This window comes from Doryrhamphus excisus, linkage group LG21 (assembly GCF_037039965.1).
Source record: "Doryrhamphus excisus strain RoL-2023G ecotype Guam linkage group LG21, RoL_Dexc_Guam_v1.1, whole genome shotgun sequence".
NCBI classification, from domain to species: Eukaryota; Metazoa; Chordata; class Actinopteri; order Syngnathiformes; family Syngnathidae; genus Doryrhamphus; species Doryrhamphus excisus.
The window spans coordinates 3867086-4011264 of NC_136377.1; the positions used below are offsets into that span (position 1 = coordinate 3867086).

Consider the following 144179-nt stretch of genomic DNA (forward strand, 5'->3'; position numbering starts at 1 on the left):
AAACCGCGGCGAGCGGATAAGCGGTAAGGGAGTCACGGCACTTGCAATTTTCCGCCAGGAGGGGGCGACAGCGGCGGCGAGGCGGGTGCGCGGTCACGTCCCGTCCGACGCCGCGAACCGCCATAAAAAAATTCACGACGATCGGACCGCGCGGTAGGTCCTTGCGGCGGATATACGTTTCCGCCTGTGGGTGGCGCTATAGAGTGGTTGGCCCACACGGTAACGGACCGGAGGGTACCCCGAACCAACAGAAAAAATTAGGGGCCGATCCGACCGTGCGTAAGGAAGTTACGGCAGATATACATTTCCACCAGTTGGTGGCGCTATAGCGTATGTACACACACAGTCATAGACCAGAGGGTACCCCAGACCACCAGAAAAAATTTGGGCCTGATCCGACCATGTGGAAGGAAGTTACGGCTATATACATTTCCACCAGTTGGTGGCGCTATACAGTCGATGTACACACACAGTCATAGACCAGAGGGTACCCCAGACCACCAGAAAAAATTTGGGCCTGATCCGACCATGTGGAAGGAAGTTACGGCTATATACATTTCCACCAGTTGGTGGCGCTATACAGTCTATGTACACACACAGTCATAGACCAGAGGGTACCCCAAACCACCAGAAAAAATTTGGGCTTGATCCGACCATGTGGAAGGAAGTTACGGCTATATACATTTCCACCAGTTGGTGGCGCTATAGAGTCTATGTACACACAGTATAACAGACCAGAGATTGACCCAACACACCAAAAAAAATTTCAAGACAATCTGACCATGAATCAGGAAGTTACGGCAGATATACATTTCCACCAGTTGGTGGCGCTGTGTTTAGAACATGGCTTCTGGAGCGTTAGGTGCGTCCTGTCATGATAGACGTCTCCACCGAAAATCATAGTGATACGTGTAACGGGTGGCGAGGGATAATGAATTGAAACTTCTAGGTGGCGCTAGTGTGTCAATTTAGATTGGTGTCACATGGGAGCACCACCAGGGCGCTCAGGCCTGGATTAAGGCCTCACGTTTAAGATTTCAGCAGCCTGTGACCTTCTGCAGGCAAATGATGACCTTTTGATGGTCAATGGCGAAGGCTGACCATTCGCCGTGGCCACGCCCCCCACATGTGCTTTACACACATCATAGTCCATCAACTGACTTCATCAGTCTGTCAGTCAAACTGTGTATTGACTTTGATGTACATTGCTTCAAGGCAAGGCCAGACACCAGGCAGGGCCAGATATGAAATGGTCAAAGTTTGGTGGCGTGCCACGCCCACATCCTATGGAGCGGCCCAAAATCCTTCGCAATTTAACGTGGGCCATCCGTCTAGTGTCCGTTGATGCAACAACGGACTCATTCGGTCAAACCCCCTAGGAGGAGGTCGTCGAGATACGACCCATACATCCGCCCCCAAATGGCCGCCGCCACCTAAAATGGCCGACTTCCTGTTGGTTTTAGAACATGGGTTCTTGAGACTTTTTTGTGCGCCCATTCACGAGTGATGTCTCCTCCGAAAATCATGCCGATACGTGCAACGGGAGGCGAGGGATAATTATTTTAAAACTTGTAGGTGGCGCTAGTGAGTCAATTTGGCTTAGTTTCATATGGGGGCCACACCAGGCCGCTCAGGCCTGGATTCTGACCCCCCCTATTAGCTTTCAAGCCCATGCGACCTTTTGCGGGCGAATGATGACCTTTTCTATGTAAATGGCGAGGTCTGAGCATTCGCCGCCAGGCCACGCCCACCACGTTCGCTTTTCCTGCATCATGGTCCATCAACAGGCTTCACCAGGCTGTCAGGCAGTGACCTTGTGACCCTGATGTTCATCTGATGAATCTCCTGGCAGAAAAGGCCTCATGTAGATGACACGCCTTTAGCCTGTCGCCAATAGGTGGCGCTGCGACGAAATCAGGAAGTGACCTACGGGGACCTTCGGGGCGGGGCCATGATCACATGTACCAAGTATGATGAAGATCTGACCACGTGGAGCCAAGTTATTCACGTCTACAGTTACGCTCAGCGTGCAAGGCCCGGACATATGAAAATGGGCAAAATTTGGGGGCGTGCCACGCCCACATCGTATGGAATATCCCAAAATCCTTCGCAATTTAACGTCGGCCATCCGTCTAGTGTCCGTTGATGCTACAACGGACTCATTCGGTCAAACCCCCTAGGAGGAGTTCGTCGAGATACGACCCATACTTCCGCCCCCAAATGGCCGCCGCCACCTAAAATGGCCGACTTCCTGTTGGTTTTAGAACATGGGTTCTTGAGACTTTTTTGTGCGTCCTGTCACGAGTGATGTCTCCTCCGAAAATCATGCCGATACGTGCAACGGGAGGCGAGGGATAATTATTTTAAAACTTGTAGGTGGCGCTAGTGAGTCAATTTGGCTTAGTTTCATATGGGGGCCACACCAGGCCGCTCAGGCCTGGATTCTGACCCCCCCTATGAGCTTTCAAGCCCATGCGACCTTTTGCGGGCGAATGATGACCTTTTCTATGTAAATGGCGAGGTCTGAGCATTCGCCGCCAGGCCACGCCCACCACGTTCGCTTTTCCTGCATCATGGTCCATCAACAGGCTTCACCAGGCTGTCAGGCAGTGACCTTGTGACCCTGATGTTCATCTGATGAATCTCCTGGCAGAAAAGGCCTCATGTAGATGACACGCCTTTAGCCTGTCGCCAATAGGTGGCGCTGCGACGAAATCAGGAAGTGACCTACGGGGACCTTCGGGGCGGGGCCATGATCACATGTACCAAGTATGATGAAGATCTGACCACGTGGAGCCAAGTTATTCACGTCTACAGTTACGCTCAGCGTGCAAGGGCCGGACATTTGAAAATGGGCAAAATTTGGGGGCGTGCCACGCCCACATCGTATGGAATATCCCAAAATCCTTCGCAATTTAACGTCGGCCATCCGTCTAGTGTCCGTTGATGCTACAACGGACTCATTCGGTCAAACCCCCTAGGAGGAGTTCGTCGAGATACGACCCCAACTTCTGGCCCAAAAACGGCCGCCGCCATCCAAAATGGCCGACTTCCTGTTCGTTTTCCAATATGGGTTCTTGAGACTTTTTGGTCCGGCCTGTCACGATAGACGTCTCCACCGAGTTTCGTGACGATAGGTGAAACTGGTGTCGGGGGCTAATTTTTTTTAAAATTCAAGGTGGCGCTAGAGAGCCAATTTTGGAACATGATATTTGAAACCCATAAAATATAAAATTTTTCGCCAGACCTGATGCGCTCGCCAAATTTGGTGAGTTTTCGGGCATGTTGAGGCCCTCAAAAAGGCCGACGGTTGGCAGAATAATAATAATAATAATAATAATTAAAACTGCAAGCAGTGATGAGCGGGCTCGAGCACCCCGACGCGCTCGGGGGTACGCGCGGGTCGGGGGTACGCGCGGGTCGGGGTCGCGCGCGCGACCGGACGGGCGCGCGGACGCGCCGTACGAAAAACCGCGGCGAGCGGATAAGCGGTAAGGGAGTCACGGCACTTGCAATTTTCCGCCAGGAGGGGGCGACAGCGGCGGCGAGGCGGGTGCGCGGTCACGTCTCGTCCGACGCCGCGAACCGCCATAAAAAATTTCGCAACGATCGGACCGCGCGGTAGGTCCTTGCGGCGGATATACGTTTCCGCCTGTGGGTGGCGCTATAGAGTGGTTGGCCCACACGGTAACGGACCGGAGGGTACCCCGAACCAACAGAAAAAATTAGGGGCCGATCCGACCGTGCGTAAGGAAGTTACGGCAGATATACATTTCCACCAGTTGGTGGCGCTATAGCGTATGTACACACACAGTCATAGACCAGAGGGTACCCCAGACCACCAGAAAAAATTTGGGCCTGATCCGACCATGTGGAAGGAAGTTACGGCTATATACATTTCCACCAGTTGGTGGCGCTATACAGTCTACGTACACACACAGTCATAGACCAGAGGGTACCCCAAACCACCAGAAAAAATTTGGGCTTGATCCGACCATGTGGATGGAAGTTACGGCTATATACATTTCCACCAGTTGGTGGCGCTATACAGTGTATGTACACACACAGTCATAGACCAGAGGGTACCCCAGACCACCAGAAAAAATTTGGGCCTGATCCGACCATGTGGAAGGAAGTTACGGCTATATACATTTCCACCAGTTGGTGGCGCTATAGAGTCTATGTACACACACAGTCATAGACCAGAGGGTACCCCAAACCACCAGAAAAAATTTGGGCTTGATCCGACCATGTGGAAGGAAGTTACGGCTATATACATTTCCACCAGTTGGTGGCGCTATACTGTCTATGTACACACACAGACATAGACCAGAGGGTACCCCAGACCACCAGAAAATTTTGTGGGCTGATCCGACCATGTGGAAGGAAGTTACGGCTATATACACTTCCACCAGTTGGTGGCGCTATAGAGTCTATGTACACACACAGTCATAGACCAGAGGGTACCCCAGACCACCAGAAAAAATTTGGGCTTGATCCGACCATGTGGAAGGAAGTTACGGCTATATACATTTCCACCAGTTGGTGGCGCTATACAGTCTATGTACACACACAGTCATAGACCAGAGGGTACCCCAAACCACCAGAAAAAATTTGGGCTTGATCCGACCATGTGGAAGGAAGTTACGGCTATATACATTTCCGCCAGTTGGTGGCGCTATAGAGTCTATGTACACACACAGTCATAGACCAGAGGGTACCCCAAACCACCAGAAAAAATTTGGGCTTGATCCGACCATGTGGAAGGAAGTTATGGCTATATACATTTCCACCAGTTGGTGGCGCTATAGAGTCTATGTACACCCAGTATAACAAACCAGAGATTGACCCAACACACCAAAAAAAATTTCAAGACAATCTGACCATGAATCAGGAAGTTACGGCAGATATACATTTCCACCAGTTGGTGGCGCTGTGTTTTGAACATGGCTTCTGGAGCGTTAAGTGCGTCCTGTCATGATAGACGTCTCCACCGAAAATCATAGTGATACGTGTAACGGGTGGCGAGGGATAATGAATTGAAACTTCTAGGTGGCGCTAGTGTGTCAATTTAGATTGGTGTCACATGGGAGCACCACCAGGGCGCTCAGGCCTGGATTAAGGCCTCACGTTTAAGATTTCAGCAGCCTGTGACCTTCTGCAGGCAAATGATGACCTTTTGATGGTCAATGGCGAAGGCTGACCATTCGCCGTGGCCACGCCCCCCACATGTGCTTTACACACATCATAGTCCATCAACTGACATCATCAGTCTGTCAGTCAAACTGTGTATTGACTTTGATGTACATTGCTTCAAGGCAAGGCCAGACACCAGGCAGGGCCAGATATGTAATGGTCAAAGTTTGGTGGCGTGCCACGCCCACATCCTATGGAGCGGCCCAAAATCCTTCGCAATTTAACGTGGGCCATCCGTCTAGTGTCCGTTGATGCAACAACGGACTCATTCAGTCAAACCCCCTAGGAGGAGTTCGTCGAGATACGACCCCTACATCCTCCCCCAAATGGCCGCCGCCACCTAAAATGGCCGACTTCCTGTTGGTTTTTGAACATGGGTTCTTGAGACTTTTTTGTGCGTCCTGTCACGAGTGATGTCTCCTCCGAAAATCATGCCGATACGTGCAACGGGAGGCGAGGGATAATTATTTTAAAACTTCTAGGTGGCGCTAGTGAGTCAATTTGGCTTGGTTTCATATGGGGGCCACACCAGGCCGCTCAGGCCTGGATTCTGACCCCCCCTATGAGTTTTCAAGCCCATGCGACCTTTTGCGGGAGAATGATGACCTTTTCTATGTAAATGGCGAGGCCTGAGCATTCGCCGCCAGGCCACGCCCACCACGTGCGCTTTTCCTGCATCATGGTCCATCAACAGGCTTCACCAGGCTGTCAGGCAGTGACCTTGTGACCCTGATGTTCATCTGATGAATCTCCTGGCAGAAAAGGCCTCATGTAGATGACACGCCTTTAGCCTGTCGCCAATAGGTGGCGCTGCGACGAAATCAGGAAGTGACCTACGGGGACCTTCGGGGCGGGGCCATGATCACATGTACCAAGTATGATGAAGATCTGACCACGTGGAGCCAAGTTATTCACGTCTACAGTTACGCTCAGCGTGCAAGGGCCGGACATATGAAAATGGGCAAAATTTGGGGGCGTGCCACGCCCACATCGTATGGAATATCCCAAAATCCTTCGCAATTTAACGTCGGCCATCCGTCTAGTGTCCGTTGATGCAACAACGGACTCATTTGGTCAAACCCCCTAGGAGGAGTTCGTCGAGATACGACCCCAACTTCTGGCACGAAAAAGGCCGCCGCCATCCAAAATGGCCGACTTCCTGTTCGTTTTCCAATATGGGTTCTTGAGACTTTTTGGTCCGTCCTGTCACGATAGACGTCTCCACCAAGTTTCGTGACGATAGGTGAAACTGGTGGCGGGGGCCAATTTTTTTTAAAATTCAAGGTGGCGCTAGAGAGCCAATTTTCGAACATGATATTTGAAACCCATAAAATATCAAATTTTTCGCCAGACCTGATGCGCTCGCCAAATTTGGTGAGTTTTCGGGCATGTTAAGGCCCTCAAAATGGCGCTCATTTTGGGAGAAGAAGAATAATAATAATAAACGGAACGATTACAATAGGGCTTTCGCACTGGTCAGTGCTCGAGCCCTAATAATAATAATAATAATAATTAAAACTGCAAGCAGTGATGAGCGGGCTCGAGCACCCCGACGCGCTCGGGGGTACGCGCGGGTCGGGGGTACGCGCGGGTCGGGGTCGCGCGCGCGACCGGACGGGCGCGCGGACGCGCCGTACGAAAAACCGCGGCGAGCGGATAAGCGGTAAGGGAGTCACGGCACTTGCAATTTTCCGCCAGGAGGGGGCGACAGCGGCGGCGAGGCGGGTGCGCGGTCACGTCTCGTCCGACGCCGCGAACCGCCATAAAAAATTTCGCAACGATCGGACCGCGCGGTAGGTCCTTGCGGCGGATATACGTTTCCGCCTGTGGGTGGCGCTATAGAGTGGTTGGCCCACACGGTAACGGACCGGAGGGTACCCCGAACCAACAGAAAAAATTAGGGGCCGATCCGACCGTGCGTAAGGAAGTTACGGCAGATATACATTTCCACCAGTTGGTGGCGCTATAGCGTATGTACACACACAGTCATAGACCAGAGGGTACCCCAGACCACCAGAAAAAATTTGGGCCTGATCCGACCATGTGGAAGGAAGTTACGGCTATATACATTTCCACCAGTTGGTGGCGCTATACAGTCTACGTACACACACAGTCATAGACCAGAGGGTACCCCAAACCACCAGAAAAAATTTGGGCTTGATCCGACCATGTGGATGGAAGTTACGGCTATATACATTTCCACCAGTTGGTGGCGCTATACAGTGTATGTACACACACAGTCATAGACCAGAGGGTACCCCAGACCACCAGAAAAAATTTGGGCCTGATCCGACCATGTGGAAGGAAGTTACGGCTATATACATTTCCACCAGTTGGTGGCGCTATAGAGTCTATGTACACACACAGTCATAGACCAGAGGGTACCCCAAACCACCAGAAAAAATTTGGGCTTGATCCGACCATGTGGAAGGAAGTTACGGCTATATACATTTCCACCAGTTGGTGGCGCTATACTGTCTATGTACACACACAGACATAGACCAGAGGGTACCCCAGACCACCAGAAAATTTTGTGGGCTGATCCGACCATGTGGAAGGAAGTTACGGCTATATACACTTCCACCAGTTGGTGGCGCTATAGAGTCTATGTACACACACAGTCATAGACCAGAGGGTACCCCAGACCACCAGAAAAAATTTGGGCTTGATCCGACCATGTGGAAGGAAGTTACGGCTATATACATTTCCACCAGTTGGTGGCGCTATACAGTCTATGTACACACACAGTCATAGACCAGAGGGTACCCCAAACCACCAGAAAAAATTTGGGCTTGATCCGACCATGTGGAAGGAAGTTACGGCTATATACATTTCCGCCAGTTGGTGGCGCTATAGAGTCTATGTACACACACAGTCATAGACCAGAGGGTACCCCAAACCACCAGAAAAAATTTGGGCTTGATCCGACCATGTGGAAGGAAGTTATGGCTATATACATTTCCACCAGTTGGTGGCGCTATAGAGTCTATGTACACCCAGTATAACAAACCAGAGATTGACCCAACACACCAAAAAAAATTTCAAGACAATCTGACCATGAATCAGGAAGTTACGGCAGATATACATTTCCACCAGTTGGTGGCGCTGTGTTTTGAACATGGCTTCTGGAGCGTTAAGTGCGTCCTGTCATGATAGACGTCTCCACCGAAAATCATAGTGATACGTGTAACGGGTGGCGAGGGATAATGAATTGAAACTTCTAGGTGGCGCTAGTGTGTCAATTTAGATTGGTGTCACATGGGAGCACCACCAGGGCGCTCAGGCCTGGATTAAGGCCTCACGTTTAAGATTTCAGCAGCCTGTGACCTTCTGCAGGCAAATGATGACCTTTTGATGGTCAATGGCGAAGGCTGACCATTCGCCGTGGCCACGCCCCCCACATGTGCTTTACACACATCATAGTCCATCAACTGACATCATCAGTCTGTCAGTCAAACTGTGTATTGACTTTGATGTACATTGCTTCAAGGCAAGGCCAGACACCAGGCAGGGCCAGATATGTAATGGTCAAAGTTTGGTGGCGTGCCACGCCCACATCCTATGGAGCGGCCCAAAATCCTTCGCAATTTAACGTGGGCCATCCGTCTAGTGTCCGTTGATGCAACAACGGACTCATTCAGTCAAACCCCCTAGGAGGAGTTCGTCGAGATACGACCCCTACATCCTCCCCCAAATGGCCGCCGCCACCTAAAATGGCCGACTTCCTGTTGGTTTTTGAACATGGGTTCTTGAGACTTTTTTGTGCGTCCTGTCACGAGTGATGTCTCCTCCGAAAATCATGCCGATACGTGCAACGGGAGGCGAGGGATAATTATTTTAAAACTTCTAGGTGGCGCTAGTGAGTCAATTTGGCTTGGTTTCATATGGGGGCCACACCAGGCCGCTCAGGCCTGGATTCTGACCCCCCCTATGAGTTTTCAAGCCCATGCGACCTTTTGCGGGAGAATGATGACCTTTTCTATGTAAATGGCGAGGCCTGAGCATTCGCCGCCAGGCCACGCCCACCACGTGCGCTTTTCCTGCATCATGGTCCATCAACAGGCTTCACCAGGCTGTCAGGCAGTGACCTTGTGACCCTGATGTTCATCTGATGAATCTCCTGGCAGAAAAGGCCTCATGTAGATGACACGCCTTTAGCCTGTCGCCAATAGGTGGCGCTGCGACGAAATCAGGAAGTGACCTACGGGGACCTTCGGGGCGGGGCCATGATCACATGTACCAAGTATGATGAAGATCTGACCACGTGGAGCCAAGTTATTCACGTCTACAGTTACGCTCAGCGTGCAAGGGCCGGACATATGAAAATGGGCAAAATTTGGGGGCGTGCCACGCCCACATCGTATGGAATATCCCAAAATCCTTCGCAATTTAACGTCGGCCATCCGTCTAGTGTCCGTTGATGCAACAACGGACTCATTTGGTCAAACCCCCTAGGAGGAGTTCGTCGAGATACGACCCCAACTTCTGGCACGAAAAAGGCCGCCGCCATCCAAAATGGCCGACTTCCTGTTCGTTTTCCAATATGGGTTCTTGAGACTTTTTGGTCCGTCCTGTCACGATAGACGTCTCCACCAAGTTTCGTGACGATAGGTGAAACTGGTGGCGGGGGCCAATTTTTTTTAAAATTCAAGGTGGCGCTAGAGAGCCAATTTTCGAACATGATATTTGAAACCCATAAAATATCAAATTTTTCGCCAGACCTGATGCGCTCGCCAAATTTGGTGAGTTTTCGGGCATGTTAAGGCCCTCAAAATGGCGCTCATTTTGGGAGAAGAAGAATAATAATAATAAACGGAACGATTACAATAGGGCTTTCGCACTGGTCAGTGCTCGAGCCCTAATAATAAACGGAACGATAACAATAGGGCTTTCGCACTGGTCAGTGCTCGAGCCCTAATAAAAAACGGAACGATTACAATAGGGCTTTCGCACTGGTCAGTGCTCGAGCCCTAATAAAAAACGGAACGATTACAATAGGGCTTTCGCACTGGTCAGTGCTCGAGCCCTAATAAAAAACGGAACGATTACAATAGGGCTTTCGCACTGGTCAGTGCTCGAGCCCTAATAAACGGAACGATTACAATAGGGCTTTCGCACTGGTCAGTGCTCGAGCCCTAATAAACATTACGATTACAATAGGGCTTTCGCACTGGTCAGTGCTCGAGCCCTAATAAACGGAACGATTACAATAGGGCTTTCGCACTGGTCAGTGCTCGAGCCCTAATAATCATGGTCGACTGTTGCAGCCATAACACACAGAAAACTAAAACTCAACACTGAAACCTCCGATGTCACTTCCTGTCCTCCACATGGAACACATTTACTGCAACACACACAAGCACGGGTTTTATTTAAGTTGATTAAATCTACTGTATTGGGTAATACTAGAGACTATAGACCTCTATGAATATTATAAACCGTATTTAGAAGATCATAAATTAGTTTTTTTTCATGCTCAAACTATGAAAATATTCCAATTACAGAGAAGGAATCCCACATCACAGTCGGGTCTGGCACTAATTAACTCTTATAAACGAGGAATTACCGTCTTCGGTCATAAAATGGTACAATTAGGCATGGTAGTATCGAAGTACAAAGGTATTGTCAAGTACCCCACAAAAGGGTAATGTTTTTGTTACTAATTAAAATTATTATTGTCAGGAGAATAGACGAGTAATGACATCGCGGTCTTCCCTTGAATTGGAATTTCCGTCTTAAGATAAAACTACGCCTAACAAATTGTTATTGTCTGTATTTGCATATTCAGCAGCTTGGCACAGCTTCCGATTTCCCTTGTCTCTTTATTTCTGTTACCCTTTCAGCCCCCTTTTTTTGGTGATTACACTTCATCAAACCCTTCAATGACTTTTTAATTATGACCAAAGACGACTGCCTGTGTATTTGTCAGCACATACAGTGAAGTGCCATCATTACCAAAACGGTCATTTCCCAAAGTTATTACCATGCTATATTCCTAAAAGGGGACATCGGAATGGAGATTGATGTCTGGTTAATGGCTCGAGCAGGCATCGCCGCACCGAGGGGAGACCCAAAGTCATCAACGGGGTCGCACTGGTGGACGGTTTAAATTGGTCCTGCTGGCGCGAGGATCATTGAGAGGATTGATGCGTCTTCTTGTGGTGTGGCTTTAAATGCTTTTTATATACGGAGGATCCGTTGTAGCAAAACCAATGAAATAGATCATTTAGTTCAATTATATCATCTCAACTGATTTTTTAATGATTTATTTGATCAATGTACATATTTTGGATGTTTTCAATCATTTATTTGATAGCGTGTTTTCTAAGCGGTGGGAGGTTGGGAACTTGTGTGGTTTATATTGCAATTCCACTAATCAGATAATTGATCCCGCCCACAACCTCTTTGATGGCTGACTTTGACAGAGCGATTCAATTGTTCCCATACGGCTTGCAGCGTCATGAAATAAAGTACAAGAGTGCATTTAACAGAAATAAAGCAGTTGTAAAAGACTGTAGTTTCAAAATAAACGTGAAAAATTGAACTACTTAAATGGCCAATAAAATAGTAATACCAGGGGTCTCAAACACGCGGCCCGCGTGGACACTAGTTTGAGGCCCCCGCCTTGTTATGAAAGTTTAATGTTAGTGCGGCCCGCGCAAGTTTGATATGGATGCTGTATGGTATCATGTACCCAGAAAAAATTATTACGTTTGATTAATGTTCATGTTAAAGGTTAAATAACTGTTAATAGTTATCCTCTCTATCCGTGCGGAAGTGGTAAGTTTTTGGCTATTTAAGTTTAAAGGAAATATCTTGAAGGCTACCGTTTAGGTCGCTAGCTCTCTAGTTTGCGAGTTAGCATGTGTCTCAAGACCCTGCAGTTGCGCAATATGTTGTAAATAAAAAAAGTATAAATGTGACTATAGTCGTGTTTTGTCATGTCTACAGGGCTCTAATAATGCTTTGTTCATTTTAATCTGAAAAAAATAATTTGTCTACCCACCAACTATATGTGGTTTCTTAAGTTTTTATTATTTGCTGTTTTATTATTATTATTATTATATATATTTATTTATTATGATTGATTTTCTTTATTCTTGATTTGTTTATTTATTTTTCATCTTATTTTGTGCAGAAAAATAAAAATTAAGATATTTGAGAACAGTGGAATGTTTTATCAGAGCTTTTATTGTAGAAAATCGGAACCAAAGCACTGAAAAAATTTGTATATTTTTCTGGTTTTAATAAATGCATTTTGTTTTTTTTGGAAAACCTGATGCGGCCCAGCCTTGCCCAGACCCTAGCTCCAGTGGCCCCCAGGTAAATTGAGTTTGAGACCCCTGGTAATACTGTATGATTTAATAACAAATACATTTTCTGCGCGTCTTTGATGGAATGAATCAGCCTTTATGTGTGGACACTCGGGTCGGGGAGTGTGTACCCTTGAGTATTTTATATGTGTGGAGTCCGTGTCGACCCGGCAGCCTCCCGAGACTCAGAAACAAACTGTTGCACAATTCCGCCGCACTTCTCCTTGGGAACTATTGATCGCTGTTGGATTGACTCCCGAAGGAGAGCCCAGCAGTGCCTTGACTTTATTTCTAAACAACATACACATCTTTATCGACAAAGGAGGCAACGGATTGATTCTTCTTTGTCTTGTTAGAGGACATGTGCTGTTACAAGGTCCATAAGGGCTTGATTGAAAGGTTACTTCTGGGGTTAAGTTTAAGTTTTTCTTCCCCAAATGATAAATCTATGGTAAATGACATTAGAAAAATGGAAGAAGAGTTGCGCCACAATTTAAAAAAAAACATGTTATACAGCCAGAAGTATTTAAATATTGACATTATCCACAGTGTTAAAAGCTACAATCAAGTTTCTTCGAGGTGTGAAATTGGCTCTTAAAAGTGCTGCTGCTTGATGCGTGTCAGGTGTTAACAACAGGGCTTTAATGTCTGTGTTACACGTTGAAAATCATGACGCCGTCCATTAGCTGGACAGCATCACCCCATGCTGTACCATTAGCATCGGTCTTAAAATGCTGGTTTTATTTGCTGTTAACTGCACTACCATTAAAAGCTGTAAGATGTAGCAGATTTTTTTTTGGGGGGGGGGGGGGGGTTACAAGCTAATTGGAAGACTTATCTGTGTTGCTTTTCTGAAGCTTTTAATGCAATCGATGGCAGAAGGTCGATGTTTACTGGGTCACTTGAGAAATTTTATGTGTCGCGTTTTGAAGTAGATAACGTTCCAACAAGCCTCGTGGAGACACACATTTTTTGAGGTGATTAACAAGAACGGTGCAGCCAACTGGGGTGTGTTAAGGCACGGTGTTGAAATTTTGATCAGTTAATGAGCAGCCTATTTCTCTTTAATGGTTGTTTGCAATAAAGTGCTTACTAACGTTTTTTTTTTTTGTTTTTTTTGTCTTGCTCCCATTTCTGTTTTTTGCACTCTTGAGCTCTACTTAAAACCTCCTCGAGATCCAGATGAAAAAAATAGGCTCTTATTTTTTTAGTATGCATTTTATGAAATTGCATTGCCCCTTACAAATAAATTCATCTTATCTGAAGGATACTAGAATGCTGGAATAGACAAGCATTGCATCCATAGTGATGCTCTCACACACACACACACACACACACACACACACGTGATACGTGAGTTTCTGTGCTCAGTCAACTGTTTCCATTTGGTCTGTGGGCTCATCAAAGGCCTCAAACTTGAGATGGTTTTAACGAGAACGTCTGGCAGCCAATTATTGGGAATGACCTAATTGCATGAGATAGCTCTGACACACACACACACACACAGTATCATCACCATCATCTCTATTTTTCTCCCTTTAACTGGTTTGTTGCTTCTCCTGTCGACATGCATCTGTCTGTCTATCTGGCCGAATGGTGAATTCTAAATATCATTAGATTAGAAATACAAATGACCCCAAAGTGGTACAATTTGGAGTGTAGGTCAAAGTTTTCTGGAAAATGATGCTAAAATCTAAACAAGACTTGACAACAACAACAACGGAAGGTGCACACAGTGGAGAAAAACAAAATTGCCGGTGATAAAAGGTCACTGGGAAGCTAACAAAATACGAAAAAAAAAGTAGCAAAGATACAAAAAAAAAAAAATGAGCAGCTACTTACTGGAAACAGTTGGCAGCAGGGAATAAGGGTTAACGAGAATGTCTAGCAAACGTGGCATGAGAACACGAGGCACGCACGAAGCTGGCGAGGTAAGACAACAATCTGGCAAAAGGAAACCGGCAAGGCAGCATGGCTTAAGAAGGGCTTGATTGGTGATGTGCCTCAGCTGTGCTAATCAGACCAGCTGGTGAGAAGATTCCTCGGCGTCGCTGTAACGAGACAGCAGACCAAGCCGAGTGCAAATTATGACAGGATTATTTCTTTAATGTCACTGGTGAGTCAGACTGATGTTGAGTAATGGCTTCCTGTTGGTTGAGGAGTTAGTCACTTGGTTGAAACATGATTCTGGACCGCAAATCTGATGCTGCCCAACCCCACAACAGCAGATTTGAGTTGTATTTGTACTGCAAAACAAAAGGTTTGAAATCAGGGATGTGCCGATCAATCGGACAATGATTGACATCTGCCATTTTCCGGGAAAAAAAACATGTGATCAGCATTCCAGAGGCATGCATAGGTTAACATGCATTAGACTCAATAGGTATGAATGAGAGTATGAATGGTTGTTTGTCTATATGTGGGGCGGCACGGCAGTCAAGTAGTTAGCGCGCACACCTTGCAACTCGGAGGACCAGGGTTCGATTCCACACTCGGCCATCCCCGGGTACTCTGGTTTCCTCCCACTTTCCAAAAAAACATGCTAGTTAATTGGCAACTCCAAATTGTGAGTGTGAATGGTTGTTTGTCTATATGTGCCCTGTGATTGGCTGGCGACACCCAGGGGTGTACCCCGCCTCTCGCCCAAAGACAGCTGGGATAGGCTCCAGCACCCCCGCGACCCTTGTGAGGAAAAAGCGGTAGAAAATGAATGAATGAATGTCTATAGTATGTGCCTTGCGATTGGCTGGTGACCAGTCCAGGGTGGACCCTGCCTTTTGCCCAGCTGGGATAGGCTCCACCCATCCTAATGAGGATAAGTGGTAAAGAAAATGGATGGAGGATTTTGAAATAATATTATTTTGTGTATTGTTGTACAGCTGCTTGGAAAAACTTTGATTGCTATCCAAATTATTCCCCATGAGGAATTTACCCATGTCAATCCCTGTTCCCAAACATAATTACTCCCCTTGTTGCCCCCTTTTTCCCCCCCCATCGCTGGAGTGACGGATGCTCCCCTCTATAAGAACCCTGCTCGGTCATTCATTCAGCGTCAAGATTCTTAAATCACACCGTATTCATAAGAAACATCCCTAAAAGCGTCACTCGGAATGGCAGCGAAAAGACAGTGAATGCATCGAGCACAGAACGAGAGAGGGGGTTATTATGCATGCATGTGTTTGGCAGAGGCTCGATCCCGCCCGCGCTCTAATTTCCTGTATAAATACGCATGACAGATATGTAAATGATCTCCAAATGTATGCAAAACTGAGTCTTAACAATTCATTTTAAGTGCCGGTGCTGTCACAAGTGGAGCACGGAGACAAGAGAGACCCCCCCTTTTCACCGTGAATGTACTGTACAGCTGCAACGTCAGCGTATGCATTCATTAGGTATGTACTAAATAAACACTTCAAAGCCGCTAAGATGAACAATCTCATGAGATCCAACAAGAGCATTTGGAGAGTACAGACCTCCCCCAAGGCACATCGCATACATACAATTTGATCTGATAGGATATGACAGCCATACAATGTCATATATTCCTCAATAACGACCGGATGTGTGTGCGTGCAGTCTTTCAGCATGCAAACGGCGGTGAGGTCAAGTCATCAGAGCCCGCGACTTCAGCAGAAAGCAGTAAGCAACAAGAGTCAAGCAGGGATGAAGCAGTAAATCAGAGTCGGTCCGTAACGTTGTTTTGTTTATCAGCAGATTTCAATATTTCCACCATCTGCTGCTTCAGCATCTGTTCTGGCTTGGTCAGATGTTGGCTGGCATTGCCGACAGCGAAACACTGTCCACATAGACAAAATAACGTACATATACTGTACATAATACAGTTGCAGAGGCAATTGAGAAACTCTTTACCCCCCCTGGTGAACAAGTCCAGTGAAAAGTATGCATCGCAACATTTTGTCAGTTTGTATACAAAAACATGTTAGCTTGAAGCAGGGTCACTGGAGCTCGGGTCTGGGTGAGACTGGGCCCGCATCAGGTTTTCAAAAAAAAAACGCATTTATTAAAAACAAAAACATTTAAAAAACTTCGCCTTGATTCCAATTTTCTACAAGAAAAGCTCTGATAAAACATTCCACTGTTCTCAAATATCTTACTTTTTATTTTTCTACACAAAATAAGATGAAAAATAAATAAACAAATCAAGAATAAAAAAAATCAAGTAATAAATAATATTAGTAATCAGTAATAAATAAATATAATAATAATAATAAAACACCAAATAATAAAAACTTAAGAAACCACATATAGTTGGTGGGTAGACAAATTATTTTTTTCAGATTAAAATGAACAAAGCATTATTAGAGCCCTGTAGACATGACAAAACACGACTATAGTCACATTTATACTTTTTTTTTATTTACAACATATTGCGCAACTAACTAGCAAACTAGAGAGCTAGCGACCCAAACGGTAGCCTTCAAGTTATTTCCTTTAAACTTAAATAGCCAAAAACTTACCACTTCCACACGGATAGGGAGCATAACTATTAAGTTATTTAACCTTTAACATGAACATTAATCAAACGTAATAATTTTTTCCGGGTACATGATACCATACAGCATCCATATCAAACTTGCGCGGGCCGCACTAACATTAAACTTTCATTTGGCCCGCGGGCCGCATGTTTGAGACCCCTGGCTTAAAGTGTTCATCCAATTTTCTATGTTAACTCATTCGCTACCAAAGACGTATTTAGAGGTTAGGGTGGGGTCAGAGGTGACATCATGTCCTTCAAGACATCATGAAAACTGTGAAATTCAAAAAGGGAATATTTGAGCGAGTGAGGAAGGAACAGACAGATTTATGTCACATTTACATGAGGAGATTTTCCTCTTTCCGAACGACGTACCAGAAAACAGTGTATACATGGAAAGGAATATTCCGAAGGTCCATTTAGCTTTTCCTGCTGTTCTGAATTTGGATTGAAATACTCAAATAACCACAATATGCAGCTTTTTTCTTTCGACTAAAAACCTAGAATTGACAGAATGGATGGATTTGTGGGTAATTTGTGAATCCTTTGTGTTTTGCTGCATATTTTTTTTTATAGTGTACGGATTTTCAGTCCATGTGGTTTGAGGTTTGTGTGTGCAGCGCAGAGATTAATTACAGTTCCAAACTCTTTGTTAATTATATGATCCATTACTGGACTCAAATGAGCGGCTGGCATGACAATCCCATTCATTACCCGTCTTTTCAATTGAACTAATTACATCATAGCTTTTCCACCTTCAGACCATAATTCATGTAATTAAATGTGTGTACGTTGTAATTGTATAGTGTCGGGATTACTTTAATCGATTAAATGTACACTCCACATCAGGTACTTGAGGTTCGAATGCTACTGTATATCATCACTGTGATATGATGCTAGAGTGGCCCGAGGATTAGAGACTTACCGACTGAATCCATCCAATAAATGGGCAGTCTGGTCGTCAAATGAAGGGATTTGGATGTCTTCAGACATATTTCTGAGGATGCTAGCAGCTACCATCTGAAAGGACAGTAAAGCTGGAGCGGCAAATTAAAGACCGGCTGTGGACCAAAATGGTGAGACCTCCTCGGACTGAAATACAGTATACTCTAATCCCTTGGTTATTGCAGTTAATTGGTTCCAGATACAACCGTGATAAATACATTCATTTGTTCATTTTCGACCGATTATCCTCACGAGAATCGCAGGGGTCTTCAGGCAAGAGGCGGGGTACACCCTGGACTGGTTGCCAGCCAATCACAAGGCACATATAGACAAACAACCATTCACACTCACATTCATACCTATGGACAATTTGGAGTCGCCAATTAACCTAGCATGTTTTTGGAATGTGTGAGTTCCGGAGTCCCCGAAAAAAAAACACACATGCAGAGGAAATTGAACTCAGGTCTCCTAGCTGTGAGGCCTGTGCGCCAACCACTCCCCCATCGTGCCCGTGATGAATACATAAGATTCCCTATTTAAAATTATTATTGTAATATTTTGTAGTTGTGCTGATATAAATGTGTTCCCTAGTTGGGGTTTTAATAGGACAGCATCGGGAAGACCAGGGTTCGATTCTCCGCTTGGTATCTGTGTGGCGTTTGCACATTTTCCCCCCGTGCGTGTGTGGGTTATCTCCCGGTACTTCCTTCCATATTCCAAAAACATATGTTAGGTTAATTAGCGACTCCATAGAATGTATGTATGAGTGGGAATGATTGTGAATAATGATTGACAGCTCCAGCATACCCTGCGTAATACGTTACTATAATACCTTACTATTAATACAAGCTTCATTTAGTTATTCTACCTTGACTTCTATATGAAATGAACATTCATTCATTCATTCATTTTCTACCACTTATCCTCACGAGGGTCGCTGTCTTTGGGCGAGAGGCGGGGTACACCCTGGACTGGTCGCCAGCCAATCACAGGGCACATATAGACAAACAACCATTCACACTCACATTCATAACTATGGACAATTTGGAGTCGCTAATTAAATTAGCATGTTTTTGGAATGTGGGAGGAAACCCTGCAATGCACGGGGAGAACATGCAAACTCCACACAGAGATGGCCGAGGGTGGAATTGAACCCTGGTCTCCTAGCTGTGAGGTCTGCGCACTAACCACACGACCGCCGTGCCGCCCATGAAATGTACAATGACTCCATAATTAATCTTACTACAGTACTACTATTTTGTATAGTACTTCTAAAAGCCTGGATAATTACCATAACAACCATTTCCCAGAATGGAGGGAATGTGTTTCTTGGCATCATTTTGGCTCTTTTATTTATTTCTTTTTTTTTTTGCAGCACAGAATAGATGAGAAGCAAAAAAGAGGTGGGATGATGATGATGATGATGATGATGATGATGGAACCGAGAACTGGAGGAGAGACAGCCAGTACGAAACGAAGCTTGGCCTGTTGTTGTTGGCCCACACAATGTCTGCCTGGTCGAGCACAGTGTTCATCTACTGACACACACACACACACACACACACACACACACACACACACACACATATACACATATACACAGAAATACGCTGCACCTTTGACATTCCCGTATTACTTCCTGTTTTCCTCGTGATGGAAAGCAATGTAGTTCACAGCCAAGGGAATTAACACCGCTCTCCTTCATCTTCTGCTCTCTCATCAAAGGTAAGACCACACACTCTCACTCATATTTGGCTCCCGTTTAACGTCCTGTTCCAAGATTCTGTATTTACAGTACATGATTCTCAGTTTTGATCCACAACAAAAATATCATTTTACATGCAGTCAAGACCATTTTGTCGAAGAACATGACTAGCTTCTTCAGGTAGGTAGGACATGACAACATTATACCTCATCTCCGTTTAGGTGAGTGCCAGGTGCAGGCCGTGTAGCCTGAATGCAATTTCCACAATGAGATCATTTGTGTTTGATGGTACGAGCGCATTCATCACCTCAGGACAAAATTATTCAGCCTCTTCCCAACAGAGACGCAGCCAGATGGAGCAGCAACGATTGCGTCTCCATTTCGTAGCGTGACTACAATCCCAAACAAAGTTACCATGGTAATAAGTAATAATGTCGTATATGTATGTGTGTGTGTGTGTGTGTGCTGGTTGACTCCAAGTTTATTCTAATTTCAATCATGTCAAATGAATTAGAAGGACTGTGTGCCAACCTTTGGTGGATGCCTCCAGCACATATCCATGCCCCACATGACACACGCACTTTAGTTATGTTTGTTGTCAGCTAATGATAGCGATTTGGCAAAGTTTAGCTGCGCACGAACAGTAAGTTCGGTTTAGCGTTCGCTCCCCCGTAAATGTTTTTTTATGCTGTGTTAAATAGAAAGTGTTTGATAAAAAAAAGAGTGCTCCAGTGATGACACCAACAAAGGGCATCATCTCACAAGTCAATTCACTCAATATTTCCAAGCAGGAAGATGCATTAACAAGAAGTGATGTTTGATCACAGAATTTCCACAAAGTACAATTTATTAATTTAAAAATGTATTATTTTCGTAGTTAGAACATATAAAACCTGTTTCTGACTTTATGAATACGATTTTCTACCAATATTAGAGCTCCGTACACATGAAATAACAACCCTATAATGAAATTTCCACTCTTATTATTTTTTGTTTCCAACACATTGAGCATAAGTGGCATAAAAAATAGACGGATGGATGAATGGATGGACACATTGTTCAACTGTAATACGCAGGCTACGGGATCACTACAGGGACATAAGAGACGGCCATCGATAGCATAGCAGGGTACAGAGCACTAAATTTAAGAAAGTGATTCAAACATAGTGGTAATAATGACAAAGAAGCCAATCCTACCACTTCCACACGGAAAGGGAGAACTATATCATGTTGGATATGCAGAGTGAAGGTAATCTATGATGCCTAGTGGCCAGAATACATTGCAAAAATTGGAATTCAGACTCTTTAGGAACCGGAATCGTTCAAATTCAAACAATGCCCAGCCTTTGATATGGGAAACATTTAAAAATCAGGAAATAAAATTCATGGTTTTAGACAACAACAATCTGTCCCACCTGGCATCCCCCAGTTGTTTATGATACGGTTGAATGTTCAACAATAGCATAGCAGGGTACAGAGTACTTGTTCTAAACTTAAGAAAGTGATTCAAACATAGTGGTAATAATGACAAAAGAAGCCAACCCTACCACTTCCACACGGAAAGGGAGAATTATATCATGTCGGATATGCAGAGTGAAGGTAATCTATGATGCCTAGTGGCCAGAATACATTGCAAAAATTGGAATCCAGACTCTTTAGGAACCGGAATCGTTCAAATTCAAACAATGCCCAGCCTTTGATATGGGAAACATTTAAAAATCAGGAAATAAAATTCATGGTTTTAGACAACAACAATCTGTCCCACCTGGCATCCTCGAGTTGTTTATGATACGGTTAAATGTTCAACAAAAGAACCAGATTCCAACAATAAGGTAATGATAATAAACGGGATGCTATTAAAACCATAAAACTACAAATGAAGCACATGGCCATTTAAAGAACAATTCATCCCCCCCCCCCCCCTCCACTCCGTTTTATTAAGTTGTCTACTTTGGCAGTTGCAGCAGCCATCTGCACACTTACACATATTCATTACAGAGACGAGAAGTGGCTTATGGTGATCAATATTGTAAATCTAGACCTGGTGTGTATGTGCGTTTCACAAAATGGCTCTATTCCACGTTGGGGGTGGGGGTGGGGGGTCCCATTTGGATTAGAAAAGGGCACGAGAGGGTTATACTTGATGCCTTGCTACTGTTTCATCACTTGTGACCTCAGCTTCACCCGCTCCCTTTCCTGAAACTACTATGTATACATGTTTGTTTTGGATTTATTAATTATGCTGGAATTGTTTGTGTATAAATGTATCAATTTCAATGATATAATAATTGGGCAATGATGTCATTGATGTCAGGATAAAGCATCACATACCAATCGCTCATGGATAAATTATGTTTGGATTAATTATATATATGGAATGGGATGGAATGGCCTTAATTGTCATTATACAAGATGTACAACGAGATTGGAGAACTTCTCCTATCAGTGTAGTAGTCAAGTTTAAAAAAAAAAGTATATAAAAGGAGAGTAAAAAAGACAATTTAACAAGATATATACAAGATATCCAAAATATACACATAGTATTGCACAGGAGCATATGCAGGAGCAGACATATTGCAGGTATATTAATTTTAGTGCAATGATAAATGGGTCATAGTGCAAATAATGACTGGTGTATACAGATGAGTAAAGTCAGTGTATATATATATATATACATTTTATTTTATTTTATGAGTGTATTGGCCAGGGATGCCATATAAAGGGAACAGTCAGGACAATTCAAAGGCAGTCAATAATTAATTAATGGGGGAACAACATGATATTTTTCATGGCACCCAGAATTGCTAGCTGCGCCCATGCTACCTACTAGCTAAACTGTATATGAAAACAATTAGCACCTTAATGTAGACAAAAACATATTTTACTTACTTCTTGAAGGCAACATATATCACTCTGAAACTCCCAGAAGACGAGACGCCCTCTTCAAGGAGAAACTTTGTCTTCCACGGCTGCTCATTTAGATTAATTCAGTTCTTACGGTAGCGTGCCGGTCTGACTGCCACACACAAGGGGAGTGTTAGCCACATGGCTAACTGGTTAGCTGTCGTGACCGTGAGCCTTCAAAACTCACCGTATTCCGTCAAGTCGTGCTTCCCCCGCCGGGTATCTTGTGGTATTGTGGTGTTAGCGGTTCGCTTCCACACCGCAGACATGATAGTTTTTGTTTTGAAGGAAGTGAGAGGACAACACTGTCAAAGTAGTGTTGCTAACTTTTTAGTAAAAAGTAGTAGCCATTGGCCGTCGTGGAAGTCGCTAAATGACGTCATCGTTTCATTTGCATATCATTTGCATGTTATCTTTTGGGAAAATGACTGGGCTTCAACGAGTTTAATAATAAAAAAATGATGATGATGATAATAATGATAATAATAATAATAATAGTTATTATTATTATATAATATAATAATATAATATATACATTAATACAATATACAATAATACAATATATACTACATTGGCCGTCGAGGAAGTCACTCAATGACGTCATCGTGCCATTTGCATATAGTTTGCATGTTATCTTTTGGGAAAATGGCTGGGCTTCAACGAGTTTAATCATAATAAAAAATGATGATGATGATAATAATGATAATGATAATAATAATAATAATAGTTATTATTATTATTATATAATATAATATATACATTAATACACTATACAATAATACAATATATACATTGGCCGTCGTGGAAGTCACTCAATGACGTCATCGGTTCATTTGCATATAATTTGCATGTTATCTTTTGGGAAAATGGCTGGGCTTCAATGAGTTTAATAATAAAAAAATAATGATGATGATAATAATTATTAATAATAATGATGGTGATAACAATAATATAATATAATAATAATTATTGTTATTATTATAAAAATTATAAAAATTGTAAAAATTATAAAAAAATATGAAAAATTATTTAAAAAAATTAAAACAATGTAAAAAAATGTAAAAAAAAATGTAAAAAATTGTAAAAAATTATAAATATAATTTTTATGATACTTTAGTTAGCGAATGTCTCTCCAACAAGGCCCTTGCAAAGCGACCCACCCCGACTAGGATCTCATTGGGGGTTTGGAGTTTCGCACATGACAGCTGCTGCTGCTGCTGGATGGGACGCCGACACAGGCGGGTTGTGTCTCTGGATGCAAGCTACTCTGCACACAACACTGCTAATTAAATGACAGGAGTGAAGTGAATGAAGTGGTAAAATGAACACCAGGTTGGATGATGATTGTTGCTTGAGGACAATCATTTGGGGAAGGTCTAATTGGTTCATCCATTACCCTGCTCTGCAGCTCAATAGGTGTCTTCATCAGCAACAACAAGGGGAAAAAAAGAACACCCACCCCGTTCACTTCAACATTCAACATTAGATCTCTTGCTATGCAGAGATATTTATGTACGGTATTAGCTTTGCAGATGCAGAATATGCATACATATTTAATCTGTATGCATCCATGCCCTTTTTTTTTGCCCAGATGGAATGAGGAAGAAGGAGACACAAGAGAGACTATGCAAACTTTATCCAGCAGTTCAACAACCCTGTTTTTTGCACTGCAGTAGTCCCTCGCCACTTTGCAGTTTCAATTTGAATAACAGCTTTTCAAAAATATATTCATTCAAAAATACAGCCTAGTAAAAAATATACATGCATATTGAAGCAATTTGTATATATTTTTTGACTAAATTAAGCATTTCCTAGGATTAAAATGGCTACCAAAAAAAATCACTTCCTGTGGCGGCACGGTAGTCTAGTGGTTAGCGCACAGACCTCACAGCTAGGGAGACCGGGGTTCGATTTCACCCTCGGCCATCTCTGTGTGGAGTTTGCATGTTTTTCTCCGGGTACTCCGGTTTCCTCCCACATTCCAAAAAAAAACATGCTAGGTTAATTAGCGACTCCAAATTGTCCATAGGTATGAATGTGAGTGTGAATGGTTGTTTGTCTATATGTGCCCTGTGATTGGCTAGCCACCAATCCAGGATGTACTTTGCCTCTCGCCTGAAGACAGCTGGGATAGGCTCCAGCACCCCCTCCTTGACCCTCGTGAGGAAAAAGCAGTAGAAAATGAATGAATGAATGAACCTAGCATGTTTTTTGGAATGTGGGAGGAAACCGGAGTACCACGGGAAGAACATGCAAACTCCACACAGAGATGGCCGAGGGTGGAATCGAACTCGGGTTTCCTAGCTGTGAGGCCTGCGTGCTAACCACTTGTGTGTTTGTTATGCGTAACTTTGAAAGTACCTCCAAATTCCGCATACTTTTTAGCATCTAATATTGATGAAACTGTCTCATCCCATCACCGACGGCGCACGTCGCCCCCTGAGGTCACCCTCCAGTATTACAGCCAGCTGTGGCACAATTAATTTCCCATTAGCGTAGACAACAATGACTCTGTATCTGTTTCACTTTTTCCATGTGCTCCAGTACACAGTGGCCCCCTGCCCCCCCCCTTGATATCATCACCGCCGCCGCCGCCGCCGCCATCAGCAACACCCCGCTTGGCGGAAAGCGTTGGCGTTCTATCCGAAATAGAGAAAACAAACAAACAATTAGTTTCCTGTTGACACAGTAAATGGTAGACTCGTCTGCAAATTAGTCCTCGCTGAACGGGCACTTTCACTTGAGGTGTTGCTTTAATTAACAATCTATGCTACTTCGTTTGTTGACATACAATAATAGCACATAAAAAAAATACATATTTAAAAGGCAATAAACAGGTTTTTGATGCTCTAACTACAAAAATATTTGATTTATAAATAAGGAATCTACTTCCAAATGGAACTCGGATTTATCAACAAAGCTGCGACCTCGAATACTGGAATAAATGTTAATCAAAAATACGTGTCGAATGTATATTTTATGGATGGAATTGACATATGAAAGTGGTAAAATACTGATAAATTATGTTACATACATAAAAAAACGCAACATAAGCTATTGTGTCGATCATGACGCAGACTTACATGTGATGACTTCAGAGGGTCTACTGCAGGGGTCTCAAACACGCGGCCCGCGGGCCAAACGTGGCCCACAGGACACTAGTTTGAGGCCCCCGCCTTGATATGAAAGTTTAATGTTAGTGCGGCCCACGCAAGTTTGATATGGATGCTGTATGGTATCATGTACCCAGAAAAAATTATTACGTTTGATTAATGTTCATGTTAAAGGTTAAATAACTGTTAATAGTTATCCTCCCTATCCGTGTGGAAGTGGTAAGTTTTTGGTTATTTAAGTTTAAAGGAAATAACTTGAAGGCTACCGTTTAGGTCGCTAGCTCTCTAGTTTGCGAGTTAGCATGTGTCTCAAGACCCTGCAGTTGCGCAATATGTTGTAAATAAAAAGAGTATAAATGTGACTATAGTCGTGTTTTGTCATGTCTACAGGGCTCTAATAATGTTTTGTTCATTTTAATCTGAAAAAAATAATTTGTCTACCCACCAACTATATGTGGTTTCTTAAGTTTTTATTATTTGCCGTTTTATTATTATTATGATTATTATATTTATTTATTACTGATTGATTGATTTTCTTTATTCTTGATTTGTTTATTTATTTTTCATCTTATTTTGTGCAGAAAAATAATAATTAAATTTGAGTACAGTGGAATGTTTTATCAGAATTTTTATTGTAGAAAATCGGAACCAAAGCACTGAAAAAGTTTGTATATTTTTCTGTTTTTAATAAATGCGTTTTTTTTGTTTGTTTTTTTTTTTTAACCTGATGCGGCCCAGTCTCACCCAGACCCTAGCTCCAGTGGCCCCCAGGTAAATTGAGACGTAGTTTGAGACCCCTGCTCTACTGTGTTTTCAATGCAGGCAAGTCAGCTGGGGGGGTTAGGGGATGTACGAATCAGCCCCCCCCCCCCCCCCCCCCCACACACACTTATGCCATAAATAGCATGGATTGAATTGCTGATTGGTTTTCTGCCCTCATTGTCTTCCTTTTATGTGAGAGTCTACCAAAAATAGCCAGTGATGGCGTGCTGGGTGGAGGAGCGTCATGATCGAGGAGGAGGAGGAGGAGGAGGAATGGAGGTGTGGCTGATCTCAGGCATGACTTTCGGCTACGGCAACATTTGGGGGATACGGTCAAGAGCAAACGCTGACTTTGATGGATCGTCTCTGTTTGTGGGTGTTAAAAACGCCATTTCAGCACAAGCAGCAGCCTCCGCACAAACGATCCCACGGCTCGGAGCTGCTGCTATCTGCTTAGAGAGCAGATGGCCGTATAATAGAAGATTGCGTGGCTAAATTGTTTTTTTTTTTGGTTTTTTTTTTTGAGGAAAGGAAATACTCGAAAGTGTTCCGACCCGAGACACCTAGGGAACAGCGCTATCCGATTCCAGGGGAAGATGCTGACGAAGAATCGCAGACAATAACAATGCATCTTCCGAGGCAATAATGTGTAACCTTGTTTTTCCATTTGTTATTTCACCCTGAGAAGAGATAGCAAAAGATGCAGGATAAAATAATATTAATTATCTTGCATTGGTATTTCAAACCCTTCAAAAAGTTCATAAAAATCCACTCTAATGCCAAAAAACGGCTGTAAAAACGTATTTTATACTTTTCCCTGGCAGAGCAAATCAGTGGGAAAAAAGGCGTACAGGAGCCCGAGCTGATCCCAAGTCAGTTTGTATGGTTTACTACTGTAAGATATTGTATTGATCATCACGCAGGGTACACTATTTCTGGGAAAATGGCTTATTGATTTATGTTCAACATCTGTTTTCCTGTGTCGAATGTATATAAAATATGGATGGAACTGACATATGAAAGTGGTAAAATATTAATAAATTATGTTACATACATAAAAAAAAAAATCAAAACTATTCAGACTCTGTATAGCTATATAAATATAGCTATGAAATAAACAAAAAGGCACTTTTTACTGTATTAGAATGTCAACGTTATGGGAATAAACAGTCCATATTTTGGTACGTTTTGGTCTTAGAAGCTAAACTAGCATTAGCGTTAAACACAACTACTTTTACTAGAAAGAAAAATACAGCTTAAAAAGACTACAAAAAAATCCGCTTATCCGTGAGATCCTTCCACCAGGGGAAGGATCTCACGGACCAGGGGTCTCAAACACGCGGCCCGCGTGGACACTAGTTTGAGGCCCCCGCCTTGTTATGAAAGTTTAATGTTAGTGCGGCCCGCGCAAGTTTGATATGGATGCTGTATGGTATCATGTACCCAGAAAAAATTATTACGTTTGATTAATGTTCATGTTAAAGGTTAAATAACTGTTAATAGTTATCCTCCCTATCCGTGTGGAAGTGGTACATTTTTGGGCGATTTAAAGGAAATAACTTGAAGGCTACCGTTTAGGTCGCTAGCTCTCTAGTTTGCGAGTTAGCATGTGTCTCAAGACCCTGCAGTTGCGCAATATGTTGTAAATAAAAAGAGTATAAATGTGACTATAGTCGTGTTTTGTCATGTCTACAGGGCTCTAATAATGCTTTGTTCATTTTAATCTGAAAAAAATCATTTGTCTACCCACCAACTATATGTGGTTTCTTAAGTTTTTATTATTTGCCGTTTTATTGTTATTATTATATTTATTTATTTATTACTGATTGATTGATTTTCTTTATTCTTGATTTGTTTATTTATTTTTCATCTTATTTTGTGTAGAAAAATAAAAATTAAAATATTTGAGAACAGTGGAATGTTTTATCAGAGCTTTTATTGTAGAAAATTGGAACCAAAGCAAAGTTTTTTTAATTTTTTAGTTTTTAATAAATGCTTTTTTTTGTTGTTTTTTTTTTAAACCTGATCCTGGCCCAGTCTCACCCAGACCCGAGCTCCAGTGGCCCCCCAAGTAAATTGAGTTTGAGACCCCTGATCCTGATGGCTTTTTGTCATCTGCTTTTGCTTACCTGATCTATAAGAAATATATCAGTAGTGGTATGTTTACAAATATGTCTTTTTGACAAAATATTATTTGAGATTCAGAAACAAGGTGGCTGCCAATCAGATGAACATGAGAGGATAATAATAATTTTTTTTAATATTTATATTATTATTTTATTATTTTATTATTTTAACATGAAACTTTGTCTACAGCCCTTTTCTTCATACATGCGATACATAAGCGTACTGTAGGTAAAAATAAAAAATAATGTTCTGCTGCAGACAGATAAGAATGGAAAGATTAAACCAATGAATGGGATGTTTTCCTGTTAGGTAAAAATACAATTCTTAATGTTTGCATCGTTTTAATTAAAGACAACAAAATAAAAAAAAGGGATTACATTCCCAGTACGCATTCAATGTATTCTGATTGTGTACTTACAGTAATTCCTCTATTCAGCCATGGCTTATTATGCGTGTGCTTCTCTAAACCACCAGCGGCTTTCACTGAGTGGCTGGCCAGACACGGCTGGTCGTGGTGGAGGTGGTGGTGTTGTCCAAACATGGCGAATTTGCGGCGCATGACTGGCACCTCTCCAGGCCGTGAGGGTAGCAGGCCTGGCAACGCAGCTCGCTGATGGACTCGTTGAATCGATTGGCCAGCATGGACAGCTTGCTGCCGTGACACAGCGAGCACGGGGTGAAGCCCGAGCCGCCGCAATGACGGCAGCTACCTGTCTTCTGGAGGACAAACACAGGAGGAGGGGGGTTCGTGTAAACTTGAGCTATTCATTCATTTTCTATATGTTATGCTGGAGCCTATCCCGCATGACTTCGGCGACGGGCAATGGACACCATTGGCTGGTCACCAGCCAATCACAGGGCATGTATACACAAACAACCATTCACACTCATACCGTCATTCATTCATTTTCTACCGCTTTTCCTCACGAGGGTCGCGAAGGGTGCTGGAGCCTATCCCAGCTGTCTTCAGGCGACAGGCAGTGTACACACTGGACTGGTCGCCAGCCAATCACAGGGCACATATAGACAAACAACCATTCACACTCACATTCATACCTATGGACAATTTGGAGTCGCTAATTGACCTAGCATGTTTTCGGAATGTGGGAGGAAACCGGAGTACCCGGAGAAAACCCACGCATGCACGGGGAGAACATGCTATCTCCACACAGAGATCACAGAGGGTGGGATTGAATTGGGTTTCCTAGCTGTGAAGTCTGCACGCTAACCACTCGACCGCCGTGCAGCCCAGTAATAAAATTATTTTTCATATTTAAAAAAAATTAATAAAAATATGTAAACTAATAGAAATCAAAATACATCTAAATTATTATTTTAAGTAATTTTTAAAATTATTATATATGTAATGTCAGTGTTTTTTGTACTTTGTTTTGCAATATTCATGAATTCACTTATTCATTTTCTAGAAAACCCACGCGTGCCCGAGGGTGGAATTGAACTGTGGTCTCCTAGCTGTGAGGTCTGCACACTAACCACTAGATCACTGTGCCGCTATTCTCTATTCATTTCAGTGGAAGCATAAAGTTCATTTATGTTTCCAAGACTGATCGCAAATTGTGATCTTTTTCGACATTTCTAGTCGTCTAGTATAAAAAATTAAGTACGTGACAGGACTTGATTCCTTTTTTTTTTTTTTTTTTTGTCACATGCCTGCCATCATTTCTGCCTAATCAGTCCTGTTCCCAGCAGTTTTTGTCAGTCAGGCGGTACAGCGCACTTTAACTTTTCTACATACCCTGAGGCTTGATGATACCTCTGCATAATAATATGTCACGGTAAGGATCCCGTGTAGGCCACATTGTCTTCGTAACAAATGCGAAATGTCTGCAAACACGGTACTCTGTGCTGGGAACACAAAAGAAGATTAACTACCGGACTTTTTGTGCAGGTGAGACAAACAAAAGAGAGAGTTAAGGGTTTGCCAATTTCTAGCAAAAAAAAAAAAAAACAGCTGAATTTCACTTTTTCTGCTTCTGAGTGGGAGGAGAGTGCTGCAAAGGAACATTTGAAAGAATGTAAGGGGTGAGAATAAGCACCCATGTGTGAGCACTTTGACATTACGGTATATAATATAGCCGCACACAGTTTGTAATTTCTTTAGAGGGAACAGTGAACCTCTAGACACAAAATAACACCCCTATAGTCACCTTTACACTTGTATCACCTGATATAGCAAATATAATAACAGAATAAATATACATTCATTGTATTGTTTTTAACATTATTAGAGCCCTCTAGACACAAAATAACACCCCTATAGTCACCTTTACGCTTGTATCACCCGATATAGTAGATATAATAACAGAATGAATATACATTCATTCATTCATTGTATTGTTTTTAACATTATTAGAGCCCTCTAGACACAAAATAACACCCCTATAGTCACATTTACGCTTGTATCACCCAATATAGTAGATATAATAACAGAATGAATATACATTCATTCATTCATTGTACTGTTTTAACATTATTAGAGCCCTCTAGACACAAAATAACACCCCTATAGTCACCTTTACACTTGTATCACCCGATATAGCAGATATAATAACTGAATGAATATACATTCATTGTATTGTTTTTAACATTATTAGAGCTCTCTAGACACAAAATAACACCCCTATAGTCACCTTTACACTTGTATCACCCGATATAGCAGATATAATAACAGAATGAATATACATTCATTGTATTGTTTTTAACATTATTAGAGCCCTCTAGACACAAAATAACACCCCTATAGTCACCTTTACGCTTGTATCACCCGATATAGTAGATATAATAACAGAATGAATATACATTCATTCATTAATTGTATTGTTTTTAACATTATTAGAGCCCTCTAGACACAAAATAACACCCCTATAGTCACCTTTACGCTTGTATCACCCGATGTAGCAGATATAATAACAGAATGAATATACATTCATTCATTCATTGTATTGTTTTTAACATTATTAGAGCCCTCTAGACACAAAATAACACCCCTATAGTCACCTTTACGCTTGTATCACCCGATATAGCAGATATAATAACAGAATGAATATACATTCATTGTATTGTTTTTAACATTATTAGAGCCCTCTAGACACAAAATAACACCCCTATAGTCACCTTTACGCTTGTATCACCCGATATAGTAAATATAATAACAGAATGAATATACATTCATTCATTCATTGTACTGTTTTTAACATTATTAGAGCCCTCTAGACACAAAATAACACCCCTATCGTCACCTTTACGCTTGTATCACCCGATATAGTAGATATAATAACAGAATGAATATACATTCATTCATTCATTGTATTGTTTTTAACATTATTAGAGCCCTCTAGACACAAAATAACACCCCTATAGTCACCTTTACGCCTGTATCACCCGATATAGTACATATAATAACAGAATGAATATACATACATTCATTCATTGTATTGTTTTTAACATTATTAGAGCCCTCTAGACACAAAATAACACCCCTATAGTCACCTTTACGCCTGTATCACCCGATATAGTAGATATAATAACAGAATGAATATACATTAATTCATTCATTGTACTGTTTTTAACATTATTAGAGCCCTCTAGACACAAAATAACACCCCTATAGTCACCTTTACGCTTGTATCACCCGATATAGTAGATATAATAACAGAATGAATATACATTCATTCATTCATTGTATTGTTTTTAACATTATTAGAGCCCTCTAGACACAAAATAACACCCCTATAGTCACCTTTACGCTTGTATCACCCGATATAGTAGATATAATAACAGAATGAATATACATTCATTCATTCATTGTATTGTTTTTAACATTATTAGAGCCCTCTAGACACAAAATAACACCCCTATAGTCACCTTTACGCCTGTATCACCCGATATAGTAAATATAATAACAGAATGAATATACATACATTCATTCATTGTATTGTTTTTAACATTATTAGAGCCCTCTAGACACAAAATAACACCCCTATAGTCACCTTTACGCCTGTATCACCCGATATAGTAGATATAATAACAGAATGAATATACATTAATTCATTCATTGTACTGTTTTTAACATTATTAGAGCCCTCTAGACACAAAATAACACCCCTATAGTCACCTTTACGCTTGTATCACCCGATATAGTAGATATAATAACAGAATGAATATACATTCATTCATTCATTGTATTGTTTTTAACATTATTAGAGCCCTCTAGACACAAAATAACACCCCTATAGTCACCTTTACGCTTGTATCACCCGATATAGTAGATATAATAACAGAATGAATATACATTCATTCATTCATTGTATTGTTTTTAACATTATTAGAGCCCTCTAGACACAAAATAACACCCCTATAGTCACCTTTACGCTTGTATCACCCGATGTAGCAGATATAATAACAGAATGAATATACATTCATTCATTCATTGAATTGTTTTTAACGTTATTAGAGCCCTCTAGACACAAAATAACACCCCTATAGTCACCTTTACGCCAAAGAAAAGAGAGAGGGAAGGGTTTGCCAATTTCGAGCAAAAACAAAAAAACAGCTGAATGTCACTTTTTCTGCTTGTGAGTGGGAGGAGAGTGCTGCAAAGGAACATTTGAAAGAATGTCGGGGTGAGAATAAGCACCCCTGTGTGAGCACTTTGACATTACGGTATATAATATAGCCGCACACAGTTTGTAATTTCTTTAGAGGGAACAGTGGAGGATGCGGTGGGGTGCCACAGAGGAGAGCGATCACCAAAAAAAAACAGGGTGATAAATATTTCTAGCGCCCTACTGGGAATACTTTAGGACAAGGATTATTACCTCGGTGTGTGTCATCTGTTTCTGATCTCCCTCCTGCGTACAAAGAGCTTTAGGTCGCCTCCTGCTGCCGCGTTCACGAGCCTGCAGATAGCCCTCCGAGGCCACAGGGGGCGCTGTGTAGTGGCGCAACATTTCAGCCTTCTTCATGGGTGCTCGTATCACACGCAGGTTGCTGGTGTAGATGATGATCTTCCCGAAGTCCAACACCGACGACTAAGGGGGAATCAGAATATAGACAATAATATGTCATGTGTTTGTATTTAATACAGAGCAGTAATTTCAGACTCATTCATTCATTCATTGTATTGTTTTTAACTTTATTGGAGCCCTCTAGACACAAAATAACACCCCTATAGTCACCTTTACGCTTGTATCAACCGATATAGTAGATATAATAACAGAATGAATATACATTCATTCATTCATTGTATTGTTTTTAACATTATTAGAGCCCTCCAGACACAAAATAACACCCCTATAGTCACATTTATGCTTGTATCAACCGATATAGTAGATATGATAACAGAATTAATATACATTCATTGTATTGTTTTTAACATTATTAGAGCCCTCTAGACACAAAATAACACCCCTATAGTCACCTTTACGCTTGTATCACCCGATATTGCCGATATAATAACAGAATGAATATACATTCATTCATTCATTGTATTGTTTTTAACATTATTAGAGCCCTCCAGACACAAAATAACACCCCTATAGTCACATTTACGCTTGTATCAACCGATATAGTAGATATGATAACAGAATTAATATACATTCATTGTATTGTTTTTAACATTATTAGAGCCCTCTAGACACAAAATAACACCCCTATAGTCACCTTTACGCTTGTATCACCCGATATTGCCGATATAATAACAGAATGAATATACATTCATTCATTCTTTGTATTGTTTTTAACATTATTAGAGCCTTCCAGACACAAAATAACACCCCTATAGTCACCTTTACGCTTGTATCACCCGATATTGCCGATATAATAACAGAATGAATATACATTCATTCATTCATTGTATTGTTTTTAACATTATTAGAGCCCTCTAAACACAAAATAACACCCCTATAGTCACATTTACGCTTGTATCAACCGATATAGCAGATATAATAACAGAATGAATATACATTCATTCATTCATTGTATTGTTTTTAACATTATTAGAGCCCTCCAGACACAAAATAACACCCCTATAGTCACCTTTACGCTTGTATCACCCGATATTGCCGATATAATAACAGAATGAATATACATTCATTCATTCATTGTATTGTTTTTAACATTATTAGAGCCCTCCAGACACAAAATAACACCCCTATAGTCACCTTTACGCTTGTATCACCCGATATTGCCGATATAATAACAGAATGAATATACATTCATTCATTCATTGTATTGTTTTTAACATTATTAGAGCCCTCTAAACACAAAATAACACCCCTATAGTCACATTTACGCTTGTATCAACCGATATAGCAGATATAATAACAGAATGAATATACATTCATTCATTCATTGTATTGTTTTTAACATTATTAGAGCCCTCCAGACACAAAATAACACCCCTATAGTCACCTTTACGCTTGTATCACCCGATATTGCCGATATAATAACAGAATGAATATACATTCATTCATTCATTCATTGTATTGTTTTTAACATTATTAGAGCCCTCCAGACACAAAATAACACCCCTATAGTCACCTTTACGCTTGTATCACCCGATATAGTAGATATAATAACAGAATGAATATACATTCATTCATTCATTGTATTGTTTTTAACATTATTAGAGCCTTCCAGACACAAAATAACACCCCTATAGTCACTTGTACCCCTGTATCACCCGATATAGTAAATATAATAACAGAATAAATATACATTCATTCATTCATTGTATTGTTTTTAACATTATTAGAGCCCTCCAGACACAAAATAACACCCCTATAGTCACCTTTACGCTTGTATCACCCGATGACGCTCAAGCAAAGCTCAAGCTAATTTGTGAAAAAAAGTGACGCTGAGAGCGAAAACAAACGAGAGAGACCGACAAAGGGTGTGATGAAGGAATTGTAACTGGAGTGGATTTAATTGGCGACTCCAAATTGTCCATAGGTATGAATGTGAGTGTGAATGGTTGTTTGTCTATATGTGCCCAGTGATTGGCTGTGATTGGACAAGAAGGAGCAAGGAGCCAAGCCTGTGAATCCTAAATGCCCTCCATAAGACATCCAACTCCGTCCGTAAATCCACATTGCTGTCTTTTCCTGATAAACGTGCTAACTTTCCGTGTGGCTTTGTGAGGGGAAATGAAGCTGACACTAAGCCAGCGGGCGAAGTGGTTGACCTCTCTCTAATGAAGCCGCTGTCACCAAAGTGCCGACATCCTGTCACATGGACAATTTGCTTCTTGTTGTTGTGTTTCCCTGCTAATTGTCTACACGGAAGTTGCTTTTATAAACTGTAACATTTACAACTGAAGTCTTATTTATCACCCCGTTATGGAAACGTGTGGAATTTATTACAAATATTTTCAATCTTAAAATAAATATGTGCATAGAAAGAATGTCTCTAAAGCTCTCTCTTTCTGTCTGACACACTTAATACGAAATAATGCCAAAAATATATATACCAGTAAGGAATAATTAAATAATCAATAATCTATTTAATTGATAATTTGTTGAAATATTAATACAAATATCATTAAAAATATGATATGTAATATATTAATAATAATTATTAGCCATACAATATACCTTAATTATAATTATATTTGCATATATAACTTGACAACAGGCGCAAGGCGGATGAGTGGTTAGCGTGCAGGCCTCACAGCTAGGAGACCCGAGTTCAATTCCACCCTCGGCCATCTCTGTGTGGAGTTTGCATGTTCTCCCCCGTGCATGCGTGGATTTTCTCTAATGCTTGAAATGTGTTTGTATTGTAATGTAATGTATTTTTCTCATTTTTTTAGTCAGGAACAGATATTTTCCTGAAACTTAGCTATGTTATTTAGCTGATTACTAAACCGTTTTTTTTCTGATGAAAGACGGGGAACTGCGCGGCGATCTAGTGGTTAGCGTGTAGACCTCACAGCGAGGACCCAGGGTTCAATTCCACCCTTGAGTTTGCATGTTCTCCCCGTGCATGCGTGGGTTTTCTCCGGGTACTCTGTTTCCTCCCACATTCCAAAAACATGCTAGGTTAATTAGCGACTCCAAATTGTCCATAGGTATGAATGTGAGTGTGAATGGTTGTTGGTAAAGTGACTATGGGGGTGTTATTTCAAATTTAGAGGGCTCTAATGCTTGAAATGTATTTGTATTGTAATGTAATGTATTTTTCTCAATTTTTTAGTCAGGAACAAATATTTTCCTGAAACTTAAGTATGAATGTGAGTGTGAATGGTTGTTTGTCTATATGTGCCCTGTGATTGGCTGGCGACCAGTCCAGGGTGTACCCCGCCTCTCTCCCAAAGAGAGCTGGGATAGGCTCCAGCACCCCCGCAACCTTTGTGAGTATAAGATCTTGAGTTGAAAACCAATGGCCTCTTAATAGCCTCCCTCACAGTTCATGCTTGCTGAGCTAAGATCTCATGGGATTTGCCGAAGTCTCGTGTGATTTCATGCATGATGAAAGTTTTATGGGCTTTTTATGCACAGATTTACTGAAACTTTGGGTTAAATGACCAAATTGTGCAGCTCCGAGTCATTACTTTTAATGTTATGGGTTACCGAGTAAAGACTGTAGTAAAAATATGTGCACATTTGAATGAATTCATGTCACTACTCCACTACACCACTACACCATTTAGCTGCAAAGCTTACGTCGGCGTCTCCATCTGCTTGGCGGTTTTGGCCCACAGCAGCCGTGTAGCCTCCCGGTCCTCTGTACACGTTTATTCTCTGGGCGATGAGCCCTGTTGGAGCATTGACACCTGGACACACAACAAAACATCTTGTCACGCTAGAGTGAGAACCTGGACCGCAGATTGCTTGGTCCTTTCGCCCCCCCCAAAACAGCACATACGCTGCATAAGTAGTCAAGGCCAACCAATAGCCAACCTCAGTTACTTTTTAAATAACAAGACACTTTTACTTTGCCTTTTGGTGACTTTTTTTCAATATCTATATCACCCGATATAGTAGATATAATAACAGAATGAATATACATTCATTCATTTATTGTATTGTTTTTAACATTATTAGAGCCCTCTAGACACAAAATAACACCCCTATAGTCACCTTTACGCTTGTATCACCCGATATAGTAGATATAATAACAGAATGAATATACATTCATTCATTCATTGTATTGTTTTTAACATTATTAGAGCCCTCTAGACACAAAATAACACCCCTATAGTCACCTTTACGCTTGTATCACCCGATATAGTAGATATAATAAAAGAATGAATATACATTCATTCATTCATTGTGTTGTTTTTAACATTATTAGAGCCCTCAAGACACTAAATAACACCCCTATAGTCACCTTTACACCTGTATCACTCGATATAGTAGATATAATAACAGAATGAATATACATTCATTGATTCATTGTATTGTTTTTAACATTATTAGAGCCCTCTAGACACAAAATAACACCCCTATAGTCACCTTTACGCTTGTATCACCTGATATAGTAGATATAATAACAGAATGAATATACATTCATTCATTCATTGTATTGTTTTTAACATTATTAGAGCCCTCTAGACACAAAATAACACCCCTATAGTCACCTTTACGCTTGTATCACCTGATATAGTAGATACCCCGCCTCTTGCCCGAAGACAGCTGGGATAGGCTCCAGCATCCCCGCGACCCTCGTGAGGAAAAGCGGTAGAAAATGAATGAATTCATATTCATTCTGCTATTATAGGGGTGTTATTTCATGTCTAGAGGGCTCTAATAATGTTAAAACTGTTTTTCTATGCTCAAATAATGATAGATGTATAAATAAGGAATTATATTATCATGGTTGGGTCTGGCGGCACGGCGGGCGAGTGGTTAGAACGCAGACCTCACAGCTAGGAGACCAGCGTTCAATTCCACCCTCTGTGTGGAGTTTGCATGTTCTCCCCGTGCATGCGTGGGTTTTCTCCGGGTACTCCGGTTTCCTCCCACATTCCAAAAAACATGCTAGGTTAATTAGCGACTCCAAATTGTCCATAGGTATGAATGTGAGTGTGAATGGTTGTTTGTGTATATGTGCCCTGTGATTGGCTGGCCACCAGTCCAGGGTGTACCCCGCCTAGGCTCCAGCACCCATGAAAATGAATGAATGTATATTCATTCTGTTATTATAGGGGTGTTATTTCATGTCTAGAGGGCTCTAATGATGTTAAAAACAGTAAACAGGTTTTCTATGTATAAATAAGGAATTATCTTATCATGGTTGGGTCTGGAACCAATGAATGGTTATAAAACTGCACTGTGCTATAATGGGAAGTGTTCCTAAAGAGACTAATATTAGGCACACTGTGCAGTATTGCTGAAATAGTGTACCTAATGTAGCATATACGTACTGTACTGCATCATACGTGGTTTCCTGAATATGCATGATGTCATTACTATCACAGCAGAAAAAGAAAGCTATGCAACGACCTCTGCTGCTCGCAGCCAAGTCAGAGGCCCTCCTAAGTACATGCGTCCATATTACAAGGGTGAGCGGTAACAACATACCCTGCTGGGCCGACAAAGGCCGGTCATAGCCGCAAAGCTGCTCCACCCCCAGGTGGCCAGGCGGTGCCATATTTCCGCCGAGGAAGCTGTGAGGGTATTTCTCCTCTGGGCTGTCCAGCTCCTGCCCGTCCTCGTACACATGCTTCAGCACGCGGCCGCTGTAAGACGACGCCAGCTTGAACCTCACCTGGTGGTTTAGGAACAGGAGTCGGTTGGATTCAAAGTGATTGGGGGTTGCTTGGCAGTTGAAAGGGAATGGTTTGATCTGCAGTACATGCATAATAATCAAAGCAGCTTTCATGTGCCATGTACGGCCCGTTTCCTCCATCCTGTCATGCAGTTTTAAACACGGAATAAAACTGTACAGGAGTATCATTTTTTCACCAAATAAAGTTTTTTGGGGTGTAAAATGATTGACACATGTTAACGATGACTAGTATTAAACAAACTTTGTATCGAGAGGATGCGGTTTCGGTGACTAAGCGGTAGAAAACGAATGAATGTATATTCACTGTTATTATAGGGGTGCTATTTCATGTCTAGAGGGCTCTAATAATGTTAAAAACTGTAATCAGGTTTTCTGTGTTCAAATAATAATAGAGTGGTTATCACGCGGGCCTCACAGCTAGGAGACCAGCGTTCAATTCCACCCTCCTTGTGGAGTTTGCATGTTCTCCCCGTGCATGTGTGGGTTTCCTCCCACATATTTCCATAAGTCCTCTGTAAAGTAGAAATTATCAAAAGCATACACATTGTATGTATAAATATATATTTATTCTGTTATTATATCTACTACATTGGGTGATACGAGCGTAAACGTTACTATAGGGGTGCTATTTCAAGTCTAGAGGGCTCTAATGGTGTTAAAAACTGTAATAAGGTTTTCTATGTTCAAATAATAATAGAGGCTGCACAGTGCACGAGTGGTTATCACAAGGGCCTCACAGCTAGGAGACCAGAGTTCAATTCCACAATCGGCCATCTCTGTGTGGAGTTTGCATGCCCCCCCCTACCCCTGCATGCGTGGGTTTTCTCAGGGTTAGGTGACTCAGTGACTCAGTTTAGGTGACTCGGGCATCCAGTTAATGGTTAGCGCGTAGATCTCACAGCGAGGAGACCAGGGTTCAATTCCACCCTCGGCCATCTCTGTGTGGAGTTTGCATGTTCTCCCCGTGCATGCGTGGGTTTTCTCCGGGTACTCCGGTTTCCTCCCACATTCCAAAAACATGCTAGGTTAATTAGCGACTCCAAATTGTCCATAGGTATGAATGTGAGTGTGAATGGTTGTTTGTCTATATGTGGCTTGTGATTGGCTGGCGACTCAGTGGCTCAGTTTAGGTGACTCGGGCATCCAGTTAATCCAGCAGGCCTCACAGCTAGGAGACCAGCGTTCAATTCCTCCCTCTGTGTGGAGTTTGCATGTTCTCCCCGTGGTAAAGTGACTATGGGGGTGTTATTTCAAATTTAGAGGGCTCTAATGCTTGAAATGTATTTGTATTGTAATGTAATGTATTTTTCTCACTTTTTTAGTCAGGAACAGATATTTTCCTGAACCTTAGCTACGTTATTTTGCTGATTATTAAACCTTTTTTTTTCTGATGAAAGACGGGGGGCTGCGCGGCGGGAGAGTGGTTCGCGTGCAGACCTCACAGCTAGGAGACCAGGGTTCAATTCCATCCTTGAGTTTGCATGTTCTCCCCGTGCATGCGTGGGTTTTCTCCGGGTACTCCGGTTTCCTCCCACATTCCAAAAACATGACTATGGGGGTGTTATTTCAAATTTAGAGGGCTCTAATGCTTGAAATGTACTTGCATTGTAATGTAATGTATTTTTCTAAATTTTTTTAGTCAGGAACAGATATTTTCCTGAAACTTAGGTTAATTATCGACTCCAAATTGTCCATAGGTATGAATGTGAGTGTGAATGGTTGTTTGTCTATATGTGCCCTGTGATTGGCTGGCCACCAGTCCAGGGTGTAAACCGCCTCTTGCCTGAAGACAGCTGGGATAGGCTCCAGCACCCCCGTGACTCTCGTGAGGATAAGCGGTAGAAAATGAATGAATGTATATTCATTCTGTTATTATAGGGGTGTTATTTCATGTCTAGAGGGCTCTAATGGTGTTACAAACTATAATCAGGTTTTCTATGTTCAAATAATAATAAAGGCTGCACAGTGTAGGAGTGGTTATCACGCGGGCCTCCCAGCTAGGAGACCAGAGTTCAATTCCATCTCTGTGTGGATCACTTCCTCATACACTAGCATATTGGAGCATTTGTTCAATTGTTGGGTCGTATTTTCTTTCATAAATATGGTATCAGTGTTGAACACATCACAGCATATCATAGCATTTACCAGATGATCATCACTCATTGGGGGGGGTCCAATTGAGTGGGTTTCATGCCAATTTTGTGATGCAAAACATGAGTTGCTACTTTGTTTTTGAGCTCAACCTTTACATGAATGAATGCTAACCATCAATCAACAAGCATTCTCGGCTTTTCTGAAGCATTTGTAGACGCTCCCTTGGGTCACGTACCTTTCTCGGCTTGACGCCCTCGTGCCGTTGACTCTTTTTCCTCTGTGGTTCCTCCATGACGGCGGCTGATAAGAAGCAAAAAGAGCAAGTCAGTCAGTCCATCCGCCGAGAGCTGCAGTGATGAACTGCAACAGGAAGAGAACACAGCAGGGAATGAGAGTCCTGTTGAAGAGCAGTGAGTAAGAAGGTGGGTGTACGGAGCCCTTCTTATTATTTTTGTCAATATAAATATATATATATATATATATATATGTGTGTGTGTTTATGTCCTGCCTCCTGAGCTTAACAATAGCAGCCATTGGCCCATTTTTATTGGTAAGCACGTTGAATTATTCACACCTGGATCGTGTTACAAAAGGGCAGTGTGGAAACCAGAAGCCCTGTCATTATTAAACAATAATGACGACGGCTAGAATAGAAGCTATAGTGTCAAAGCTACTGCTTGTGTGTGTGTGTGTGTATTACATGGTGTGTACACATGTGTGTGATGCAAAAGTAACGGCCTGTCAACTGTCAACTGTACAGGTGTGAGTGGGTCAGCGTTGAATTGTAAATATCAACTCATTGTATACGACAACTGAATTTTGAACTTTAATAATGATTCGGAAGGCATGAGAAAGTGGATCGGAAAATGTAGCTATATTTGAGCACAAGGTCATGGTAATGGTATTTCATTTGAACATGCATCAGATTATCAGTAACTGTTACATTTGTTCACTTCCTGCTTTCCTAATATAATTGTTGTAATTTATTTTTTTTAAATAATGTTTATTTTTTTAATATGTGCCCTGTGATTGGCTGGCGACCAGTCCAGGGTGTACCCCGCCTCATGCCCGAAGACAGCTGGGATAGGCTCCAGCACCCCTCATGAGGAAAAGCGGTAGAAAATTAATGAATGAATGAATGTATACAACAACTGAATTTTGAACTTTAATAATGATTCGGAAGGCATGAGAAAGTGGATAGGAAAATGTAGCTATATTTGATCACAAGGTAATGGTTTTATTTCATTTGAACATGCATCAGATTACAATTGAATGCATCACATAATCAGTTCACAGTTCCACATGTCCAAAAGGAGTAGGAAGAAGCAAAGCTTATTAAATCCTACCCCTTCCATCTGGTACTTTTACAATCAGTAACTGTTACATTTGTTCACTTCCTGCTTTCCTAATATATTTTTTGTAATTTATTTTTAATTTTTTTTTAATTTATATGTGCCCTGTGATTGGCTGGCGACCAGTCCAGGGTGTACTCCGCCTCTCGCCCGAAGACAGCTGGGATAGGCTCCAGCACGCCCACGACCCTCGTGAGGATAAGCGTTAAGAATTTGAATGAATGAATGTATATTCCTTCTGTTATTATATCTACTATATCGGGCGATACAAGCGTAAAGGTGACTATAGGGGTGTTATTTTGTGTCTAGAGGGCTCTAATAATGTTAAAAACAATACAACAATTAAGCGGTAGAAAATGAATGAATGGTTATTTTTAGCCTTATGCATTATTTTAGCTGTTTGAAGATTCATGAATAAAAAAAATAATAAATTATGATTTTAGAAATATGGACACTTAACAAGTACATTACATAGCACAGCACCTGTTTTGTGTTATCTCAGAAAATGATGTGAAGCTACAGCCTCCACTTTGCGAAAATCGGTAGAACTTTTCCTTTGCCTTCTGTACTTCCCACCCACTTGTATCATTTACTTGACTCATAAAAAAACATGGAAAAAAAATTCCCGATAGTTACTGTTTGGATTTGTGGTATAAATCTATTAATACACGGAGACATTATCAACATTCTAAATCATTTTAAGCTTCAGCTTTTCTCATTTTGTCTCCTCGGCCATTCTGTGTTTGTGTACTTTCACTACGCATGAGTAAATCCTACAAAGCCAAACAAGAAAAAGGTGAACCTCTCACTCAGTTCAATGACACCTAGTGTGCTATTTTGGATGCATTCTCAAGGGGAAACGCAGAAGACTGCAGTTCTGTTCTACATCACTGCAATAACAAAACTATTGTTATATTAATAGTTCTCTGGAAGTGTCAATCCAAACAGGCTATTATTAGCTTCTGTCATTTTTAGCAACGACACACACACAAAAAAAAACAAAAAAAAAATCATACTCTCTGTGCACCAAACTTTACTTCTACTTTCCCCACTCGGGCTCTGCCTGGAGGCGGCTTTGTGACAGGAAGGAGGAATATGAGCGGGTAGACAGGGAAAGGGAGGAGAGGGGGGGTAAAAGATGAAAAGACAGATGGAAGTAAGGGGAAGAAAAATGAGATGGATGAGACGACGAGGGCAACCAAGGAGAGATACAGAGACGAGTGATGGACTGTTGATGGATGTGAGAGGACGACCATATGTATCTGAACTCATGTCAGGAGACAAGACATCCCGACTGAAGGTTGCAGGAGGGGGGAAAAGATTCAATTAATAGTTTCATTCAAATGTAGAACTGGATGTAGTCGTGTTAGCTTCAATTCTTACTCACGCCGACTTTTCGGCACCATAGCACACAGCAAGAGAAATTACATAGATATGATAAAGTAGTGGCTGCCATGTACAAATTGAAGGACGAAGCCCTGACTTTTCATACCGTTAGTAGAGTCATCTATATCCCTGTTCTAATATCACCCCCTCAAAACATAATACCGTATTTTCCGGACTATAAGTCGTACTTTTTTTCATAGGTTGGCTGTTCCTGCGACTTAAAAGAAATTCATTCATTCATTTTCTACCGCTTATCCTCAAAAGAGTCGCAGGGTTTATGCTGGAGCCTATCCCAGCTGTCTTTTGGGTGAGAGGCAAGGGTACACCCTGGACTGGTCGCCAGCCAATCACAAGCCACATATAGACAAACAACCATTCACACTCACATTCATACCTATGGACAATTTGGAGTCGCTAATTAACCTAAGTTTCAGGAAAATATCTGTTCCTGACTAAAAAATTGAGAAAAATACATTACATTACAATACAAGTACATTTCAAGCATTAGAGCCCTCTAAATTTGAAATAACACCCCCATAGTCATGTTTTTGGAATGTGGGAGGAAACCGGAGTACCCGGAGAAAACCCACGCATTCACGGGGGAGAACATGCAAACTCAAGGGTGGAATTGAACCCTGGTCTCCTAGCTGTGAGGTCTGCACGCGAACCACTCGACCGCCGCGCAGCCCCCCGTCTTTCATCAGGAAAAAAAAAGGTTTAATAATCAGCAAAATAACGTAGCTAAGGTTCAGGAAAATATCTGCTCCTGAATAAAAAAATGAGAAAAATACATTACATTACAATACAAATACATTTCAAGCATTAGAGCCCTCTAAATTTGAAATAACACCCCCATAGTCACTTTACCACGGGGAGAACATGCAAACTCCACACAGAGGGAGGAATTGAACGCTGGTCTCCTAGCTGTGAGGCCTGCTGGATTAACTGGATGCCCGAGTCACCTAAACTGAGCCACTGAGTCGCCAGCCAATCACAAGCCACATATAGACAAACAACCATTCACACTCACATTCATACCTATGGACAATTTGGAGTCGCTAATTAACCTAGCATGTTTTTGGAATGTGGGAGGAAACCGGAGTACCCGGAGAAAACCTGGATCCTGGAGTCTGGATCGCGTCTCCATTGAACCATCGTGTTGAAAAACTGCTAAAGACTGTGAAAGTACGTATTCCAGGTTCTACTTGTGCCTCTGTGTGAGATTTTTCTTAAGTCCTGAAGATGAAGTGGAGAGGTCTGGCTGCTTGTTTCTGCATGAGCTAAAAAAAAAACAAAAAACTGAGCACTAGCCGTCAGCTAATTACTGTATAATAAGCCTGAAATGTGCCTTAGCAAGCTTATCGGTCTATCATTTTGATTGACATAGTAATTAAGATAAAGAAGTTGAAATGTTCCCTTTAAAAAAGTTGCTGAGGGGGAACAGATTTCCCTTTGAATGACAATCCATTTATGTTTTAATCAAATTAAATAACTTATGGGGTGTCCTAACTTTTTTTTGACACATGATTGTCAATGACATTTGTGTTGCCTCAAATGCTTAGCTTTACTCTCAGTACTCTACTGGTGTATACCAAATTCTGTGCTGATAAAGGCCTAAAGTTATAGTGGATGTTTTTGTAAAGTACATTGAGTTGTGTGAGAAATTTCAACACAGAGTATAAAATCACATACAGGCTCCCAAGCGGATCCACCTGACTCTTTTTCGCAGGTCTCATTGGAGTGGAAATGATAACCTCAGCCTTAACGACGTATGCCATGACAAATTTTCATCCTTTTGCGTGCAGCACTTAGAGAGGAATTAGCTTAGAGCAGGGGTCTCAAACTCAATTTACCTGGGGGCCACTGGAGCTAGGGTCTGGGCAAGGCTGGGCCGCATCAGGTTTTACAAAAAAAAAAAAAAAAAACCGCATTTATTAAAAAATATACAAAAATATACAAACTTTTTCAGTGCTTTGGTTCCGATTTTCTACAATAAAAGCTCTGATAAAACATTCCACTGTTCCCAAATATCTTAATTTTTATTTTTCTACACAAAATAAAATGAAAAATAAATAAACAAATCCAAAATAAAGAAAATCAATCAATCAGTAATAAATAAATAAATATAATAATACTAATAAAACAGCAAATAATAAAAACTTAAGAAACCACATATAGTTGGTGGGTAGACAAATTATTTTTTTCACATTAAAATGAACAAAGCATTATTAGAGCCCTGTAGACATGACAAAACACGACTATAGTCACATTTATACTTTTTTTATTTACAACATATTGCGCAACTGCAGCATCTTGAGACACATGCTAACTCGCAAACTAGAGAGCTAGCGACCTAAACGGTAGCCTTCAAGTTATTTCCTTTAAACTTAAATAGCCAAAAAATTACCACTTCCACATGGATAGGGAGGATAACTATTAAGAGTTATTTAACCTTTAACATGAACATTAATCAAACTTAATAATTTTTTCTGGGTACATGATACCATACAGCATCCATATCAAACTTGCGCGGGCCGCACTAACATTAAACTTTCATATCAAGGCGGGGGCCTCAAACTAGTATCCTGCGGGCCACATATGGCCCGCGTGCCGCGTGTTTGAGACCCCTGGCTTAGAGAGTCGATCACATCAATATAAAATTGAGGACATCACCTTAAAAGGAATGCTTTATCACATATTTAAATAGTTGCCACATGAAATGTGAACAATATTTTCTACACGCAAATAATGACGTATATTTATTTGAATCAAAGATTTGTTTCACAAAGCAGTGATTCACACGCCAAAAATATTCATTTTTCACAGAGTGTCTGTGTCACAGAAACATTTTACATTCAAAGCCTGCCAGTATGTTTATTTCATCCAAGCCAACTCCCCAGATAAGGCCCCCCCTGCATGAGAGAGAGAGAGCAAAATTGATGGATTATACCATTACCCAGAAAGAGGTTTCTGCATGAGTCCAAATTTGTAATATTTATGACCTTGGATGCTCAAAACATATTGCCAAAAGTTAGTATTATACTGTTATGCTTTGTTTTCCCAACTGTTGTACAGTCAATCACTAAATGCCAAATGGGGTAAAAGTGACCTTTTCTTTTATGTAACATCAGCAACAAGAAGTTAACAGAAAGAGTGGAAGTACGAATACACAAACTCGGGGTATAAAGGGAGTGACTCAAGTCCATCTGTCTTCGATTTCCGTCCATACATGCATGTAATGATCTGTCCGTCATGCATCTATCCGCCTGTCTTGTCAATCTGTCCTTTTATTTATTTACATGTGTTTCCATCTGTTTGTTTGTATCTGTATGTCCATCCATCTAATGATCACGCAGTCTGTCCATCCCAATGTCCGTCCATTCATTTATGTCAGCTAATCTGTCCATCCGTCCATCAGTCTGTCAACATATCATGATCTGTAGTCTCAGTCGATCCTATTGCCTAATGATCTGTCCGTCCGTCAGTCAATGCATTTTACCGTAACTCAATCAGTCTGTCCATCCATCCATCCATCAGTTTTTAGTTCATATAATCTGTCATACAACATTTCATGATCTGTAGTCTCAGTCGATCCTATTGTCTAATGATCTGTCCATCCGTCCGTCCATCCGTTATAAATGTATCATCAGTTTGTCTGTCCATGCATCTGTCTGAAAGTCCATCTGTCCATAAAACTGGAAGTCAATAAAATCAGTTCATCCATCCGTCCATTGATATGTTTTTTTAGTCCAATCAAACAACTAATCCGTCATACAGAAAAATTATAGAACTTGTCTTTCCGTTCATCAATCCGACCGCCCAATCTTCATGTTCACCAAAGATTAATCAATCTGTGTCTTTGTCCTTTTGTCAATCAGTCGTTATCATGATTAGTCTTATTTTTGGTCTTGTTTTTGTTGTTTATGAATGAAAGATTCATCCTATCAACCAGAAAGTAAACAAACAAGGAAGTAAACACATTGATTTGTAATACTGTTAACCAGTTTAGCCTTTCCCAGGTTGATTGCTCCTGTGTGTGAGAGGCCTGATCCGAACAAATGATCTGATCCATACAGTGAACCAGTCTTAAGACTCTAAAAATAAACAAAGAACCAGGCGGCCTTGTCTCCCTTTCAAAGACAAGCCAGGCTGCGATCATGCAAGCGTGTCCAATCTAGAGCGCCAACATCTTCAGAGGATGACACGTCACTCAAAGACAGACTAAAACAATGAAACGCAACGGGGTGTGGTGCCGAGTCGACTGGTGGCAGTGAAGCGATATGCACCAAGCCAAGGAGTTTGAACATACGATGAAACATGCGGTCAACACGGGGGGAAAAAGGTCACTCAAATCAAGCATGCAATTAAGGATGAGGATGGAGGGAAATACAATATTCTAGATTAGCGACACACTGACAGTTTGTTGTGTTCACAGTAAGCCATGGACTCAAGAGAGAAAATGGATCCAATTACAGAGTATTGTCTATGTTGGCAGTGAATACTTGGTCAGAGGCACGAGCATAACGGCAACATTACCGGTTTTCACAAGAACCAATACATGAGCCATGATAAGGATTTAGAAAATATTAAGTTTCTAATTTTTTCACAAGCGTAAAACACATTTGCTTTGGAAGACATGCTAGCATGGATATCATAAAAGTCCGTCATTAGACAAATGGTCAATGTTAAGCCCTGCCATTGATGTCTATTGTATTGTTGTATTGTTTTTAACATTATTAGAGCCCTCTAGACATGAAATAACACCCCTATAGTCACCTTTACGCTTGTATCACCCGATATAGTAGATATAATAACAGAATGAATATACATACATTCATTCATTGTATTGTTTTTAACATTAGAGCCCTCTAGACACGAAATAACACCCCTATAGTCACATTTACGCTTGCATCACCCGATATAGTAGATATAACAACAGAATGAATATACATTCATTCATTCATTGTATTGTTTTTAACATTATTAGAGCCCTCTAGACACAAAATAACACCCCTATAGTCACATTTACGCTTGCATCACCCGATATAGTAGATATAACAACAGAATGAATATACATTCATTCATTCATTGTATTGTTTTTAACATTATTAGAGCCCTCTAGACACAAAATAACACCCCTATAGTCACATTTACGCTTGCATCACCCGATATAGTAGATATAATAACAGAATGAATATACATTCATTCATTCATTGTATTGTTTTTAACATTATTAGAGCCCTCTAGACACGAAATAACACCCCTATAGTCACCTTTACGCTTGTATCACCCAATATAGTAGATATAATAACAGAATGAATATACATTAATTCATTCAGTGTATTGTTTTTAACATTATTAGAGCCCTCTAGACACAAAATAACACCCCTATAGTCACCTTTACGCTTGTATCACCCGATATAGTAGATATAACAACAGAATGAATATACATTAATTCATTCAGTGTATTGTTTTTAACATTATTAGAGCCCTCTAGACACAAAATAACACCCCTATAGTCACATTTACGCTTGTATCACCCGATATAGTAGATATAATAACAGAATGAATATACATTCATTCATTCAAATTCTAACGCTTATCCTCACGAAGGTCGTGGGCGTGCTGGAGCCTATCCTAGCTGTCTTCGGGCATGAGGCGGGGTACACCCTAGACTTCTCGCCAGCCAATCACAGGGCACATATAGACAAACAACCATTCACACTCACATTCATACCTATTGAGTTGGTATTGACCTATTGAGGAAACCGGAGTATAAATTAGTAAAAATAAATATTTTTTTAATTTAATAAATTAATAAAATTTCAATTTCAAATGCTACAATTTCAGTTTGAAATGTTGGTCAGTGTTTCTGATATGAACCATAATTTTTTGGCATACAGCCGTGACAAAAACATGGCATTTACACACAAAATGCCTCTGCAAGAAACATCATCATACTCTACTGCCTGAAAAAGAGAGAAGTAAGATCTCCGGAAAAAAATCGAAGGGAAAAGATCCCAAGACGGAATCATTCAGTGACAAAGACGAATATCCATGAAAAGGACAAACGACAGACGACAAACAAGGATAAAGTAAATAAACGGTCAGACTTCTTCTCCCCCACCCCGAAACATGGTGCGAACCAGGGTGTTAAAAGCGAGAAGCCATCGTAGAGGAAAATGGAGGGAGCGTTGTAGAGTGTGGAAAAAGACTCCCCCGGAATCAAATGTAGGCAAAACAAATGAGATCCAAGGCACCACTCAGTTCCCACTTGACAGACCGGTGGGCGAGTGCAACAAAGTTATTTAAAGCTCTGACATGTTCTCTTTGTTGCCAACAACAACGCGCTGCTACACTCTCTTGGAACGATAGATATTAGATTTATACCTCTTCTTTTTGTACGTTTCTACTAGATTATTAGTATTAAAAATATATATTAGGAAATAAGGGGAATGTATATTATTACTATTATTGATAAATTATTCATTCATTCATTTTCTACCGCTTTTTCCTCACGAGGGTCGCGGGGGGTGCTGGAGCCTATCCCAGCTGTCTTTAGGTGAGAGGCGGGGTACACCCTGGACTGGTGGCCAGCCAATCACAGGGCACATATAGACAAACAACCATTCACACTCACATTCATACCTATGGACAATTTGGAGTCGCTAATTAACCTAGCATGTTTTTTGGAATGTGGGAGGAAACCGGAGTACCCGGAGAAAACCCACGCATGCACGGGGAGAACATGCAAACTCCACACAGAGATGGCCGAGGGTGGAATTGAACCCTGGTCTCCTAGCTGTGAGGTATGCGCGCTAACCACTCGACTGCCGTGCCGCTATTGACAGATTATTTGATTATTATTTCATTCATTCATTCATTTTCTACATGCTGGAGCCTATCCCAGCTGTCTTCAGGCGAGAGGCGGGGTACACCCTGGACTGGTCTGCCAGCCAATCACAGGGCACATATAGACAAACAACCATTCACACTCACATTCATACCTATGGACAATTTGGAGTCGCTAATTAACCTAGCATGTTTTTGGAATGTGGGAGTACCCGGAGAAAACCCACACATGCACGGGGAGAACATGCAAACTCCACACAGAGGGTGGAATTGAACTCTGGTCTCCTAGCTGTGAGGCCTGCGTGATAACCACTCGCACACCGTGCAGCCTCTATTATTATTTGTACATAGAAAACCTGATTACAGTTTTTAACATCATTAGAGCCCTCTAGACGTGAAATAACACCCCTATAGTCACTTTTACGATCATATCACCCAATATAGTAGATATAATAACAGAATAAATATATATTTATCTTTTAATATGCATCAGAACTATTCATACAATGTGTATGCTTTTGAGGATTTCTAGTTTATTCCTGCCCAATGCCGTGGGAATGGCAGCAGAGGACTTTTGGAAATATTAACTTGGGGAAATTGAACAATTTTCTTGGAATTTAATGATAATTAACTGTAAATGTTTGCTAAATTATACAATTTTCCACATGAAATGTTTATATTTGGCATACATTGTACAAGTTTGTTAGCTGGGGTGCTTATACGGGACCCCTTGAAGACCTACAGCTTGACAAACACGAAAAAGAGATGGCCGAGGACGGAATTGAACCCTGGCTAATTTAATGAATTGAGATGACATTTCCATTTTTTTAAATGAATATCTGGGGAATTTGTATTCATTCAAATAAGAAAAAAAAATCATTGAAGTAAAATAAAAAAAAATTGGGAGCAGATTGTCACAAACTGAATGGCACAAAATGTTTTATATGTCTTCTGTGCATTATAAAAATATCAAAAGAGCTAAAAAAAAAAAAAAGAGGCAGCTACAGATATTACGGATATATATGTACATATTGGGACTCAACTATACTGACTATAAAGCCTTCAGAAAAAAGAATCAAAAACGCCATTTACAGTATAAATATTATTGTTATTACAAGAACTACTAAACCAACGTACTGACACCTCACCACACTATAGCGTGCTAACTACTAGCTGGGTAGTTTAACTACACACTATAAATCGTTATTGGGTGTTTTAATAGCGGAATTTGTAAGCGGAATAGGTGTATCCCATTAAATGCATGAATTAGCTGCCCCCTTTTTAGCTCTTTTTATATCTTTATAACACACAAAAAGAGAAAAGATGCATGTTGCTGAATGTTCCAACTGCATGTGCATTTTAACCCACTACACTACACCACCGTCACGAGTTGCAACACAAGGAGATATGGACAGCAGAACGGCTGAAGAGAGGGATGGAAAAATTCAAATCCCAAGGACTTTTCATCATTCCTTCTTGCACTCATTGTCATCACTCCCTGCACCACCTACACATTTTCCACACTTAGCAAAGTGCTGCCGCCTTTGCCATGCTGTGTAGTAATAATGTGCACACATGGCTACTACAACTTTGATGAAAGAACACCTACATCAATGGCAGGCGTGTGTGTGTGTGTGTGTTGCAGAGATGAAAGCATTATGCAACACTCGCTATTCGCTTGTATATGAGGCAACATATATACAGCACAGGTCACATGGTACTACAGCGACAAGGACATTTTAATGTGGTAAGACGTATTGGAAATGGCCTGTAGGAGTTGGATTTGAAATGAAACTATCATGCAAGCTATATAATACACACACACACACACACACACACTGTGTATAGCCAATGTATGTACAGTATATACAGTGATTTGAAAAAAATAACACCCCTACAGTCATCTTTACGCTTGTTTCACCCAATATAGCAGATATAATAACAGAATGAATATACATTCTTTCATTCATTGTATTGTTTTTAACATTATTAGAGCCCTCTAGACACAAAATAACACCCCTATAGTCACCTTTACGCTTGTATCACCCGATATAGCAGATATAATAACAGAAGGAATATACATTCATTCATTCATTGTATTGTTTTTAACATTATTAGAGCACTCTAGACACAAAATAACACCCCTATAGTCACCTTTACGCTTGTATCACCCGATATAGCAGATATAATAACAGAAGGAATATACATTCATTCATTCATTGTATTGTTTTTAACATTATTAGAGCCCTCTAGACACAAAATAACACCCCTATATATTCGGGTTAGTACTTTAATTATATTTGTTTGCCATTTAAGTTGTTTAATTGCCACTTTAGTTGGTTAGTTTTTCATTTAGAAGTCATTGGTTTTGTTCCTGGGCGGCACGGTGGTCGAGTGGTTAGCACGCAGACCTCACAGCTAGGAGACCAGGGTTCAATTCCACCCTCGGGCATCTCTGTGTGGAGTTTGCATGTTCTCCCCGTGCATGCGTGGGTTTTCTCCGGGTACTCCGGTTTCCTCCCACATTCCAAAAACATGCTAGGTTAATTAGCGACTCCAAATTGTCCATAGGTATGAATGTGAGTGTGAATGGTTGTTTGTCTATATGTGGCCTGTGATTGGCTGGCGACCAGTCCAGGGTGTACCCTGCCTCTCGCCTGAAGACAGCTGGGATAGGCTCCAGCACCCCCGCGACCGAAAATGAATGAATGAATGAAGAAATTAGCCAAACCAATCGAGAAAAATTGTAATACCGCTGATGTGTACGCCATATTCATATTCATACCAAAAGCTACTGGGTGCTGACCACCCATAATACTATGATTTAAGATGCCAGCAGTTATTAGCATTCGTAGATAACGCACCTGATGACTACACATACCTGGTGAGTATACACACCTTGTCGGTTCATTGAGCGGAAGCCTTAATTGGAGCAGCTGTCTCGTCACATCCACAACGCTCTGAAAGCAACAAAAGGCTCTGAAATATGCTCCGAGGTGTTGTTTGCTCCCTTTAGCAGCAGCAAAAAAAAAAAAAAAAAGTCGATAAATTATTAACGCTGAAATTCAAGCTAATGGTCCATAACTTGGTTATAAATTCGAGCCAATTTATAAAAAAAAAAAAAAAAGTGTGGCAGAATTGGAGCAATCAGAAGTAGAAAGTGTTCATTTTGAAGCGTCTATTCTGCCAAGTGATATGAGCAAAATATATATAAATGAAATACAGACTGGAAAGAGGTTGTTTGCTTTTGCCTAGAGGCCTCCAGTCACTGACATAACCCAATTCTTTGCCTTTTGGGCTTGTGGGACCATTTTTTTTCCCGGCTTTCTGCCCCTGAAGCTCTATGCTGGATGGAACTTTGCTTGCAAAAAACCTTTTTATCCATTGGAATTCACACCTGCTGGAGGTCAGGGGGGGCATGTTCTATCTTTGAGCTACTTCTAGAAGCTTACTTGGATCGTCCAGTATGGTTTTTTTTTATTTTATTTTAGAGACATTTTTTCATGGTGTGGTAAAAAACACACATGGTAGGATGAGATCTCGTCACGACTACAACGTAGCATGAAATAATAAGAAATGAATGGCGGGCGTGGCACGGTGGTCTAGTGGTGAGCGTGCAGACCTCACCAGGGTTCAATTCTACCCTCGGCCATCTCTGTGTGGAGTTTGCATGTTCTCCCCGTGCATGCGCGGGTTTTCTCCGGGTACTCCGGTTTCCTCCCACATTCCAAAAACATGCTAGGTTAATTAGCGACTCCAAATTGTCCATAGGTATGAATGTGAGTGTGAATGGTTGTTTGTCTATATGCGCCCTGTGGTTGGCTGGCCACCAGTCCAAGTTGTACAAAAAGTTGGGATAGGCTCCAGCATAGCCGTAAACCCAAGTGAGGATTAGCTGCACAAGAAATGAATGAAAATTTACATACAGTATATCTTTTTAAGTTGCTGTGTGATGAATTTAGTGCTGAATTTAGTAATGTGTTACTAGATGACGCAGTGTGTCAGACCGTTGACCTCTTGACATTTTCGATGGGTTGACAATTTTTGACTCCAAATAGTCCATAGGTATGAATGTGAGTGTGAATGGTTGTTTGTCTATACTATGTGCCCTGTGATTGGCTGGCGACCAGTCCAGGGTGTACCCCGCCTCTCGCTCGAAGACAGCTGGGATAGGCTCCAGCATCCCCCCGCGAGCCTCGTGAGGAAAAAGCAGTTGAAAATGAATGAATGAATGGCGGGCCACAAATGGCCCCTCTGGCCGCATGTTGGACACCTCTGCACTAGTCTGAGTGTATGTGTTTGTGTGCTGGTTCTTCTTTCTCTGGTATAACTCTTGACGTCCTAGCTTTGTTGTGGAGACATTTTGGATAGTCTCCACAAGAAAAATGATAGGATGAGCTCCCTTCGTGACAGACTGTCAGTGTGTGTCTGTGTGTGTGTGTGTGTGTGTAAAAAGCCCAGGTGCTCAATGTTGTATCACCAGGGGAGCAACTGTTCCAGATTTGCAAATTTCACCTCCCTTTCCCCGCGCCACCTTCCTGGACTAGTTTCCCAGCATGTTACTCCCAATTACTAGTAAATCAGTGTGAACAGAACCGAAACTGGAGTCGACTTCAGGTGTAGTATCAGAGCCGTGCAGAGGTGTGCAAGGACATTAGTTATTGGGAATTGCTAGTTTAACACCTGTCACTCACTACTATATGTCACCTCAGTGTGTATGTGTGTGTGCTGTTTAAGGAGCTATCATCTTTACATAACGGTGTTGCTTCAGGATCTATGATGCATTTGCCCTTGAGCTGTGTTTTTTCTACTTAATCTGTTTGCAAGCAGCAAAAGAGTACAATCATAGGGACGAGAGATACTGCCTAAATTACTCTCACACGCAAATACATTTCCCCCAAAGGGCTGTTTTTTTCCAGGAGAGTGTGTACTTGACACCGCATGCATCTGCACGTCTTGATGCTAAAAACGGCAGGAAGCAATATCAGCAAGCAAGTATTTTATGGCCCTCCACTGCTGACTTTGGACTGTTTCAGATGTTGACCTACTCCCGCTGTGGGAATCCCAAATCTGACCTCCGATCAGCACAGTGGATTGACTCCTAGTCCCTGTTGGTAGCTCCTCTGCTTCTATTATTATTATTATTATTATTAGAAACCAGCAGCTGTGACTCACATCTGTAGCAACACTGCCCCCTGGTGGCTGAGGTAGATATAGCAAAGTGTTTGGCCTTCATTCATTCATTCATTTTCTATCGCTTTTTCCTCACGAGGGTCGCGGGGGTGCTGGAGCCTATCCCAGCTGTCTTCAGGCGAGAGGCGGGGTACACCCTGGACTGGTCGCCAGCCAATCACAGGGCACATATAGACAAACAACCATTCACACTCACATTCATACCTATGGACAATTTGGAGTCGCTAATTAACCTAGCATGTTTTTGGAATGTGGGAGTACCCGGAGAAAACCCACGGGGAGAACATGCAAACTCCACACATAGGGTGGAATTGAACGCTGGTCTCCTAGCTGTGAGGCCTGCGTGATAACCACTCGCACACCGTGCAGCCTCTATTATCATTTGTACATAGAAAACCCGATTACAGTTTTTAACATCATTAGAGCCTTCTAGACATGAAATAACACCCCTATAGTCACTTTTACAATCATATCACCCAATATAGTAGATATAATAACAGAATAAATATATATTTATCTTTTAATATGCATCAGAACTATTCATACAATGTGTATGCTTTTGCGAATTTCTAGTTTATGCCTGCCCAATGCCGTGGGAATGGAAGCAGAGGACTTTTAAAATGAATATCAGGGGAATTTGAATATAGACAAACAACCATTCACACTCACATTCATACCTATGGACAATTTGGAGTCGCTAATTAACCTAGCATGTTTTTGGAATGTGGGAGGAAACCGGAGTACCCGGAGAAAACCCACGCATGCACAGGGAGAACATGCAAACTCCACACAGAGATGGCCGAGGGTGGAATTGAACCCTGGTCTCCTAGCTGTGAGGTCTGCACGCTAACTACTAGACCGCCGTGCCTTGTGGACCAATTATAAGATTCAGGTCCGAAGTCCTTGCTTTGATCAAACGAGGGACACAAATCCAACTTTTTTCCATGGGGTTCATTTTTAAATCATTTTTAAGTTGGCAAAATGATTTCCGCATGGCACTGCAACCGTCCGTGCCTTTTACAGCCAGGAGAGCTAGGAAGCGTTCCAAAATGCACAGCAGGACAGCACCCAAAAGTGGGAGGAAATGGTGTTTTCCAGACTGCCTGGCTGAGGAAAGGAGCCTGGCTGTACCCAAAAGCAGGGGACCTGGCCGCACAAACAAATATTTGCAAGAGACTTGGTTTTTTTTCCAGGTTCACATCTGTCACTAACTTTTTTGAGGGGTACTGTAAGCGACTACAAAACCACAGCAGGAGCCTGGTTGGTTCCTTTACCAACCAACCTTCAAAACACACCCCAAGTACCCCAGCCAGAACCCGAGAATGTAAAAAAAAAATCCTGTTTTTGGTTGACAGAAGACTGCACAGTGGTCTAGTGGTTAGCACGCAGACCTCACAGCTAGGAAACACTAGTTCAATCCCACCCTCGGCCATCTTCTGTGTGGAGTTTGCATGTTCTCCCCGTGCATGCGTGGGTTTTCTACGGGTACTCCGGTTTCCTCCCACATTCCAAAAACATGCTAGGTTAATTAGCGACTCCAAATTGTCCATAGGTATGTGAGTGTGAATGGTTGTTTGTCTATATGTGCCCTGTGATTGGCTGGCCACCAGTCCAGGGTGTACCCTGCCTCTCGCCCGAAGACAGCTGGGATAGGCTCCAGCATAAACCCCGCGACCCTTGTGAGGATAAAGTAGCATTTTTTTTATGCCGGGGGCTGCCAGGAAAGGGGCCCACACAGAAACTGAATGTTGCAACAACTGTGGACATGAAAAACTGGCAGGGAACAATGACACCTCTATAGAAAGTATGGCATTTTGGGGGTCTGGTGACTCCAAATTGTCCATAGGTATGAATGTGAGTGTGAATGGTTGTTTGTCTATATGTGCCTATGTGTCTATAATGAATGAATGGCTGACAGAAATATTTGCTACTTTTCCCAGCAGTCTTTTTTTCCAACCTATATTTAGGTTAAGAGATTCAGGCAAACCTCCCAAATTCACATTCGGGATCTCAGATGGACCCATTAACGGCCTAAAATCTCAGTTTCCCTCAAGGGTCCCATTTTGAGATAGAGGTCCGAGAAACCCTTTGACCCAACCAACAGCAGGGATAACAACCATCCATCCATCCATTTTCTGTTCCGCTTGTCCTCACGGGGGTCACAAGCAGCTGTCTTCGGATGAAACGTGGGGTACACCCTGGACTGGTCGCCAGCCAATCACAGGGCACATATAGACAAACAACCATTCACACTCACATGGACAATTTGGAGTCACCAGACCCCCAAAATGCAATACTTTCTATAGAGGCGTCATAGTTTCTTGACGGTTTCTTGCAACATTCAGTTCCTGTGTGGGCCAATTTTCCTGGCAGCCCCCGGCATAAAAAAAAATGCTACTTTTCCAAGAAGTTAGTTTACCCAGATTGGTGTAAAACCCTGCTGTGGTACAGGTAATTCCATATTGAAATCTGTTCCACTCTTAAATCAGTGCTTTCCTCCATTGGAATTAGCTGCCAGCTAGTCACACAGATCCGGTGGATGTAACCAATTACATTTGTGCCCTTTGAGCACCCATCTGCTTTATGCTATAATGATGTTTTCACACCCTCATAGTGTGTGTGTGTGTGTGTGTGTGTGTGTGTGTTCTTGCTGGCTGACATTTCAAACTGAGAGAAGCGCAGCAATCAGGATTAATCATGTGATGGCACACCTGCAGGGTAGGTGGGAGGGATGGCTTAAATGAATAACATCACAACAAACCTATGGAAAGTCACCTTATTATCAACACACGGTACTGCACTGCGGCTGTTAATTACAATTTGGCCAACCAACCGAGCTTTGTGGCCCAGTTGCATCATATATAAGTGAGACGGCACATTTAATGTGTCAGCTGACCTTTGGCGTGCGAGGCTAAATAAAAAAAAACCCTGCAAAATCCATAAACCGCAATGGCTGCAAAGATTATGAGGCTCATATCTCTGATACTGCTGTAAAGTAATACAGATTTTTACTACAATACATTCTGATGAAAAGAAGATACAGATGCTTATGTACAGTAGATCACTTTTCACAGGGGTTGTGTTCGGGGACCACCGGCGAAAGGCCAAAAACTGCTTGTAAAGGATGTTTACTTTTGACAAACCTTCCTGCTAGTTTGACGGTCTTTGATTTTGGATCAACATTTGCAATAAAAAAGGGACTGAAGTAATTATTAGATTCAGCTGCAGAAGACTCTGTCATTGTTCACACGAAAGCTCACACAATAAATGCTGAATGCACAATCCCAGTTTAAGCCCTAAATGTGCCTCACCAGTGGCATCATTAGGCCTATTTTTTTTTAATATTACTAAATATTTTTTATTGATTTTTATTTTTTTCAAAAAAAAAATCTGACAAATTTCATATAATAGCAAAAGCAGGCTAATAAGCAGGCTAACACTAGCATATCCCGGTTCTTGTTTGTTATTTGTTTTTTGGATTTTTTTGAATGTCTACTACAGGGGTCTCAAACACGCGGCCGGCGGGCCAAATGTGGCCCACAGGACACTAGTTTGAGGCCCCTGCCTTGATATGAAAGTTTAATGTTAGTGCGGCCCGCGCAAGTTTGATATGGATGCTGTATGGTATCATGTACCCAGAAAAAATTATTACGTTTGATTAATGTTCATGTTAAAGGTTAAATAACTGTTAATAGTTACCCTCCCTATCCGTGTGGAAGTGGTAAGTTTTTTGGCTATTTAATGCTTTGTTCATTTTAATCTGAAAAAAATAATTTGTCTACACACCAACTATATGTGGTTGCTTAAGTTTTTATTATTTGCCGTTTTATTATTATTATTATTATATTTATTTATTACTGATTGATTTTCTTTATTCTGGATTTGTTTATTTTTCATCTTATTTTGTGTAGAAAAATAAAAATTAAGATATTTGAGAACAGTGGAATGTTTTATCAGAGCTTTTAATGTAGAAATTTTGAACCAAAGCAAAGTTTTAAAAAAATTTTTGTTTTTAATAAATGCATATTTTTTTTGCATCTTACACCTATTCAGCCTGTTCTCTATTCTTTTATTAATGTTAGAACTTGCCTTCCATGAGGACCTAATGTCTGTTTTGGTCAAGTAATTTGTAAAATAAATTACCCGCAAAAAATGCAACTTATGTATGTTTATTTCTACCTAATTATGCATTTTTGGCCTTGTGCGACGCGACTTATACTCCGGAGCGCCTTATAGTCCAGAAAATATGGTATATATACACATTTCATATTTTCTCTTTTGTTCGACCAAACTGAACAAAACTGAACAAAAATTAAATATATATAGTGCTTTGTAAGAGAAGAAGAAGGAACCACATTCGGTTACTTTGTGGCCGATGTTAGTCAGGAGCAATCCAGCGTGGTGGACACTTGGTACGTCCGTGTCATCGTCCGCCGCTTCATCTCACGCACCATCTGACACACGGCCAGAGAGTAGCAGCAACACACCGTGGTCCAGTCGTCACATATGCTGCCCTATGGATACATACACAAGATCAGGAACACAAGATGTGGAAATTTTGTGTGCGCGTGAGTGACAGGAAGAAAAGCTCTGATTCCCTTGGGGACATAAACTGTTTGAGTGATAATTCTAAATGTTACATGTATGCTAGCATTTCCTGCAAGGCCAGTATGAGACTCACTTGTATCTTGTACCGCTCCCTGAGTGCCACCCTCATGGCGATGGTAGATCCTGGCAGCAGAGGCAAACAAAGGCACTCACCATGCAGATGTGCTAGAATCAAGTCCAAACAGCACGGGGCCACGGCACCGATAACACCTGCACAGGAAGAACCGAGCTAGAACTGGAACTAGAACTAGAACTAGAACTCCACATCACACAAACAATCTGCTTACATGTGGTCTGGTCTGCATCGACGTCAAACAGGCCAGTGCTCCAGTCGCCCCCCGTCTGTGTGATGGTGGTGACGGTCGTCGTGGTTACACCCAAGCCGGGCTGCGTCAGTGCGACTGCGCTCGGAAAAGAGACGGCATTTGACCTCCAGTTAGCGCCACTTCCTGTGGGGAAGCCTCCATCTTCTTTATCCTGAAACCTGGACCCTGATAAAAGGGGTCTGAAGTACAATTGTACAGTACGGTACAGATGTTTTACATTCATGAGTGTATCTTTCTTATATAATTACAATAAATAAACATTTTTATGTAAAATGTTTTCATGTTATTTTGCAAATGTATGAATTCCGTCATTTCATGTCATACATTGTAAAAGCATTTGTTCTTACATACAGTGGCTCTTATAACGTACATTTAGAGCTGAATAATTTTTGTTCTTTTAGTTTGTATATGACGTGCATCTTTCCCTGTTATTAATACACTACGTGAGTCCAGCTGTGTTCTTTATTTTTTTTTAATTTTTTATCTCAAACGTCCTTGCTAGCATAGCTTGCTAACAAAATGGCAGTTATGATACGTGTCTATAAGCGTTGACTCTCGAAAATGTTAACACAAAACACGTTTATAACAATTGTAAAACTACATTTTACATGCATAAAATACCAAATACGTATAAACTGTGAAATAAATAAAAGATTTAACGTTACTACCTCCATTGAAGACTACTGTGCCAAAGACCAGATGGGCAGAAGGACACCACACGGACACTCATTTCCTGTTTTGTCATGGGTTATTTCTTGAATTCAAGAGCGTTTCTCACCTTCTTTATCAAAAGGCTGGCTCTTGTAATTTTTGCAAATTTTCCATTTGGGGTTATTGGGGTGCGAAACACTATTGAATTCAAGAAAAAAATTATGGCGAAACAGGAAAATGGTGTCCGTGCTGTGTCTCGCTGCTACATCGTGTTTGCGGGTGCATTGGTCAATATTCACGTCTTCAATTAAGGTAAAAGTCAACATAAAATGTCATTTGTGTGCGTTTATAACAATTTGAAATTGTTTTCTGTGTGTAAAATTGTAATTGTAAACATCTTCAATTGATTGATTTAATTAGATTAATTGTATTTACATGATTTATTATGGGAACTGATTTGGTTATCTTCCGTTTCCTTGTATTCTGACCTTGTGTGGGGAATGGACATAAAGGCGGTGGTCTCAAAAATACGCGGCCCGCGGGCCAAATGTGGCCCGCAGGATACTAGTTTGAGGCCCCCACCTTGATATGAAAGTTTAATGTTAGTGCGGCCCGCGCAAGTTTGATATGGATGCTGTATGGTATCATGTACCCAGAAAAAATTATTACGTTTGATTAATGTTCATGTTAAAGGTTAAATAACTTAATAGTTATCCTCCCTATCCATGTGGAAGTGGTAAGTTTTTGGCTATTGAAGTTTAAAGGAAATAACTTGAAGGCTACCGTTTAGGTCGCTAGCTCTCTAGTTTGCAAGTTAGCATGTGTCTCAAGACCCTGCAGTTGCGCAATATGTTGTAAATAAAAAAAGAGTATAAATGTGACTATAGTTGCGTTTGTTCATTTTAATCTGAAAAAAATAATTTGTCTACCCACCAACTATATGTGGTTTCTTAAGTTTTTATTATTTGCCTTTTTATTATTATTATATTTATTACTGATTGATTTTTATTCTTGATTTATTTATTTTTCATCTTATTTTGTGCAGAAAAATAAAAATTAAGATATTTGAGAACAGTGGAATGTTTTATCAGAGCTTTTATTGTAGAAAATCGGAACCAAAGCACTGAAAAAGTTTGTATATTTTTCTGTTTTTAATAAATGCGTTTTTTTTTTTAGGAAAACCTGATGCGGCCCAGCCTTGCCCAGACCCTAGCTCCAGTGGCCCCCAGGTAAATTGAGTTCGAGACCCCTGTTTTAAGGTTTAATAAGCTCAAAATCAGCAGCAAGACAGATGGAAAAAAAAAAAAAAAACACAGCAGCTTAAGCAAAAACACATTTGCTTGTGATGCCACAGAGCCTCAGCGGTGAAGAGAAGCAAGTTAGTGACAAGCCAACACTTACTGGTGTGTGACAATGGTCTGCTCCATCACTACAAGCTGCTGGCATCCAAAGAAGGAGAACGAGCCCGGGGTGAGCGAGGAGTCAACAGGGATGAGGTGGAGGATGGGGGAGGTGAAGTGACACTTCCCCAGCGAGAGGCAGTGTGTCCGGGGCAGATAAAGCGGCGGACGCATGGCTCGGCAAAACGCTGCGTGACAGAGATAAGTGTGCTAGCTGTCCTGTGCACTAAATGCTGCAACAGATACACATCAGACACACAGCTGGGATGCAATGCACATTAAAAAAAAAACAAAAAAAACACAAGTTTGAGGTTTGAAAGTCCCATTTTTTGATATGCATTTCAATTGTCAACAATAGTAAATGTTATATTCACCCTTGAGTGTTACACAATGAGGTGAAAAATTAATTCCAAAGGGAAAAATACCTACGGTTCACCTGCAAAAGGGGATTTATTCACACATTTGCTTTGTTGTGACTCTGACCTTTTCCATTTTTTTTTTCAAAATGGGCTTGTAGCATGTGTGACAGTAACCATCCCCCTCTTCAAAAAAAAAAAAAAAGCATAACATTAAAAAAAAAAAACACACATAAATACTAAAAAAGATTAAAGGCATCACAGGGAATTAGCATCAAAAGAAATACATTTGAATAATAGTCATCCCTGAGGTGAAGTATTTGTTTTGTTGCCTTTGAAGCAAACTGAATGGTAATGTCCTACAGCATTGGTGTCCAAAGTGTGGCCCCGAGGGTAATTTGGAATTGTTTGTATAAAAAAAATAACTAAAATTAATGTGTCAGATCTTCAGAAAGGATTATTTACATCCATTTGACTGGTTTTATTGTGGTTAACACAATAAAAGTTTTTTTTTCTGTACGCAGTCTTCGGTAGAAAAAGTTTGGACACCTTTAACTTGATTATTTTCCTCTTAACTGTAGTTTTGTTCAGGAGGTTTCACTCCTTGATGAATATTTTCACCACTAACAACAGCAAAGTACCGAAAAACGAGGAGTTATTCAGACAGATATGCGGATGTTGAACATTTAATTTCAATGTGTTTATTATTTTTTCTGGAAAAAAGCGCACAATGGACAAACGCCATCCAGGAGAGACCATCATGATGTACAAAAGACACACGTCCATCACTATGACAACAGGAGCTGTCTTATGCTTTAAAACTGAGACGTTCTCGCGCTATAAAAATGTTCCTTAATCCACAAATAATTTGTGTTGTAACATGCCTTGATACCTTCATGTACCGTGTGAGAGTTCTTAAAGAACCAGGTAGGCTAGAGTGTCTCCAATGTCCATCGAGAGGCCGTCGTCAGCCACTGTGACTTTATTCTCCTCCAGGTCGATGCTAAACACAGACTGAGGAGAAATGAGCACCTTGCCCTGCTCTTCTTGCCCCAGCACCGGAACCCGACGTGGCCCCAGCAAAGGGTCCTCGTATCTCATCAGCTTCACTTTGGAGAGATCTGATGGAGGAAGCGTTTAGATACACAGATGGAACAGGGTTATGTTATGTGCAATATAAGCGGGAATAACAATGAATGGTGGAATATAACACTGGCACCACCATTGCTTTACTCTATAATAATGCAGAGTGCATGAGAAAGTGGAACGGAAACATAGCGCATGGTCATTTCTCAATAAATATTGCAAAACACCAAAAACAACTAATATTGTAATTTAAAAAGCTAATTACTCAACTAGCCTGAATATCTCTGAGTTCATGAACCGCAGCACGGCAAGTGTAGCACACGTGATTTTTAGCGGATCAGTATAACAAACATTTTATTAAAGCTGCTGGATGCTCATCACTCGTACTTCAAATGCACAGTGGTGACTTGGTTAACATTATTCATCCAGACTCAAACCAAAACAGCCTCTAACCAAAGCAAATTTACCCATAGAAAATAAGCAAAGTCCATTCCAGACACCCAAAAATGTTAACACAAAATGCTGAAAAACAATTACAAATGACAACTACACATTCAACAACCAATTTTTTTCACAAATTTAGTTGGAGAAAACCCCACAAAACCAACAGTGGTGACTTGGTTAACATTATTAATCCAGACTCAAACCAAAACAGCATCTAACCAAAGCAAATTTCCCCATAGAAAATAAGCAAAATCCATTCCAGACACCCAAAAATGTTAACACAAAATGCTGAAAAACAATTACACGTTTAACAACCAATTTTTTTTCACAAATTTAGTTGGAGAAAACCCCACAAAACCATCAACAGTGGTGACTTGGTTAACATTATTCATCCAGACTCAAACCAAAACAGCCTCTAACCAAAGCAAATTTACCCATAGAAAATAAGCAAAATCCATTCCAGACACCCAAAAATGTTAACACAAAATGCTGAAAAACAATTACAAATGACAACTACACATTCAACAACCAATTTTTTTCACAAATTTAGTTGGAGAAAACCCCACAAAGCCATCAACAGTGGTGACTTGGTTAACATTATTAATCCAGCCTCAAACCAAAACAGCCTCTAACCAAAGCAAATTTCCCCATAGAAAATAAGCAAAATCCATTCCAGACACCCAAAAATGTTAACACAAAATACTGAAAACAATTACAAATGACAACTACACATTTAAAAACCATTTTTTTTCACAAATTTATTTGGAGAAAACCCCACAAAACCATCAATTAACTAAACACCAAATTATTCTGCTACAATATGAAGCAAAGGATGTTAACCGAAAAAACGCGCTAACCGGCCCAGATGTTAACCGAGCTACCATTGTAGCACCATGTTGCGGAGTTCAAAATAAAAAACGATATCAAGAGTTTGCCTCCAGCCGCAGATGTTAAGACTGTATTTTTTGGTAAACAGACACATAGAATGAAGACTTTGGTTAGCATCGTGACTAAGGATCGACCGATATATCGGGCCGATATTTGCGTTTTTTCCTAGTATCGGTATCGGCCGCACGCACACACGCACGCATGTAATATTTGTTATCATGGTCATTTTTTCATGTAAATTGAGGGATCAAAAGCAGTATCGGCAACAAATAACGGCCCAAGCAAAATCGGCCATCGGCTAAGGGTGATGGAAAAAAAATCGGTATCTGCCCCAAAAAAAAACATATCGGTCGATCCCTAATCGTGACTCCGGTGACATATTCCAAGTGTAGTGAACGTACACAAAGGTTAGTCAAGTAAAAGAACTTAGTTTTCCATACTTCAAATAGGAAGTCTGTAAAGCAGCAACCCAAAGCATCACCGACCTTTGATGAGTCTGTTGACTTTGGCGAGTCTGCGGACGATGCTGTCCCTGCTGTCCCCCTGTCGGATGTCAAGCTTGGTAGAGAAGACGCCGTTGCAAGGCTGAGGGTTGACCAGGGACACGCGCACTGCGGGCTGCCGACACAACACACATACAAACATTAATTTCAGTCTCCTTTTCAATTGCGGAGTCCAAAGTGCGTCACATGACACGTGCCCTCAAAAGAATTTACCTCCGATCTGAACACAGAGAACGGTTTCCCCGGGCAACAGTCTTCCCTGATTTTGTCGTCGGCCTCGGACGCGAACAAGATGTCGATCTGCTCCAGCTGCGAGTTGATAGAAACAGGATATAGAATCCCAGAGTACGTCACAATATGTTAGCATTTACGATACATGGCTCACAATAACTAGAACATATCCATTCAATTATAGGCTGACACGAAGCCTTTTTGCAGCTGGGATAGGCTCCAGCATACCCATGACAAATTGGGTATAAAATCGGTTGTCATGTCCGGGTGTGAATGCGCTGAATACCTCGAGAGAATTGGTCAAGTAGACCAGGTTCTCTGTGAGAACTGCCCGCTCATCAAACTCGAGCTCCAGATCCAAAACCCTAGGCCCGTTCTTCTCAAGGTTCTCCTGCAGAAAGAAGGAACAAGTCAAGAGAAATGGACTTCAATGGATCAATATCTGTTTCTGTTGGTGGATTCAATTGTATGAGACTGAACAACTCAAAAAGAAAAACAGTAGAGGGGAGGAAAAAAATAAGAATAAAACATCTAAGTCGGTCAATAGTAACTGTCAAGTCTGCAAAGAAACAAAAACTTGAAATTCCGGCAGTTAAATGCCAACATAATAGTCTTTGTTGGGCAAGAATAAAAGAAAACTCTTACTGCAACCATTCAGCAGGGCTCTACATTAAAAAAAAAAAGACTTTCCCATGTGGAATCCTTAAGGTGAAAACTACTTGCCCCATGTAAAATGAAAATACTGCCATAATGATATCATATATCAATATATGCTGATAATTCATCACATAATAGTACTGACGCATTGTGAAAAATTGTGTAGATGTATGTTAACATGGCATGCCGTACTACCTTACACATGGTAGTCGTACTAAGCAGTGATATTTATAAGTTGTGCAAACATTATTGAATAGACACATTTGTGTACTAGTAAAGTGTTTTTTCAATCCATAAAAAAAAATGCTTAATGGCCAAACAATAATTTGTGAAGCAAAAAGGTGAGGAAAAATACACAGAAAAATGGAAGCGCTAGATTTTGTAGCTTGTGCAAAAATCAGCACTTTGGTATTGGATCTAAATCGGTGGGGTTTTATTGTGAAAAATTCAAATTGTCACAGCAATGTGATTCACTCACCTGTGCCATCATTTGATTTGCCGCTAATAAAATACTTGTTTTTTGGAGGCACTGTTTCATCACTTTTTGCTGTTTTTTTTTCCAGAAGTTGTTGAAGAATTAGTAACATGTTGGCAGGGACGCCATGATAGATGTTTTTGTAGTCAAACGATCGCTGATTGGTTGATCGCGAACAAGAACGGGTGTGGGTAAAATGTGGACCGCGGTCTAAATAAACTATTCTGATTGGTTCATTTCAAGATTTGCAAGGATTGGTTTGCAAATTAGCACCGGAATTACGCAGTCCGTGTTTTACCAACACCCAACAAAAAACGCTTTTTAAAAAAACTCTTGGCAGTATGGCATATTCCCGACGGGAATATCACTGATTGGATTTACTTGCCCCAATTTTGTTTCAACTTGCCCCCGGCCATCGGTACATCGTTATTGTCGAGCCCTGATAATAAATAGTAAAGAATGGGCCCCCCACCTTGATCATGGCCACAAAAGGCATGACCCTTTTCATGTATTTCTTCAGCTCGGACAGCGCTCCAAGTTCGCTTGCTATCACCTTGTTGTCTGGGAGGACGCCACTGTTGCTCTGCAGAAAAGAAAAAGATGCGACGTAAGCATCCATGACAGCATTTCCAATGTCCGATACTGTGCTGTGTGTTGTGTTACTGTGAGGGAGCTGTCAATCGTCCCTCACTGATCAGGTATACGCCCCACCTACACACTGTCATGTTTCTATTTGTGTATATAGTTGGCTTTTGTTATTTACATATATTCGGGTTAGTACTTTTAATTATATTTGTTTGCCATTTAAGTTGTTTAATTGCCACTTTAGTTAGTTAGTGAGTGTGAATGGTTGTTTGTCTATATGTGCCCTGTGATTGGCTGGCCACCAGTCCAGGGTGTACCCCGCCTCTCAACCGAAGACAGCTGGGATAGGCTCCAGCACCCCCCTGCAACCCTTGTGAGGATAAGCGGTAGAAAATGAATGAGTGAATTCATGAATATTGCAAAAAAAAAGTACAAAAAACACTGACATTACATATATAATAATTTTAAAAATTACTTAAAATATTAATTTAGATGTATTTTGATTTCTATTAGTGTACATATTTTTATTACATTTTTTAAATGTGAAAAATAATTGTATTACTGGGCTGCACGGCAGTTGAGTGGTTAGCGCGCAGACTTCACAGCTAGGAAACCCTATTCAATCCCACCCTCTGTGATCTCTGTGTGGAGATAGCATGTTCTCCCCGTGCATACGTGGGTTTTCTCCGGGTACTCCGGTTTCCTCCCACATTCCCATTCCCAAAAACATGCTAGGTTAATTGGCGACTCCATTTTTTCCAACTGAAAATCTTCCAGTTACTGACCTTGTAGTGTTTTGCGAGCAAGGATAAGGCGCTGTGCTGCCATGGCGGGTAGCTCCTGGCCACGTAGATGGTGCAGTGGGAAGGCTTGGCCGGAGGCTTGGAGTCACCTTTCTGTTGGAGGAAAATGATTTTCAAATCGAACTTTCTTCTTTTTTTTTACATGAGACACTACTGAAATTGTTTTGCAATAAATTCCTATTGTGCTGTATTTATTGTTTTTTAATATTGGATTCATCCCCCTCGGGGATAATAAAGTCTATCTTGACCGTGGAGTCGGACCAGTGTGTGTATTCATGTTTTACCCGTTGCTGAAGTTTACAATAAAGTATACAGCTTAAACCATCCACTCTTTATAGTTTAAGTCTGTAATGGACTAGAATAAAACAGCATCCACCACATGGCTCTGCCTGTTTACAGCCTTCTAAATACACTTGAACATTATTAGAGCTTTATAGACACGACATAACACCCCTATAGTCACCTTTTACACTTGTATTACACAATACAGTAAACCGAAGCTTAAATAATAAATAATTTAGTTGCTATAAATGTATTCTCTTGGGATCTCTTAACCTTTATTTAAGCAAGTAGAAAATCCATTGAGATCGAGATCTCTTTTGCAAGCGTGACCTGTCAATACATAAATACATTACAATAATGCAATATTAATTTTAAACAGACAATACTTAGAAATAAAAAGTTGAAGGTAAAATGCTAAAGTGACTTGTGAAAACAAGCAAATATATAATAGATTACAGGATATAATCCAAATAAAAGTGCTAAAGTAAAAGTGCTGGTCTATGGTCTCATGGTCTCATGGTCTCAATTGGAGGGCAAACAGGAAGTGACGTTGGAGGTTCAGAGTTGAGTTTTAGCTTGGAGTGGGTTAACTGCAGCAACAGTAGCTTGTGTTTTTATTCAGAATTATTATTATTCAGAGGTATTTAAAAGCCTGTTGTTGCAGCAATCACGTGTGATGTTTGTGTGTCATAGTTTATTACATCCACAGCGTCCTTGAAAGCATCTTCTGAATGCCTTACATTTGTATTTTAGTCCATTTTTGCCATTGTTATGGTTGAAAATGCTTAATTTAGGCAAATTATTTTATTCAACTCCATTCTTCTGTAAGGCGAGTATTTTGAAAAGTGCTATACAAATAAAATGTATTATTATTATTATTATTAAAAAGATACATAAATTAGTGAAGCAGCAAAATTAAAACCTCAATGAGGCGACAATGATTTTATTTCCTGGATGTAAAGTTCTTTTGACTCAAGTACAAAAAGTGACCACCATCCTTTATTCACAGATGTGTGTCCATAAGGATGCCTGAAGCCATACTGTAAATATGAAGGCTTATTACAGTTCACATGCTATATTAAGCACCCAACTGCCCGTGATATTAGCTGGCATTTGCCTGCATTTTACCTTATTTTTACTTGGAAGCATATAAGCTTTGAGTCTCAGTCGGAGGTCGTGCGCCGTCTCCATCAGGTACTGTGAAGACCGAATGAGAACCTCATCCACTGGACCGGCGACGGGCCATGACGCCTTCATCAGAGACGTGGTCTGCGGGTGAGGAGGAGGAGGAGGAGGAGGAGGAGGAAAGATGGACCAGCTTTAGAATCCTGGATTATGATTTTAGCGAGTGGAAGAAATGATGAAATTGTAGGGGTGCATGTTGCTAAGCGACAACCAAAAATACCCATCTCTAAAAGGCACGGCGGCCTTCTTTTGTACTCGTACGTTAGAGCTTTAAAAATATTCTTGGCCCTCGGTGGTGGTTTTGTTGGAACGTGTATAAAAAATAATAATAATAAAAAGTGTGCCTTCCTCTCATCGGAAGCGACGAGGGTGACGAAGTGTGTGTGAAGACGAGCTCCTCGTGGTCACCAAGAGGAAAAGCGCTTAAATGGTCCAGACTAGCATTCTCATGAATACATATAGCACTTCCCTTTTAAATGTTTTTTTTTTTAAACACAAACATGTAATAATGGTTTAATTTTCATTTGAACATGCATTGAATGCATCACATAATCAGTTCACAGTTCCACATGTCCAAAAGGAGTAGGAAGAAGCAAAGCTTATTAAATCCTACCCCTCCATCTTGTACTTTTACAATCAGTAACTGTTATATTTGTTCACTTCCTGCTTTCCTAATATGGTTTAAGGTTTTTTTTTTTGTTTTTACATTTTTTTTTTTTTTTTTTTTGTCCCGTACCAAAGTACAAGGTGATACGACTATGACATTATGTCACTGTATGGTCATCCAATGACATAATGGGTACCATAGTAAGTGTCAATATAGTGATATTTATAGGTTATCACATGGTTTGTCTGGTATCAGGCCAGGTATCATGCCCCCCCAAGTGTCAGTATCAGCCTGAGACCGAAGACCTACGATCATTCTGTCGTAGTGCAGCTCCTTCTTCAAGATCCCTGCATTCATTTCGCTGGCCAAAAGACAAAATCCGAAGTTTTGTTTTGCTTCTCCAGTCACCAAAAAAACAAAACTTGATTAATGGAACTTTGTCAGAAATTGATAAGACTGTTGATAAAATATTATTGTTGAAATATTTTTGCAATTGTGTCAGTATCAGGTCTTCGGTCTCGGGCTGATACTGACACTTGGGGGCATGATACTGGGCCTGATACCAGACAAACCATGTGATGATCTTATTATCACATACTATTTAATCATGAGCTTATTATCACGTACTATTTAATCAAAATACCATTTTGTTTACAGAAAATGTTCACTTTATTACATGTATTATATCTAAACTGTGTAAACACAATAATTGCAAAAATATTTCAACAATAATAATTTATCAACAGTCTTATCTTATCAATGTCTGACAATTAAAGTTCCATTAATCAAGTTTGGGTTTTTTGGTGACTGGAGAAGCACTAGGCACTAAGCACTCTTGTGCTGTTCTCTGATTGGTTGTTTCACGGGTACGATACCAGAGCAGCTACGGGGGCTGATACTGGACATGGTTAAACTCTATATTTTATCAGTATCACTGCCCTGGGCTTTGACACAGTATCATTTCAGCCTTTTCCTGTATCATTCATGGGCGGTGTCTAGGGTACAGGGCCAATTAATACTGTAGTATGTGATAAATATATATAGCACATCATGACTGGTTCAAGACTCTTCATCCTTGTATTTATTTAAAACATCAACTGCTTGTATTGTTTCTTGAATTCGCTCATCGTAGTGCATTGTTTGAGGGTCTTACTCAATCCTTTGTCAGCTGGCAGCTTCCAGCATGTGAATACCAAGGGAGGTTCCAAACGTACATGTCTTACCTTGCCAAGCAGTCCCCAGGTGTACTCGCACAGATGTGGACAGATGGGGGCCAGCAGCAGGGTCTGTCTCTCTATGAACTGGAAGACCAGGTCTCTGTGCATGCCTTCAATAGCCAGCTCCCTGTACTTGTCTTTGGCGGTCTGTGTGAAGGATGTTATTATTCATAGCGGTTAGGGGCTGGATTTGGAACGGTTTTTCGTTCTTTGTCGCGTTCATGAAGGAGAGTCCGCTTTTACTGCAAAGATGCAACAAACAGAACGGCGGAGACTTGCTTGCAAAAAAATAAAAAATAACTGAATTTTGTTTACCTGGAACTCAAAGAAGCCGCTCTTCAAAGCATCTTTGTACATCATTCTGTCGTAGTGCAGCTCCGTCTTCAAGATCCCTGCATTCATTTCGCTGGCAAAGACACAAAATCCAAAGTTTTGTATCCTGTGGAACCTCTGAATCTCTTAGACTGGCTCACTACCAGCTGCTATTCTTATTTATTGGGTTCATTACATAAAAAAATGTCACTTTCAACAAGGAGAGGGCCTGGTTTATCTTAAAACTGTTTGAGAAGGGTCGGGTTCCGTCCCTCTTCCCAGCTACTTCCCATAGTGTTTGAGAAGGGTTAAAAGTCAGGTTCTTCTACAACAAACTCATCCAAACCTGCCTTTATAGCAAGGGTCTCAAACACGCGGCCCGCGGGCCAAATGTGGCCCGCATGACACTAGTTTGAGGCCCCCGCCTTGATATGAAAGTTTAATGTTAGTACGGCCCGCGCAAGTTTTGATATGGATGCTGTATGGTATCATGTACCCAGAAAAAATTATTACATTTGATTAATGTTCATGTTAAAGGTTAAATAACTGTTAATAGTTATCCTCCCTATCCGTGTGGAAGTGGTAAGTTTTTGGCTATTTAAGTTGAAAGGAAATAACTTGGAGGCTACCGTTTAGGTCGCTAGCTCTCTAGTATGCGAGTTAGCATGTGTCTCAAGACCCTGCAGTTGCGCAATATGTTGTAAATAAAAAGAGTATAAATGTGACTATAGTCGTGTTTTGTCATGTCTACAGGGCTCTAATAATGCTTTGTTCATTTTAATCTGAAAAAAATCATTTGTCTACCCACCAACTATATGTGGTTTCTTACGTTTTGATTATTTGCCGTTTTATTATTATTATAATTATATTTATTTATTTATTACTGATTGATTTTCTTTATTCTTGATTTGTTTATCTATTTATTTTTTTTATCTTATTTCTTATTTTGTGTAGAAAAATAAAAATTAAGATATTTGAAAACAGTGGAATGTTTTATCAGAGCTTTTCTTGTAGAAAATTGGAACCAAAGCAAACTTTTAAAAAAAAATTTTGTTTTTAATAAATGCGTTTTTTTTTTTTTTTGGAAAACCTGATGCAGCCCAGTCTCACCCAGACCCGAGCTCCAGTGGCCCCCCAAGTAAATTGAGTTTTAGACCCCTGCTTTATAGCCTCCTGAATGATTTGGAAGAGTGGATTTTGTCGTGATATGTCCCAATTCTTTTGTACATCCAAAGTTTTAGTTTTAATTTTAAGTCTACCTGGCGAAGACGCGGTCATTGAAGGTGTCTGCGGGCCCGGTCCTCAGGTTGTTCTGATTGGCTATCATCTCCTTCACCCACTCGATCCAGGTGTACAAGCGCAGAATGCCGGCATCCGCCATGGTCTCCACGAAGTTGGCATCCTCCACCGTGTCGCCGGCGTCAGCCAGAGCCAGACGCATACCTGAGGACAGAGAATGGCTCTTCAGTGTCCTGTTATGCCTGTAAAAAGCAGGCAGTTTTTTTTTTTTTACACCTGTTGTTCTGTGGGAAAGGCACCAGGTAGTTTTAGAGTGGGGGGCGGGTGGGAATTTTTGCAATGTCAGGACCTGAAAGCAATTGTCACTGTCATATAAGTATTTTATACGTCACACCAAAAATTGCCACAGAATTAATCTAATCTAATTAATCTAATTTCTCAAATGAGAAATACTGTGTGAAAGCACAGTTTTGGTAATATCCCCGCTTTGCTGTTTCTGTGTAAAATATGAATAACAGATCTATTACATTAATAGAGTAAACATCTGTAAGTGTCTTTTGATTTACCACACTTCTTCAAATGGTGATGGAACATTGATTTACACAACTGCAGAAAGGAACAGGCACTTTTTGAAAGGAATACTTGTGTTTTTCACAAAAAAATGCATATTTTGTTACCATTACGTAAATGGTAAATTGAGTAAATCGAGACTAATTATTGTTTTATTGTCTTCATGACATCTGGCACACATCAGATATTAAAGTAAAAGTTAATTACAGAAATTACAATTAATTACGGCGCATCAGAGGGCGCAACACTAATCTGGCCCGCTGTCATGTTATGACATCATGAAGTATCAAATCAACTTTATTTGTATAGCACTTTTCCTGTAAAGACATGCAACACAAAGTGCTTTACAGAATTAAAAAAACAATTACCACAATTAAAAGGAAAAACAAATACTAAGAAAGCCCCGCCCACCCACCCTCCATACTAGACACACACACACACACACACACACACACATAATCACACACAGTAGGGACACATGGCATGGCACTGAGGATCAAGGAAACGCCACCTTTGGGGCCGTCCACACTGGGAGGAGCCGCAGGCCGTGCCATCGGGGGACCCGGACACCGACAGATGGGCGGACCCCCACATTAAAAGGGAGGAACCCCCAGCCGGCCTGGTCGAAGGGACCCAAAGATGGCACCCACTCAGCAGACCCGACACAGCCCCCAGTGTGGAGGACCCCCCCGTGAGGAAACACTGGAGTTAAAAGCTAAAAACCAAAAGCATAAAATAGGACTAAAAAGATAAAAACATAAGAAAAGTTTAAAAATTTTAGTTAAAAGCCTAATTAAAAAGATGTGTCTTTAATCTTTTTTTTTTTTTAAATATCAACAGTCTGAGTCCTGCAGTCCTGAGGCTCTCCGGCAGGCTGTTCCACAGGTGGGGGGGGGGGCATAGTGGCTAAATGCTGCCTCACTGTGGGTTTTCGTTCTGGGTTTTGGTATTGTTAAAAGGCCAGTGCCGGAGGACCGCAGGGTCCGCGGGGGTTGATATGGTAAAAGCAGATCAGACAAATAAGAACGTCCTGAAGCGGACGGGGAGCCAATGTAGCGACTTTAAAACTGGTAGTAAAGTAAGTAAACATGATGCTAAATGACTTGTCTTATGCAAACAAAATGGCCAACTCGAGACTACGCAACAACATTGCAATGCCACAAGCTGTCAAACTAGTGAACTGCAAAGAAACAATGAACAGCGAGCAGCACGCATGTGCATCAGCACGGTGACAGCAAAGCCAAACCCAGAAGATGTGAAGTGAACCGAATACGGCTGTGTCGGTGTTAAGACAATGCAAACCAGGCTCTCGGTCTTCATCTATACGATGTGAAAAAGGTTCGTCAATGCCCGACAGAACTATGGAGAGCTGAAAGACGGGTTGTGAACTTAATACGTCTGTGTGCTGTCAGAACATGAGCTTCTTTCACAGAAACGTAGTTCCATTTATTATTAAGGTGTCGGAGGGAGAGTTAATGTGAAATTATTCATCGCTGATGGAGGCACTGAACAATTACAAACAGGCAATTAACTCTTCTGTCGACCGCCGGTGAGGACCCACATCACCCATCTGCAGTCATACAGACATTTTATTTTTATCTCAATACAAATGATGCTGTTTTTTTTTCCCCCCCTAACTAAATGTTTTGTGATGTTCCGTCTCCTCGACAGATGAGAAACTCAGCGACACAGATTGAACGTTCAAGCGTGGAAGAAGAAAATTGACATACCGTCTGCCGAGAACTTTTTGATAGCTTGGCTAAGAGTCAGGAAATTTCCAGTTGATTTGGACATCTGTTAGACAAAAAAAAAAAAGCAGATGTTAACACCAAGCACCAGGAGACAATTCCGTACTATAAAAAACAGTATTAAAATTAAGACACACCTTCTCAGAATTGAGGAGCAGATGACCGTTAGCACGGACCGCCTGGGGCCATTTCCCACTGTGGACAATAGAGGGTGATGTTATTGTATGAATGGGATTAATACAAAAAAATGTATTACTGCTGTATACTGCTTTCTTTTCTTCTTTGTCACTTCCAGCAATTTAATAATAATAATAATAATAATAATGTATGTATGTATGGATGGATGAAATAAACGACACACGGCAAGAGCGTATCGATATCCATCATGGGGTTACATCCTCGCACTCCTAATATAACTACCCAGGAATTTTGTTCCTGATCCTGAAGGACAATCCCACCTGTCATTGGGCCACATGGCCACATGGTTGTAGAGATAGTAAGATAAGTGGTTGGGGACCAAGTCTTTGCCGGAGACGCGCACATCCACTGGATACCAGTACTCAAACTCCCTCCTTAACTTCTGAAGATGCTCTTTTGGGATGTCCGTCTTAGGGAAGGGGGACGTCTTGAAGAAGATGAAGTCCCACACCTCCTTGGTCATTTGCGCAGGTCTAAGATGAAGTAAAAAAAAAAAAAAAAAAAATGAGGACATAATGAATTCTGTATGCTAGTGTTGCTTGAATCCTTACTTGATTCCCAGGGGTGAGCTCCCCTGCCCGTTGAGCACGCCTCCCTGGAGGAGGTGGGCCACAGTGTAGTACGCCATGTAAATGGTGGAGTCCGAAAGGGACTCGATCAGCCACTGCTCGTCCCAAGGCAGCCGTGTTCCTATGGCAACCAAGCACAAGTGTAAGTAGTGGCAGGCACACAAGCAGTGACAGAAGACGGTTATTCTGTGACATTTGAAGTGGCTGTCATTCATAAAGATGAAATACTAAGGACAGGTGGCCATTTGAAGACATCTTCCAAAATACATATAATACTAATGTACTTGAATAACTGTTTCATTTTGTACATAAATTGTATTTACTACTATTTGTTGAAGTTTCTACAGCAGCCTAATTAAGCGGCAAACAAGCTGGCCCTAAATCAATTGCACCCTCTGCTGGCTGTTGCATGTACTAACTTTTCTTTATGCCAGGGGTCTGGCATAAATGCGCAAAAAAACACATTTATTAAAAACAAAAAAATTAAAAAAAACTTTGCTTTGGTTCCAATTTTCTACAAGAAAAGCTCTGCTAAAAAAATTCCACTGTTCTCAAATATATTACTTTTCATTTTTCTACACAAAATAAGATGAAAAATAAATAAATCAAGAATAAAGAAAATCAATCAATCAGTAATAAATATATAAATATAATAATAATAATAAAACGGCAAATAATAAAAACTTAAGAAACCACATATAGTTGGTGGGTAGACAAATTATTTTTTTTCAGATTAAAATGAACAAAGCATTATTAGAGCCCTGTAGACATGACAAAACACGACTATAGTCACATTTATACTCTTTTTATTTACAACATATTGCGCAACTGCGGGGTCTTGAGACACATGCTAACTCGCAAACTAGAGAGCTAGCGACCTAAACGGTAGCCTTCAAGTTATTTCCTTTAAACTTAAATAGCCAAAAACTTACCACTTCCACACGGATAGGGAGGATAACTATTAACAGTTATTTAACCTTTAACATGAACATTAATCAAACGTAATAATTTTTTCTGGGTACATGATACCATACAGCATCCATATCAAAACTTGCGCGGGCCGCACTAACATTAAACTTTCATATCAAGGCGGGGGCCTCAAACTAGTGTCCTGCGGTCCACATTTGGCCCGCGGGCCGCGTGTTTTATGCCATAACTTGAATGGTAACAAAAACAGAATGATCAAATTCCAGACCTACCGAGCCCATAAGTCCGTGAGCAAGCGTGCTCCTGTAGCCAGTCCAAAGTAGCTTCAAAGTTTCTTCTGGTCTCGTCGCAAAATCTGTCAATTCGTGAACAGGTTATAGATGCTTCGATAAACCTATCCAATGACTTAAGCGAGCAGTCATCTTACGTCTCTAAAGGCTTGAGGACTTCATTGGCCTGCTTCTTCCACTCAGCATCTCCGTAGTCCAAATACCTTGAAAAGACAAAAGTAACGCATTCACTCTTGTTTGGATCTCCGCGAGTTCCGGCAACTTTGCGCAAGTCACTCACCACTGATCACACAGCGCCACTACGCACTCGTCGGCTGAACGGGACATGATCTGCTTTTCCGGCTCCATGTAAATGGCGGCCTCGCCCTATCAAGGACGGGTGGGGGCGCCAACGTTAAATACGGTCAGACTCGCATCATTCATCAATGAAGCGTATCATGGAAGTTGCCCTACCCTTTCCACCATCATCTTCTGGATGGGCTTCTTCACATCCTGGACCTTCTGCCCCTTGTAGCCATCAACTAACATAACCTGTGAGGGATCAATCAAACCATTAAATAAACTGAAACTGCCGCATTAAGTATGATGCAAAATTACAATATATAATTAAAATTAGTGCAAAAAAAAACTATAATTATTTGTATTTAAAGTTAATAAAAATCCTAAAAGGGGCGGCACGGCGGTCGAGTGGTTAGCGCGCAGACCTCACAGCTAAGAGACCAGGTTTCAATTCCGCCATCGCTGTGTGGAGTTTGCATGTTCTCCCCCCTGCATGCGTGGGTTTTCTCCGGGTACTCCGGTTTCCTCCCACATTCCAAAAACATGCTAGGTTAATTAGCGACTCCAAATTGTCCATAGGTATGAATGTGAGTGTGAATGGTTGTTTGTCTATATGTGCCCTGTGATTGGCTGGCGACCAGTCCAGGGTGTACCCCGCCTCACGCTCGAAGAAAGCTGGGATAGGCTCCGGCACCCCCCGCGACCCTCGTGAGGAAAAGCGGTAGAAAATGAATGAATGAATGTGTACCAACTCACCCCTTCATAGAATCCTTTCAAGTAGACTTTCTCTTTAGCCTCAGCCAGCTTATCCTTGTCATTCTGGCTTTGGATCTTCAGCTCATCACACACCATAGGAGCAGACAGGTTCCCGTAACCTGGAATGTCTATAATAGGGATCTGAAATGTACACATACACGCACACACGCCTCCATTAACTACAAACGCAAACAATGTGTTTAAGCGCACGTCAGAGGAGATGATCTTACCGGCTCAAACGGCAGCACCATCTTGTCCTCAATTCCATACTTCTCTCTCAGCGCCTACAGGAAATACAGGGTGGAAGTTTTAATGAAGCTATATGGAGTGAACTTGCTAGAGGTGTCACAACTGTCTTGCAATAAAACATTTATTAATTAATTACACCATAAATTAAAAATTGACTTGATAATTTTGCCGGCCTCCATATATTGTAAAGCAGGGGTCTCAAACACGCGGCCCGCGGGCCAAATGTGGCCCGCAGGACACTAGTTTGAGGCCCCCGCCTTGATATGAAAGTTTAATGTCAGTGCGGCCCGGGCAAGTTTGATATGGATGCTGTATGGTATCATGTACCCAGAAAAAATTATTACGTTTGATTAATGTTCATGTTAAAGGTTAAATAACTGTTAATAGTTATCCTCCCTATCCGTGTGGAAGTGGTAAGTTTTTGGCTATTTAAGTTTAAAGGAAATAACTTGAAGGCTATCGTTTAGGTCGCTAGCTCTCTAGTTTGCGAGTTAGCATGTGTCTCAAGACCCTGCAGTTGCGCAATATGTTGTAAATAAAAAGAGTATAAATGTGACTGTAGTCGTGTTTTGTCATGTCTACAGGGCTCTAATAATGCTTTGTTCATTTTAATCTGAAAAAAATAATTTGTCTACCCACCAACTATATGTGGTTTCTTAAGTTTTTATTATTTGCCGTTTTATTTTTATTATATTTATTTATTACTGATTGATAGATTTTCTTTATTCTTGATTTGTTTATTTATTTTTCATCTTATTTTGTGCAGAAAAATAAAAATTAAGATATTTGAGAACAGTGGAATGTTTTATCAGAGCTTTTATTGTAGAAAATCGGAACCAAAGCACTGAAAAAGTTTGTATATTTTTCTGTTTTTAATAAATGCGTTTTTTTTTTTGGAAAACCTGATGCGGCCCAGCCTTGCCCAGACCCTAGCTTCAGTGGCCCCCAGGTAAATTGAGTTTGAGACCCCTGTTGTAAACAATGTCGGATGTTAAAATGTGGAATACCATTACATACAAGCAGTGTCATTTATTCAGAAGAGCAACACAGGAAAAAAAAAAAGTTATTTACAAAAACTCACTTGTTTTTTCTTGATGTCCCTTAGAGCGGCGATGTCATCAGGCGCATCTGAAGGCACGCTGGTAACTACCCCCGTCCCTGAGCAAAATCAAAGAGGCATACATTGAAAGGCCACATGTAGAGTTTGTCCTGAAATGCTGTTTACCAACATAGTACACAAAGGTTGAGCCACAGCGTGTGACGGGGGCAGCCATCGACAACAGGAAGGGTATATAAAGCTGCTTGGGAAGCCGCCCTAAATGTCAATGCATCAAATCCCCCCCCCTCCAACATCCACACACCTCATTGCTTCCCATAACCTTTAAAAATCACGTGGACCCGAGGGTAATTAGAAATCGGATTCTGACATTTAAACTTTGTCTTTTTTTTTTTTTTTGGAGTCTGAATGCTGAATTGTTTTAGGCCAACTTGTCGTACCTTTGTCCTCCTTGATGGTGAGCATGGGGAGAGCGTAGATGATCTTGTAGGAGGTCAGAGGAGCACTCAGAGCGCAGCCAAGGATATCCTTGATGCACAAAAGTTAAGTGAGGATTAAATGCAACGGTTTATAAAAGGGCTCTCCTCCAGGGCTTGGATACGGCTTGCATACAAGATTCAGCCATCCATTTTAGGGTCGAGTATGCAGTATGCTGGAGCCTATCCCAGCTGACTCTGTGCGAGAGGCGGGGCACACCCTGGACTGGTTGCCAGCCAATCGCAGGGCACATATAGACAAACAACCATTCACACTCAATCAATCTAACATGTTTTTGGAATAAGCAGATTTAAATGTGTACGTGGGCGGCACGGCGGTCTAGTGGTTAGCGTGCAGACCTCACAGCTAGGAGACCAGGGTTCAATTCCACCCTCGGTCATCTCTGTGAGGAGTTTGCATGTTCTCCCCGTGTTTTCTCCGGGTACTCCGGTTTCCTCCCACTTTCCAAAAACATGCTAGGTTAATTAGCGACTCCAAATTGTCCATAGGTATGAATGTGAGTGTGAATGGTTGTTTGTCTATATGTGCCCTGTGATTGGCTGGCCACCAGTCCGGGGTGTACCCCGCCTCGCGCCCGAAGAAAGCTGGGATAGGCTCCGGCACCCCACGCGGGATTCAATGAATGAATGAATGTGTACGTCAGAGGGGGTCTACATTTCAATACCTGTCCCAGTATTTCCATGACGACAGGAACCACTCCATTCTCCTTGGTGAAGCCCTGAAAGGACATGTTCCTCGCGGACCTCTTGGTGCAGACAAAGACGTCCCCGCCGGTGGTCTCAAAGGCGACATAGTTCATGTCGGGTCTCACCCAGCAGTTGGTTTGACCGAACATGGTCTCCGGTCTAAGAGTGGCGGCCACCAGGTAGATGTTTTTTCCCTTCATGGCACTAGAAGTTAGGACAGCATCAAGACGTTACTTCAAAATTGCTTTGGCGGAATCGTCATTTACAAGAAGGTGATTAGTTACCTGCTGTAAAAAACCTTGGATTTGAATTTTGCAGTGTACGGTTCAATAATCTTCATTTTGATGAGAGTGTACTCTTGAGGCCCGACTCCCTATGAGTGAGGCAAAAAAAAAAAAGATTTCAAAATGAATTAAACCAAACCAAGGTGAATTTTATACATATGCAATTATAATTCATACAGTATATACTACACATGCATACTTTTTTTGATGCAAGACAAATAAGCATACCTCTCCCGTCTGTCTGTCATGGTCCATGCATGGTTGTCCATCCTTAGGAGAGTAGATGGTATACCTAGACAATAATAATACAAACATCAATTGTAGATACTTAATAGTTCTAAAAAAATATATAATAATAATAATAATAATAATAAAAGTCATCCAACCGTTTCCCAAACTTTATCTTTTTTCTCTCCTTTAGGGTGACAAACTGCCACCGGACAAAAGAGTCATAGAAAGGGTTGACGTCCGTGGTGATGAATGACCGCCGCCAGTCCACCTGTGACCCCAGTGTACATTTAATATATTTTATGTCACACAAAAATCATTTATACGTCACCTTGACGCCCATCAGTTTGAGGTCTTTGACAGCCAGAGGAGGGAAATACTCCAGCCAGTGTTCGGCATTGGCGAACTTAGCAATGTCGTGGTCGTTCAGGCCCAGAGACCTCATGATGTTCCACTGGAAGGTGGCGGAACCGGATTTGGCCACGGCTTTACTCTAATAGGAAAAACAAAAGACATAAAAGAGTGAAAGCAGTAGTGTTATGATCATATTGTTTACATACATATATACACAATATAGCAATATAGCAGCGGCATGGCGGTCGAGTGGTTAGCGCGCAGACCTCACAGCTAGGGGACCAGGGTTCAATTCCACCCACGGCTATCTCTGTGTGGAGTTTGCATGTTCTCCCCGTGCATGCGTGGGTTTTCTCCGGGTACTCCGGTTTCCTCCCACATTCCAAAAACATGCTAGGTTAATTAGCGACTCCAAATTGTCCATAGGTATGAATGTGAGTGTGAATGGTTGTTTGTCTATATGTGCCCTGTGATTGGCTGGACACCAGTGTACCCCGCCTCTCGCCCAAAGACAACCAGGATAGGCTCCAGCATTCCCCCGCGACCATTGTGAGGAAAAAGCGGTAGAAAATGAACCATCTTCGAAGACCACCCATGATTGGCAAAAATCCATCAAGTAACTGAGACACCCATAAAATTTTTCAACATTTGCAATAAAAGTTAAGTCATTCATTTTCTACTGCTTATCCTCACAAGGGTCGTGGGGGTGCTGGAGCCTATCCCACCTGTCTTCAAGCGAGAGATGGGGTACACCCTGGACTGGTCACCAGCCAATCACAGAGCACATCTAGACAAACAACCATTCACACTCACATTCATACCTATGGACAATTTGGAGTCGCTAATTAACCTAGCATGTTTTTGGAATGTGGGAGGAAACCGGAGTACCCGGAGAAAACCCACGCATGCACGGGGAGAACATGCAAACTCCACACAGAGATGGCCGAGGACGGATCTCCTAGCTGTGTGGCCTGCGAGCTAACCACTTCTCCGCCATGCAGCCCTCTGTGATAAAAGTGACTTGTACTTATTAGATTACATTCAGCGCCAGAACATTCCCAATTGCTAGCTCTTCAATTGCTGTTGTTCACTCACGACAAAAGGAAGCGAACAAGATAAATGCTAACGGTTGTTAGCCTGGTGCTACTACCACACTTCCGTCTGTTGTTATTGTTGGGCTGTCTCCATATTGTTGGACATCGGGTGTCACGTTGACCACATGCTGGTGACATGTCTGTGGCACGAGGAAGAGGTCTGTTGGATAACAGAATAAACAAGCCATCCAAATGTAGGCCCGCCAGGGATCACACATAATTGTGGGTGCAGCCAAAATGGCATCTTATTGGAGGGCAGCGGGGTGTGCGGGGACTAATGGGGTACTTGGTGGGTGCACTCAGGGGCAAGGGGGGTCGGGTGGGTTGACTGGCAGGGTTGGTGGTGTGCTTCGGCAATGTCCTGGGGTTTTGCTGGGGTGTCCGATGTTCCCACTCTTCTTTTGTTGTTTTGTCTTATGTAAGATTCTGTGATTATATGTGTGGAAAAAAATCACATATTGAATTGGTAACTGCTATGGCGTGGAGAAAGGGTAGGATTTAATAAGCTTTGCTTCTTCCTGCTCCTTTTCAGACATATATATTGTAAGTGTATTGTATTGTAAGTGTATATGTGAGAAAGAATAATGTAACAGTATGCATGTGTGAAATAAATTATGAAAAGAAAGAAAGAGTAGCATCACTGGAAAAAAAGCCAGCTTTTACAAGCAAAAGCTTAGTCATCACACCTTTTTGCCCTTGGCTTTGTCTTTAATGATAATTTCATCAGATGCCTTTGGCTTCTCCTCCTTCTCTTCCTCCTCATCAGGAAACAGTGGCGGGTTTCCATACAGCTCCATCTCTCTCTTTAACTTGTCTGCGCAGGCCTTGGCAAAGACAATGTGCATTTGTGATAAGACTCATAATTAAATTCATTGCAATTTTTCACACTGTAGGTACGAGAAAAAAAAACACTCACTTTGATTGGCATTCCTGTGCAATGGAGGCCAAATGGGAAGAGGCATTTTTTCCCTTTCAAGGTCTGGTAACCAACCCCAAACTGCCAAGGAACAAACATATACATTTGAGACACTATTTAATTTGTTTTTAAAATATATCCAACTTACCTCACACTTTGACAAGCTGAAGGTGTGACCAAGATGTAATCTCCCGTTCATGTACGGATAGGGGAAGGTGACAAAATACTTGTTTTTGCTGTGGAAAAGAGTGTTTTTATGTGAAGTATAATCAAAAGTGAATGTTTTACGTCACTGCTGAAAAGCTAAATGTGACTGCAGTGCCTTTTTAAGCCTTTCTGAGCACAAATCTACGTACTGTGCACTTTCCCCAAGTGTTGTCGGTGCGTCATTCTCAAAGGCCTTCTCCTTCGCCCATTTAGCTTGGATTTCCAGCTCGATTTTTCTCAAGAAGTCCAACTTTGCTGTTCCCTTGCGCTCCTGCAAAAAGTCATGCAGCATTCAGTGTGCATCGAAGCGTAGCAGCTGTGGCCAATGCAAATTAAATTAGCGATAAAGGCGTAGTTTAATTGGAAATTAATATAAAAATAATAATATATATATAATAATAATATATATAATAGTATATAATGTATAAAGTTCAAAGTGTCCCCATGTGTGTTTACCTTCTAACAAGCGGTTAGCCGATTTAGCTAACAGCTACAGCTAGTAAATGTTTATTTTAAGTCGTCATTCACAACCTACACACCGGTACTATTCGTAAAACTCTTCAGACCGCTGACTTACCGTCATTTTTTGGCACAGGGGATACTGTATCTATTTAGTCTGTTGCTTCGCAGAATGTACAGAAAACCCACGCCACCTCTCACCAATGTCCGGCTGATGACATCCGGATGTCAGCCTCTTTTGCAATGCATACTGGGACATGAAGTCCATAGACGATGTCACGTGTGTAACGTTTGCTATCCAGGCTCCCAAAGAACACATACTGGTTCGGTTTATTCAAATATTATGTCACAGTTCGTTTTTATTAATAAATAATATTTTACTTGTACAAATGCAACGGCTTATGATTGTTTAAAGGTACTTTATTCATACAAATAACATCTGCGTTGGCATTCGGCGTTACGACACCTCGAGTGTGTTACCATGCCGTAAACCGCTTTGTTGCGACCTGCCAGTGGAGAGAGACAGAAGGCCCTGAAAGCTTATAAATTTATAGACGATGAAAGCAGGCGTTTTGGATCTCCGTTTCATTTTATAGACACTCTTATCGTCTCTCTCACGATGATTATAGAGAATGTGGACGCCCTGAAGTCGTGGCTGGCAAAACTACTGGAGCCAATGTGAGTGTTGAGTTGTAATGACATTTTAGCTTGCATGCTACGTAGTTAGCTAGTGGCGAGCATCAGTGGAAGGGGGGGGGGGTTGCTAGAAACTGATAGTCAATTCCTGCAGGAGTTAGCAAAGCACTATGGCCGCTTGTGTTCTTTTTTTCAGGAAAACAGCGACTTTCCATTAGCTGGACGATAACATGTAGTTACTGTGTTACTAGTACTAGTTGCAGCAGTAAATCTAAATGGAACTTAGTTAGCTCCCGGTAATGTAACTTTATCCCAGCTCAGTAGCACGTTTCCAAACATGCACCCCGGTTAACGTCCTGAATTGTACACATAGGACCTTTTTAAGGGTGGAAGCTTGCCATGAGTGTCACAATAGTTACCTCAATATTCCCACCATTTGTAACAAGATGAATTTAGTGTCCTAAAGTCTAATCTATTCTGAGATACTCTCTTGCCACAACATTGGAGACACATTCTGATCAGCTCCAAAACAACTGCATATCATGTATTTTTCTTTTACAAGGAAAAAATAATGCACATTTTTGATTGACACTTAATAAGAAACGAAAAGTATTTAAATAACACATTTATAGCACCATCATAATACACAGTTACTTAACTAGCTCTCAGTCTTGCATATGAGTGTAATAGAATGTATTTACCAGATGTCCTGTGAATTTTATCATTGTTTTCACACAAAAGTATGTTTATGTTATTCAAAGGTATTTTACGGTTCATAATATGTGTGGAAGTAGACCTGGCAGTTTTTCCCCCTTCAGAGTTAAGTCATGTTTTTAAAAATGAAATTAAATGACGGCATGATGGAACAAGGGGTGAGACAAAGACAACCTGGCAATATTCCACCACAGGAGGGGTTACTCCATCTTAAGTTAACGTTGCCTTTGCACCTTTCCTGCCTGTAAACACGCTTATATTGTAAAAAAAAAATAATGTTGAAATGGCGGCAGGATAACCTGACGATATCCCACTGTAAGAATATAGCTGGCTTTTCCCGTGTTGCTATTTGGTTTAAATACGACCGAATGGGAGGAACAAAATCAACCAGACATTTTCTGACCTTCAAAGATTGTATCCGAAGCCTCTTTCACACTGTTTGTAATGTCGGCATGGGACTATTGTGCAGGGTTAATATGGGCTATATTGTTTTTGCATTTAAATGAATGAATGATGTGGCGCTTTACCTTATGTGCAGATGTGATGCTGATCCCTCAGCATTAGCCAATTATGTTGTGGCTCTGGTGAAGAAGGACAAACCGGAGAAGGAACTTAAAGCGCTGTGTGCCGATCAGCTCGACGTCTTCCTACAAAAAGGTATACCGTACATAGTGCATGTAGACATGTAATTATCCACATTATGACAAAACTTAATATTTCCATCATTCAGAAAATCACGCCTTTCAAACTGTTGTGCAGCAAATCTTGCAAAAATATTAATATTCATTTTAATTTATAATTATCACAAATATAGACGTTTTTATGTAGAAAAAAACTAGCCAGTGGGGGTGTTATATATATTTTGAATACGTTATTTGGACTTTGGAATTGTAACTGTAGTTCCCGAATACGGCCACCAGAGGGTGATAGTTATTATGACTATTTACTATGTATTTAGCGAATAGTTCTATGGACTATGGTGTGTTTACAGTGGTTAGAATGGGTGGTATTTCATTGACAATGACGTCATTTCAGCGACAGACTAAACTAATCACGTGTTTATCATGTCAATTCCAGAGACCGGAGGTTTTGTGGATAAACTTTTCGAATGCCTGACAAACAAGAACTACCAGGGGAACCCCGTTGCCAAGGAAGCTCCTAAAGAGGAGGTCATCCTTCCTGCAGCCAAATCAGATACTGCGGAAGTAAGCATTGTCATTTTGTATTCTTCACTTTCCTAACGTTATATTATAGAATATTGCCTTTTAAAACATTCCTTTTTTAAACACAATAAAAAGGTAGAGGCTCCAGAGGAGGAGAGAGAAAACAGGAGGAGGAGAAGTCCTCTGAGGAACCGCTCTGACTTCAACGAGTCCAGGTTTGATTGCTGCTCCAAAGACCTACTGCACTTATGGTTTAATTTGATACAAGAAAAAGACTTTTCCAACTTGCGTTGGTTGTTTTTAAACTTGTACTTTTAAGATTGAATCCATTTCATGATTTCTTATCCACACAGGAGTCGTGATGACAGGAGGAGGGACGAGCGCAAGAGACGGGACTTTGATCGGCACGGGAAAAGCAGCAGCGGCGGCGGCGACTCCCATCGCGAGCGGGAGCGGCATGAGCGCCGCAGGGGGAGCTCCCGCGGGAGGAGCTACAGCAGGAGCCGAAGCCGGAGCAGAAGTGGCAGCCGGGGGAAGAGCAGGGGGCGAGGTGAGAAACACAACAACAGCGGCAGCTCAGCGAGGAAGAAGTCCGACATTATAGAGACCTTAAGATAAAATGTGGAGCGCTTTGCATGTACCTCAGAGAGGACTTAGCAATTCTGGGTGGAATTATCCTCAAGGTGGACTATGGCTTTATTTTATTTGTGTATTATGACGCAATGATGTCGTCTAATACGTGTTGCTTTCTCTCACAGACTTCAAGTCCAAGTTTGAAGGGGAGAGGAAGGATGCGGATGGCTACAAGTCGTCCAACACCGGTGGCTCCCAGCAGCCCCAGCAGCTCACTTCGCCTCTCCTGCACCCCTTCTCGTCCACAGCAGGCGGCCCGTCGGGGCACGGCGGCCTTCCCGTGGCAACACTGGCGCACATGCCCGACGGAACCACAGACAGCTGGTCTGGCTACTATGGCACAAAGAGGCAAGACGTCATCGGAAAGCCATTCAGCAATAAGAACCTTCCACGCAAACAGCGGTGCAGGGATTACGACGGTAAGGACCCATCGCTCACTTGATGGTTTAGATTTAGTGTGAGTCAAGGTTTTGGATCTGGACCGGATGGGAAAAAAACGGTATTTTTTTCACATTCTTCACTGCAAAATAAGTAACAGAAGTATGTATGATCTGCGCTTTTCCAACTTTCCACACTATAAAATAAATAGTACAAATGTACTAAAAACCAAGTGTTGTTTCGCTCCATAGGGCTTATTGATGGTCCTCTTTAGTGTCATCGCTAATGACCGCTAATGTTTAGCACTCAGGCTTTCGTCCCCAATGGGAGGTGGGAAAAGCAGGCTCAAACACACCTCTCCAGAGGTAGCAGAGACTTAAAATATCCAGCGCCCCCAAAGGCTGGCGCTATCACACAAACAGTGCTCATCCACGAGGGATCAATTCGCTTATAAGACGGGCAGTACTTACTGTATGCTCTAGCACAGGGGTCTCAAACTCAATTTACCTGGGGGCCACTGGAGCTAGGGTCTGGGCAAAGGCTGGGCCGCATCAGGTTTTACAAAAAAAAAACAAAACACATTTATTAAAAACAGAAAAATATACAATTTTTTTCAGTGCTTTGGTTCTGATTTTCTACAAGAAAAGCTCTGATAAAGCATTCCACTGTTCTCAAATATCTTAATTTTTATTTTTCTGCACAAAATAAGATGAAAAATAAATAAATCAAGAATAAAGAAAATTAATCAGTAATAAATACAAATAATAATAATAATAAAACAGCAAATAATAAAAACTTAAGAAACCACATATAGTTGGTGGGTAGACAAATTATTTTTTTCAGATTAAAATTAACCAAGCATTATTAGAGCCCTGTAGACATGACAAAACACGACTATAGTCACATTTATACTCTTTTTATTTACAACATATTGCGCAACTGCAGGGTCTTGAGACACATGCTAACTCGCAAACTAGAGAGCTAGCGACCTAAATGGTAGCCTTCAAGTTATTTCCTTTAAACTTCAATAGCCAAAAACTTACCACTTCCACACGGATAGGGAGGATAACTATTAACAGTTATTTAACCTTTAACATGAACATTAATCAAACGTAATAATTTTTTCTGGGTACATGATACCATACAGCATCCATATCAAACTTGCGCGGGCCGCACTAACATTAAACTTTCATATCAAGGCGGGGGCCTCAAAGTAGTGTCCTGCGGGCCACGTTTGGCCTGCAAGCCTCACAGAACCCTACCTTGTCGATGTCTATCAACCTTAGCTCGCATTCTATTGCAAGTATCCATAGAACTGCACGTGAATGAGTACTGACACGAGCTTTCCATGCAGAAAAGGGATTCTGCGTTCGTGGCGACCTTTGCCTGTTTGATCACGGCAACGACCCCCTCATCGTGGACGACGTGAGCCTACCGAACATAATCCCTTTCCCTCCACCCCCTGTGATGCCCCCCGCTGGCCTACCCATGCCGCCGCCACCCATCACTGAGCCGCCCCCCTCCATCAGGATACCTCCGCCGCCAATGCCGCCATACGGTCAGCCCCCACCACCCAGCGTCTTCTCATTGACCGGTGAGTAGCGTCCATACAGCATCTCACCGCCAGTTTTCTTACAGCATATCTTTTCAATGGACTCCAATACTGTAGAAATGAAACTTGGATACAATTTAGAGTAGTCTGTGTAGAGCTTGTAAGGCAGTATAGGTTTACTATCCACTCAAAATGACTCAACACACAGCAGCATGTCTTAAATAGCTGGTGAAGGTAATTGTTGTGGTGGTAGCGTCGTGGTATGGGGCTGCATGAGTGCTGCCAGCGCAGGAGAGCTGCGGTTTCATTAAACGAAACATGTATTGATGCTCAAACACAAGTCATAGACACAATTTGTCGTACGCTGACTTTCCTTATGTTATATTTAAGGGTCATACTAAGTTTATGACTATGATGTCACATGTAATATTGGTGTTTATGATTATACTTTGTATTTCAAGCTAAAATATGAATGATTTTTGGACAAGTCTTATTGACTACTCAATGTAATATGTGATTTTTTTTAACCAAAATAATATTTTGTATTCAATATATTTCATAGTAATTGACCAAATAATTGTTTTAATGTAGCACAAAAGCCAAACATGTATGTTAGGTTATTTGGTGTGATGGACTCATTTCACATAACTTACCTGCCAGTATATTACCGCTCTGAATCTCCCCGCCAGTCAGTGGTAACCGATAGCAACCAATGAGACAATAGCTGTGAGTCAGCCAGTGAGTAAATGACTCGCTGCCAAGAGACATTAGAGCTTGGGCTTGTGTCTCCCCCTCAGGACCTCCACTGATAACAACCAGTGGAATCGAAACCCCCAACCACCAATCCGCAATAACGTCATCGCCCCCTATTGGACCGCCTGGAGTGGGATTGCCGCCTAATCTTCCTCTGCCTCCTCCGCCGCCGCCTCCCTCCTCATCATCGGTGTCACTCCGCCCGAGATATGCCCAGTCTGAATGTAAGCAGATTGGAGCTGTTTTTGTTTGATGGCGACCTGCTGGCACGGGCGGGAGGGATTTCAACATCCATTTGCTAATTTTTATTCCATTATTTTCTTTAATTTCTTGCCTTTTGTGTTGCCGTATTGTCTTCAAGTTGCAGTATTGTCTTTTGACCAAAAGGTGGCAGTGCTGCTTTATAAAAGTCACCTTTCATATTTCCCACCACCAATTCAGTTATGTTTTCATCATGTGTGCATATGGTTGTTCCTTTTCCCATTTCAAATGTGTGAAATGTTTGTATGCGGTATGCTCTTTTTTTAACACAAAGCATACTTTTGTGTACCTTTTGCCACAGACAACTACGACCCAGAGGGCTACAACCCAGAATCACCAGGAATGACCGGAGCGGGTCGCAACCAGTATCGGCAGTTCATCCCCCGAGTGCAAACGCAGCGCTCCAACCTCATCGGCCTCACATCCAACGAGGGGCAAGGCTGCAGAGGTAGCTAAATATTCACCTTCTTAGTTTTCTTTACACTTAACACAGTCGTTAAAAACTCTTAATTTGATCAAAATACTAATAATTTCTTCCCGCCCACACAGCTGCCAACATAGTGATCCAGACGGAGCCCGCCACTACTGCCAGCACACCAGGAAGTTTCAACACAGAGCAGCATAACAGGAAGAGGACCCTGGGCTGCATGATAGCTGAGGGGCCAATCGTTAAAAAACCGTGGATGCAGAAGTAAGAATGAAAGGGATTTTTATACTGAGGGGAAGGGTTGTACAATTTTCAAGTTGAACAGTTCAAAGACAAATTCTGCGTGCATTTACAGTCGTCCCTCGTCACTTGGCACTTTGGATATGGCCTATTTTTAGTCAGAATATACAGATTTTTAATAAAAAGTTACATTTTGTTGTTTAAATTAAGCATTTACCGGCATAAAATGAGCTAAATGAAGTAAAAACACATTCAAAGACGTTGATGTGTAGTAGTCTACACTGGCCACTAGTCAGTAATGTTGGCTGAGAGACTTGATTGCCAGAACAACAGGCTTTATTGCAGGTTTGAATTATCTCACAACAGGCACAAAAATCCTGAATACAATTTTTTTTTAGATAAAAAAAAAAAAAACAGGTTAACCCACGCAAACTTCAAACTCAACTCTGAACCCTTGACTTCCTCCACTTCCTGTCCATCCTTCACTGAAATTCCCCTTGGGAACACATTTGCAGTAACTAAAAGGAGTCTACACTTACATTTTCATTCTAAATCAATTATGGTGCTATATAAGGAAATCATTTCATTGTCCACAAATATTTCTGGGTTTAGTATAAATTCTAACTGTCATTGCACGACACTCATCGCTGTCTAATTGTCCGTTTTAGGCCAAACTTTAACCACCAGCACAAGGGTGGCTTCCCGAAGAGGAATTTCCACGTGAACACCAAGCTGGAGGTGCGCAATATCCCGCCCGACCTCAACACCATCACAAAACTCAATGAGCACTTCAGTAAATTCGGGACCATCGTGAACATTCAGGTAAAAGAGCAAAGAAACCAAAAAATAGGACAACTTCTGTATGACACGTCATGAAGTAATAATGGCGCTTTATCTCTTACCTCTGTTCTCCATCCAGGTGGTATTTGGCGGCGACCCTGAGGCGGCGTTGATCCAATTCACGACCAACGAGGAAGCCAGACGGGCCATGTACTGCGTGGAGGCCGTGCTCAATAACCGCTTCATCAACATGCGCTGGCACCGCAAGTCCAGCATGCTAGGGGTTCACCCGCTGGAGCAGATCTCGGGGAGCACGGTGGCAGGGCCCCAGGTAGGGTCACATGAGCGACTGTATATAAACTCTGATCTTACCGTTTTTGTTGCGTTAGCAGGGGATCAAGCAGCACAACCCTGCCGCGTACGTCTTGAACAAGCATCGCTCACCAGTAGCAGTCGGCGCCACGAGCACCCCTGATAACCCGAACCCCATCGCAGAAGCTGCCAACGTACGTCTTCATCTCTTGTATCTTTGTCTTCCTCCTGCCGGTTACAGTATTGATGATAACTAACCATAATTCACTGCAGTCTTACGAACGCCAGTTATTAATGCTAACTGAATGATGAAAAATAATCCACAAAGTCAGAACATGCACATGCACGGGTGCTCAATGAGCCATGTTGCACGTCACGTGATCACATTTAAAAGTGAAGTCTTGTTTGTTTGCCATGTCCTGCGTCTCCCAGCCCCTTGCCATGACCTCAATGTGTTGCTAACATTCTCTCTCTCTTGTTCTCTCGCCTGACTCCGCACGGCACTTAGGTGGCGCCGGCGCCGGCTCCGACAAACACCCAGAAGGGCCCCTCTTACGCTTCCAACCCGCTCAAGTTGTCCTCCAAGTGCCTCGGGAAAACGGCAAAAGCACTGGAAGCGCAGGAAGCCCTTAAAAAGAAACAGGCACGGCGCTCAATTTTTTAATACGCATCACGTCGCCGGAGCTCACGGGTGCCATTTGCTTTCCCAAATTGAGTGTGTCTTACATTTCGTTTGTTTTCATTCAGGAGGCGTTAAAACTTCAGAACGACTTGCGAAAGAAGAAACAAGAAATGTTGAAGACACAGATTGAATGTCAGAAGGTGAGACTGGTTATAATAATAATAATAATAATAATAATACATTTTATTTAAAAGCGCCTTTCAGGACACCCAAAGTCGCTGTACAGAAGATAAAAAACACCAATATAAAATACAAGATAAAAGACAACATACAATAAATAGGGGAGGGGGGACCATGTGAAGCAGTTAAAGAGAATAAGCAAGTTTGAACAGATGAGTTTTGAGTTTGGATTTGAAGATGGGAAGGGTGGCAGAGTTACGGAGGTCTGGTGGCAACAAGTTCCAGAGTTGGGGAGCATAGCGGCTGAAAGCTCTGCCCCCCATAGTGCGAAGACGTGCAGAGGGTACAGCGGAAGATCTGAGGGAACGGGATGGCTTGAGAATGTGGATGAGGTCAGAGAGGTAAGGGGGCGGGGCAAGGTTATGGATGGACTTGTAGGTGAACAGAAGAGGTGGCCATTAACCGTCAAAAATCAACAAAGTACCTCACACTTGTGTCATTACTGCGATGACCTTTGCTGAGATTCCCGATTTTGACTTTTCGTACCAGGCGCTGATTAACCGTCTGGAGAAAAACCGAGGCATGAAACCCGAGGAACGAGCCAACATCATGAAAACCCTGAAGGAGCTCACCGAAAAGATAGACCAGCTCCAGAACGAAATGAATCCAGCCTCCCAGGCGCCCAAAGCCAACCACAACCAGCCCAAGACCAAAACCGATGTGAGATGGGGACTCAATAGGATGATCCCGACGGATGAAGCAGAAACATAGCATTATTTACATCTTTTGGTTCTTTTCTCTCTTATGCAGGCCCAGAAGGAGCTGCTGGATGCTGAGCTGGACTTCCATAAGAAGATGAGCTCTGGTGAAGACACGACAGACCTCAAGAGGAAGCTGGGGATGCTGCAGAAGGAGGTAAAGTCACCTGGCGACATCATCTCCGATCGTAACGGCGTCAAAGAGGTCAAGGAATTTCATATCCGACATATAAGCAAACCACATTTTAAGCAACAGCGCCTCTGCTGGTTGCAGCAAAGTAGGCGCCCTATTTTGCGTCGGTTGCTTCAAGGTGCAATTAATCGACAATCGCAATAAAAATGGCTAAAAATAAAACATTGCTTTAATAGTACTTAAGGCAGGGGTCTCAAACTCAATTTACCTGGGGGCCACCGGAGCTAGGTTCTGGGTGAAGCCGGGCCGCATCAGGTTTCCAAAAAAAAAAAAAAAAACGCATTTATTAAAAACTGGAAAAAAAAAATCAATAAAAAAAAACTATCTTCAATGCTTTTGCTTCTGCTATACACTTTTTCAGTACTTTGGTTCCGGTTTTCCACACCAAAATATCTGATAAAACATTCCACTGTTCTCAAATATCTTCATTTTTATTTTTCTATACACAAAATAAGATAAAAAAAAAAAAACAAATTAAGAATAAAGACGATAAATCAATCAATCAGTAATAAATAAGTAAAATAATAATAAAACAGCAAATAAGAAAAAGGTAAGAAAGCACATACAGTTGGTAGAGAAATTATTTTTTTCAGATTCAAAAGTACAGTATTAACAGTTATTTAACCTTTAACATGAACATTAATGAAACTTAATCATTTGACCCAATTAGCAAGTTAGCATCGTACTTGGTTCCATTCTGGGAGCAGCGTTGTAACTTTAACAACATGTTTGATGAGATGCTTTATCTTGACGTGTATTTTCCGTTTTATTCCAAATCATTTCCTGCATTTTATTTGTACCCAGCGTCATAAGCCTTTAGCTTCATTGCTAATCCAAAGCAAAACAGGGCGGGGTAACAGAGTAGGGTAACAGTATGGGGCGGGGGCAAAATCATGTTAATTGTGTCCGGTGTGCACACAGCTTTAAGCTGTCATTTCAACATTAAACTTTGGTATCAAGGTGGGGGGCCTCAAAGTAGCGTCTCGCGGGCCGCGAGTTTGAGACCCCTGAGTACTTTTTGTTCTGGGAGCGGCATCTTAAGGAAGCACTTTAGAGTCTCTCCGACTCGCATGTGGCGTCCCACTGAAACGCATCACAAGCGTGTGCTTGTTGTGTCCCAACATGCGCTCAATAAGAACACGGCTTTTGATAGTAACACCCTGCCTAACATGTTTTTTCTTCTTCTTCTTCTTCCCCCGTGGCTTCTAAATTAGCTAGCTGTTAAAAATGCATCACCCCCCAGCCAGTCCTCCCTGTGCACATTAAAAGCGCAGCCACTTTTAGCGAGCCCAGAGGAAGAGCTAAATGCTAACGAAGCCCAATCAAACACCAGCCTCTTACGGAGGCCGTCTCATTAAAGTTTGACGAAAATCACGGGCGGGCGATGTGAGGGAGACGTGAGCAAATGGAAGTAAAGTAAGTGAGAGTGGGGGGGGGGGGTTCGGAAGAGGTGAGGATACGAGGGAGCAAGGAAGGACGTCTAATTGAAAAGTAGGAGAAAGCAAGTTGGAGGAATGTGATGACAACCATAGAACCAGAAACATAGAGCCTATCACAGCTTTTTTTACACCCTGGACTGGTGGCCAGCCAATCACAGGGCACATATAGACAAACAACCATTCACACTCACATTCATACCTATGGACAATTTGGAGTCGCTAATTAACCTAGCATGTTTTTGGAATGTGGGAGGAAACCGGAGTACCCGGAGTAAACCCACACATGCACGGGGAGAACATGCAAACTCCACACAGAGATGGCCGAGGGTGGAATTGAACTCGGGTCTCCTAGCTGTGAGGCCTGTGTGCTAACCACTCGACCACCATGCAGCCCAAAGAGGACGATATGAGTGTGTTTATCCTCGACAATAACAACAACAACGCCCCCCTGCTGTCGTCGTAGGCAACACAACTTGGCATCCTACGATCCCCGACGGGTCAAGGCCGCGGCCGAGGGCGAGGCAAGACGCCGCCGGAAGCCGGCACCGCACACATGGGTCGCGCCAGGGGCCGCAGCCGTGACATGCCAGGGCGCGGCGGGAGCGGCGCCGTCAACCGCATGGTGGTAGACCACCGCCCCAGAGCCCTGTCTATCGTGGGGGTCACCCAGGAGGAGAAGGAGGAGCTCATGCAGCACTTTGTGGTGAGAACGCCGCAAAGCCATGCTTTCAGGGCGTAGTATAATAGGCCCCGCCTACTCATTCAAGTATATGTTTTATTCCTAGAATTTTGGCGATATCGAGGATCTCCGTGACCACGACGCCGCCGGCGTCATCGTGACCTTTAAGACTCGGAGTGAAGCCGAGAATGTAAGTCACGTCATCCTTTTTTCATTCATTTTCTACCACTTATCCTCACGGGGGGGGTGCTGGAGCCTATCCCAGCTGTCTTGGGGCGAGAGGCGGGGTACACCCTGGACTGGTGGCCAGCCAATCACAGGGCACATATAGACAAACAACCATTCACACTCACATTCATACCTATGGACAATTTGGAGTCGCTAATTAACCTAGCATGTTTTTGGAATGTGGGAGGAAACCGGAGTACCCGGAGAAAAGGGGCTCCCCCCGAGGGTGGGATTGAACACGGGTTTCCTAGCTGTGAGGTCTGCGCGCTAACCACTCTTCCACCGTGCAGCCCAGTAATAAAAAATATTTTTCATATTTAAAAAATGTAATAAAAATATGTAAACTAATAGAAATCAAAATACATCTAAATTAATATTTTAAGTAATTTTTAAAATTATTATATATGTAATGTCAGTGTTTTTATACATTTATTTTTTGGCAATATTCATTAATTTATTCATTCATTTTCTATTGCTTATCTCCACGAGGGTCACAGGGGTGCTGGAGCCTATCCCAGCTGTCTGGTTGCCAGCCAATCACAGGGCACATATAGACAAACAACCATTCACACTCACATTCATACCTATGGACAATTTGGAGTCGCTAATTAACCTAGCATGTTTTTGGAATGTGGGAGGAAACCGGAGTACCCGGAGAAAACCCACGCATGCACGGGGGAGAACATGCAAACTCCACACAGAGATTGCCGAGCGTGGACTCGAACTCGGGATTCCTAGCTGTGAGGCCTGCGCGCTTAACCATGCAGCCTGCTGTATATCCATCGTATAAAAAATATATATAAGCGGCTGTAGGAATACATGGGTAACAAATTAAGTAACAAACACTTAGCTTTAGCGGTTTCAAACCCTTGGTAACGTCACCGTTGTCGTCCAGGCTGCCAACCAGGGAGCGAAGTTCAAGGATCGCGTGTTGCAGATTTCCTGGTACAAGCCCAAGACGCCCTCCGTCACCACAGAGCCGGAGGAAGAGGAGCCCAAAGACGATGACAACACGGTAAGACGATGAACAGGGATACACAATATGTAACAGTTATTATTATTATTATTATTATTACTATTATTATTATTATTATTTAACCACTTGAAAACTGTACCTGTAGATTTGTCCTTACATAATATCATGACATGACTACTATTAACAAAACCTATTTAAAAACAGCAGCACAGAAAGTATAAACCGTGGCGTTTTCCTGTCAATGTTAAAGCACCATACTGGTGTTTCCTTTTCAAACGCTGCGGCGATAGGAAGAAGCCCCCCCGTGCCTCAGCCGTCGTAGCGACGCCGGTGTTTCAGTTTTAGTGGAATATATCTTCCTCTGAAACCGCGATACGTCCCGCCCGCATGATGAACGCCATGTTTGTTTACAAGTCAGCTCACAGGAAGTTTGCGGAGAGCCTCAATTCCATCAGTTTATCGTATTAGACGTGTTTCATGTGACTATTGTTTTGTTTGTCCGTGTCGTTTTTAAGTCGAGGGGAGGAAAACTTTGGGATGTTTTAGTGTTTTTCGCTCGTAGATTTCTCCCTCTCTCTGCGGCGCTCTTAAATTTTTCACCGGGCTCAACTCTCAGTGGGAAAAGGAGGCCGAGCTCCTCGTAAGTAAAGAGCATCCTCGCCATCAGAGGGAAGCAGGACGACTGTCAGGAGGAATCTCAGGAAGGAGACCGCTTTTATGTTGTTTTTTTTTTACAGTTAAGTAGTGACATACCGGGGGTGTCCAAAGCGCAGCTCGGGGGTCATTTGCAACCCGCGGAACACCAACCTATTTATTTCTATACTATTTTGGGGTTCCAAGCATGCCAAGTAGGTCTGTATGCTACTCGTTGGTTGATAACTTATGAACATACATGCTAGCGTTAGCTTGCCCGGTTGTACCGTATCGGGTCTCACTTTATATTAAGGTACACAAAAATGATGAGTGGTTAGTTAGGTTTGTTACCCTTGTTGTAAAGCAGGGGGTCTCAAACTCAATTTACCTGGGGGCCACTGGAGCTAGGGTCTGGGCAAGGCTGGGCCGCATCAGGTTTTCCAAAAAAAAAAAAACAGAAAAACACGCATTTATTAAAAACAAAAAAATATACAAACTTTTTCAGTGCTTTTGTTCCGATGTTCTGCACAAAATAAGATGAAAAATAAATAAACAAATCAAGAATAGAGGAAATCAATCAGTAATAAATAAATATAATAATAATAAAACGGCAAATAATAAAAACTTAAGAAACCACATACAGTGAAGAAAATAAGTATTTGAACACCCTGCTATTTTGCTATTTCTCCCACTTAGAAATCATGGAGGGGTCTGAAATTTTCATCGTAGGTGCATGTCCACTGTGAGAGAGATAAACTAAAAAGAAAAATCCAGAAATCACAATGCATGATTTTTTAACAATTTATTTGTGTGATACAGCTGCAAATAAGTATTTGAACACCTGTGTATCATCTAGAATTCTGACCCTGAAAGACCTGTTAGTCTGCCCATTAGAAGTCCACCTGCACTCCATGTATCATCCTGAATCAGATGCACCTGTTTGAGGTCGTTAGCTGCATAAAGACACCTGTCCACCCCATACAATCAGTAAGACTTTAACTTGTAACATGGCGAAGACCAAAGAGCTGTCCAAAGACACCAGAGACAAAATTGTACACCTCCACAAGGCTGGAAAGGGCTACGGAGCAATTACCAAGCAGCTTGGTGAAAAAAGGTCCACTGTTGGAGCTATCATTAGAAAATGGAAGAAGCTAAACATGACGGTCAATCTCAATCGGAGTGGAGCCCCATGCAAGATATCACCTCGTGGGGTCTCAATGATTCTAAGAAAGGTGAGGAATCAGCCCAGAACTACACGACAGGACTTGGTCAATGACCTGAAAAGAGCTGGGACCACCGTTTATCAAGGTTACTGTAGGTAATACACTAAGACGTCATGATGTGAAATCATGCATGGCACGAAAGGTTCCCCTGCTTAAACCAGCACATGTCAAGGCCCGTCTTAAGTTTGCATATGACCATTTGGATGATACAGAGGAGTCATGGGAGAAAGTTTTATGGTCAGATGAGACCAAAATAGAACTTTTTGGTCATAATTCCAATAAGCGTGTTTGGAGGAAGAAGAATGAAGAGTACAATCCGAAGAACACCATCCCTACTGTGAAGCATGGGGGTGGTAGCATCATGCTTTGGGGGTGTTTTTCTGCACATGGGACAGGACGAGTGCACTGCATTAAAGAGAGGATGACTGGGGCCGTGTATTGTGAGATTTTGGGGAACAACCTCCTTCCCTCTGTCAGAGCATTGAAGATGGGTCGTGGCTGGGTCTTCCAACACGACAACGACCCGAAGCACACAGCCAGGAAAACCAAGGAGTGGCTCCGTAAGAAGCATATCAAGGTTCTAGCATGGCCCAGCCAGTCTCCAGACCTGAACCCAATCGAAAATCTTTGGAGGGAGCTCAAACTCCGTGTTTCTCAGCGACAGCCCAGAAACCTGACTGATCTAGAGAAGATCTGTGTGGAGGAGTGGGCCAAGATCCCTCCTGCAGTGTGTGCAAACCTGGTGAAAAACTACAGGAAACGTTTGACCTCTGTAATAGCAAACAAAGGCTACTGTACCAAATATTAACATTCATTTTCTCAGGTGTTCAAATACTTATTTGCAGCTGTATCACACAAATAAATTGTTAAAAAATCATGCATTGTGATTTCTGGATTTTTCTTTTTAGTTTATCTCTCTCACAGTGGACATGCACCTACGATGAAAATTTCAGACCCCTCCATGATTTCTAAGTGGGAGAAATAGCAAAATAGCAGGGTGTTCAAATACTTATTTTCTTCACTGTATAGTTGGTGGGTAGACAAATTATTTTTTTCAGATTAAAATGAACAAAGCATTATTAGAGCCCTGTAGACATGACAAAACACGACTATAGTCACATTTATACTCTTTTTATTTACAACATATTGCGCAACTGCAGGGTCTTGAGACACATGCTAACTCGCAAACTAGAGAGCTAGCGACCTAAATGGTAGCCTTCAAGTTATTTCCTTTAAACTTAAATAACCAAAAACTTACCACTTCCACACGGATAGCGAGGATAACTATTAACAGTTATTTAACCTTTAACATGAACATTAATCAAACGTAATAATTTTTTCTGGGTACATGATACCATACAGCATCCATATCAAACTTGCGCGGGCCAAAAACTTACCACTTCCACACGGATAGGGAGGATAACTATTAACAGTTATTTAACCTTTAACATGAACATTAATCAAACGTAATATTTTTTTCTCGGTACATGATACCATACAGCATCCATATCAAACTTTCATATCAAGGCGGGGGCCTCAAACTAGTGGGCCGCGTGTTTGAGACCCCTGTTGTAACGGTTACTCCATAACTGCCCTCAGTCTCCTCTTGGATAACACTCTGGGCCTCCATTGTTTGATGCGTTGTACATAAAGTCGTGTGCCATTTTGTTTTGGTGTCCTTCAATCAGCAGAAGGAAGGAAGCTCCTACTTGCCCGGCGAGGAGGAAGAAGAAGAAGAGGACGACGACGAGGACGACAAGTACGAAAGCCGATCTTGGCGACGATGAACCAGCAAGAAAAATCCGACCCAAGAGGACTTTTGACCCCCACGCGCTCGCCCCACCCCCACGCCCCTTTCCCAGTATTTTCAAATAAGTCACTTTGACGACTAACAAGAAGTCTTCTCTTTCCTTTTCGAGCGTTTTTTTTTTTTTTTTTCGAGGGTTCCCTCCACTCGACCTCTCACTTTTGCTGAGAAACGTGTTCTTAGAGATAAACGTAGAAACGAAATACCTACATGACGTTGGAGTGTTGGCTGTCAGTAATGCACAACATTTGTGTCTACTGTGAAAAGGTATTTTTATACATACTGTATTTAATTCATGACTTGTTTTTTTTTTTTTTTGGGTAACTTGTGGCCCCTCACTCGACTTTTTCACTTCTTAATTTATTTGTCTTACCTTTTTTTTTTTTTTTGTTACTGGAAAATATCCAGTATCCGCCACCGTCTGAGCCAGTTAGGATAGGAAAGACCTAGAAGACAACAAATAGGCAAAATTCAATTCTACACATTCTGGATGATATTGGTGTAAATATTCTTTTTTTTTTTTCTTGTTCCCTCAAAAACACGAATCACATGACCTATCCATCTGTCAAGTCCATTAGTAAGACACCAAGTGTTTGATTGTAAAACGCAAGCCAACCCCTTTTTTGTTTTTAGCAATATATATATATATATATATATATATATATATATATATATATATATATATGAATTCTTTGCCTTACACAGAATTTTTACAAGATTTGTGACTTCATTTTTGTATATTTTTGTGAATGATGTTAAAGAGGAATTCATGTTGATTTTGTTTGGGATTTTTTTTAATTTTTTTTTTTTTAATCGGAGTATATTCAAAAATCCAATTCATTCATTCCATTTCATTAAATTTGTTATCCAAACGGCAAAAAAATAACCAGGCCCCCACACTAATTTTTTTTTGTTGTTTGCTCAAAACAAAACAAAAAACATTTTTGAACCAGTTTCAGTCCTAAAAAGGCCACTATTGATTTTTTATGAATATAATTTCATTGTAATATGATGCTAACCCGCACAACAAAGTCCTATTTTCATCCATTAGCGAACCAAACACTATTTTAAAAAAAGAAAGCTGTACATAAATATTTTCTCCCTTTCATTTTAATTCATTTTAATTTCCTTATAATGACAAAATGTTATTAATTTGTCACCCAAATACTCAAAACTGTTTCTTTGTTTGGAATAAAAATGAGCTTTCTAAGTTCATGCACCCCAATTAAAAGTCACATGAATCCTCCTGTTTTTTTTTTTTTATTTTTATTTTTTTATCATCATTCAAAAAAACTGAGTGAAAAAACCCAAATAATATTAATAGAACATCCTGCATGTTAAATCAACTCTCATTTCTTTTCTGACCTTTTTTGACTGATGACATCATCACCCAAGATCACTGTTTGTTTTAAAAGAACGACCAAGTGAATTGTCCCATTTTTTTTTTGTACTACTACTACTACTACTACTACTACTACTGTACACATTATGCCGTAGTGTAAAGAAAAAAAAATGTAAGTTTATCGGATAATAGTTTTTGGGATTTGTTACTGTTTATATTGCAAGGATGTGGATGTATTTTTCTTCATGTATTATTTTTCTTTTGTAAAAAGATGGATTTCTAAATGACTATACTATTATAGCATGTTTGCTTTTGCCAATAAAGATGAAGGAATGGACTGCTTGGGGAGGGAGGGAGGGGGGGAGGGAGTGAACAAAAAAAAAAAGAAAAAAATATTACATTTGGGCAAGAACAACACCAAAAAATATATATTGGCAAGTTAAAAAAAAAAAAAAAAAAGCAAGCAAAAGCATTCCAGGAAATATCATCTTTAAATGATTGTGTCGTGTCCCTTTATTTATGTATTTTTTTTGCACCTCTGACATTTTAGTTGATACTTGTGTACATACATACATATGTACATACATACGTACTTACATGTTTTGTTGTGTAATTGTAGTGTTTTCGTGGCAAGAGTTGTCCCCAAAATATCACTGCACCCTTTTTGGAAGAACATGTCAGAAGCGATCTTGAGTATCTGAAACACACACACACACACACACACACACACACACACACACACACGTAGATGACAGCTCCCAAACAATGACCACTAAATTATGAATGACCCTGAGTGTCTATTAAGAAAAAAAAACAGGGTGAGAAAAGGGATTTCATGCTTTATTCAGAGTAGAATACTGCATGACAGCTTCTAGTGTGTGTGTGTGTGTGCGTGTGTGTGTGAGACACATACCTCCACCAAGGCAAACAGCCCTTTAGTAAAGAAAAGAAAGAAAACAGAATGTAATTTGTTGCAGTGTATATAAAAATATAGTTACAATGTTGTATTCTCGGCACGGCGGTCGAGTGGTTAGCGCACAGACCTCACAGCTAGGAGACCAGGGTTCAATTCCACCCTCGGCCATCTCTCTGTGTGGAGTTTGCATGTTCTCCCACGTGCATGCGTGGGTTTTCTTTTTTCCGGGTACTCCGGTTTCCTCCCACATTCTCAAAAAAAAACATGCTAGGTTAATTAGCGACTCCAAATTGTCCATAGGTATGAATGTGAGTGTGAATGGTTGTTTGTCTATATGTGCACTGTGATTGGCTGGCCACCAGTCCAGGGTGTACCCCGCCTCTCGCCCAAAAAGACAGCTGGGATAGGCTCCAGCACCCCCCGCGACCCTTGTGAGGAAAAGCGGTAGAAAATGAATGAATGAATGTTGTATTCAGGTCCTGAAGCAGCAAAACAGCACCAGACCATTACACTACCTCCACCATATTTTACTGTTGGTATGATGTTCTTTTTCTGAAATGTGGCTTTACTTTTACGCACACCTTCCAAAAAGTTCAACTTTTATCTCGTCTTTGTTCGGCAGTGATTTTGGCCATGGAACTCTGCCATGCAGGCTGATTTTGGCCAGTGTCTTTCTAACGGTGGAATCATGAACACTGACCTTGACTGCAGTTGGACATTGTTGTGGGGTCTTTTGTAACCTTTTGGATGAGTGATCGATGCGCTCTTGGGGTCACTTTGGTTGGTCGGCCACTCCCGGGAAGGTTCATCACTGTTCCATGTTTTTGGCCATTTGTGCATAATGGCTCTCACTGTGGATTGCTGGAGTCCCAAAGCTATAGAAAGAAAGAAATGGCTTTATAACAGGGGTCTCAAACTCAATTTACTTGGGGGCCACTGGAGCTCGGGTCTGGGTGAGACTGGGCCACATCAGGTTTTCCAAAAACGCATTTATTAAAAACATTATTATTTACAACATATTGCGCAACTGCAGGGTCTTGAGACACATGCTAACTCGCAAACTAGAGAGCTAGCGACCTAAACGGTAGCCTTCAAGTTATTTCCTTTAAACTTAAATAGCCAAAAACTTACCACTTCCACACGGATAGGGAGGATAACTATTAACAGTTATTTAACCTTTAACATGAACATGAATCAAACGTAATAATTTTTTCTGGGTACATGATACCATACAGCATCCATATCAAACTTGCGCGGGCCGCACTAACATTAAACTTTCATATCAAGGCGGGGGCCTCAAACTAGTGTCCTGCGGGCCACATTTGGCCCGCATGTTTGAGACCCCTGCTTTATAACCTTTTCCAGACTGATCACTTTTTTCCCACACAGGGCCACGTAAGGTTTGGATTATTTTTCTCCCTCAATAATAAAAAGTTATGTCGTGACTGACTAATGTCAAATTCCATTTGTTTAATGATATGAAACATTTAAGTGTGACAAACATAAAGGGGGCACCACCACTGTATTACTCGGTAGCACACCAGCAATGGGATAGAATGGCGGGCGTGTCTCCATTTATGGTAATAAGTTTTTTTTTTGTGTATCTGTTTGGTGAATAGAAAGATGCTAACATTGTAACGGATGCCTGCCACCTGCTACATTATTTACACGCTAAGGGAACCAGACATGCGAGCGGCGGGATCAGATGGACCTGCAGCGTCATCATTCTTTGCCCCCCAACCCCCCAAACATGCTCTTCTTTCTGTAAGTCTCCCTTAATTCTATTGGGTGGAACTTTTATCATATGATTTAATGCTTGCAGTAGGATCAGCACCATGGACAGCTGCACAGTGCTGTCGACCTATGATAAATAATAATAATAATGCTCAGTTATATTCATTTAAAAAGTACTTTTTAAAGCCAAATTGTGCAGTTAATAAGTGTATAAATGTGCAATAATTTGTTTTTCATACTTAGTTCAATGATCATTAATAATATAGTACATTAATAATAATAATTTATTACGGCTTTGTTGTGGTTCATCTACTGCATAGATATTTACTACTAATAAAAATAATTATATTTTGTATCATTTTAATGTTTTTGTATTTGTATTTATTACGGCTTTGTTGTGGTTCATCTACTGCATAGATATTTACTACTAATAAAAATATATTTTGTATCATTTTAGTGTTTTTGTATTCTAAAATGTAACAGTACACTAAAAGGGCTTGCTTATTATTGATTCTGTATAATTATGTCATCATAATATCAGTACGTATCATTAATATTTGATTATTAAAATATATTTTCTGTATTTTTATACTATTTTAGCATCTGTAAAAAAATATTATATATCAATAGTAAAGTATTCGTGTACTCTTTTTATGCATTAAGAAGTAGACGTTTGGGGAATGCAGGACAAATTGAGCGGGTAAGCATTATTGCGCATGCGCAGAACAGGTCCACCTGTTGCGTCCATGTAAGAGGAGCTAGGTGCAGGGGGAGGAGGAGGAGGAGGAGAGGAGGAAGGTGTAAGGGTGCAGTCATAAAGTCCAGTCAGTGTGGACCTGCTCTTCCTCCATCATAGCGGAAGAAGAAGAAGAAGAAGAGGATGATGATGATGACCATGGACGGCAAGCAGCACTTGAGCCACCCCGGCCTGCACACTCACGGGGTCCATGAGAGCATGCGCAGAGTGTGCCTGCCGGGCCCACCACAGGTCGGTGAACGTTTTGTGTGTAAATGTGATTTGACTTCGTTCCATGCGACTCACTCCTCCTCCCTCCATATTAATTTTTATGACCTCCCTCCTCCTCCTTCTTGTACTCCTCCTCATCATCATCATCATCCTCATGCCTGACACAATTCCCCACTGACTCCCACCATGCTGGCTTGCAGCTGCAGGCCAATATATTGGGGGGCGGCGTGGAGGAGAGCCTGCTGGCGCGGGCAGAAGCTCTGCAGGCGGCGGCTGACAGCATCAGGAGAGACGGCTGCACCTTCCATACCATGAGCACCTCCACCTCCTCCACCTCCTCCTCCTCCGTCTCTTTACACGTACCTGCTATCATCGCACCCCAGAATCCTCATCATCATCATCATCATCATCATCACCACCAGCTGGGACAGAGCCTGGAGGCCGGGGATCTTCTGGAGCATCTCTCCAGCAGCCTGGCTGTGACCGGGATGGGGGCTCCGGAGCCCGGCATGGCTCACCACCATCATCAGCACCACCACCTGCAAACCATGGGACAGCTGCACCAGGCCATGGCCGCCATGGGTCACCCTCACCCGGGCATGCCCGCGCACAGTGACGTGGAGTCAGACCCACGCGAGCTGGAAGCTTTCGCAGAGCGTTTCAAGCAGAGGCGCATCAAGCTCGGCGTGACGCAAGCGGACGTGGGCTCGGCTCTGGCGGATCTGAAGATCCCCGGCGTGGGTTCGCTGAGCCAAAGCACTATCTGCAGGTTCGAGTCCCTCACGCTGTCGCATAACAACATGATCGCGCTCAAGCCGGTGCTCCACGCTTGGCTGGAGGAGGCCGAGGCGGCGCACCGGGACAGGAGCGCAAAGCAGGATCTACTCGGAGGTGCCGGACCCGGTGGCCCGGTGGGGGACGACGCGAGGAGGCGGCGGCGCACCTCCATCGCAGCCCCGGAGAAGCGCTCACTGGAGGCCTACTTCGCCATCCAGCCGAGGCCCTCCTCGGAGAAGATCGCAGCCATCGCGGAGAAACTGGACCTGAAAAAGAACGTGGTTCGAGTGTGGTTCTGCAACCAGAGGCAGAAACAGAAGCGCATGAAGTACTCGGCGGTGCACTGACATTGAACGCATCACCCGTTCGTTGGACATTTGCGAGGCAGCTCTTGTCACGGTCTCAAATTTTGGGATTATATCGTCTATATTTTTCATTTTAGTGCACTTTTTTCTTTTTTAAAAGCACAAATCAGGAATTGTTGAACACGTGACTGTGCTGTAACTTCTAAAAGACACTTTATGTCACTTTCAGGGATGTTACGTCACTTTACGTCATTTGATGGATGGACTACTTCAACACAATCACGTCTTCACTTTGTTCTTCCTAAGTGCAAATGTTACTGATTGTTGCTTTAAAAAGGCACAGTATTATTATTATCATTATTATTATTACTACTTGTTGTTAAATTATAAATTATATCATTAAAACTGCGTGGATTTCCCCCTCTCTCTCTCTCTCACACACACACACACACACATACACATTTCACAAGGTTGTGTTCATGTTCATTATGAATGAACAATGGCTGCTATTATTGAATAATATTATATATATATATATTATATTATATTATATTAGGTACACTTTAGGTACACTTCCACAACCCAAATGGCACGTGACTAATTTAACACAATTTCATTTCATTTTCATATGAGTTATGGAATATGTGTGTGTGTTATTTTATTGGGTCACGTGTAGCCGCGCCCGCTGTATGTACATCATATTTATGAAAACCGCTCACCCTTTTTAAAGACGTTGTTTAAATGTAATTAATAAATGACTGTTTATTTTCTAAACCTGGCTATTTCCATGACTCCATTTTTGCCAATCATTTCATTCCATAACATTGTGATATATTAATATATATTATATATATATATATATATATATATAATATATTTAGTATGTGTGTAAATTCATATGCACACACACATATTCAGGAATTAAATATGCATGATGAGTGTTTTATTTTACATATAGCCTATTGCCTTTTAAATTGCTACACATTTAATTATGGATAATGGATGGATGGCCATGGCAGTTATTATTATGAAGACATAGCAATGTTTTTATATTTTTATTTTTAATTATATTTTGATCTATAAGGGCGATGATGATTTATAGTGCATATTTTTTGACATTAAAAAAGTAAATATAGTTAAATTAATCAAATATTGTAGATACAATTATTGTATTCAATTCAAATATTTGTTTTATTATTTACTATACTAGAATACTATATTGACAGTAATTTTTCAAAATAATTTATAGTTGATTATTCTAACACAACAGATATGCAGGTATCATCTATAATAAAAAAATACACTTTATTTTTGTTATTATTTAAATCTGATCATTTTTAAATGTTCTAATTTCTTTTGAGTTATCAACAAAAATATGTATTATTTTTTCAAATGTTATAAATAAGCCAATTTAAGTGAATACATACATTATAGCTTGTTTAACTGTATACAATATATTAAAAAAATAAATAAAATATTGTAAATGTGAATATTATATGTATATATTTAAATATGTTACATTATAAATATGGATCATCATATGGGCTGCTTCCGGTCCAATCTTCTTTTCAGTATTAATATTTCAACATAATTCGTCTGCACTTGATGCTAAGTAGATAAAGAGGTTGCACCCCTGGGTCACATCATTAGGTACCCCTCTAAACGCTACATGAACCAATTATCCACTATTCCTATTATAATGCCTGTGAGGAGCCGCAGTGGGCCGTGTAACTGAGAGCTGGTTGGAATATTGGAATATCGGAATATTTATTCAGGAAGAGACCTGGCTACCGCCGACAGCAACGCTAATAATAAAGATGTTGTGATTATGGGGCGTTCCTAAAAACGTGAGCATGTAAAGAGGAGGTTAAACAGGGTCTGCAGGGTCGTGTTCATACATAATGGATGCTGATATGAGAAGCGGAGCCTTGTGTTGTGTTGGTAAGTGGAGCTGAAAGGCGTCATGTGGCCGACTTTGAATTATTTACATTCTCATGCAACAATCTCACATTTGACTATTTAAAAAAAATTAAAAAAAATAATAAAAAAGAGAATTTTGGGAGAGATGCAAATACATTTAAAGGGTGTTCCTGACAGAATGGGGATGATACTCTAGAATTTGTATAAATATAAATATATATAAATATAAATAAACACACACATAAGGTTGTCATGGCAGTGAGGAGAGTAAGGGAATGCAGCCCAAAATCAATAATTTATCAGCAGCCGGTAGCAACAAATGAGAATGTAGAAGACTCTTCTCTATTAGTCAGCTTCTATCAGCATCACAACACACACACACACACAACACACACACACTTACAGACTTGGGTGATGGATGTCTTCTTCATTGAGATGATGTCCATCTGTCTCTATGATGACGTCATCTTAGAAGGACATCTACAAACACAACACTCAAACACCTGATTAGGGGACTACAATACCAGAAAACACATACTTATATGTATACATACACTACACACATATGCAAAATAATACACACCAACCATCTATCCCAGCTGTCTTCGGGTGAGAGGCGGGGTACACCCTGGACTGGTTGCCAGCCAATCACAGGGCACATATAGACAAACAACTATTCACACTCACATTCATACCTATGTACAATTTGGAGTCGCTAATTAACCTAGCATGTTTTTGGAATGTGGGAGGAAAACCGGAGTACCCGGAGAAAACCCACGCATGCACGGGGAGAACATGCTATCTCCACACAGAGATCACTGAGGGTGGGATTGAATTGGGTTTCCTAGCTGTGAAGTCTGCGCGCTAACCACCAGACCGCCGTGCAACCCAGTAATAAAATTATTTTTCATATTTAAAAAATTGTATAAAAATATATAAACTAATAGAAATCAAAATACATCTAAATTAATATTTTAAGTAATTTTTTAAATTATTATATATGTAATGTCAGTGTTTTTTGTACTTTTTTTTTGCAATATTCATGAATTCACTCATTCATTTTCTACCGCTTATCCTCACAAGGGTGTCCCAGCTGTCTCCGGGCGAGAGGCGGGTTACACCCTGGACTGGTCGCCAGCCATATAGACATATAGGGCACATATAGACAAACAACCATTCACACTCACATTCCTACCTATGGACAATTTGGAGTCGCTAATTAACCTAGCATGTTTTTGGAATGTGGGAGGAAAACCGGAGTACCCGGAGAAAACCCACGCATGCACGGGGAGAACATGCTATCTTCACACAGAAATCACTGAGGGTGGGATTGAATTGGGTTTCCTAGCTGTGAAGTCTGCGCGCTAACCACCCGACCGCCGTGCAACCCAGTAATAAAATTATTTTTCATATTTAAAAAAATTTATAAAAATATATAAACTAATAGAAATCAAAATACATCTAAATTAATATTTTAAGTAATTTTGTTAATTATTATATATGTAATGTCAGTGTTTTTTGTACTTTTTTTTGCAATATTCATGAATTCACTCATTCATTTTCTACCACTTATCCTCACAAGGGTGTCCCAGCTGTCTCCGGGCAAGAGGCGGGGTACACCCTGGACTGGTCGCCAGCCATATAGGGCACATATAGACAAACAACCATTCACACTCACATTCATACCTATGGACAATTTGGAGTCGCTAATTAACCTAGCATGTTTTTTGGAATGTGGGAGGAAACCGGAGTACCCGGGAAAAAAAACCTCACACATGCACGGGGAGAACATGCAAACTCCACACACGTTACGGTGGAATCGTATTGCAGGTAGGCCTGTGCTAACCACTTGATCACCGTGCAACCCAGTAAAACCATAATTAAACCAAAAAATAACTTTGTTGTTTATTGACAAAAATATCTGAACAGCTGAAAGAGATTTAGTTGTTGCCTATTTTCCATAATTGGGTAATTAAATCCGAATGCTGGCCATCAACTGATACAGTAATACATACAGTATGAATACAGTAACTAAAAGTAAATGGATTAAAAAGGGCTGGCATGCATGGAGGATGATATTAGAGGTGGGGTTCTTAATTCATTCAGCATGCATGCCTGCCTGAAGAACAGTATGATACACTGCATTCATTATTCAAAGTCCTCTCCATTATCAGAGTGCCTTGAGGAATAAGATTAGCCAGCCAGAAAGAACTCACTGTGGTGTGATTTTTTTTTTTCCCCTCTCTCTTCTAACAGCACTTAAAAAGACCGGATCAGTCTGAACAGGAAGTCAGCACATTATCATTTTCTCTCCAAGAAAGAAAGGCTTAGAAGTTTTCCTTGGTCAAAATAGTACGGAATAAAAAGTTTGACACCGTGTCATCCTGACTGTCCAAATATTTCTTTGCAGAGCGTAACGTCAAGGTGAGTCTCTGGAGTCTCCATGCAGGCTGACAGTGAAGCGGTGTGACAAGAGGGAACACCCATGGGAACGCCACGGGGAGGGGCAGCGGACATCATGCCATGATTTTAAAAAAGGGGCCCGGAAAATACACATCAAAATAATGTTCCATGAAAGTTTAACTTGGGAATACTGCTGTCATTTGGTTTTAATCTTTTACGTACTTTTGGCAACAACAAAAAAAAAAAAGACAGAATCCGTACTAAAATGGAACTATGGGGGTCTACATTGACAAAAAAATAATAATCTGAGATTTCGAGTATAAAGCCGTATATTTACGAGAATATAGTCGTAACTTCACAAAAATAAACAAGAATAAATAAATTGTAAATGTGCAAGAATAAAGTTGTAAATTTTAGAGGAAAAAAGTTCTAATATGATGAAAATAAAGTCGTACATTTACAAGGAAAAATGTTGTGAATTTACAAGAAAAAAAACTTAATATTACGAGAAAAAACTTGTAACTTTACAAGAATCAAGTTGTAATATTATGAGAATGAAGTTGTAAATTTACGAGAAAAAGAGAAAACTACTTTTACCAGAAAATAAAGTTGTAATAATACAAGACAAGAGTTGGAAATTTACGAGAAAAAGAGAAAATAATTTACCAGAGAAAAGTTGTAATATTACGAGACTGAAGTCGTACATTTACGAGGAAAAATTTTGTAAATTTGATGAGAGAAAAGGCGTAATATTACAAGAACAAACTCGTAACTTTATGAAAATAAAATCGGAAATTTATGAGAAAAAGAGAAAAAAAAATACCAGAAAAAAGTAGGAAAAAGTAGGAATATTAAGTTGGAAATTTACGAGAATAAAGTCATAATATTGCAAGAATGAAGCCGTAGCGTTATGAGTATAATGTTGTAATATTACAAGAATAAAGTTGTAAATTTACGAGAAAAAGAGAAAACAATTTTTTTTACCAGAAAAAAAGTTTTAATATTACAAGACAAGAGTCGTAAATTTACAAGAAAAAGAGAAAAGAATTTACCAGAAAAAAGTCGTAATATTACGAGAATAAAGTCAGACATTTACAAGAATAAAGTTGTAAATCTAAGAGAAAAAAGTGACAATATTACGAGAATAAAGTCGTACATTTACAAGGAAAAATTTTGTAAATTTGATGAGAGAAAAGGCATAATATTACAAGAACAAACTCGTAACTTTATGAAAATAAAATCGTATATTTATGAGAAAAAGAGAAAAAAAAATACCAGAAAAAAGTAGGAAAAAGTAGGAATATTACGTCGGAAATTTACGAGAATAAAGTCGTAATATTGCGAGAATGAAGCCGTAGCGTTATGAGTATAAGGTTGTAATATTACAAGAATAAAGTTGTAAATTTACGAGAAAAAGAGAAAACAATTTTTACCAGAAAAAAAGTTGTTATATTACAAGACAAGAGTAGAAAATTTATGAGAAAAAGAGAAAAAAAAATACCAGAAAAAAAGTAGGAAAAAGTAGGAATATTATGGCGGAAATTTACAAGAATAAAGTCATAATATTGCAAGAATGAAGCCGTAGCGTTATGAGTATAAGGTTGTAATATTACATGAATAAAGTTGTACATTTAAGAGATAAAAAGTTATAATATTACGAGAATAAAGTCATACATTTTTTTGAGTCAAAAAAAGTTGCAAATTTTTTTGAGTCAAAAAAAGTTGCAAATTTTTTTGAGTCAAAAAAAGTTGCAAATTTTTTTTGAGTAAAAAAAAAGTTGCAAATTTTTTTTGAGTAAAAAAGTCACCATATTATAAGAATAAATTAAAAAAATAAAGTCGTAATATTACATGAAGAAAGTCGTACATTTTATGAGGAAAAAATTTTTTTTTTACATTTGCATTTATCCATAAAATCATTTCATTTTTTTTTTTTTTTTGGAGATACACACTTTTCAACATTTCCATAAATCCATGTTAAAAAGGGGTATATAATAATATATATTCCCATAAATTACTTGGAAAGCAGAATGACCTGACAGTGTTCCACCTTCTGCTCTGCTGTGTGCAAGAGGTTTTTTAGATCAGAAGCGTCCTTCATGACACGATCATTCTTCTAAGTGACCAAAAGGGACACACGGAAACATTGAAAAATAAATAAATGTCGGACTCGTGGAGAAGCAAACAATGGCAGCATTGATGAACTCACTCACGCTTCCTGCTTCCCTTTGAAGGCACACATGAAACACAGAGACCCCCGGAGGACGCCCCCTGGCAGTTGCAGCAAACCCCTCCTCCCCACCACCCCCTTTCCACCAGCCCCGCCGTCTGCTCCCAGCGGCCCCCGGGCCCTCAAGTCAGCCCTCAGGCTACTGGCCCGGGATCATCTTGCAGAAGCAGCGGCTTGCACACAACAAGAGAAGAACATCATCATTTAGATCCATGAAAGCACCTTAACACCTCGTGTGTGTAGTAATGGCATTAAGATGTTGATGCAACCACTAAGTCAATGTTGAGCGTGCTATGCTATGCTATGCTATGCTATGCTATGCTATGACCAGGAAGAAGAACACATTCAAACAGGCTTCTGATTGGTCCACATCTATTTTGTGTCAAGTCACATGAAAATAAAAATATGTATTGTTATATTAAATCAAGGCTGCACGGCGGTCGAGCGGTTAGCGTGCAGACCTCACAGCTAGGAGACCTGGATTCGATTCCACCCTCGGCCATCTCTGTGTGGAGTTTGCATGTTCTCCCCCGTGCATGCGTGGGTTTTCTCCGGGTACTCCGGTTTCCTCCCACATTCCGAAAAAAAAAACATGCTAGGTTAATTAGCGACTCCAAATTGTCCATAGGTATGAATGTGAGTGTGAATGGTTGTTTGTCTATATGTGCCCTGTGATTGGCTGGACACCAGTCCAGGGTGTACCACCCCTCCACGACCCTTGTGAGGATAAGCGGTAGAAAATTATTGAGTTAATACTAAATCAAATAAATAGGTAAGCCATGGTACTAGATACATTATAAATAAACACATTAGCGAAGGGAAACGCAAAATAAATTAAAGTCATTAAATACAGTAGGCCCAAAAATTATTTAAAAAAATTCCAAAGGCACAAAAAAAATCGAGAACTAAAAAAAAAAAAAAATTAAATAAAGGTGTCACTCCGTTCACGCCATTGTTCTATGGAACAAAGTGATCTCTCTTCCTTCCTGTTTGGAGGCAGCAGGTGAGGCAAACAGACCCACGTGTACATGAGCTCATTTATTGCGTGATTAATTAATTAATTCAGTATCAAAGTTTAGTGCCCACCAGACTGGTTTATCATAGTTTAGAACTTGTGTTTATCACTAACCAGCTAGGATTAGCTAGACCAGGGGTCTCAAACTCGCGGCCCGCATTTGGGCCGCAATGTGGCTCGATCAACATGTACACAGCTGTAAATCGTGTATATAAGTTCCTGATCAGGGGTCTCAAACACGCGGCCCGCGGGCCAAATGTGGCCCGCATTACGCTAGTTTGAGGCCCCCCACCTTGATACCAAAGTTTAATGTTGAAATGATAGCTTAAAGCTGTGTGCACACCGGACACAATTAACATGATTTTGCCCACGCCCCATACTGTTACCCTACCCTGTTACCCCGTCTTGTTTTGCTTTGGATTAGCAATGAAGCTAAAGGCTTATGACGCTAGGGTACAAATAAATACAGGAAATGATTTTGAATAAAAGGGAAAATACACGTCAAGATAAAGCATGTCATCAAACATGTTGTTAAAGTTACGACGCTGCTCCCAGATGGAACCGAGTACGATGCTAACTTGCTAATTGGGTCAAATGATTAAGTTTCATTAATGTTCATGTTAAAGGTTAAATAACTGTTAATACTGTACATTTGAATCTGAACAAAATAATTTCTCTAGCAACTGTATGTGGTTTCTTATGTTTTTCTTTTATTATTATTTTACTTATTTATTGCTGATTGATTGATTTACTGTCTTTATTCTTAATTTGTTTATTTTTTTTAATCTTATTTTGTGTATAGAAAAATAAAAATTAAGATATTTGAGAACAGTGGAATGTTTTATCAGATATTTTGGTGTGGAAAACCGGAACTAAAGTACTGAAAAAGTGTAGGGTATAGCAGAAGCAAAAGCATTGAAAATAGTTTTTTTATTGATTTTTTTTCCAGTTTTTAATAAATGCATTTTGTTGTTTTTTTTTTAAACCTGATGCGGCCCGGCTTCACCCAGGTGGCCCCCAGGTAAATTGAGTTTGAGACCCCTGAGCTAGACAATGACGTTCAATGTAGAAAACTATATATAAACTACGGGAAGGATTGGAATTAGGTTTGGGATTATTCCAACGCGTGTATAAAAAGCACTGCGATTGTTTTGAATTAGTCATGAGCGTCACGGTTCAGCAGCACACAGACTCTGACCACCGGCAGGAAGTGCCATCCCCCTTGCCTGCACAGCGTTCACATTGCATCACATCACCGAGTGACGGCAGCAAGAGGGAGAAGAGTGCTGAAACGTGTTCCTCCCAGAGAGCTGTAACATCTACTCCTCGTGTATTTCTGGGCACCGCCCCGCTGCTTGAGTGTACCCGCGGAAGACAAGCTTCTTTTTAAGAGTTCTGCGGGCCTGAATCTTATTCATATTTGAAGACGTCAGCGCTTCTGCGGCTAAGTAGCTAATAAAGCGATTACCTGCCCCATAAAAAAAGATACATTTTAGTGGTCCACACTTCATTAATAAGATAATAATGTGGGGCAGTTTATGGTCTTCTAATGTGGTTTATGTTACTTGGTGATAGAAATCTGAGCTCTGGTAAAATTTAGATTACCAATTGAGATCCCATATTATGATATTATGGCGGCACGGTGGATGAGTGGTTAGCACGCGTACCTCACAGCTAGGAGACCAGGGTTCAATTCCACCCTCAGCCGTCTCTGTGTGGAGTTTGCATGTTCTCCCCGTGCATGCGTGGGTTTTCTCCGGGTACTCCGGTTTCCTCCCACATTCCAAAAAACATGCTAGGTTAATTAGCGACTCCAAATTGTCCATAGGTATGAATGTGAGTGTGAATGGTTGTTTGTCTATATGTGCCCTGTGATTGGCTGGCGACCAGTCCAGGGTGTACCCCGCCAAAAGACAGCTGGGATAGGCTCCAGCACCCCCTTGCAACCCTTATGAGGATAAGCGGTAGAAAATGAATGAGTGAATTCATGAATATTGCAAAAAATAATAATAATAATATAATAATAATTTAAAAAAATACTTAAAATATTAATTTAGATGTATTTTGATTTCTACTAGTTTACATATTTTTATTACATTTTTTAAATATGAAAAATAATTTTATTACTGGGCTGCACGGCGGTCGGGTGGTTAGCGCGCAGACTTCACAGCTAGGAAACCCAATTCAATCCCACCCTCTGTGATCTCTGTGTGGAGTTTGCATGTTCTCCCCGTGCATGCGTGGGTTTTCTCCGGGTACTCCGGTTTCCTCCCACATTCCAAAAACATGCTAGGTTAATTAGCGACTCCAAATTGTCCATAGGTATGAATGTGAGTGTGAATGGTTGTTTGTCTATATGTGCCCTGTGATTGGCTGGCCACCAGTCCAGGGTGTACCCCGCCTCTCGCCCGAAGACAGCGGGGATAGGCTCCAGCACCCCCGCGACCCTTGTGAGGAAAAAGCGGTAGAAAATGAATGAATGAATTATGATATTATGATTATATCCCAATGGTAAGTCGTAATAATAATAAGTTGTTTAATGCTCACTATGATCACGTCACAAGGGGTATGCTGGAGCCTATCCCAGTCTGGGATAGACACCTTGAACTGACTGCTAGCCAAATCGATGGACAATTTGTCAATAAACGCCACACAGTGATGCCTGACATGCACTCTAGGAATCAATCCTCTCTACCGTGGGCCACATCACAGTTATGGCTGCCCTCAGAGGGCCGCAGATTTCCCTGAAATGCGTGTGGAACTGAACTGTTCAGGTGTCATACACATTTATATTGTTGCTGCTGCATTTTGGAGGAACTTTCAACTAAAAATGAGAGGGTTTCTTAGAGGACTAATCTCCCCTTAGAGTGGGTGGAGTCACAGCACTATTACAGCAGAGGGCATACAGCACAGAAAGTCATCCGACGCCCCCTAGAGGAAATCCATAAGTATGCATTACTTTAGGCCCAAACTGACTAATGTTTATTCATTCATTTATTTTCTACCGTTTATCCTCACGAGGGTCATGGGGGTGCTGGAGGCTATCGCAGCTGTCTTCGGGGGCGAGAGGCTGGGTACACCCTGGACTGGTCGCCAGCCAATCACAGGGCACATATAGACAAACAACCATTCACACTCACATTCATACCTATGGACAATTTGGAGTCGCTAATTAACCTAGCATGTTTTTGGAATGTGGGAGGAAACTGGAGTACCCGGAGAAAACCCACACATGCACGGGGAGAACATGCAAACTCCACACAGAGATGGCCGAGGGTGGAATTGAACTCGGGTCTCCTAGCTGTGAGGTGATGAAAAATATGGTAATGGTTTAATTTCATTTGAACATGCATCACATTGCAATTGAATGCATCACATAATCAGTTCACAGTTCACATGTTACAATCAGTAACTGTTACATTTGTTCACTTCCTGCTTTTCTGATATAATTCAAGTTATTTATTTTTTGACACATACCGAAGTACAAGTTGATATGACCATATAATGACATAATGGGTACCATAGTAACTGTCTATATAGTGATAGTGGGTTTTCTCCGGGTACTTCGGTTTCCTCCCACATTCCAAAAACATGCTAGGTTAATTGGCGACTCCAAATTGTCCATAGGTATGAATGTGAGTGTGAATGGTTGTTTGTCTATATGTGCCCTGTAATTGGCTGGCCACCAGTCCAGGGTGTACCCCGCCTCTCACCCAAAGACAGCTGGGATAGGCTCCAGCACCCCGGCGACCCCCGTGAAGATAAACGGTAGAAAATGAATGAATTAATGAATTTTATATATACACACTATATTTACCACTTCCACACAGAATGGGAGGAGAAGTTTTTTTTTTTTTTTTACTTTTAGGATGTCAGACATTTTATAGCTGACTTCATGCAGCTAGGAGACCCGAGTTCAATTCCACCCTCGGCCATTTCTGTGTGGGTTTTCTCCGGGTACTCCGGTTTCCTCCCACATTCCAAAAACATGCTAGGTTAATTGGCGACTCCAAATTGTCCATAGGTATGAATGTGAGTGTGAATGGTTGTTTGTCTATATGTGCCCTGTAATTGGCTGGCCACCAGTCCAGGGTGTACCCCGCCTCTCACCCAAAGACAGCTGGGATAGGCTCCAGCACCCCGGCGACCCCCGTGAAGATAAACGGTAGAAAATGAATGAATTAATGAATTTTATATATACACACTATATTTACCACTTCCACACAGAATGGGAGGAGAAGTTTTTTTTTTTTTTTTACTTTTAGGATGTCAGACATTTTATAGCTGACTTCATGCAGCTAGGAGACCCGAGTTCAATTCCACCCTCGGCCATCTCTGTGTGGGTTTTCTCCGGGTACTCCGGTTTCCTCCCACATTCCAAAAACATGCTAGGTTAATTAGCGACTCCAAATTGTCCATAGGTATGAATGTGAGTGTGAATGGTTGTTTGTCTATATGTGCCCTGTGATTGGCTGGTGACCGGTCCAGGGTGTGTATATATATAACGCATCATGGCTAAAATGTCATACAGAAGGGACACAGTGGTAAGATAAGAAAAGTGACTCACATTCAAGGACTTCTTGGTATCGCAGTGCCATGATGGTCAGAGATGGTCGGACTTGGGCAGTAACTTTGTGGATGACTGAGCACCAAGAAAGAAAGACAGCGGTTAGTGGTTTTACTTGGGTAGGTTTCTACTTGTTTTGTTCCCTTCCCCTGCCCTCGGCTTGATAGGACTCAACGGAACAGCTTTGATTGGGATCTTTGTTTGTGTTGTTATATTTAACATACAAAATTACTAACCGAGCCATTCAGTCGGTGGGCGAGGCGGCCCATCTTCAGAACCGTCTACTTGTCTGGTAAGTCTGCCGCTCCTTCTGCTTCTGCTTTTCCACCTGGAATGCATGGACTTGGGACTTGCAGAGACCTGGGTCAGTCAAAAACTAAGACCAAGTCATATTTAATTAAAAATTCATAACTTCGGTATGACAGTCAAACCAACTCACCTTGAATGGATCGTCCACTCCAAGACGAACATGACAAAAATTGTTTCCGAGAATAAAGAATAATTTTACAACCCGTTAACTATTGTAATTTTACAATAGTTTAAATTGTACAAGACTAACACTAGATATTAGAAATAATATAATTTTGACAAGAATTGTGTAAATTTTACAGGAATAATTGTAATTTCACACAAACAAAGTTGTATTTAACAATTAAAAAAAATGATTACCCAAGAATACATAACCAAAAACACAATTTTACACCCAGAAATAGTTCTAATTCAACAGAAAACTAAACATCTTACAAGACTAACACTGGATATTAGAAATAATACAATTTTGACAAGAATTGTGTAAATATTACAGGAATAACTGTAATTTCACACAAATAAAGCTGTATTTAACAATAAAAGAATAAATGATTACCCAAGAATACATAACCAAAAACACAATTTTACACCCAGAAATAGTTCTAATTCAACAGAAAACTAATAATTTTACAAGAATAAGGTCATTAAACAATTTTGCTTGCTTATGTCACCATGATGACCAATGAGAAACTTGTCAAATTTTGCCAGATAATTTGTGATTTGATATAAGAAACATCAGGTAGCGGCATAAAAATGGACCCGATGAACAAATCAAAACAGCATCTTTACACGGGAGTGTAAAATTACTGATTAAAAACAAGAGATTCTTTATTATTCAAATACAGAATAAAGAAATGTGTGTTCACTAACAAAATGGCAGTTGTCTTGTTCATCTAATAGCATCATCTCACCGATTGAATTGTCTTTAAATGGTTATTTTCAGTAGGAAAATATATTATAACTACAATATGGCACTTAAATGCACATAAATAAATTAAATAGGCACATTTCAATGTATTATTACGGTGGTTTCAGAGATGTACAGTACAGTAGCAATGGATGATAATGCAAATAATATTGAGAAAAATAATCAGGGTAAACATCATCACGCTAAATGCGTGGCCCTAGCCAACGTAAACATGTTTCTGAGTGACCTTTGAGTCTATTGCCACGACGGTTGAGTGGTCTCTCGGAGGCACGTTGGTGCTGCCGAGGCTTCCGTGCATCATTCGGTAATGGATGCAATTGGTGAGATAGTTTTGAAGTAGAGGCAGTCGGATAAAGTTGCCGTTCGGCCCCAGCTGGTCTTCAATGTCTTTGCATTGAAACTGCAATGCAAGGAGAAGAGTCGGTGTGAGGCACAAGAGCCAGAAACAACGAAAAACTAAGTAGTGCTTACTTGTTTCGCGTCGTTATACGCTCTTAAGTATCTCGCAATCTCCTGAAGTGGATCATGGGATTGGTTCACCAGGAGCTTGTGAACTTTGCAGAAGAACAGTCTCTGTAGGGACAGAGAAAAATGAATAATTCATATATACAGTGAAGAAAATAAGTATTTGAACACCCTGCTATTTTGCTATTTCTCCCACTTAGAAATCATGGAGGGGTCTGAAATTTTCATCGTAGGTGCATGTCCACTGTGAGAGAGATAAACTAAAAAGAAAAATCCAGAAATCACAATGCATGATTTTTTAACAATTTATTTGTGTGATACAGCTGCAAATAAGTATTTGAACACCTGAGAAAATGAATGTTAATATTTGGTACAGTAGCCTTTGTTTGCTATTACAGAGGTCAAACGTTTCCTGTAGTTTTTCACCAGGTTTGCACACACTGCAGGAGGGATCTTGGCCCACTCCTCCACACAGATCTTCTCTAGATCAGTCAGGTTTCTGGGCTGTCGCTGAGAAACACGGAGTTTGAGCTCCCTCCAAAGATTTTCGATTGGGTTCAGGTCTGGAGACTGGCTGGGCCATGCTAGAACCTTGATATGCTTCTTACGGAGCCACTCCTTGGTTTTCCTGGCTGTGTGCTTCGGGTCGTTGTCGTGTTGGAAGACCCAGCCACGACCCATCTTCAATGCTCTGACAGAGGGAAGGAGGTTGTTCCCCAAAATCTCACAATACACGGCCCCAGTCATCCTCTCTTTAATGCAGTGCACTCGTCCTGTCCCATGTGCAGAAAAACACCCCCAAAGCATGATGCTACCACCCCCATGCTTCACAGTAGGGATGGTGTTCTTCGGATTGTACTCTTCATTCTTCTTCCTCCAAACACGCTTATTGGAATTATGACCAAAAAGTTCTATTTTGGTCTCATCTGACCATAAAACTTTCTCCCATGACTCCTCTGTATCATCCAAATGGTCATATGCAAACTTAAGACGGGCCTTGACATGTGCTGGTTTAAGCAGGGGAACCTTTCGTGCCATGCATGATTTCACATCATGACGTCTTAGTATATTACCTACAGTAACCTTGGAAACGGTGGTCCCAGCTCTTTTCAGGTCATTGACCAAGTCCTGTCGTGTAGTTCTGGGCTGATTCCTCACCTTTCTTAGAATCATTGAGACCCCACGAGGTGATATCTTGCATGGGGCTCCACTCCGATTGAGATTGACCGTCATGTTTAGCTTCTTCCATTTTCTAATGATAGCTCCAACAGTGGACCTTTTTTCACCAAGCTGCTTGGTAATTGCTCCGTAGCCCTTTCCAGCCTTGTGGAGGTGTACAATTTTGTCTCTGGTGTCTTTGGACAGCTCTTTGGTCTTCGCCATGTTACAAGTTAAAGTCTTACTGATTGTATGGGGTGGACAGGTGTCTTTATGCAGCTAACGACCTCAAACAGGTGCATCTGATTCAGGATGATACATGGAGTGCAGGTGGACTTCTAATGGGCAGACTAACAGGTCTTTCAGGGTCAGAATTCTAGATGATACACAGGTGTTCAAATACTTATTTGCAGCTGTATCACACAAATAAATTGTTAAAAAATCATGCATTGTGATTTCTGGATTTTTCTTTTTAGTTTATCTCTCTCACAGTGGACATGCACCTACGATGAAAATTTCAGACCCCTCCATGATTTCTAAGTGGGAGAAATAGCAAAATAGCAGGGTGTTCAAATACTTATTTTCTTCACTGTATGTTGAGAGTGTAAACATCCAAGAGTGGTCATATTCTTACCCCACATTTTTTGCTGCCTTGGGCCAAATGCTTCACATCATCAAATTCTTGCTGCAAAAAAAAAAAAAAAAAAATCATTAAGATGGTTTGTCAAACAATATAATGTATAGAAATGTTATTCCCTTACACTGGGTACAGATATGTTGAGTCTCAACAGGTCTATGATGGGTTTGAGTTCTTCTTTGGCATTGTGGTGGATGTCTTTGGTTGGATGGCCCAGCAGGGTTGTAGAGGACATCAGCAGAAGCATCATCATCATCATCATCATCATCTTTGCGGAATTAAAGCAGCTCACCATAGAAAGTTTGCAAACTTCGATATGCCCTTGATAGATTCTATGGCGGGTTCTGACACCTTGGTTGTGAGTACAGAACTTATAGTCGTCTTCTCCCACCCACTTCGAATGTGCTTACTTAGGTGTGGGGGTGGGGGGGTGATTCCGCAACACAGCAGTGCACTGGAGATAAGATGTGTTTGATTATGTGCTTATGTGCATTAATTTCCAACAAAATGAGATATGTTTCTTTGAATTCAGTTGCCATATTAGTCAAAACTATAAAAAAAAAAAAAACACAAACACCAGAGTTTTTTTTTTGGCATCTTCCAACTTGGTGTAAGTGTTGAAACATAATAATAAAAATAAATCTTGACATTTGAGGTATAAAATAATTTTACGTGACATCTTGATATTGTTGTGAATAACTTGTTAAACGAACTGATGGCTGACTTTGACTTGTACGGAACTTTTCCACGTCAAAAAGGTGTTCCAAGCACATTTACCTACTGATGACGTAGCATCAGGAGCAACTAGGGGTTCAGTGTCCTGCCCATGGATACTTTGATAGTTTGGGAGACTGAGCCACTGATCACTTCTGGGACGTTATGTACAGTTCCGTACAGTTATCAAAGTACACAACCAAACTTGACTAATTAATGAACCACTCAGGTCCAGAAAAGCAAAAAAATTTAGAAATACATCTTCGGTTTAGCTTGTTAAGTGGTTAGCATGTCTTATACTTCACCGCAACATACTAATTATTAGCTCTGTATGACTCGGGATTTGACCTTCTCTGTTTACGTTCTTGAAACCACCGCTGATCAAAGTGGAGAAAAGTGTGATGTCACATGACGCATTTTGGCAGACTTGGAATTTTTACGGTTTGAAAGTAAACACAAGTGTGAACGTATGCTTAGCCTCTAGTTTAATGTGTTTTTGACCTTTAACAAGAGAAGGCTAACCCAATCCAAACTGGTAATAATGAACAATGTTGAAAAGAATAATGGGAATTACTATACAGCGTTTGGTGGTGTTGTCAGGGGAAGGAGGAGGCGAGGGAGCTGATGCTGCACTTGGTGATCTCAGAGTTTTGTTCCTGGTTCTTGTGGATGCGGTAGAAGTGTTCGATGTAACTGGAGCGGCCCAGCAATTCCACAAAGTCCTCGTCGTGTGTGATAATAAGTAGCTGGAAGTTGCGCTGGCGGGAGCGGGTCTTGATTATTCTGTCCCAAAAAAAGGAAAAGTGGCATTAGCTGCAGTCTGAAAGCTCACCACTAGATGTTGATAAAGCCTTCACTTTGGAGGGGGGACAGCAGGTATGGCGGTAGTAGGCAACCTCAGACACGTGGACTACTATTTGTGGCCTAAATCAGTACAAGTAGTCCTAATTTAAAGGTGCCGTGTTTATGCACACCTGTCTCCAACACTTTTCTGACCGCTAAATGCGGTTAGAATGTCGTATTCTCGTGTTAAACGATACCAGCGTTTCAGATAATGAGGGTTGTCGTTTGGAAGTGAGCCGCTTGCTTATATGGGCATGCCCAGGTACAAGCTGTAGGCCTCCTCCTTGCTCTGGGGAGTGTTACCGTCATGCCCAGAGGCAGGCCATGGATGGAATAAATTAAAACTAAATTAAAACTAAAACAAAAACACTAAAAGTGTTTTTGGAAATCCAAGGACATATAGCTGGAATAGGTGAAGATTCTGGAAGATCTTTGCGCGGGTTAAATCATGTGTAGCTTTCATAATTAAAGAATGAATTATATAATATGAAAGCACACAAAACACAAAAAGTGTGTGTGTGTGTTTATGTGTGTAAGTACTGACTCCACAAGGGCGTGTGCCAACGACTCAATGTTTTCTCTGTCAAGGTTGGTGGTGGGTTCATCCAGCGCTAGGATTCCACAATTTAGACAGAAGGTCTCTGCCAAGGCAAGACGGATAATGAGAGATGCCAGTACCTGCAAACACATAACCACATGAATGAAACAGACAATAATCCCTAAGTGATAAGTGAATTTGATAAGTGAAATATGCAGTATCGGAAAAAAGCTGCGAACCGCCATGTGGTGAGTGACATCTACTGTAAAAACATACACGAGGCCATGCTAAAAATGCCTAAAAACATACCTTTTGACCAGCACTGCATCGTCCCTTCATGTCCAAAGCCGTGTCTCCCTTCACCATAACAACTCGATAGTTGTAAACCCTTCGCTTTACTCCGGCAGAGGAGTTCTCGTCCACATCCGAGCGGATTTCCACGTACTCGATGTCTGACGAGAGTGGAAGTGTGTTGTGAATAGATGAGAGTGAGGCATCGACACCACACAAAAGGCTCACGTACCTTGACCGCTGTAGGTACTGCGCCAAAGGTCTCTGATAATTTTATTGATTTCATCCATTTTCATACTGTGGAACTTCATGATGCTTCTGAAAAGTGTGTAGAGGCACTTAGTCAGCAACTCGTATTTACATTTTTTTTTTTTGCAGCAAATTTAAAATTTTGTAGAAAATCATTTAAAAAAAAAAAGTCAGACTTGTCAGACACATTTCACATTTAGGACTATGGGATTTGATCCTAGTCATATCTTTTTTTACAAGTGTGCTAGTTTTCAGTTTAAATTACAAGTAAGCCCCAAAATGTAATTGTAATTATTTTTGTACAAAATCCTACAAAGATTATGAAATCAAGGTTTATCTATTTTTTTTCATTTTCACTTATTATTATTAATTTATTTCACATTTTAATTGACGGTAATCCTATTCCAAAAAAGGAAATGGATCAAATCTGTGTTATATTGATAAACGGTAAACAAGTGGTGTGATAAGAGTGATAAAAACAACAAACTGGAGGTTGCTTTCCTGTTTAAGAAGTGTTTGATCAATAATCTGATGAGAGGCCATATTGCGGTCTGTAAACCTCCCTCTCCCCCGACACCCATATATGGCAAAAGAAGAGAACAGTAATAATGAAACCTGGGGGAAAAGGAGCTGAGTCACCCTGATCGATCTGCCTGACTTGCTGGTATGACTGAAAGAAGTCAAGGCACATGTTTCCTCCAGAGAGTGGAGGTGACGTAGGTGTGACGATGCCTTTTTAAAGTAAAACAAAGCAAAAATTGCAGCATCTATCGCAAGAAAAGAGCCATCGGACCATAAAGTGGGATGTTGCTGTAAATAAGGGGTCTCAAACATATGAAAGTTTAATGTTAGTGCGGCCCGCGCAAGTTTGATATGGATGCTGTATGGTATCATGTACCCAGAAAAAATTATTACGTTTGATTAATGTTCATGTTAAAGGTTAAATAACTGTTAATAGTTATCTTCCCTATCCGTGTGGAAGTGGTAAGTTTTTGGCTATTTAAGTTTAAAGGAAATAACTTGAAGGCTACCCTTTAGGTCGCTAGCTCTCTAGACCCTGCAGTTGCGCAATATGTTGTAAATAAAAAAAGAGTATAAATGTGACTATAGTCGTGTTTTGTCATGCCTACAGGGCTCTAATAATGCTTTGTTCATTTTAACAAATTGTTTGTTTACATCACAAAACTTAGCATGTTTTTGGAATGTGGGAGGAAACTGGAGAAAACCTGTGCATGCATGGGGAGATCTGCCTCATCTGCTGTAAAGCACCCAAGACCTACTTTCTTGTAATCTTGATAATGTTGAAGAATCAGGTGACTCAACAAATGCGAACGAGGAGGAAAATATTGCTCTTTGCTGCGTCATTAGGATGGTCGGACAGCGATGCTCACTAATTTGCATCACATCGAGCGTGACTAAGGGTGGAATACCGCAGTTAAACAATCCAACATGTGTAAACAATTGAATTAGGGCTTTAGTTATGTAGAACTGCCCTGCAGAGGTGCTGGTTCTACATGTGTATAAATAAATTCTGGACTGTAAGCCGGTACTTTATTCCCACATGCTTTATTTATGCTTTTGTGGCATAAACAATGTGGCTAATTTAGTCCCATGATGCTTACGGTGCGAAACCAGAAAGAAATAGACGCCAATATCAAGTTTTAAAGTATTATGCAGTGGTCATACTACGATCTGACAAAACTTAAGTAAGTTTGATCACGTGTAGAATTACTACAGCTTTTGCTTGGACTGCTTGGCGCATTCAGGTGCGCTTAATAGTCGGTAAATTACAATAGTTACATAAAAAGAAGCAAAGTATTACAAACATTCTGATGGAAAAACTGCACATGCTATTACAAATGACAGAATTGTCATGCGGAATGTCGTCATTTTGAATTCTAAATGTCATAGAACAACAAATTAACTGATTTTGTTATTTGCTGGGGCTGATTTGCACATTACTTGTGTGCGTAGGCAACACACTGATATTGCTTAAAAAAACAAACAAACAAAAAAACGGTCGGTCAGTCAGGCACCCAAGGGTAACGCTGTAAAAAAAAAAAAAGGCAGCCACAGCATTTCTAAATTTCATAATAATATTAAATATTTTTTTGTTTAAACAATTTCTATTTTAAGTGCTGCAGTCAAGGACTCACTGATCGAGGGCCTTGTAGTAGAGATCCAGGTCTTTGATGACCAGCTCTGTTGTCCGCATTGTGATCATCTTGTTTTTGTACAGAGTGTCCGCTTTGTCGTACTGATCTTCCCGCAGCTCTTTTCTGAAAGTAATCCAATCCAAGTCACCTCGGTTTAAAGTGTTATGTCAACTCCAAGCTAGGAGCTGAGATGCTTTGGCCTGGCTTACCTGTGATGCAGCAATTCCTCCTCAAAGCCTTTCTGGCGACCGAGTGCAATGCTGCGGTTCTTCTTCAACTCTTCCAGCTTGGACTCGGCACTGCGTCGTTCTCTGTATGAGTGGACAAGAGGTGAGAATATTGAGATGAAGGAAAAGTACTCGTTAATGCGACGAAGGACAGATGGGGTGCTTACTGGCGGAGCTGCATCACTTGCATGTTTCCCATGTCTTTGCAAAGGGACTCGCGCTTAGCCACGACATCTTTAAGCTCCTCCTCACGCTTCCTGAGTGTCAAGTTGTCCTGTAACCAGCGCTCCTGCACCTGTTAATATGATATAATATAGTGTATAGCAGGGGTCTCAAACACGCGGCCCGCGGGCCAAATGTGGCCCGCAGGACACTAGTTTGAGGCCCCCGCCTTGATATGAAAGTTTAATGTTAGTGCGGCCCGCGCTAGTTTGATATGGATGCTGTATGGTATCATGTACCCAGAAAAAATTATTACGTTTGATTCATGTTCATGTTAAAGGTTAAATAACTGTTAATAGTTATCCTCCCTATCCGTGTGGAAGTGGTAAGTTTTTGGCTATTTAAGTTTAAAGGAAATAACTTGAAGGCTACCGTTTAGGTCGCTAGCTCTCTAGTTTGCGAGTTAGCATGTGTCTCAAGACCCTGCAGTTGCGCAATATGTTGTAAATAAAAATAAAAAAAAAGAGTAAATGTGACTATAGTCGTGTTTTGTCATGTCTACAGGGCTCTAATAATGCTTTGTTCATTTTAATCTGAAAAAAATAGTTTGTCTACCCACCAACTATATGTGGTTTCTAAAGTTTTTATTATTTGCCGTTTTATTATTATTATTATATTTATTTATTACTGATTGATTTTCTTTATTCTTGATTTGTTTATTTATTTTTCATCTTATTTTGTGCAGAAAAATAAAAATTAAGATATTTGAGAACAGTGGAATGTTTTATCCGAGCTTTTCTTGTAGAAAATCGGAACCAAAGCACTGAAAAAGTTTGTATATTTTTCTGTTTTTAATAAATGCTTTTTTTTTGGGGGCGGGGGAAACCTGATGCGGCCCAGCCTTGCCCAGACCCTAGCTCCAGTGGCAACCAGGTAAATTGAGTTTGAGACCCTTGGTGTATAGTAAAGTCTCCATTTGACAACTTCCCCAAATAAATATTATATAAAGAATTTACCTTTTGAGTGTCAATGTCCTGCCGGATATTTCCCATCTCTTTGTTAATCTTCTCCTTGTGTCTTTCAGCCTCGTGGAGCTGTGTGTTGGTGTCTTGAAGCTCCGACTCCTTTTGCTGCAACAACACTTAATATGTTGGTTTGAGGTGCATGTTGACGATACTTGAGGGTTAGCGTAAGAAGAGCAACTTACCTCTTTGTATTCATCTTTGCCTTCATCAAGGTAGATGCTGATGTCCCTTTCCAAGATGGTAATCGTCTTAACTTTCTCCTTGATGTCGTTGATCTGGCAGTGACAAAGCGGTAACAAGATGGCTTACATCGAAAGTCAGCGTGGGAGAATAGCGTTGCCGCTGACTTTCAGTTTGTAGCACGAAGGTGCAGCATTCATTCACCTTCTCCTGCCCTTCCTCCTGCCTTTGTTTGTTGCGTTCCATCAGCTCCTGTTTCTCCTGTTGCATCTTATCCAGGGTGGACGACAACGGGAGCAGCTGTTCCTTTGCTTCCTGGTTGGGCGATGGAAAAAAAAAAACAAAAACATGACATTTCATTTCTCCCCCCGAAAATTAATTTAGTGGTTACAAAGAAAGTACCCGGATGTCCCTGGTTAAGGCCTGAATCTCGGCGGTGAAATCAACACATAGATCCTCCAGCTGTTGCTGCTTCTGCATAGCGCTGCTCAGCTGGAGTTTCTCTGCTCTGGTCTCATTCACGCAACTCTTCAGCACCTGAATCTGATCCTGCTGGTCTTGGATCAGCTTACGTTTCAGCTCCATCTTACTGGAAGCTGCGAGGAAACAAATGTCAAATGCAACTACAGACTCTCGGAAAAGTGTGCACACCCCTCACATTCCAGCACAACATTTCTTATTACAGAATATCTTCTCATAGGACAATACTTGATTATACTTTAGAGTAGTTAGTGTAGTTTGTACAGCAGTAGAGCCGTCCCTTGTTTATCACAGTTAATTGGTACCAGACCCAACCGCAGTAAGTGAATTTCCATGAAGTAGGATTCAATATTCATTCATTCATTCATTTTCTACCGTTTATCCTCACGAGGGTCGCGGGGTTGCTGGAGCCTATCCCAGCTGTCAGGTACACCCTGAACTGGTGTCCAGCCAATCACAGGGTACATATAGACAAACAACCATTCACACTCACATTCATACCTATATACAATTTGGAGTCGCTAATTAACCTAGCATGTTTTCGGAATGTGGGAGGAAACCGGAGTACCCGGAGAAAACCCACGCATGCACGGGGAGAACATGCAAACTCCACACAGAGATGGCCGAGGGTGGGATTGAGGATTCAATATTATTAAACCAAACATTTTCATCGTTTTGACTTTCTAAATAGGTTCTGAGATTATTAGAGCCCTGTAGATATGAAATCACACCGCAATCACTTTTATACTCATATTATTCTTTGTTTACATCACTTTGCGCAGGCTACAGAATCACAGGAGGACTGCGGCCACTGCGAGGATAACAAACTATCAAGCTAACTAGTTAGCCTCTCCAATTTGCTTCTTCCATTCTAAAAGTGTATAATTTGTCTTTCAGTATTTTTTGACTAGCAATGGCAATATTGCAAGTGATGACTGTATAATTTACTACCACTAAAAAATTGTTGAAAAGCAGATGGCAACAAGTGAGCACCATTATAATTGTATCTTCAAACATGTTGCCGGCAGCATTGCGGACTGGGAAAGAGCACGAGCGCAAACACATGATCTTACTAGTGTCTAACTTCAGCTGAGTCTCCTGCTTCTCCTGGCTGACTTGCTGGATGGTTCTGGTCAGGTCTACTCCCTGGAGTTTGGCGGCATTCTGAGCTATTTTCCTCTCCACTTCCTTGAGGTCCATCTAAGTAGAAAGGGAGGAGAGCGGGTCAGCGTTCCATTGAGGTCTGATGGTGGGTCCAGCTGAGAACCACTGGACAACAGTACTATGTACCAGGAATCTGTCCATGAGAGAGATGTCTTGCAAACAAGCTTTGGCAGTTTCCTCCTCTGATGTCAGTGTCGCGAGTAGAGTCTCCTGCTCCTCTGCATCACCTTTTAACCTCTCGATGTCTCTGTTCACACTCTGCAGACGATTTCTCAGCTCAGGCAACTCCTTCTCTTGCAACTGTACGATTGACAACCTGTAAGGGACGGGTAAAACAAGAAAGGTTATACTTGAGAAGACTGTTTGCATCATGAATTAGATGTACTGTGGCGCACAGCATACAGTAGATATGTGATTGTTAGAATCTCATTTCATTACTGAGTGATGTTTCTAAGATTTTGACACTTGTAACAAGTGCATGCAACCAATAATTTTGAAGTTCAGATGATTCAACAGTAATCAGAGTATCTGGAATAAACAGAAGATAAAAAGGTTGTGATACCTGACAGGTCTCAGGGTCATCACCTCATCTCTCCTTCTCTCCTTCCTCTTCAGGTCCTGTTCAGTGTTTTTCAGCATATCTGGAACCAGGCGCAGTTTGGACTGCATGTCGCTGATCACGTCCTGCAGGTCCGACTCCGAGGGAAAGGTGCGCTGGCACACGGGGCAGCAGGGCTCCGTCTCTTCAGTCAGCTGGCTGATGAACTGGGTGTACACAGCAGTGGCTCCGGCTAGCATGGCTAGAAGAGGAGAAAACATATCCATCTCAGTTTCTCTACTCTGTGGTGCTCCAACCTGTGGTGCGCTAACCTCTTTGTTTGGAGATCTTTTCCAGGTCTTCCTGCACTTTACACAAGTCTTGCTCCAGATCCCGACTGCCGCACACATCAAAGAACTTTTCTTCATCAGTCGTCAACTGCTTCTCCTTCTTACGCAGTTCGGCGGCTATGTGGCTTTTATTCTGCTCGTTTGACGCCAGGTCTTTACTGAAAATATTCAAATCAAAACAGCATTGTCAAGAATAATGACAAGCCTTCATGAAAGCATTAATCAAATCACCCACTTAAGTTTAGCCAGTTTGTCCCTGGTGCTGTTTATTTCCTTGGACTTGGTGTAGAGCCAGTCTTCCAGCTCTCTTAAGTTGGGGAAATGGCCCAACAATGACACCAGATCGCTGCTGTGACGTGACTTGATCTTCCGTACCTGCTCCTCTTTTTCTTTCTGCCACGACAAAAAATTAAATGTCAGGTGAAACGAGACAGAAGACACGTGGATTAATGCCAGTATGACAACCTTATCCTTTGTCAACATGTCCATCTGTGTGCGTGCGGTGGTGTGTATGTTGAGCAAGCCCATCTCCTGGTCCAGCTGCCTCAGCGCACGGTCCATTTCAGCCTTTTCTCTCTGGAGCTCCACAATCTCAGCCTTTAATTCTTCTACATTTGACATCTGCAGGGCACTTTGAAGCTCACGCTCCTAAAAAAAAAAAAAAAAAAAAAAGATAATAGTCTACGGCATGTTCTAAGGTTCAATACACATACCACCTGTACGCTCACCGCTTTCGCCAGATCGTTTTCCAGCTCCTGCATTCTATCAGATGAACCTTCCAGGCTCTGCAGCTCAGCGCGTGTATTTCGGAGATCTTGCTGCTTTTTTCCCTGCAGGTCTCTCTTCAGTTCAACGGTCCTCTCCAGACCAGTCTTCTTGTGTCTGATTTCATCAATGGACTGTTGTTTCTGTTGCTCCTTTTCTTGTAGGTCTGCCTGGGGGAAGGAGTGACGACACGAGGAGGAAGACAATGACAATGTAGTACAACTTTAGACTTACGTTAAAATAGAATCTCTTTGAGAAAAATGGTGTGACTGAGTATTTCTTACCAAAACCTGAGCCAATGTCTTCTTTTCCTGCTCCAGTCTCTGTGTAGCATGACGATGAAAGCTCTCCACTTGAAGAGCCGTAAAGGGCGGCCGGTCGTAGCCTTCCACCTCTAGTTGTGACGACAACAAGCGGACCTGCAATTTAAAGAAGCAGTTTAGAACAGTGGTCTCAAAAACACGGCCCGCGGGCCAAATATGGCCCGCAGGACACTAGTTTGAGGCCCCCGCCTTGATATGAAAGTTTAATGTTAGTGCGGGCCGCGCAAGTTTGATATGGATGCTGTATGGTATCATGTACCCAGAAAAAATTATTACGTTTGATTAATCTTCATGTTAAAGGTTAAGTAACTGTTAATAGTTATCCTCCCTATCCGTGTGGAAGTGGTAAGTTTTTGGCTATTTAAGTTTAAAGGAAATAACTTGAAGGCTACCGTTTAGGTCGCTAGCTCTCTAGTTTGCGAGTTAGCATGTGTCTCAAGACCCTGCAGTTGCGCAATATGTTGTATGTTTTGTCATGTCTAGAGGGCTCTAATAATGCTTTGTTCATTTTAATCTGAAAAAAATAATTTGTCTACCCACCAACTATATGTGGTTTCTTAAGTTTTTATTATTTGCCGTTTTATTATTATTATATTTATTTATTACTGATTGATTGATTTTCTTTATTCTTGATTTGTTTATTTATTATTTTTTAATGATAATCTACTACTCACCTGAGTGTCACGGTTCTTGATGTTTTGGGTGTGGCGGTCAGACTCTAGTTGGAGACGTCCTGGGAAGTCAAGATAATATATCTTACCCATGGTGACTTTCCCTTCTTATTATTGTGCATAAAAATGTAAATGTGTGTTCTCTGTAGGCATGACCGTGTACCTTGTTCCACCAGGAGGTCGGCTTTGACCCTGTTGAGTCTCTGACACTCCCTGCCTGCTCGATCGAGTTCCTTCTGACAGTCAGTCAGCCTCCGTTCCTTCTCCCTCACTGTTCTCTGGTGGTTCTGGTACAGCTCCTGCAGTTGGTCGGTCGAACCCTGGAACACCTGCAAGCAAACGTGAAGAAGCTCCGTCATACATATGACTATATTGACTGTTACGGTCAATATCACCTCATACTTCGGTACGTGATAAAAAAAAAAAAACTATATTAGGAAAGCAGGAAGTGAACAAATGTAACAGTTACTGATTGTAAAAGCACCAGATGGAGGGGTAGGATTTAATAAGCTTTGCTTCTTCCTACTCCTTTTGGACATGTGGAACTGTGAACTGATTATGTGATGCATTCAATTGTAATCTGATGAAATAAAACCATTACCATTAAAAACATCATATATTTTAAATATGGTAAATTTCTGTATGGCAAGTTTCACACCAACAGCTAAGTAGTGCAAACCAACACCTGCTGCTGAATGTTGACTACTCGTATTCCCTAAAATGCAGCTACTGCCATCTTGTGGAGTTAAAAACACACACACAGTCACTGTCTTAATTTTAATGCAACGCAACTGAAACCCCAATGTTCAAATTCAACATGTTCTACCTGTTCCATTGTTTCCTCCAGCTCCTTGTTGTCCTCCTCCATTTGTTTCTTCCTGCTATCCAAAGCCTTGATATCATTGTCCAGCTTCATCACTTTGCCCAGTTTGAAGTCGATGTCCAACAATCCATTCTGAAAAAAAATATATATATAAGTACATTTTGGCCTAATGATTGACTTGTTCCCTAGCATAATGACGTCAGGCGGCAATCAAGTTTCACACCTCCAGTGGATCAATTTGTCTCTCTATCAGCTGGATGTTATCCTTGGAGGCGATCATCTGAGCCTCCTTGTTTGCGACAATCTCTCTAATCTGCTGGGCTTTCTCCTTGTTCTGCTTCAGGAAGCGTAACTCCACCTGGCACTCTCTCACCGTGTTGCTCTGCTTGAGACGGAGCTGACGCATTGTTTCCAGAGCTTTGATATACCTGTGGGAGAGAGCAGGAGAAATACACATTTACTGCCAGTGTGACGCGTTAGGGCGGGGGAAAAAAAAAGAAAAAGAAAATGAGTTGACTTTACTTTGTTGCGGCAAAGATAGAATCAAATTTTTCTTTGAGCGCCTTGCCGTCGCTAAGTGGCCAGTTGGACTCCTCTTGGTGGCAGAAGATGACATGATTCAACACAGGCTTAGACACGCCGAGCGCAGAAATCATTTCCCGATCCATGTCTGCACATTTATTTGACATGCTCACTCTCTCACCATCCCTACAGAAATACATGAGCGGGGATTGAAATTAAGTTTTTCAATACTCCAAAGAGCTAAGAGAGAGGGTTGAAAACGTACTTTATTCTAGTGATGACCTGCTCTAGGCTTTTGAAGGAGTAGTTCTTGGCTTTCTGGGTGCAGGACATGGAACGTTGGATGGTGACTTTTTCTCCATTGACGTCAGAGAATAAAAGTTTGATCTGCGCTCGCACATCGGTCTCATGGGCATCCTGGAATCAAAAAGCTCACATTAATTTAACTTTAATTTAATTTAATTTTTGATGCACATACATGTGGGTGAAGTATGGTCGTGGGTATTTACCTTTGGATCATGGACAAAAGCACCTCCTTTAGAACCTGGGGGAAGTTCTCCTGAGGTTGCGTACTTAAGGCACTCGATAATGGTCTGAAAAAGTGTCCATAAAGTCTATTGCAATTTAACAAATGTATTGCAAAAGCAAAATTTACACACACATATATGGAAATGATACCAAATAAATCATTTTGTCATGTCTAAAGATCTGCTAAATTATTAATTTTTAAGCATTAAAAAGCTGCAGGTCTGTTCAATCTGACAGGTGGTTGTTGACCTCTGTTGTTTGTGTACCGTTTTGCCAGCTCCGTTGGGTCCCACCAAGACCGTGAGAGGAGTGACGAACGAGATTACTTGCTTGTCTTTGTCCTCGATCCCAAAGCTCCTCACCCCGAGGATGCTCATCTTCTCAATTTTGGACATTTTTGTTTCCTGCCAGAGAGGACACAACAAAAAACACAAACCTCTGAGTAGGAATTAATAACCACTAAAGGACTAAATAACAACTTAACAGCTGTAAAGTGGAAACCTTGCAAATACAGTGCGTACACCACAAGTCACTGAGATTCTTGCAGTGTGTGTAAAGGTCTCTCATTTTGGGATATCCAAAATCTACGGACATATGACCCCAAGATCCACAGGGGTCCCCAAGGGAATTCAAGGGGGTGCATTCGCTGCAAATGCGCAAAAAGGGTGCGTATTGACATTGACAGCGCACAGCAGAATAAGAGAATGAAATGGCAACTCAAGTTTTCAACCAGGGTTGGGCGGTATGGACCATACCATACAGCAGGGGTCTCAAATACGCGGCCCGCAGGACACTAGTTTGAGGCCCCCGCCTTCATATGAAAGTTTAATGTTAGTGCGGCCCGCGCAAGTTTGATATGGATGCTGTACGGTATCATGTACCGAGTAAAAAATTATTACGTTTGATTAATGTTCATGTTAAAGGTTTAATAACTGTTAATAGTTATCCTCCCTATCTGTGTGGAAGTGGTTAGTTTTTGGCTATTTAAGTTTAAAGAAAATAACTTGAAGGCTACCGTTTAGGTCGCTAGCTCTCTAGTTTGCGAGTTAGCATGTGTCTCAAGACCCTTTATTCTTGATTTGTTTATTTTTCATCTTATTTTGTGCAGAAAAATAAAAATTAAGATATTTGAGAACAGTGGAATGTTTTATCAGAGCTTTTCTTGTAGAAAATCGGAACCAAAGCACTGAAAAAGTTTGTATATTTTTCTGTTTTTAATAAATGCGTTTATTTTGGGGGTGGCGGGGGACCTGATGCGGCCCAGTCTTGCCCAGACCTTAGCTCCAGTGGCCCCCAAGTAAATTGAGTTTAGGACCCCTGCCATACAGGGTATCACGATATGACAGTATACAATTTTAATTCAACCAAGTCTTGTATAAAAAGCTACAAACCTGAAGCCATATAATGAAATACATATGTCTCGAATTGTCAGGCACATGTATTTATTGGTAACAAACTGGCTAACCACACAAGCTAACTCCTGCTCGCTTCCGTTCACAGCAAACTTTCCACGGCGTTTATCCCCATTTCAACCTGTTTAGGTCGGGAGGGTGTTTATGATTTTATGCCACGGTTGGGTGGTCTGCCAAGTAAATACTTCCACACACGAACGTTACTTCTCTTCACCATGACAGCGTTTTGATTCATCTTAGAATTGTCTTATCACTGGATGAATCGATACCGGTATATAAAATATATCGCCCAACCCTACAGACAACTAACTACTATAGTTTGTCGACAATGTGGATGTTTTAGCGATATAATGCAATAAATACTTGACTACTCATGAAGGAAAACTTATTAGGCTCAATCTCGTCGTTAGACCATACTCGGTTAGCTAGCTAACAGCATTGACAAACTACATGCTAGCTACAATGAACAACAATGATACAACACATTTGCAACTAAAGACTAAAATCCAATTTATGTCAAAACAATACACTTACCTTTATGGTTTATTGCCGTTGCGCACTTCGGATTTAACGCTGCTTTTCGCGCTGCACGGGTGACGTGACGTCACTACCGGAGAAAACGGACTTCCGGGATATAGGAAGCAGAAAAACAGCACATAGATCGGGCACCGCAGATCTTAATGGCATATTCTCTTTGGTGGGTGAGCAGCGCTCTTCTAGAAACAGTATTTCTAACGCCAGATATTGAAAAATTACATTAAACGCTCTTTGGGCGATGTATGCAGTAATAACGTGCTGTCAGGGGAGGCAGGTGATGAAAAACAAGAAAAAGAGTAATTATAACATATAATTATACTCACCAAAAGGCGAGCAGACTTTTACAACTACCATAACAAGTACCATAACTTTTCCTGGAGAAGGATAGGACACATTCACTTCGTATACAGCAGGGGTCTCAAAAACGCGGCCCGCGGGCCACATGTGGCCCGCAGGACACTAGTTTGAGGCCCCCCGCCTTGATATGAAAGTTTAATGTTAGTGCGGCCCGCGCAAGTTTGATATGGATGCTGTATGGTATCATGTACCCAGAAAAAATTATTACGTTTGATTAATGTTCATGTTAAAGGTTAAATAACTGTTAATAGTTATCCTGAGATTGACTGTTAATTGCTGTAGAATTCCTTATGTGGAATATTGGAATAGTTTTGTATTCAGAGCCATTAAGTAACACCTCTATACTCAATATAGTAAACATAAAAATAGAAAATAATATTAGCTTTTTATTGTTTCATCACATGTCACTGGTATGCACAATTGCTATGTATTTATTTATTTGTTGCACAACCGTAGACCACCACAAGAGGTCAGTGTTTCTCTTTAGAGGAAAACAACCTCTACCCCCTAATGTATGGTCTCTTTCCATTCCCTAGAGTGCAGGTTTCTTATTGGATGGCTCTTCTGAGGCTTTTGGGCCATTTTTTTTGCATTTTCTCACACTGTCATATAACATCTTGATTAGATCCATTATTATTATTTACCAGATAAAGAGCTACACTGAAACTAAGGTGGTGGGAAATAATCTTAAATAAACACAAAGCAGTAACGATGAGTCTAAAAGCAACGTTTAGGCGTGAATAGCACTTTTTCCCATGTCCACCTGGACCTGTAGTGCTGGTGTTTATTTACCACCTGCAGCCACTCCCTTTAAAAACCTGTCAACATCACCTCTGTGACCCCCCCCCCACCATCCCTCCTCCCCCAAATTCTGTTCCACATTAAAGTATGCAGTATGCACACACACACACACATACAGGCAGTACCTTCTGCTTTCAGTCCACTGACTCGGTCTGTCTGCGTTATCACACCACTGACTCACGGTGCCTCAATCTGCCCAGCTCATGGCCTTCTTTCTATTTCCATCTCATCCTGACATGAAAATGTCAAGACCTTATGTCTCGGACAAATGGAGGTGTACTGTATGTGTGTTGTTGTGATACCGAGTGCATGTTAGTACATAGCCACTGTGTTTAAAATGTATTTTTATTTTAATTACTATTTTCAACCGGTCGCAATCATATAACCGTCTTTAGCTGCACAAGCAATGTTTTAAGCAACATTTCAATGTTATTAAAAGTCAAACACGTGTAAAGAGAAAACTATTAAACAATTATAATAAAGTAAAATTACTCACCGGAGGATGAGTTGCAGCATTTTAGCTTTGTGTTGCAACTAGTGCATTGTGCAACTACACAAACATAAATAAAACAATACAGAGTAGTCAGTGTACAGCAGGGGTCTCAAACTCGCAGCCCGCGGGCCAAATGCGGCCCGTGAGACGCTAGTTTGAGGCCCCCCACCTTGATACCAAAGTTTAATGTTGAAATGACAGCTTAAAGCTGTGTGCACACCGGACACAATTAACATGATTTTGCCCCGCCCCATACTGTTACCCCGCATTGTTTTGCTTTGGATTAGCAATGAAGCTAAAGGCTTATGACGCTAGGGTACAAATAAATGCAGGAAATGATTTGGAATAAAACGGAAAATACACGTCAAGATAAAGCATCTCATCAAACATGTTGTTAAAGTTACGACGCTGCTCCCAGAATGGAACCAAGTACGATGCTAACTTGCTAATTGGGTCAAATGATTAAGTTTCATTAATGTTCATGTTAAAGGTTAAATAACTGTTAATACTGTACATTTCAATCTGAAAAAAATAATTTCTCTACCAACTGTATGTGGTTTCTTACCTTTTTCTTTTTTGCTGTTTTATTATTATTTTACTTATTTATTACTGATTTATTGATTTATTGTCTTTATTCTTAATTTGTTTATTTTTTAAAATCTTATTTTGTGTATAGAAAAATAAAAATTAAGATATTTGAGAACAGTGGAATGTTTTATCAGATATTTTGTTGTGGAAAACCGGAACCAAAGTACTGAAAAAGTGTATAGCAGAAGCAAAAGCATTGAAGATAGTTTTTTTTATTGTTTTTTTTTTCAAAAATAATGTATATGGCCAATTTTTTGTAAAAATATTAATACTGAAGTTAGTTGTGCGTATTTGTTGCGTAATTTAAAAAAAAACTAAATGACAAAATGAGTTAAAATCCAAATATTAGGCATTCAAAGACTAAAGTGAATGATATGTAGTATACTACGTTGGTCACTAGATGTCAGTAATTTTACCGTAATGTTCAGTGAGACACATAAACAAAAGGCTTTTATTGCAGGTGAAAATGATCTCACAGACATGGTGCAGGTACAATAATCCTTAATATAAACATATGCCGCTGATGCGGGTCTTAATCTCTGAACCAATTACGTCACTTCCTGTCTGCTTGCCACTCAGGTCCACAATAACAGCACACAAGAGGAGTCTTATTTTCTGTTATTATGTGTATTATATTGTGTAATATGAGTGTAAAGGTAACTACAGGGGTGTTTATTTCATATTTAGAGAGCTCTCAATTAACTGTGATAAATGAGGGATTACTGTATAGGTTTACTATCCACTGAAAATGACGAATTACGTCATTATTGTCTATATAGCTGGTAACGCAAGTAAGATAAATGCATAGACGTTGGTCTGCATGAGTGCTGCCGGTACTCTAGGGTTCTGCGGTTCATTGTAGGAATACATGAGTTTCCCTTCCTTGAGAAATGGCGCTGCATGGCAGTTTTCCAACATGATAACGATCCCAAAAACACACCCCTCGGAGATGACTGGCGCCGTGCCGAGGAAGCTGAAGCTATTTAACAATAATGGCACCTACTGAATTAATTTGGGGGTGGGGGGAATATGCTTCACGTGTCAACATAAAAAGCTGGTGGTTAATTAACAAACATGCTCATTAGTGACAGAAGTTAATTCCCACATCAAATTCCTTGTACAGCGTCAACATCCAGAGAACGAAGTCACACCAAACCCAAAAAAAAAAAAAAAAAAAAAAGAGATATCTGTTCTCTGTATTCTCTTCGACTCCTATTCTATTTTGTTTGCTTTTTGGAGCAGACATAAATTAGCCTGCATGGCTGCTTGTGTGTGCATGTGTGTGTGTGTGTGTGTGTTTGCATCTAACGTGGTCTTGGTTTGAACTTGGGCGGCTGCACGCCATAGCCTGGCTCTGCGCTGTGGGGAAATGTGGGCGTTGTGTCTGCCAGGCCTCTTACACTTGGCTTGTCTACATGCATTACACTCTCACAACACACACACACATTGTCATGACACACACGCCTAGTCATGCCTCGTCATAGATGCACACATGCAATATGAGCCCCCCCACCCGTCTGTCTTATACTATACCACAAAATGAGCGCATTGTGTTGACACGACACACCGATTGTGTTGTCAGACTTTCCATTATAACATATCGGCTACATTCTTTGCCGCTACCGCTGCCTCACGGGATTCTGGTTTTTCCGGATTGGTGTTCATGCAACAGTGCATGCAAACACACACACACACACACACACACACACACACAATACATTGTGTCCACCAGATAGCGCCGTTGAGCCTTTTGTGTGCAATCTTTTAAGATCATCTCAGGTCAAACAGGCGCCTTCTTTCCCAGCATCTCCTCCCCTTTTTATAACTTATGCAGACATATAAATATAATAAGTTGGCATTTAATGCACAGCAGGATTAATATTTAGTATTATTTTATGTTTTTTTTTCCTCACATGGAAGTAAAGTTCAGGTGTAACAAAGCTCTCTAGGAAATTAAATGTGAGTACTATTATGGGATGTGGTGGTGCTTTTTTTTTTGCCCTTATCAGCCGCCCCTGTATGTATGGATGGATGGATGGATGGATGGATTGATGGATGGATGGAGCGGTGCGGCATGCAAGAAGCAGGGAGAGAGAAAAAAAGAGAGAGAGAGTGGAGAAGCGCACACCAAAAGCTCACCTCTCGGCGAGCCCCTCTTTGGATGACACACTCTCCTCCTCCTCCTTTTTCCTATTTCTTTTCCTCCATGCATGGACCAAGACGGCATTATATGGATGTCCCCGGAAAAAAAAAAAAAAGGATTACCTCTCCATTGAAATAGAGAAAAAGGAATAATAAAAAGGACTGACTTCCAATGGAGTGCAACGGAGCTGGGAGTATGCATTTGGACTGATAATGAAGCGGAATTGGATTGTTTTCCATCCAGCATGCCGTGAGTGTCATCCTATTAAAGAATTTTATTGATTACATGGATATTCGGAATATTCAAGAATTTTAAACTTCAAAATAAAACACTAGAAAATGACATTCATGTGTCATTATAAAGTGGACTGCTGACACTTTCAGCCCCATTTTGTTATTGTTTTTTTTTTTCCTCCATTAAAGTCATGAACAAAACAGTAGGGTTTCGATCCAGGGACCGATATAGTCAAGTGGAAACGCCTGGAGTACCATTAAAACAAATCCGATAAACGCACTGCGAAGCCTGTCAATAGCTGCTATTGACGAGGCGCTATATAAGGCTAATGACCGGCTCCAGCAGCTCTACTCATCGTTGGCGGAACGGCAATGTGTTGTGAAACTTTTCCCAACATGCCACGTCTTTGAACGCACCGCTTAAGATAAAGAAGACCCAGGACTTGAATGTGTCTGGAATAGAAGCACCAAAAAAAAAAAACACAATGGTGCTTCCGATCCGGATTGCGGGAGAACCGGTGTCAAAACAGCTGACCTTCCTGTCCTGAATCGGAGAGAGAGGCTCAGCTGCAGCGGGGCCAGGGGGGATGTGATGGGGTGACGGCTCAAAACCTCCCCCGACACATCCCTAAAACCCTCCCTCCCCCTCCTTTTTTTTTTTTTTTCTCTGACTCTAGCTTCAAAAACAATGGATCACAATTTCTCCACAGTTCAAGATGGTAAACAGATGCTAACGGAGCGCGACTCGTCCAAACGGGTGCTCACGGGATGCTTCCTCTCCCTCCTCATCTTCACCACATTGCTGGGCAACACGCTGGTGTGCGCCGCCGTCACCAAGTTCCGTCACCTGAGGTCCAAGGTCACTAACTTCTTCGTCATCTCCCTAGCCATCTCCGACCTCCTAGTGGCCATCTTGGTGATGCCGTGGAAAGCCGCAACGGAAATCATGGGTTTTTGGCCTTTCGGTGCCTTCTGTAACGTATGGGTGGCGTTTGACATCATGTGCTCCACCGCTTCCATTTTGAACCTGTGTGTGATTAGCGTGGATCGCTACTGGGCCATCTCCAGTCCATTCCGCTACGAACGCAAAATGACCCCCAAAGTGGCGTGTTTAATGATTAGCGTAGCGTGGACCTTGTCGGTGCTTATCTCCTTCATTCCTGTTCAGCTGAACTGGCACAAAGCTCAAACCGCCAACCTAGCCGAGCTAAACGGATCGTACCCGGGAAACCTGCCTCCTGATAACTGTGACTCCAGCCTGAACAGGAGCTACGCCATCTCCTCATCGCTTATCAGCTTCTACATCCCCGTGGCCATCATGATCGTGACCTATACCCGAATTTACCGCATCGCTCAAAAACAGATACGGAGAATATCCGCTCTGGAACGTGCG

The 144179-nt window shown here is 41.2% G+C and overlaps 8 protein-coding genes and 1 long non-coding RNA gene across 14 annotated transcripts in view; 3 read left to right on the forward strand and 6 right to left on the reverse strand.

Moving 5' to 3' along the window:
* Positions 1 to 28708: 28708 nt before the first annotated feature.
* On the reverse strand, positions 28709 to 53922 carry grxcr2 (glutaredoxin and cysteine rich domain containing 2). 2 transcript variants are annotated; one of them, XM_078787926.1, is made up of 6 exons: positions 53895 to 53922; positions 41642 to 41766; positions 39105 to 39291; positions 37245 to 37354; positions 33399 to 33611; positions 28709 to 29277 (listed from the first exon to the last, which is right to left on the reverse strand). In XM_078787926.1, exons 2-6 carry the CDS (start codon positions 41696 to 41698, stop codon positions 29041 to 29043), a joined length of 804 nt encoding a protein of 267 aa, XP_078644052.1. In that variant the 5' UTR covers positions 41699 to 41766; positions 53895 to 53922; the 3' UTR covers positions 28709 to 29040. The 2 variants fall into 2 exon arrangements, with proteins under 2 accessions (XP_078644052.1, XP_078644053.1); XM_078787927.1 differs by having other exon boundaries at positions 41642 to 41706; positions 53895 to 53898.
* Positions 45355 to 63680, reverse strand: plac8l1 (PLAC8 like 1). 2 transcript variants are annotated; one of them, XM_058087395.2, is made up of 5 exons: positions 63176 to 63680; positions 61085 to 61302; positions 60871 to 61007; positions 60555 to 60703; positions 45355 to 45424 (listed from the first exon to the last, which is right to left on the reverse strand). In XM_058087395.2, exons 1-4 carry the CDS (start codon positions 63346 to 63348, stop codon positions 60572 to 60574), a joined length of 660 nt encoding a protein of 219 aa, XP_057943378.2. In that variant the 5' UTR covers positions 63349 to 63680; the 3' UTR covers positions 45355 to 45424; positions 60555 to 60571. The 2 variants fall into 2 exon arrangements, with proteins under 2 accessions (XP_057943378.2, XP_057943377.2); XM_058087394.2 differs by lacking the exons at positions 45355 to 45424; positions 63176 to 63680 and adding an exon at positions 61792 to 62028 and having other exon boundaries at positions 60132 to 60703.
* Positions 63681 to 64252: 572 nt separating this feature from the next.
* On the reverse strand, positions 64253 to 85676 carry lars1b (leucyl-tRNA synthetase 1b). The gene is made up of 32 exons (XM_058087390.2): positions 85532 to 85676; positions 85104 to 85225; positions 84896 to 84983; positions 84748 to 84828; positions 84518 to 84655; positions 82715 to 82876; positions 82542 to 82654; positions 82384 to 82447; positions 82156 to 82244; positions 81850 to 82075; positions 81128 to 81215; positions 80712 to 80788; positions 79612 to 79665; positions 79382 to 79522; positions 78800 to 78877; positions 78627 to 78712; positions 78484 to 78549; positions 78329 to 78411; positions 77112 to 77250; positions 76821 to 77033; positions 76500 to 76557; positions 76345 to 76408; positions 74065 to 74248; positions 72809 to 72899; positions 72500 to 72640; positions 70613 to 70753; positions 69185 to 69295; positions 68287 to 68397; positions 66969 to 67073; positions 66665 to 66760; positions 66434 to 66566; positions 64253 to 64651 (listed from the first exon to the last, which is right to left on the reverse strand). Exons 1-32 carry the CDS (start codon positions 85535 to 85537, stop codon positions 64446 to 64448), a joined length of 3555 nt encoding a protein of 1184 aa, XP_057943373.2. The 5' UTR covers positions 85538 to 85676; the 3' UTR covers positions 64253 to 64445.
* Positions 85677 to 85897: 221 nt separating this feature from the next.
* Positions 85898 to 103167, forward strand: rbm27 (RNA binding motif protein 27). 4 transcript variants are annotated; one of them, XM_058087883.2, is made up of 21 exons: positions 85898 to 86091; positions 87302 to 87420; positions 87841 to 87968; positions 88062 to 88141; positions 88280 to 88476; positions 88685 to 88978; positions 90292 to 90531; positions 91287 to 91466; positions 91805 to 91951; positions 92053 to 92194; positions 92839 to 92992; positions 93090 to 93281; positions 93340 to 93456; positions 93771 to 93905; positions 94010 to 94084; positions 94614 to 94784; positions 94875 to 94979; positions 96918 to 97157; positions 97240 to 97323; positions 98257 to 98376; positions 101882 to 103167. In XM_058087883.2, the coding sequence occupies exons 1-21, from the start codon at positions 86033 to 86035 to the stop codon at positions 101978 to 101980; spliced, it is 3078 nt and encodes a 1025-aa protein (XP_057943866.2). In that variant the 5' UTR covers positions 85898 to 86032; the 3' UTR covers positions 101981 to 103167. The 4 variants fall into 4 exon arrangements, with proteins under 4 accessions (XP_057943866.2, XP_057943868.2, XP_057943867.2 ...); XM_058087885.2 differs by having other exon boundaries at positions 101885 to 103167; XM_058087884.2 differs by having other exon boundaries at positions 93343 to 93456.
* Positions 102288 to 104278, reverse strand: LOC144894564 (uncharacterized). The gene is made up of 3 exons (XR_013625187.1): positions 104256 to 104278; positions 103940 to 104039; positions 102288 to 102446 (listed from the first exon to the last, which is right to left on the reverse strand). It is a non-coding gene; the product is annotated as an uncharacterized LOC144894564 (long non-coding RNA).
* A 2558-nt stretch (positions 104279 to 106836) lies between these two features.
* Positions 106837 to 108192, forward strand: pou4f3 (POU class 4 homeobox 3). The gene is made up of 2 exons (XM_058087316.2): positions 106837 to 106980; positions 107160 to 108192. The coding sequence occupies exons 1-2, from the start codon at positions 106873 to 106875 to the stop codon at positions 108081 to 108083; spliced, it is 1032 nt and encodes a 343-aa protein (XP_057943299.2). The 5' UTR covers positions 106837 to 106872; the 3' UTR covers positions 108084 to 108192.
* A 12658-nt stretch (positions 108193 to 120850) lies between these two features.
* LOC144894589 (uncharacterized) lies at positions 120851 to 124235 on the reverse strand. The gene is made up of 4 exons (XM_078787930.1): positions 123798 to 124235; positions 123671 to 123721; positions 121885 to 121986; positions 120851 to 121813 (listed from the first exon to the last, which is right to left on the reverse strand). Exons 1-4 carry the CDS (start codon positions 123966 to 123968, stop codon positions 121610 to 121612), a joined length of 528 nt encoding a protein of 175 aa, XP_078644056.1. The 5' UTR covers positions 123969 to 124235; the 3' UTR covers positions 120851 to 121609.
* Positions 124236 to 124851: 616 nt separating this feature from the next.
* Positions 124852 to 138302, reverse strand: rad50 (RAD50 homolog, double strand break repair protein). The gene is made up of 28 exons (XM_058087959.2): positions 138169 to 138302; positions 136489 to 136626; positions 136204 to 136287; positions 135960 to 136111; positions 135695 to 135880; positions 135396 to 135600; positions 135176 to 135304; positions 134513 to 134678; positions 134353 to 134411; positions 133640 to 133774; positions 133319 to 133525; positions 133056 to 133238; positions 132826 to 132983; positions 132573 to 132748; positions 132265 to 132502; positions 131829 to 132018; positions 131612 to 131738; positions 130461 to 130654; positions 130263 to 130373; positions 130061 to 130153; positions 129870 to 129983; positions 128859 to 128986; positions 128674 to 128775; positions 128465 to 128587; positions 126292 to 126377; positions 126078 to 126220; positions 125775 to 125908; positions 124852 to 125170 (listed from the first exon to the last, which is right to left on the reverse strand). The coding sequence occupies exons 2-28, from the start codon at positions 136615 to 136617 to the stop codon at positions 124984 to 124986; spliced, it is 3939 nt and encodes a 1312-aa protein (XP_057943942.2). The 5' UTR covers positions 136618 to 136626; positions 138169 to 138302; the 3' UTR covers positions 124852 to 124983.
* A 4230-nt stretch (positions 138303 to 142532) lies between these two features.
* drd1b (dopamine receptor D1b) overlaps positions 142533 to 144179 on the forward strand; it is an 8473-nt gene continuing 6826 nt past the window's right edge. The window contains exon 1 of the mRNA XM_058087917.2: positions 142533 to 144179. This exon is cut by the window's right edge and continues 6826 nt beyond it. Within this exon, the coding sequence (XP_057943900.2) occupies positions 143475 to 144179 (705 nt within the window). The 5' untranslated portion in view covers positions 142533 to 143474.

Excerpts from the sequence above, each read along its gene's own strand:
- rad50 (XM_058087959.2), bottom strand. The coding sequence starts at position 136,617 with ATGTCCAAAATTGAGAAGATGAGCATCCTCGGGGTGAGGAGCTTTGGG. Across the intron at positions 136,288-136,488 it reads CCAACGGAGCTGGCAAAACG|ACCATTATCGAGTGCCTTAA; the intron begins GTACACAAACAA and ends ACACTTTTTCAG. Across the intron at positions 128,588-128,673 it reads GAGGAATTGCTGCATCACAG|AAAAGAGCTGCGGGAAGATC; the intron begins GTAAGCCAGGCC and ends GATTACTTTCAG.
- lars1b (XM_058087390.2), bottom strand. Across the intron at positions 72,900-74,064 it reads AATGACCGCGTCTTCGCCAG|CGAAATGAATGCAGGGATCT; the intron begins GTAGACTTAAAA and ends TGTCTTTGCCAG. Across the intron at positions 66,567-66,664 it reads TCTCTGTGTTCAGATCGGAG|CCCGCAGTGCGCGTGTCCCT; the intron begins GTAAATTCTTTT and ends TTGTGTCGGCAG.
- pou4f3 (XM_058087316.2), top strand. The coding sequence starts at position 106,873 with ATGATGATGATGACCATGGACGGCAAGCAGCACTTGAGCCACCCCGGC. Across the intron at positions 106,981-107,159 it reads GCCTGCCGGGCCCACCACAG|CTGCAGGCCAATATATTGGG; the intron begins GTCGGTGAACGT and ends GCTGGCTTGCAG.
- rbm27 (XM_058087883.2), top strand. The coding sequence starts at position 86,033 with ATGATTATAGAGAATGTGGACGCCCTGAAGTCGTGGCTGGCAAAACTA. Across the intron at positions 94,980-96,917 it reads TGGGGATGCTGCAGAAGGAG|GCAACACAACTTGGCATCCT; the intron begins GTAAAGTCACCT and ends CTGTCGTCGTAG. Across the intron at positions 97,158-97,239 it reads AGCTCATGCAGCACTTTGTG|AATTTTGGCGATATCGAGGA; the intron begins GTGAGAACGCCG and ends TTTTATTCCTAG.
- grxcr2 (XM_078787926.1), bottom strand. The coding sequence starts at position 41,698 with ATGGAGGAACCACAGAGGAAAAAGAGTCAACGGCACGAGGGCGTCAAG. Across the intron at positions 33,612-37,244 it reads AAGCAGATGGAGACGCCGAC|TCGTCGGTGTTGGACTTCGG; the intron begins GTAAGCTTTGCA and ends ATTCCCCCTTAG. Across the intron at positions 29,278-33,398 it reads AACAGATGACACACACCGAG|AAGACAGGTAGCTGCCGTCA; the intron begins GTAATAATCCTT and ends TTTGTCCTCCAG.
- plac8l1 (XM_058087395.2), bottom strand. The coding sequence starts at position 63,348 with ATGCGTCCGCCGCTTTATCTGCCCCGGACACACTGCCTCTCGCTGGGG. Across the intron at positions 61,303-63,175 it reads CAGACCATTGTCACACACCA|ACCCCTTTTATCAGGGTCCA; the intron begins GTAAGTGTTGGC and ends ATTGTACTTCAG. Across the intron at positions 61,008-61,084 it reads CGATGCAGACCAGACCACAT|GTGTTATCGGTGCCGTGGCC; the intron begins GTAAGCAGATTG and ends CTTCCTGTGCAG.
- LOC144894589 (XM_078787930.1), bottom strand. The coding sequence starts at position 123,968 with ATGGTGAGCTGCTTTAATTCCGCAAAGATGATGATGATGATGATGATG. Across the intron at positions 123,722-123,797 it reads TCAACATATCTGTACCCAGT|CAAGAATTTGATGATGTGAA; the intron begins GTAAGGGAATAA and ends TTTTTTTTGCAG. Across the intron at positions 121,987-123,670 it reads AAGGCAGCAAAAAATGTGGG|AGACTGTTCTTCTGCAAAGT; the intron begins GTAAGAATATGA and ends CTGTCCCTACAG.